The sequence below is a fragment of the Platalea leucorodia genome (genome assembly GCF_965183815.1).
Source record: "Platalea leucorodia genome assembly, chromosome: 1".
Taxonomy (NCBI): domain Eukaryota; kingdom Metazoa; phylum Chordata; class Aves; order Pelecaniformes; family Threskiornithidae; genus Platalea; species Platalea leucorodia.
In genome coordinates this window covers 8794697-8916592 of record NC_138823.1, presented here as the reverse complement: position 1 = coordinate 8916592, position 121896 = coordinate 8794697, and the positions used below count along the sequence as shown (strand labels likewise).

The 121896-nt window shown below is 44.3% G+C and overlaps 1 protein-coding gene across 5 annotated transcripts; it reads right to left on the bottom strand.

Moving 5' to 3' along the window:
* Positions 1–231: 231 nt before the first annotated feature.
* ST3GAL1 (ST3 beta-galactoside alpha-2,3-sialyltransferase 1) lies at positions 232–85367 on the bottom strand. 5 transcript variants are annotated; one of them, XM_082322133.1, is made up of 8 exons: positions 85236–85367; positions 27001–27838; positions 19946–20032; positions 17088–17284; positions 13730–13909; positions 8564–8609; positions 5553–5672; positions 232–3663 (listed from the first exon to the last, which is right to left on the bottom strand). In XM_082322133.1, exons 2-8 carry the CDS (start codon positions 27310–27312, stop codon positions 3490–3492), a joined length of 1116 nt encoding a protein of 371 aa, XP_082178259.1. In that variant the 5' UTR covers positions 27313–27838; positions 85236–85367; the 3' UTR covers positions 232–3489. The 5 variants fall into 5 exon arrangements, with proteins under 5 accessions (XP_082178259.1, XP_082178260.1, XP_082178261.1 ...); XM_082322134.1 differs by lacking the exon at positions 85236–85367 and adding an exon at positions 75923–75997; XM_082322135.1 differs by lacking the exon at positions 85236–85367 and adding an exon at positions 57808–57885.
* Between the last annotated feature and the right edge of the window lie 36529 nt (positions 85368–121896).

Sequence of the window (121896 nt, the reverse complement as noted above, 5' to 3'; positions counted from 1 at the left end):
TTCATTCCTCTGCCGATGTCACCCGAGGGATAGGTGGGAGGGAAGTGGAATAAGGCTTCATTACACTTCTATACAACAGCGGAGGTTCTAGGAGTTAATGGAAATATTGTGGGAAGAAGAAATGTGCACAGAGAGAAACACCTTTGATTTGATTACAATAAAAAATTTATTTTGATTCATATCATACTGAAAAAATAAATAAATAAAACATCAAAGAATGATTGAGTGAGACTCCCCACCATCAGAGAAAAAAAAATATTAGCATAATTGATCATGTAGTCAAAGAAAAATAGGAAGAATACCTTGTCATGGGAGAAAAAAAATGCTCAAGAGATTTGGCTTTGGTAAAAAACATAACACACACTGAAGGAGTGCTTCAGAGACTTTGCAGTGGTGGCAAAAACAGTCCAAGAGTTTCAAGCCTTGACATGTTGCTAAATGTTTTCCTTTGTTGTTCTTTTAAATAAAATAAACTCAGAATCCCAGGAACACAGACAGTCTTTGACATTGGCAGTGGGAATTAATTCTTCCCTCAGCATCATCTGTTGGTATCTCCTTATTCTGAAGGCATTTGAAAGAGCAGCAAAATTGTGGAGATGAGACAAGATCTAACACAACAGTCAGTTGCCAAAAGGACTCTAGAAAAAGTTCCTCTGGAATAGAAATGTGATGGTACAGACTATCCCTCATCCTGCAGCTAGAAATGTCCACTCTCTGCTCTCCTCACACTCTGAAAAATGGACATCAGTGGTACACAGTTACTGCTTGCTGTTGGCAAGAAAATTAAATGGGAACTGCAGCTTGTTCCATGATGAAGACACTAAATCTATCCATGATAGTACGAGCCATGATGTTTCATACATGCTGTCAGAGGCAGAATATTCAGGGGAAAATTGGAAATTTAATTTGGACAGCAAAAGGAAACTTTCAGAACACCACAGACTAGAAGATAGCTGATTTTTTTATCACTTTCTTTGATCTCAAACTGCCACCTGTGATTAAAAAGATCAATAGGAATTGAGTACCAAACCACCATGAGTTTTCTTCCAAGTCTTTCTAAAAATGACTGAAACAGCAATGAAGTGTTTCTGAGTTACTGACATCTGTCCATGAGGAAAAAAAAAATATTTGACGCTCATGATGAAAAAAGTATCTCCAAAATCCAGCCACAGGGTGAAGATACCATTAGGGTCTTCCATGGAGTCTTTGTCCTCTTAAAGTTGCTTTTCTTGTATTACTGTGACATCTCACCAGGGGCATATTGTTTAACAACAATTTAAACAGTGGGAATGCTTAAAACAAACAAACATGGTTCAGATAGAAACGTTTCATACTTTTACGAAGTACACGTAGAAGACAGTAAGCCCATTGAATTTGCTGTGCCTGTGACATGCAGGTGAGTTCTGCTGGCCACCATGCTAGGAAAGGCCTTCTTGACATGAGGATCATGAACAGGTCTCAGCATGAGGGTTTGAAAATCCTGCCCTTTCCCTATTGCTAAACTGAAGGGTCATGTGTGTACAGCAAAGGGAGCTCAGTTCCGCACACAGATGTCTGGCATCCTTGTCTCTTTATACACTGTGAGTCCAGTAATACTCATGCGGGTAAAGCAGTCCATGTTGGTGAGTGGTGCTGTGGCCCAAAATACGTATAGTCCAGCTGACCGTGCCATTGTGCTGTGAACTGCTGCCTTGGAGGGGAGCTCGCTGTTAACAACTGGCACGGAAAGACAAGGGGATAAATCTTGGACTGAAGCACATCACTGGTCGAAGGGCTAGGCTTTCACTGAGCTCAAATACTCATCCGCTTGGACATGCTGCCACAACTGGTGCATGAAAGATGAGCCATTTAAATGATTTCTAATTTGCCACAAACCCCATTGTAATCCATTAAAAATGAAATACGCCATTTTTTCCAAGCCTGATCTAAAGTCCCTTGAAGTCTGTGGCAAGAACTCCATTGGCTTCACCAGAGCTGAAAATGGGTCAATAATCCATGAATCCTATTTTCCTGATATCGGGAAGAAAAAAAACCACTGTTCCCCATTCTTCACTACCTGAACTTTGTTCTTGGATTCATACTTCCTCTGTCCTTGAGGATCAAATGCGTTGATTCCAGCAAAACTCTGTGGATATAAAATCTCCACTGTCACTTCCCTCCTCTCACTGCCTAGAGGTACTGACATTAATACACTCGTTCCTCCAGAGATGCACATGATTTTGAAGTCTGGCTTACACTATAGGATCAGTTTGTGTAGACTGTGTCCTTGTAGATGCTGCTACAGGGCAAAATATTCCTCTTGTATTACTAGCTGATATCCCAACCCATGATATTTCTTCCATTTCAAATAGAGACCTTGCAAAGAGATTTGTAAAAAAATAAGAGGAAAATTTTCCTTGGAACTTCTGGATATTTTTCCATAAAAAAGGTAAAAGCTACCTTTAAAAATTAGTCTTGTTTGTGTTTGCTCAAATACAATATAGGAGCTGTTATTGTTTCTGACTACAAAAGTATACCACATGGAGGCTAGACTTTGGTTAATTTTTCCCCCTTTTATAAAAATGTTTAATTTAGGGTTTGTCATCTTTAAAAAAAAAATCACATCTGTTGCACAATTATAAAAGGCACATATAAAAGACTGAAAGACAGAAGTCCACTTTCCAACCATAAACTGATTAAATAAAAATAAGCATTCCAGAGTATTTTCCACAGAAAAAAAAAAAAAAAAAATTATATATAACCAAACCAAACAAACACAAGAGGCTAAAAAGGCCTTTTTTTTTTTTTTTGCTGGAGTTTTCAGTATTGTTTTCTCTCTCATTATGGCTGTATAGGAAGCAATATTAAATAATATATGATCAGAGATGATTTGATCCATATTTTCTAGATGCTATCAATGCAGAATGAGGCAGTGGCTGAAAAATTTACTACTCCAGGCAACTTCATCATGTTTTTGCTTAATAGAGCATGAAACCAGAAGTAATAGAGGAAACAAGAGTCAGTTCAAAAAGTAGATCAACAGCAGAAGTGAATTCATTTCGTTGAGGTAATCCTTACTATGATGTTCACAGCTGCCCTAGCGGCGTCTCAAGTCCCAGAAGTCGTTTTCACTCTTCTTCAAGGATGTCCTGCCTTACTTGAGGAAAGAACGGACACAAAAACAGCAGTTCTTGTGCCCAGGTTTCCCCTAATTGCAACAGGAAGATCTTTCATCAGTAATTCAAGAATCGAGCTGTAGAGCCTAAGCAGAGATTCATTTATTCCCACAACTGATTGGTAGTTCCCAGCTATCTGTAGATAGGAAATCACATGCAGCATGGAAGCCGGTCCTCGGCCGGGCTCCCTGCGGTGAGCATTGCAGCAGAGAGACACTCTGAATCCACCGCAGATTCACACATTCAAACCTGGCTGGCGCCCAGATCATCTTCACTGAGCTTTGTTCTGCTGCATGTTGGAAATTGCAGCCCCCACTTCTCCCCGTGGCCAGGGTCATCTGCCCTTGAAAAAATTTATTTTTTCAATGGAGGCAAGAGTCAAAGTTACATTGAACTCAAAATCCCCATCATGGACACCTGTCTTCCGGAAAGCCCCAGCTGAAGCGTTGTTTTCCCAGTAATGATGCCAGTGTCCTTTGCTGTCTGCTCCAAAACCGTACACATTCACCTAGGAAGTAAGAGAGAACTAGTGTTATGGCCTGGAAAGCAATTGGTCTTCATCTGAAATGTTCAAGAAACTCTCTTGATTCTCAGTTTATCTATAGCCAGCAGCACCCGAGGACCTCAGTGGTGTGCCAAACTATTCTGCTGCATTAGATGATGCAACCACAGAATAACGGACCAAGGCCTACTCAAGGGACTACTCATCCTAAGCTATGCTGAGACCACCACCATACCTGAACCCAGACAGAAGAGGAAATTTCTATCCATGAATTCTTGTTTAGCAATATGAAAAACATATTCCTGTCCCGTAAGCATGATGCTTGACCTCAGGAGGTCAGTGGCTTGGGATGGGAATCTCGTCTTTAGCTGCTTAAAGGCCACAAAGAATGGAAAAATTTTGGGTTTGCTCCTAGTCTTCCAAATGATAACCCATGTTGACCCCCACTTATATGCTTAATTATATGTCATTTGCTGTCACTTCAGAGGCAGATGGACATTATGTTCTTTGTCTGTATACTCCTATGGCCTTTCCTCTCCCAATGGCCCATTTATCGATGGCTACGCCTGTTTCCTCCGGTGGTAAAAGTCCAAACATCACAGTTGACTTATTTAAACTGACAGTAGTGATATGTCAGGGTTTGAATGCATCATAGCCCACAAAACAAGTGCCACAACCCACCCACACCTGGACCCACCCAAGTACGAGCCTGTGTTAAGTTATTTTTGGTAATGTCAGAGCCTTGCTCATTGCCTGCTTACCAGAAAACCTCCACCCAAGCTACCTATCCTATCTGCCTTGACTACGGCACAGTTTCTGCCACCATCATTAGGAGTATTTACATCACTTCTCTGAGCGACGCAGGCCGAGGTGACAAAAGCTCTCTTTCGTCGGCAGACCTGTGTCCAGGCCAGGGATTTTGCCAGCACAGTGATTTTTATCCTCCACGCTGACAAGCCCATGCTTGCAGGATTTGGCAGAGCTGACCTGGCCTTACACTAACTGACTGAGTCTCCCGTCACCTCGGAGCACCTCACGTCACTCAAGCCTGGGAATTTCCTCAAGTAAGTGCTGGAGCAGAGGCATTTACCATAACCTACCGTATAAATCCATGAGCTAGGGTTTGAGAATAGGCCATCTGCACTCCCCAAATTGGCTTATGTAAGAGCTGATCATTGGAGTTCTTCAGGTGAGGTTATGTTTAAGATTTAGATATCCAAATGGAGGTGCCTGAGCATCCATTACAGTCAGCAGTGATTCAGGCAGCACAGCCACTGGAAACCAGGGAGAGATCCTGCTCCCCTAATGTCTTACCAGGAGGCTGGTTTGCTGAATCAGCCTCTTGGCTCCACTGATTAGACAGATAAGACCTCAATGCAGTTGCTCAAACATAAGTGCCATTTGAGATGTCCCTGGGTACCCAGTACATCTACTCAAGGCAGGCAGATGCCACACAAGGCCAAGAGATTCATAATTTTCTGGCTCAGCAGCTGGAGGCAGAAGGCATGTCCAGGGTAACACCAGTGGCTCTAGGTGCCTAAACAGTGAGACAACAAAATATAATTTGGGCTTCCACTAACAAAATGGTCATGGACACCATCCATATTTAGATGTCCTTTAATGCCAAGTGGAATCTCACTATTTATGTTTAATTATATTCCCCTGGAATACATCTTAAACCCTACCACTTTCTGACGTTAAAAAAATCAGTCGCTATCAGTTGAGCATATCTGCATGTTACTAAGGACTCTGCATCTGTTTGAAGAAGCAAACGACAGAGAAGATAGAAAGGGGGGAAATAAAGGCTGAGTGAGTGGCCAGGGCATGTTCCTGGTGCTTCAGTGTAAAATGCCCTGATTTTTTATCCAGATTTATCCAAACAAACACAGCCAGACCTCATCGCATACGTGGAGTGCAAATATCAAAGACAGAAGGCCTGTGGAGGGGTATCTCCCATGATGCTGGAGCCAGTTTTCATAGACGTATTTCATAAAAGCTGGATTATAAACCAGGATCTAGGCAAAATTGGAGAGAAAGACTCATTAGTAAAATACTCTGGGAAAAAACAACAGTAGCATGTCATCCCTAAAGGACACTGGGGTAGGGGAGTGGGGGAGAAAGGAATAATAGTTATTCCCTGAGGGCAGGTGAAAGGGAAGAATGAAGTCCCATAGTTAAGTGCATTCAAGAATATTTCCCATGTGCAATTACACGTGAATATTCCTTTCTTGGTCTTGATACCCCACCGGCTTACACTAATGTAAATCCTGGGTGATTCCTACTGAAACCAATGGGTATGAAATGGCACAAGTGAGAAGAAAATCAGGCATTCAGCTCTCCCTGCAGAGTCCTGCTCTAATGCAGGTGAGCTCTGGGCAGTTGGAGGCCTGAGCACGAGAAAGTGTAAGATGCCATGCCAGATTTCATAGAATCATAGAAGCTTTTAGGTTGGAAAAGACCCTTAAGATCATTGAGTCCAACTGTAATTTGGGTGGGAATGCAGGAGCAACTGCATCTTCTGCACAATACTCCAACCATGTCTTGGTATCTCTATATGTACAGATCTAAGGAAACCAGGGGTCGGTCAGGTGTAAACTATCAGGAAGCCTAGCAGGTTGCATCAGCTGCATTTCTCCTGTTTCCCAAACACCCTTTTTTTCTATGCTTTTATTTTTTTTTTAAAGACGTAAATTGCACTTGGTTATCTCCTGGGGAAATTATGAGGCCATCTAATGGAGACAGAGCACTTAAGATCAGACCTGAGTGTACAGTAAATCCAAGGACTGGTGGAAGCCCTTGGTTTCAACCCCCTTCCCTGAATCAGGCAAAGAGAGGCTTTTCCCTCCATGCTGTGTTTGTAATTAGAGTGACAGCATTTCGGTGCTATCTGGTTAGCTGCAGGGTTTTTCCTTTTACAAAGCCAGAGGTTAATTGCTGATATTGTATCTGTGTGTAATCGCTTCTCACAGGGTTATTTGCATTATGCGGTGTGGGAAGAAATAAAGCTTCTCATCTCCCTGCTTGGGAAGCTACATGTTGCTCTCTACAACTACCTGAACAGAAGTTGTAGTGAGGTGGGGGTCAGTCTCTTCTCCCAAGTAACAAGTGATAGGACAAGAGGAGATGGCCTCAAGTTGAGCCAGGGGAGGTTTAAATTGGATATTAGGAAAAATTTCTTCATTGAAAGGGTAGTCAGGCATTGGAACAGGCTGCCCAGGGAAGTGGTTGAGTGCCCATCCCTGGAGGTGTTTAAAAGATGGGTAGATGTGGTGCTTAGGGACATGGTTTAGTGGTGGACTTGGCAGTGCTAGGTTAATGGCTGGACTTGATGATCTTGAAGGTCTTTTCCAACCTAAATGATTCTATGATTCTATGCTGCTGCGTATCGCCAGCCATACTCTAGGCTGGTGCTACTCAGCTGTGACATGAGTTTAACAACCTGCCGTAGTGCATCTCACAAGGGTTTTGCAGAGGTTAATAAGTTCCTCACAACAGATAGGGATGAGCTAAGTGATTAATTAATACCCCCAGAGGTCCATGGTTTGAAGCACAGGGATATAAACTGATACTGTTTAAAAGTCTCATCTGAAGCCTTTGGCAAAATCTGGCCTCCTGAATGAAGGATATGTGCTTTAATCTGTAATTTTAATGCTCTGAGGCTAATGTCATACTTTACCAGCCCTTGAGACATTAGGAGCCTGAGCTCCTCTGAAAATCAGCCTCTCCAAAGGCTGAGAGAATGAGACTTTTATTTTGCTGGAAGTTCTGTGGAAGAGGAAACGTCTTTTACCGCTCCCTACATAGCCTGCCTTGGTTATGTCCACAAACCATGCAGCTACAACAACAAAAGTCTTTGCACGGTGGCTAAAGGTGCAACATGGGAATGACCGTCCTGCCCCATGGGAAATCCTGCCCCCAGCAGTAGGGCATGTCTATTAAACCACAGCATACTTAGGCAGAGTCAGTATGTATGGGATGGACTCTCTTCTGACTGCTGTAGGGTGGGCACCGGGTTTGTCCATCTTTCTTTGACCTTCTCAGAGAAGCAAGGTCCTCTGATTGATTGCCTTTTACACATCCACACTATGAAATAAAATGGGTCAGATGTGTTTTGTTAGCCTTGAGGGAAGTGGCATGGTACAGATCGTGTCCACATTGCTCAATTCTGTCCCTGTGCAAAACAAGGAATACTCCCTGGTCTGCGCTATCTTCCAAACCTTGCTTGAACATTGCCTGGGAGAATATTAATACACTTGGGACAAAACCAGCACGAATTTGGCCTGAGCCCAGTCTCCAGGCTTGTTTAATTGGGTACAGGCAGTGATTACAGCTGTGGGCTAAGAGCCTTCGCCAAGAGCCATTGATACCATCTTGAATTCTCCACTGACTTGAAAACACATAGCTTTATTTGTGCACAGTTCACTTAGCTCTTTATTACTAGAAACTGATCCAGGAGTGAGAAACATCCTTGATGTTCAAATAGTCAAACTATTTTTAAAAAACTCCAAAGGCTCTCCACAGGTCAAATTGTCATTACATCCAAATGACTGCAATGGGTGGGAACAGAGCAACTGTTGTGGAGGGTGAGCACAGCTGGCCAACAGTGCACCTTAATTCTCCCTGAGCAGTACCAGAGGAAGCAACGCAACTTTCAGAACACTGGTAATGCAATGGCATAGTCACAAGAGCAGTTTCTTTCCAACCTCAGTTATTTAGTGGTTGATCTATGGCCTGAATGGCACACAGGAGCTAAACTTTTAGCTTAGCTGAGCCTTGTAAAGTGTGTGTATGCTGGTTGCAGTTTTTATGAATGTCAAGGGGTTTCTTGGATTCTTGCAGTCTCCCAAAGAGGCAGAAGACCTACAAGTAGATTAGCAGAACAAATTCACAAATCATCATTGCTCACCTTTTCTTTTTTGACTTTGATTTTCCGTGGAACTGGAACATATGTGCTGTTAGAAGAAAAAAAACAAGATCAAGGTTAGTAAAAGCCCAACATATTAATATTTTCCTGTATTTCCAAAGAAAGAAAGACTATTTTCCATGTACAGGAATAAATTCAAATTATTTGAAAATAATAAATTCAAGAAATTGTTGGAAAATGAGGCTGTAATTCAGTAATACAGCACGAAAAGAACTGAGGTGTCACTGAAGCAAGTTTATAGGAAGCCATTACATTTTTTAAATTTTCAAGTTAATTATTGACAGTAGGACACCAAAGATTTAGTTGACAATATATTGTAAAGTCAATATTATGTGGAGTCCATGACTTCTAATTCTTGGCCCATGACTGTTGCAGTCTTTGCACTTTGATTATCGGAAGGGCTTTCCATTTAATTTCATGGCAGAAAAACCTTTTCCCACCAGGGGGAGACTTTTCCCCTCCTAAACCTTGTAGTTCTGCATACTTTTCAGAGTAGGTGGTAGTAGAGTTCATAATTTCGGTGGTTATGTGCAACTCTGGCATTCCCAATACACAGCCCCTCACCAGCAAATTCCACTCCTCCCCAGGGGGATGCTGAAGGCTTCCTGCAGTTCCCAGAATCAAACTTCCAAGTCATACCTTATGACTGGGTTGAAATCACGAGTCATGTCTTGAAAACAAAAAAATCTTTTCTTCCCATATCTCATGCACAGTGCCTGCTGGCATTGCACAGCTCATCACAAGTGCTGTAAAAAAAATCTCCCTGAGTTTGTTTCAAGTGAGAAAATTCTGAATTGGCCTTGTAACTGGACTATGTCCCAAAATATACCCTGCATACTTTTTAGATGGGTTGTGATAAATCACCAAAGCCTTCCATTAGTTCAATCTAAATGTTTTTGCTTGATTTTTGGTAACAACAAGATTCCTGTGATTAGCACTTTATTTCTCTTTGAACCATGGATCATCAGCACATTGAAACATTAGTCTAAGTCTTCCCAAACGAGCAATGACCTGGCAATGTCCTCATCTCCTTAAGTACTTCTGGGCATCCCTGACCTTAGATCTCTGCCCCAGGCTGGATGCAGTGGAAGATGTGACAGACGGGTTCCAGCCCCCCGAGATCTGACACAAGATGCTAACAGGGACAGGGACACTCATGCAGACTTTTTAATCTGCCCTCGGCAAATCTACCCTTGCATCTGCTTCCCACGCCTGACCTTGGTTAGCAAAGTTGGTAGAAGTAGGCTTGGTGAGCCCATGTCTTTTTTGTGGTTATGAAGACATAAAGGACTTCTTTGCTGGTAAAATCTCCTCATTATTATATAAATAAACAGACAGTCTTTTCTGAAAAGGTGGTGTGGAGGAAACAAGAGGGCCGTATTTCATGGACATCTAGCCAGGTACAGTAGAAGACCAAAGTGAATGGTATGCAATATTCAAGACAATATTTGCAGACAGCTCTAATCCAACCAGAAGACTACTGTAGCTCTTGCCAGATGACATGTTAGTCATTTTAATCATGGGATATTTAATTTTTTCAGAAGCAATACCCAAGTCCTGCTGTCATTTGGCTGCAGAATTTCACACAACTGCACGGAAAGTATTGGCACACTGATTAAGACCAAATGGATACCTACACTGTTATGATCATGTAAAAACTGGGCTGCAGATCAGCCAGGGAGTTAGTGACCCAGTAAATACCACACAGGAGCGGGACAAGGAGTGAAGCCTGTGATGAAGGTAGTGTCCTGGTTTCAGCTGGCATAGAGTTAATCTTCTTCCTAGTAGCTGGTATAGTGCTGTGTTTTGGATTTAGCATGAGAATAATGTTGATAACACACTGCTGTTTTAGTTGTTGCTGCTAAGTTGTGTTTATACTAGTCAAGGACTCTTCAGCTTCCCATGCTCAGCCAGGTGCACAAGGATTTAGGAGGGGGCACAGCCAGGACAGCTGACGCAGACTGGCCAAAGGGCTATTCCATACCATATGACTTCATGCTCAGTATATAAGCTGGGGGGAGTTAGCCGGGGGGCAGCGATTGCTGCTCGGGGATGAGCTGGGCATTGGTCAGCAAATGGTGAGCAATTGCATTGTGCATCACTTGTTTTGTATTTTCTATTATTATTATTATTATTATTATTATTATTATTATTATTATTATTATTATCTCTTCCTCTGCTGTTCTATGAAACTGTCTTTATCTCAACCCATGGGTTTTTACTTTTTTTTTCTGATTCTCTCCCCCATTCCACCAGGGTGGCAGGGAGGGTCAGTGAGCGGCTGTGTGGTGCTTAGTTGCCCACTGGGGTTAAACCACGGCAGGTGGCTACAGGTGGAATTCATATAATCTGGAAAACATCTTCTGTGAGCCACTTGTCAGGGCTCTAGTGAACTCTGCTGGCATCACTGGCCACCTTGTACAGGACATTTACTGTACCGTTGACCCAAGTGGAAGATACGGAACACATTAAGAAATACAAAAATTGCAGTTTGTCAAACCAAGTGGAGATAAATGGAGCTTTTTTCACTGTGGAGATTCTTAGAAGACTTGCAGAAGGCAAGTTAAGGCAACTTGGCTAAATATATGACTGATGAGGGCCTGAAGGTTTTCTGTCCCAGAAGGCTTTTCTTGGTCTTTTGTGGCACGATGCTCAGTCTTAGAGAGCCACTTTGAAATGGGAAATCCATCAGTCAAGTCGGACATGTCTGAGAGAATCATTCAGCTAGCAATTCAATCTAATATTAAGGCCATCTGCAGTTTGGCTTTTCTTTTGAACCGTAATACAGGATGCTTATCTTTTTTAACTATGAGTGCACTAAGGTGAGTATTTCTTCTCTTCTAAAATACTGAATTTCAGATGGGTTTTATTTTTATTTGTTGCCTTCTCCCCTTTACAAATGTACAGTCAACAATCTCCTTATACACTGTGTCTGACATTGTGTGTTTAATGCATGCTCATAGGCTTATTCTGCTAGCCTAAAATTATGTTAAATGTATTGTTATGATTTGTGTGCTTAAGATTTTCTGGTTTTATTGCTCCAGCATGTGGCAGCTTATTAATTATGCAATTTGCCTGCTTTGAGTATGGCAAAAAATCTTAAAATACTGGTATTTCTTCCATGGGGTTGAATATTCACACACTAATTTATACCAGATGCTTCCCAAGCCCATATATACAATCTAATTATAAATATATAATATATCCTGTAATTTATTAAGCAAAGATGTTTTTCCTTTCATGTGCTGTGACTGCCTTGTAGTCAACCAGTTATATCTTCCTGACAGGCTAAGGGCTCACTCAGCTTTACCGCTGCAACCCACTTGCTGCCACTTCTGAAGGTAAATACTTGATAAAAAATAGTGAACGGCTTTGCAATCTGGGCACAGAGCAGTGACAGTGATGGAAACATGAATGGGTGACGATGGCAGCAACTGGCCCTCTGTGGGCGCCTCTTCCTAGCGCAGGCACGGATTTGACAAAGATGCAGCAAGGGGATTCATTCAAAGACCACTGAAGGGAGGTGGGAGCTTTCCATTGCTTCTGATAGGATTTGGATCCAGGCTTAAGGGCAGAGATTCTCAACCTTTTTTTATCAATAGAACTTCTAAAAGAAAAAAAAAATAAGCCTTGGAAAAAAAGGTGATATTTTTAAGCCACTTTTCTAAGTGGGCTGATTTTTCTGAGATAAGAGTGTGTCCTGAAGATGGATTTTTTCAAGACAACTTATGACTGTATATGCTAAGTGCTGGTGGCAAAAATGTAAAGAGACTAAACCAGATTTGTTACAAGTTAAAAGAATCTTAATAAGAAGTGAAAAGAATCTAAAATGCATTTGCAAATAGAGAAAAGAAAAAGAAAAGATGAAATAAAACTCCATTTGTTGCCCCATCAAAAACTTTTCCTTAAAACTGTGAAGCAGGTCTTATCCCCAGTCAACAGGGACATACTTTTACAAGTTTTTAATCTTCTGAGACTCTGAAATTGGGAAAAAAGTTGAAATGTTTTGAAATACTTCTCTCTGGAATAAAGTAATCTGATGTGCCGTCGCTGTCATTGTGTAGCAGGGCGCCACCGAGCAATCCCGCCAGGCTGTGGCTTTACATCCAGCAGATAACCTCACACACAGTACAAATGTCACGTATTTCATTCTCTGGATTAAGAAAAGCCAGCTTATAGGAAGGGAGAGAATCTGCTAGCAGGTGTCCAGAAGAAACATGCGTTTTGTTCACATTTCTAATTCTACCGCTGCCATAAATTTACTTCTGAAGCACAAACATTTACCGAACATTTACTTCTGTTGTGTTCATTACATGAACATTTACTTGTGAAAGCACAAAGAAGAAATGGAGAATAAATACTAGTGTGGCACATTATTGCCAGGTAAAATATTAATTTAAAGCTAAGGCACACAGGTGACACACGAAACAACGGTGTCTCCTCTGCATGGCTCTCGATCACCTTCCACCAGGAAAGACGGATGGAACTCCTGACTGATCTGTCCAGGGGAGGATGCTGTGGGTGGTGCACTAAGTGTCCCAGTCTGCTTCTGCTCTCACTGCCTTCTGTGAGCAGCCTGCACATCCCTCTCTGCCTCCTTGTCCTCTTCTGCAAGTGGGATAATATATGTTGGAGGACCACTTGGCCACCCAAGTGTCTCCGATGGGATAATCCAGGTGTCTAGGACCACTGCTGAATGAATAACCCACCAAACACCTGATTCTGCAGATGGCTTTCTCATAGGTACATCTGGGTACGGGCATGTTGGCTGCACCCACTGTACTCCCAAGGGACTGGAGAGGAGGAAAGATGAGCAGAAGCCCAAAATGAGGCACTGAACCCCAAAGCCCAGCAAGCTACTGCTCAAACTGGCCATCTCCAGCAGTAAAAAATCCCCCTTTCATTTCTCTGAGACCACTGTGTGGGGCTGCGAAGATCTGAATCTTCTCCTCAAAGACTGCACCATAACATTAAGGTTTTCTTAGAAAGCAAGTGTTCAGGACTGAACCCTGACCTGAGAGTGTTTGTAAAGCTCCCCTAGGCCTTATCAGAAGCAAGGACTTGCCCAGCTTGGGCTTTTCTGTCCTACAGCAACATGTTGGGGCTCCTACCCCTTCAGCCTGCCCACCCAGGGCTGCCCTTACTCACAAGTTGATGGTGCCTGTGGTGAGAGCGGTGACAACCCAGCGCAGGTCCAGGGTTTTGAAGGGGATCAGGATCATGCTCACGTTTTCTGCCAGCTCTTTGTAGCTCTCAGGGTAAACGAAGTGGTGAGTGGTCTTGCTCCCAACATCTGATTCGTAGCCAGTGGTGGGGGCACGGTTCATTCTGCAGCCCAAAAGTAAGAATTGAGAGAGTGAGGAATCAGGAGAGGAATTAGGTAGGTACAAACATGTGTGATTCTTCCCCAAATCATTTACTTCAGGTGGCAGGAAAATGCTCCCACGGCTAAGGAGAGCGCTGTATGCAGGCTCTTCAGATAGCCTTGACAGAGTGTAGTGGTTCTCAAGCAGGCTGAAATGACCATCACCCATAGTGGATAAATTAAAAGTAAGTGAAAGCTTAGATTTAGTGTTGGATTCCTTGGACTGAATGGGAGTTTCTGCCAAGCAAGTGTATCTCTGAGCACATGCCTGGGTTCCCTTTACAGTCAGCAGAGAGCTGATCAAAAAAGCAGTGAGTCCATGAGGACACATCTCCTTTCATCCTAAAGCTGAAGCCTCTAGTAGGTGAGAAAAATATTGCCCTGAAGTCCATCAGCTTGACTTCTTGCAGTTTCATTCCCCCCATCTGTACAGGTGTATTTAGATGTCTAGAGTCAAGGTAACAGACCATGTTATGTGTGATAAGCAAATATTTCTTATGGTCCTCCCATGAAAAGGCACCAAAGCCACAGTGACAAATCCAGGACCTACTGCTGCCACTTCGTTTACTCAAACCTTACTTTGTAGTATGTGCCCCTACTTCGATACCTCTACTTAGGGTTGCTCCACACACACGTAGTGTGCTTTCAGTAACCCTGGGGTCAGTGCATGGAGATCTGCCCAGGGCCCACCAGGGCTCAGCCAAAACGTGTTGGCCAAACAGGGCTACCTTTTGTTGGGTGTATCAGGGAATAGAACAGGGTGCTGAACTCAGGACTGCAGAAACACCTCTGCATGTGGTCCCTCCTGAAAGCAAATCTGGGGACACATCAACAATTCCCTCCCTGATGCATTAGCTGACTGCTAGTAGAGATTTGCATGTTTCTGTGGTGCAGTGTAATGCAGATTAGAGATCCCCAAAGTGGATCTGACTGACCTTGCATGAATCCATGGTGCTGTGCAACACTGTGGAGAAACCCCCAAGCTGGCTCTGAGCCGAATGGGATTTTTCTGCAGCCCAGTGGAGTGTCCTGCAGAGACATTAGCTCAGCTCCTGGCAGAAGTGCAGGGAGGACAAGGAAGGATGTAGCTGACGAGATGATGAGGAGCATTGTACATCATTGCCAGACAACATGTTGCCCTGGTCACTGATACCGGGGAAGGTAAAATCTGTTTACCAAGTCTATGCCAGGCTGTGTTATTGCAATGCCCCCCCAGGTGAATTAGTTAAGTTTAACTCCCTCAAAGGGAGTTATTAGCATAGGCAGACTATCCTGCCAGCCTGTGAGCACTTGTTATTGAGTTAATCTCTTCCCTGCCAGTGACGCACATTGTACTGTGTAGAAATACTCAGTAAACATGAGACTTACTATGTTTTATCTTGAGAATAGTCAAGCTGAGGTATAAAATATGGGGTTTTCTTTCTGTCAGGACAAAGCCAAGGGTGGCATCTTAGTTATCTTACTCACACCCTGCCCTCGGGTCTATGTACCTTCCTCACCATCCGTGGTGGGGCTGCCTGCGTGGCGTGGCAGAAGGCAATGTTCGCACCCAGTCTGAGCAGGAAGGACCAAGCAGGAATTGCCTTCCATCATTAAAGTTAAACAAATAAAAGTAGGCTGAAACACAGTGTTTGGAAGGAAAGGTGTCTCCTCAGACTCCTTGGCTCTTCCCCACACTTGGCTGTATTGCCAGAGCACGTGCAAGTGAATATCAGGTCACCAGAGATTTTATTTGTTGGATTAACACACAAAAGAGTCACCTGCTCTTCACAGATTTCCACAGTGAATCCTAAAACCTTGTGCCATCGCTTCAGATCTGGCTTGAGATCCCTAAAACAGAAATCAGAGCCTGGAAGGTTCAATTTCAAATCATTGAGAGTTTCTTCCTTGCCAGGGATGCACAGCAATAGGAAGGGTTAGGCCTCAGAGCAGAAACCCACATCTGAGTGCATTACTCTTTAGTTACTACTCAAAAAAGTAGCCTTTGAGTCTAGCAAAGCCTTTTCTGCATGAATCTGGACATGTAGGCCACGCAAGATAAGAAAGTCCACACAGGAATGGGGCTGTCTCCATAGGAGGGACACAGAGTTAAGCATAAATGCACCTCAGCTGCCTCACATTTGCAACCTGCAGCATTAATGTCGAGGGCTCTTCACTCTCCTTTGTGGATCTGAAGACCAGGTTGGCTGCCTCCACCTTTGGGAAGGTACTTTTGGCAGAGGGCAAGGCATGCAGCTGAAGGAAGCCACTCCTGAAATGATTTAACGTGAACATCATATGTCATCTAAAGACCCTACAGTGCGTGCAAGCCACATTGGAAGCCAAGTGGCCTAAAGTGGCTTAACAGTTCAAATAGTGCTCATCTTCTGCTGATTCACTCTTGACTTCAGTGCACAGCTTCCTGCTAAAAGTTAAGTTGTTTCTCAGAGTATAATCCCACATGTGGTATTTTCAATAGCAATCCCTCCCTTCCAGGCCCTTTGACCTGCCTTGTGTTGCTCCCCAGATTGTGCTGTACTGGCAGCTGTGGTGTGAAGCCTGGACAACACATTAGAGATGAACTTAGTCAGCCCAGATATCTTGGCTGTCCTGTGGGTGATTAGCTCTGCTTACCTAGCTCCCACTTGCGTTTCAGTGGGACAAAATAGCCAACCTTCATTGCCTCAAAAGGAAGACACGATGCGACCCTTTACAAAGTAGCTGTAGCCAACCAGTTTTCTCCTGTCCATTGCAAAGTGATTTTGGCTTTCCCACCCCACCATTGCTTAAGAATGAAACAGTGCAAGAAAGTCAAATCTGATACAGCCAATTCAGTGTCTAAAAGATCACTTGTGAGTACTAGCTGCAGAAATATCTTTTACTCAAAACTGCATGTTTTTTTAGTTATATTTTTTTTAACACAGGCAATTATGGATAGTGCAGAACAAGCTACCGTATCAACACCTATTCATCTTTTTTTTCCAAGCTAAAACATGAGGTTATATCTCCAACACACATAGTTTACATCCCTGGAACTTAGATTTGACCCAAGTACCAGATTCACTAGATAGCCCCCGAAATCTTGTTTGCTCACTTGTCCCCCAAAATACCAGTTAATCTTAAACAACAGAGACACCTGGAGCTGAGGTGGTACCTACTCACCTGAGCACAAAGTCGTGGGAGTCAATATCTTGGCCATACTGAGACTGCCGAAGGTTCCCAGAGTTGCCCACAACGGCGCACCGTCTGCACATGTAAGTGCCTTGCTCCTGCAGTGGATCCCCAACCCCAGGAATGATCCCAAACAATTCCTTGAGAGTAGCATTAATATTCTTCGGAGTTTTCTCTCCTTGCAGTTTCTGTTAGGGAGAAAAATCACTCCAGGTTACCAATATACATAGCTTTTCTGTGAGCAAGACGTAGCTTCAAATGTCTTCTCAAAGACCATTCCTGCATCTACCTGCAGACACTGTCTCCTGCAGTAAGCGTTACAAGGCTTTGGGTTGGGAGCAGAAGTGTGGAAAAAAAAAAAGTGGAAAATCCCTTCCCATTAACTTTTTTAACTTGGTTCCCCTTTTCCCTTCCCTTTCCTCAGATTCCCTCACCTCCTCAGTCTCTATCTAGCCACAGTGGAACAGATCATGCGTTCTCCCCAAGGCTGCCCTTAACAGAATAAATGTTCCCCTGGTGTCTATAAATGTAATCCCATCTTGGGCCAGATATCTTCTGTTAGCACATGTATAAGATTTCTTTTAAACCTCCTAGGAAGGACAGAAGAGTCGCAGGGAATCTGAGGGAGCACAGAAGTGGCTGCCAGCCCTCCCACAAATTTTGGCATATGCCAGAAGTGGGAGTGGGAGATCTTATTGCTGCTGTTCTGGACTGTGAAGGAACCAGCCGCTAGTGCAATAGGAAACTACGGTAGAGTTAGCCCTGAGGGTTGTAGATGTAAAATCATCTAAAAAATTCTCCAGGATGAAGAAAACCACCCGGACCTTGGTCATTGTGTCTATTGCCGTGGAGGGAAACTCTTTTGTAGCTGCTCTGTGGTGCATGGTGGAAACAATGGTGGATTGGGAAGGTACAGGCAAGGTGCAGGGCAGGTGATGGTCAGACACTCCTTTTCTGGGGCTTTGCTCTCTGAGGGCTACTAAAGAGGTTGGGAGTGCTGGCAGGCTCACAAAAAGCATTGCCCACCCTTGTGGTGCCGCTTGCTTGCAAGTTCACAAAGGGAGAACAGCTCCTAACACAAAATCTGCCAAAAGGCTCTGCCTTTGCTCCGCCAGCCCAGGGCAAGGAGAGACAGGGAGGGAGGGAGGAGAAACACCTTTTCCCACGACTCCCAGCAATGGCCTGGGGTAATCTGGCTTTAGTTTCCAATGTGTTTCCCTCGACTGCACCAGGAACTGTTAATTTGTCCTGCTATCGCTCTCTGTCTCTCTCTCACACAAACAGATGTATCACTGTAGTTTTTGTATAGATTTCGTGTTGTCTCTTTGCAGACTTATGTAAAGCAACCTTCTTTGCACTGAATCGAACAACAGGTCTGTGGAGCTCAGAGCTACAAGACAACATTGCGATCAAGAACTTGAAACAAATAAGAAAAGGAAAGGTTGCATATATAGACTTAATCTCCCTGTTAATCCTTGCTAGCCTATATACTCATATGGACTGCACAAGGTGATTAGGATGCAAGGTAATTAGGATGCCCAGACAAGCACTGTCATTATTATCACATATGTCACTATTCAGGGGACGGCTCAATTATTTAAGTGAAAAAGGTTATCTTCTTCTAAATTTGTGTGTAATGCTACAAACACATGTTCACATATCTAAACTCTTGTGTATTCTTTATGAATCCAGTCTAACCTGTTTTTACTCTGAATATATGAAAAACACTTAATGTTAGAAAGCCTGTAGCCTTCAAAATAAATGGGCACTTCATAGATGTCTTAGAGTGTAGTATCAGGTGTATAATGTAGAAAAATCCAACCTGTTTTTTAAAAAGGAACTTATTTTGAGTTATTTGGACACATATGTGCATACAGCCATGTATACGCTCTCTCTGTAAAGGTGAACTGACTTTAAATGTCTTTAAGAAATGAAAGGGAAAACCACGAAACATGCACCAAAACATTTTTAAGAACATCATAGTTATTCTGGGGAAAAAACCAAAGACCTATTCTTGAACTGATTTTGCCTGAGAAAAATCAGATGAGGAAGGTAATTTTCAGAAAATTCTAAGTACCTGAGCCCCCTTTTTAAGTTAAATTGCCTTTTCAGCCAGAATGACAGCATCAGTAAAGGAAAGGACCCGGAGTATTGACTACTGTTTGATGCATTAAAATGGTAAGAAACATTATTGTGGATAGGCACCTCCATTTACACAGAACAGTGATCTGCCTTTTCTTTCTGTTATGCTGCTATCGGTCTAGAGTAACTCTGTTGCAACTAAGTTAAAACACCAGCCAGAAAGCAGCACACCACTGTCCTACGATCCCTCGGTTGTACACAATTTCCACAGCAGAGATTATTACTTACATTAGAGATTCCTTCAGTGACCTTAAATAGGACGATGACTTTATTGCACTGTGTGCTGAACATCGATACAATAAGACATGCATCCTTAACTCATTAAAAGTGCTCTGGTTTAATTTGCTCAGTGATTATCTGATTGGACTACACTTTTCAGGCCTAGTCTTCAATCAGCACTAGTTAGTCTTTGACATTTTAGCTAAAGAGAGCAGAGCAGGCAATGAAGATGGTTAACTCCATGGCAGATGGGTTTTAAAAGTTCAGACTTAATGTGCAGGCAGTTCCTTATTGCACAATGTTTACTTGGCTTCTTGAAAAAGACCATTTTAATAGCATTAAAATTACAAGCCAATTACAGTTCACTTTCCCACATAAAGTTTTTGTCCTTTTTTTTGAGTAATGTTGTCTTTTTATTTTAACAAGCTCCCACCAGTCTGGCCTTTCCCATAAATCAACAAAAGCACTGGGTGAAAGTTTGTCCATACCGTGCAAGGCAGAGCCATGTCAGTGCCATGTGGCTCTGCTGAGACAGCATCCTCCCTCCAAGTACCGTAGATGCGTGCCAGGGATATCTGTATGGATACAGCTGTGAGAAGTGGGCTTAAATACACTGAAATACCTGACCCTTGTGTCCTGAGGGAAGTGGCTGCTTTTCTCAGAAGTCTGTGCAAGCAACAGCTGTGTCTAATGATGCAGCTTAACTTCTTCCCCAAGTCCAAAATGCATCTTAACCCACCTTGTGTCCACATATAAAATACCACTAGGTCACTTAACACTCCAGCTCCCCTCCATAAAATATTTATCCGTCGCTTGAGAGTCAACTCTTCACCTTAGGTTGTTAAGAAGTATGATTGGAAGTCCAGTTTGAGAAGTTTCCTAATCATCTTCACAGGGAAGACAAACTACCCTGTCCTCCCAGCCTTGGAAACTCCCCACTTCACACACAGAAGTTTACCAGCTGGTTTAGCATCTTCTTATTTTTAAAAAGCAAGAAAGAAAAAAAAAGAGAAAGAAAAAAGAACCCTCAAAGTTTATGCACTTCCTTTTTTTACCCATGAATGGCTTTCTCAGGAAGAGCCTGTTGCTCCTTCTCGCACCACGGTGTGCACACCTCCATTAAGGATGACAAGGGACTTTTTGCTGCTTTTATAAACTTCTCAGAAAGCTTGCCTGGGCTCTCCGGTACCATCACATCACCAGCGATCGCCAAGAAGCAATATCCAAAACTCAGCTAATGGGATGCAAGGGGGGGATGTGAATTCAGCCAAGGCTGCTCTGGCGTGGTGAGGACACAGCTACAGTCAGGAGAGCCTCAGAGGAAAGCTCTCCTGGTGCCTGTGCACCCCATCCATGGACAAATCTGACAGCATATTAAACACACCTTCAAAATCCCAACTTATTAGCAGGTAGAAAATATCCTGCTTAACCTGTAATTACTGGTGTGATGTCGATGCAGACGGAAAATGGATCGAGACACAACCCTCGTGGTGGACAGGCAGGTATAGGTGTGGGTCTGGACGCAGCCAGCACTGCTGGGGCAGCCCTCCTGCAAGCACATGACCAGGCAGCCTGGGGAAGCTGGTGTAGCCATACTGTTTTTTGTGGCTTTTCTAATTTTTTTTAAACTGTTTTTAAAAGATAAAGAGGGAATAAAGCCCCATGAGAATCTCTTTTGCACAGCTACTAATTACCTTGCTGTAGCAGTTTGGAGGCATTAATACTCATGCAGCGCTTCCCAGCTATAAGACATTGTACAAAGATTAATCCTAGCAACAGCCTGGTGGGGCAAATCCAGGTAATCTCCATTTTGCAGACTGAAGGAGAGGTTAAAAGGAAACCATCAATTTTAAAAATGCCTCCTTGGTCTGGAAAACACGGCATTATGATTGTTATATTTAACGTCCTGCAATTACTATGCATCAAAGAGATTAAGGGGAAGAATATAGGGGCCTTCAAGAGTTTAGATGCTGTTTAATGATTTGGGTCTGTCAAAAAATATGAATTCTCAAATATGAATGTAATGTGCATGTATTATGTAAATAGCACACAATAATATGCATATGCCAAATTGTATGATTTCTGACTTCCATGGCTGGTGCACGTCACCTCCACGCTACTGTAAGGAGCAAAGACCCTGCCTCCACTAGCTCTGTGTGCCCTCGTTTCTGGCTGTAGGATGCTTGCAGCTCAGCAGAGTGCATCACAGCACTTAGAGGGACCCATGAGCTTGGACCGTCTTCAGATCCATCTGTCCTCACCATAGGAGACCCTGGAGCTGCAGCCCAGCTAGACGTATGCAGGGGCTGCCAGCAGGGATAAAGGATAGCCCAGGGTGAGGTTCTCTCTCCCAGTATGTCCAAGGCTGGTCTAAATGTCACGCTTGCACCCAAGCAGTACACCACGAGGTGGGACTGGGCACGTAGCAGGCACTGGGACTACAGCCTGGGGCCTGGGCTGGGTTTGCTACCACCTTCTGCTGTGAACACTCTACCTTCCAAGCATTGAGCTCTTTGTATTGAGCCTTTAGTTTTGCTTTCAAAGCATCACAGACAGTGTCCCACTTTTAAAGACGACTTGTGGTGATCAAAGTACTTGGGCAAATTTTCTACAAAGAGCATTCAAAATGCATGACAGGTGCCAAGTAGCTCTGCTGCTGTCTTAAAAATAAGTACAGCTTCCACAACTTCCCCAGCGCATGTGTTGGGGATGCCCTTTTGTTCGCCATTTGGTTAGCAAATCTTTAAGTCACATATTACATTTTTTCCTACAAACATAAGGACTAAAAGCTAACATTTTCTTTTAGATAGGCTAATCACATGGCCCCAAAAGCTGAGCTTTCTTCCAAAAAAAACCAAAACAAAACCCTCAAGTATCATAAGACTCAAGATAAAAATTGTTATAATGTGGTAGGTTACAAACAATGTGCTACAGATAAGATTGCCAGGGTACTCTGAGCCTGATTTTACTTATCAGAGCTTTAATCCATCAACCTCAGCAGGGTTATTTTGTATTTAGAACAGCAGGTTCTGATCTCATATTTTTTATACTCTCTGACCACCAAAAACAATGCCAAAAACCCCTGAGAATAAAACAGGAAAACTATAAATAAATTATAATTCTTGTCCTGTTTCCTTATACACAGGTTACTAAATTTAGTGGAAATGTCCATAGCCTTTGTGTCATGGAACAACAATGAAAAACTTGCAGGTGAACCAGCTCAGGGAGGTGGGAAAGAAAATATAAACAGAAAGAAATGCATCACGTAACATAAAGTGCCAACTTCCCAAACACTGAGACTCTCACAGTCCCTGAGCATAAGATGAAGGAAGGCAGAAGGACGGACAGAGAGAGACACACAGGTAGAGGAGAAGAGAAAGAGAGAGGAGAGGAGAGGAGAGGAGAGGAGAGGAGAGGAGAGGAGAGGAGAGGAGAGGAGAGGAGAGGAGAGGAGAGGAGAGGAGAGGAGAGGAGAGGAGAGGAGAGGAGAGGAGAGGAGAGGAGAGGAGAGGAGAGGAGAGGAGAGGAGAGGAAGGGGAGGGGAGAGGAAGGGGAAGGGAAAGGGAAAGGGGAGGGAGGGGAGAGGAAGGGGAAGGGGAAGGGGAGGGGAGGGGAGAGGAAGGGGAGGGAAGGGGAGGGAAGGGGAGGGAAGGGGAGGGAAGGGAAGGGAAGGGAAGGGAAGGGAAGGGAAGGGAAGGGAAGGGAAGGGAAGGGAAGGGAAGGGAAGGGAAGGGAAGGGAAGGGAAGGGAAGGGGAAGGGGAAGGGGAAGGGGAGGGGAGGGGAGGGGAGGGGAGGGGAGGGAAGGGAAGGGAAGGGAAGGGAAGGGAAGGGAAGGGAAGGGAAGGGAAGGGAAGGGAAGGGAAGGGAAGGGAAGGGAAGGGAAGGGAAGGGAAGGGAAGGGAAGGGAAGGGAAGGGAAGGGAAGGGAAGGGAAGGGAAGGGAAGGGAAGGGAAGGGAAGGGAAGGGAAGGGAAGGGAAGGGAAGGGAAGGGAAGGGAAGGGAAGGGAGGAATTTCTGACAAGCTGGTTACAGTCTGGGGTATTATTAATGCCAGATCATCTCCAAGAGGAGGACTCCAATTCAACTTTAAGTCACAAAAAGCACAGAGCAGCCACAGGGCTATACACAGGAGGAGAATTTAGGCCATTATTTGTAAGCCGACTAATGGGAGAGTTTACCAGCTGGGTAGGTTTAACCAAACAAAAAGCAAGTAACAGCCCTGACAACAGCCCCCTTGTTTCCATGAGCACCAAAACAGCCAAGTGCATTTTCAAGTGCCTTCTTCAGAAGCAGCCCTGCCCCGTGCAGCAGGACAAGCTGCTGTAGGGATGGTGGCACTGCCCTTCTCTTCCCTGCTCCTTCCCACCCACACGGATGGTACCACTAACTCCAGTATGGACAACGCAATTTTATTCACAGCAGCTGTGAATATTTCCTTCCAAAAGGCCACATCCTACTGCACTGGAAGAACTTAATATATTCTCCAAATAAACCATGAAGCAGCCTGGCACCCATGTGAAGAGCTGTAAGCAAATGAAACCACCCCATCCTTTGGCCCCAAATGTCACTTCATCTCAAATACTGGTCATTAGGCTCTGAAATCAGTCCTCACTTTCCTAGAAGTGGAGGGATACTAATGCTACAGAACTATTTGGATGAATAATCCTTATTCACATATACAGCAACAGGGTTAATGGGAAGGGAGGGCAGACTGAGCTTGGTAGACAGATAGCTCTCCGGCAAGGGCTCTGCCTGTGTTTAGTCCAAGCACATCACATGGGTCTCCCCGTGACAGCCTTATAATAAATAGTTCCAGTGCAGTTACTGTCATCTCAGTTACAGCATAATGAAACCACCACGCTGTCTGAAGTCAGTTCCTGAGAGTGAACGCAGTCATTTCTCCCCTGAAATGAAGTTTAAGCAATCTCAGATCTCCTCATGCCTCATCTTTTAAGTGCAAATATGGTAAAAAGTCACAAATTATTGAGTTGGCCAAGTAAGTGATAGTAAAACATGGCCACGAGCAATATTTTCTTTAAGACTGGCAGAAATCTCAGAATCACTTTGAAGCTGAGCCTAAAAGTGAACAGCAAAAAGGGAGTGGAGTCAGGATGCACCTGGGAATTACTTACTGTAGAAATGACACTGACTGTCTCAGAAAGGCTTACCCAAAGCAACATGTATGTAGGAAATACGTTGCAATGAGGAGCTGAGGCCACATCATGCCTGGGTTTACCCAGAAGCATCTTTCAGAGGAGTTAGAGCACCTTCTCCATCTACTACAGATTAGGGTATTTTCAGTAAGTGACGGATTTCCAATAAACAATGCAGTTTTGGGGGACAGCAAAATATTTCACACATTCTAGTTGAAGGTAAGTTCTGGCTGAAAAAAAATACGGTGGAAAAAGTGTAGAAATCTTAGAAGATTTATTTTTACCATCTAAGAAAAACAGCTTTGATTTTGTGTTCTGAAATGGTGTATTCCCTTTGAACATGACCTGAATTCAAAAAAATGAATGAAAACACTAAAAATAGGGTTAGACAGCCCTGAAAATTAATGGACAGCTTTTATTTGGGCTGGAGGGGGAAGAAAAAGACGACTTTGGCTGTCCTGAAAGTCACTAGTTTTTAGTTTAGTTGAAAGCGAAACACCCCTCCCCCAAAAAAATCTGTTTCAGGTTGAGCTGAAGTGAGATATTTGTGCTATTTTTTTTTTTTTTTTGCATTTCATTACAAGGAGAATCAGAAATTCAGACTTCTGTACTGAAAGTCCCAAACTTTTTCTTCCTTTTTAAATTTTTTTTAAAGAGAATGCATTGAAACCTCATGTTTAAACCAGAGTGGGGTCTGAGTGCAGAATAAAGCGTGGCTTCGCTCTGGGGCGATGCACAAACCCTTAGCAGAGGCACCTTGCCCACCCAGCTGTGTCTCGCAGGACTCTTCCTCAGCCTGGGTGCTGCAGGAGTACAGCCCCCACACCGATGCCAAGATTTAGGATTGATCATCCCACCTTCTCCTTGGCACCTCCTCGAGGTGCTGATTGCTCCTGTTTTTTGTACTCAGAGGCAACAGGGAAGCATTTCACAACCAGCCTCATGGTGTCCACGAACAACCTCATCCTCTCATCTACTGAGCTTGATTTGAGGTATCCCCCCTCCAAAAACTGCCAGTTGTTAGATCAGCTCAGGTCCCTGGTGAAACCTCATCCCAGGCGAAGGGGAAGTAGGACCTGAGCTTGCCATCGTCCCTTCTCATGGCTCCAGCAAAGCCCAGAGAGGAAATGTGGGCACCAGAAGGAAAAGTGTCTGGGGGCTGCAAGAAAAAAAACATAAGCAATGGGAAATCTGAGTCATGGCCAAGGGGCAGGTTAGAGGATGCAATGCCTGGAATATGTGAGACTCATAAAGGAGGCAAAAAGGAGGGTTTCATCACAAAATGAGGATATCATTTATGCAGCAGTTAAAGGCATTGGAGTTCCGTGGCATCTCTTTTTCACCAGTAAATGCAACAGCCAGTAGAGTGACAAATGATAAATCAGATACAACCTCATTCCCACAGCACTTGACATCTCCTCCGAAACCTGAATGCCTCCACTGCAGAAGTGGGCATCTGCCAGAGGTGCCTCCCCAGGGCACCACGGAAGGGCTGAAAGCCCCAGATTCCACATCAAGGGTTGTGCTCACTGCAGGACACCAAGTTGCAGGTGGTTGTGTGTTCAAAGAAAGGCACAGGGAGACTATTTTTTCTGAAGAGAGGGAAAGCAACTCATAACAAAACTGCGATTTGACTGGGGTTGCTGAAGCCAGAACCTGCACTTTGGCAGCTTGGCAGTGCAGGCCATGAGCAATTCATCTAATCAGTGTCTTGTTTCAAGAGAACATAAAAGGGGCTTTAATTAGGCAAAACATTGAGATATGCCTTCTTCCCTTCTGTGCTTTTTGAATAAGGTAACACTTTAATGATGCTTGGATGGGGCTCTTTGGACCATCCTACTCAAGCAGAGGCTGCTCCTTCCCAATGACCCACAGCCGCCCATGTGCTTTACAGACCCGTTTTACATCACCAGCCATAATGGAGGCTGTTCTCATACACATGGAATTAATCATTTTCCATTTAATGCTGCTACTTATTTTATAGTAGGGAGAGCCCCAGGGGAATTACGCACTTCACAAGTTTGCTTTGCTACCTCGATGGACAGCAAAAGCCTTTTTTACCATCTGAAGTGAAATAAGCAAGCTTACAAAGTCTAGTCTTTCAAGGAAAAGGGAGAAAAAGGCAATATTGACATTTGCAAATTCTGAATTCACCGCCTAACTCTTCCAGGGACTTTTCTAGCTTGGAGCAAGTGAATGTGTGCTCCGAGTGTCTGTGAGCTAAAGAGCAGCACGAACGCCCACTTTCTTCCACCTCTGCCTGCCTTGTCAGATGAGATAGCAAATACTTTTGGCAGGAACCGTCTCTAGCTATCTGCTCAGCATCGCTCGAAGCCTGACACCGCAACCGTCGCACGAACACCGGGCTGTATCCACACCTCCCACTTACCAGCCACCACGTGTAGCTGTCTTCTGGGATCAAGGCATTTTGTGAGGTCAGGAAAGGTTGCATAGTTGAATTAAATCTCTGATCGAACCAGAGGGAATGTCCCAGCTCAGAAATGCATGTGCGACAGCTGCATGGTCTCCTGGGGTACTTGAAGAGTTTTTGGACTTGCTCTGAAAACTGCATGATGAGATGTCTCAGATCCCAGGTGGTCATGGTCACCTGGTGTGTGTAGTTCAGCAGAAATGAAGATACCGTAATAAGCAAAAAGGCAAAGGTAAACACTTTCACGTTCCTCCTCCTTACGACGACCATCTTTCCTGCTTGGGTTCTGCCGTCGCTGCTGACCAAGTATGATGTAGGGTCCAACGTAAGGCAAAAAGGAAACGGTGCTGCAGGCGCCTGCCAGTTACCACCCCGGGCTTAGGCTGGACGTACTGACTCCGCTACCTCCATCCATAAGGGAAGAAGCTTCGTTTCCCCCAGATGGGTTTCAAAAAGGCAAAGTTGGGTATTTCCTTTCACCTTCTCACAGTGCTTCCAAGTCTCTTCCACCTCTCCGTGACCTGCTGCTAACCTCTCCCACTGAGGATTCAATGAAGACGGACCCTTGTCCTTCCTCGTACGAGAAGATTTAGAGGGGAGCAGTATCAGCATTAAAATTCAGGTTTTCTGTGTGGGAGCAAACCACAAATTAAAGCAAGTAAATTGTAGAAAGAGGAGGGTGGTTATTTTTTTTCTTGGAAGTTAGTTCATGAAGGATCAGATCATCCAGGGATGTACATTCCAGCAGAGAGACGTGCTTTGATGTCCATTTAAGCCATGGAGAGCAGTTTGCAGCCTGGAGACACACACACAAACAAAAAAGAAAGAAAAATTATTGTCAGAAAGTTTTTTGCATTCCTCCCAACCTAATTTCTCTGCTTTAGACTGCCCACCCAAAAACTTCTGACCAGCTCAGAGCCCTCAACACAGCAGCACCGGCTGCAATTTCTGCTGCAGTATTTGCATACTGAGAAGTTTCAGGGTGAGATCTCTGAAAGGGCAGAGCATCGACCTTTGGACATTGAGTCCCTTTGTACTGAATCAGCCCCAGCAGCGCTCCAGCCTTATTTGAATTACAGTTTGTAGCCTTTTGAATGGCAATGACTCACCTCCCTCCCTTAGGCTGACCTTGATAGCCACAAGCTACGCAGCAAAGTATTCATAACTCAAAGCAGCTGAACAAAAAGCACTCGGCAAAGGAGGGAGGAGCAGGACAGGGAGGAAGAGGAATCAGTTTCTTTCCCTTCCTCCCCCCCAACCAGCTTAATCACTTAAGGATCGAGGCTGGACTCGTGATTCAGAGAAAACCAAAGAGCAGCTCATACATCCTGGGACGGACGGGGGAAATTAAAGTATAAATGGCCCTTGTTTTGCGTGCATTATTGTTATTTTTCCTGCCAAGGAAAGGCAGGTGAGGGCAGCCTGTGATCTCAGAGTTCCTGGGAGATCCCGAGTCAGGCAGAGAGGCAGGGAGCTGCTTCACCACAGCGAGTCGGGGGGTACAGGGGGACCCGGAGCTGCTCTCCATTCCCCTCCTGATGTCCCCTGCCTCGCAGCAGTGATTTAAACAAGTAAGTTTTTAAAAGTCGAAAAATGGATCCCTTCCTCCCACGATGCCATTGTTTTCTGGGAAGAAAAAAGTGTTGTGGTTTTTAAAACTTCGGATGTTTGCAAAAAGCCCCAAAAGTGCCATTGCTTAAATAACACTCTTTTGATTAAAAAAAAAAAAAAAAAAAAAAGAAGAAGAAAAAAAATCCGAGAAGCAACTCTGTCAGAATATGTGCAATTTATGAACAAGAAAAAGCTCAACAAGAGAAGTCTCATTCGCTGCTCAGCTGCAGGTTTCGGGCCAGCAAACAAAGAGCAAAACTGCAACCGTTACCTTTTAAAAACCATCATTTTAACCATTCTGTGTGCCACATTGATGCAGGATCCCCCTCATTTCATCACCCAAATCCGATGCTTATGCAGACATGGGGGAAGCGCATCTGCTGGCCACGGGTCCGGGCTGGACGCAGCATCCCCAGCTTTGCTGCTGGCTTTTCTCCTGGGGATCCACAAGGAGCTGCCCAAGGCCAAACCACTTTTCCAAGGGGTTTGACACGGTGTCTCGGAGACAGCACAGGCCTGGTGTTTAGAGGTGGTGTGTAAATATTTACCAAGTCCCATAAAGCCAAATCGAAAGCAGAAGCCTCAGACTGTGGTCTTAAGCCTTTGCTCTGCTTCAAGTTTCTCATCTGCAGCACGTGATGGGTAGTGTGTGCCGTTCAATTAGCTGCTGTTTGCCAAATGCCTTGAGATTTATTTTAAATCTGGCCCCTACAAATGCATTTACAGGAGCTCAAGGGCTGACAAGTGGGTCAGGCTGGATAACAAAAGGCTTTATTAACCCCAGCTGCTCGGGCTCGCCTGCACCAGTAAATTAAACAGCACCAGGGAACAATCGTGCGCTCGCTTTAACTTTTTAGAGGGAAGTTTTGGGGCTAGCCAGAAATCTTCCAAACTATTCCCTGCTAGAATGAGGGAATCACAACTCAAAAGGCAGTGGAGATGCTGCCACTGTGCCTTGGAGAGTTAGAAAGGGAGCTTAAGAGCACGGCCCCCATGCACGGCCTCGTCTACACCAGCTGGCTTCTATGCTGGAGAGCGGCCCCAAACACATTTGCTTTACTAGCCTGGATGTAGTTGTTAGTCTAAACAAAAACACAGCCTCTAAATGTCCCAAAAATATGCCAGATCCCAGAAGCAGATTGATTCTCCATTTATGGACCAGATAATCCAAGTGCTGCAATGCTGGCGGGTTGAACCCCTACTGCTGTTAATGCTCAGCCAATTCGGTATTTGTAAATACAGTTCCTGCTCTTCTATTATTTTTTTAAGTTGAGGAGGGAGGGAGATTATCCAGCCTTTCTTGGAAAAGTCTATAAAATGGAGTATTGTTCATAAAGGAAACAGTTCTGGCCTCCAAAACAAACACTCATTTCACCAGATTTTTTTTTTTTTTTTGTAACTGAGCTAAGGTTAAACTTATATTTAGAATTTGAAAAAAAAAAAAAAAAAACACCAAACCAGTGTTTATGCAGCGGACTGCAGTGCCTCCAAACTGCTGATCATCCTGTGTTTTATAGCACGTGATGGGAAGGTGAGAAACCATAAGAACTCCCAAGGCCCTTTTCCAGTGTGGAAATAAACACCGGATACTCTGTTTTAATTCTTGCTAATTACAGTTTCCTATGAATGCTCATGTTTCCTATGGATACTCATGGTAGAAAAAAAAATATATATATATAATATGACAGAAAGGCTTCGGGGGCTATAAATATGATTTAGGGCCTGAGGAAAAGGAAGGCTGAAATGAATGGAAAATGCTTTCATCGAGTTCACTGTCACTTGGACAGGGACCATTTTCTTCCTTTCGTAAAACACACAGTAGATCCCACCCAGATATCAGTACTTTCACTCTTTCCAGCATCTTGCACCGCACCTCAGACCGTCCCTGTGTCTCCCTCTGCTCACATATTTTCATAAATCTTCGCAACAGGGTTTCCATAGGATTCGCCAAGGTGCCGGGAAGTGGGAAGGGCAGGGATGATGTCAAAGCAGCAGCTGGTGTGAGAAACCACGCAGGGCTGCCAACCCCAGCTGTTGGGAATGTTTTACCTCCTGATACTATTAGCGATAGTTAATTTAAGCCATTACAAGTAAGTAGCGTGATACCAGTCATGGTCCTTATCAATATATCTCGGCGTGACCTTGGCATTAGTACATCTGTGAACAGGCTATTTTGACCTCAGAGCCAGAAACAATTTCTGGCAACTTCAGGTATGCATATTTAAATTATGTGTCCAGCCCTCATCCCAGCTCCAGTCCCCTGAGAGTTAAACAGAATTTAAGTACAGTGTGTGTGTGCATGCGTGCATGCAGCTATCCCAGCTCAGCTCAAGCAAGCAGCAGGTTAAGCTACCTTAAGTGATTGGGTGCTTAAGGTCTTATTTGTGGTCTGGATTTCTCCTGCTACCTTCCCACCTCCTCCCCCTTCCTACATATACCCTTGTCCCCACGTAAGACACCCCTGTACACCCTGGGACAATTTATTTATGCTGCCAACACCCAGTGACATGCAATGCAGAGAAAATGTGAAATGACATGTCCCAGGCAAGAGCAGAGAGGGGCAGGTTCAGAAGAAGGGGCAGGTTCCTCCAAGCTCTGTCCTGAGAGTAGGCGTGGGTCTAGTGTGATTAAATGGTCATAAAGGAGAGCAGAGCTTAACCTTTTGTCTACATTTTATATTATAAAATATACCGGGATCAATCCATTGCGATTGTTTGTCTTCATTGTCTTCTCGCGTTTTAGAAAGAAGGAACAGAAAAAGCTTTTTTTTCTTCTATTTTATTTTCCCAAGGGTAGATCTTTTTTGTATTGTAAACTTACAATCTGAAGAATTTCCCTGGTCCCTTGCCAATTTGGCAAATAACAGACAAGGATAAAGACATCAGTTCAATGAACTAATATAAAGCAATTCTTAACACTTTCAGGAAATATTTTTTTGACAAATCCAGCTACAAATGCAATGTATTCTCATTGCACGTGTTATGTGATAAAAACTCATCTGCACACCCACAAAGAAGCACAGAGAGACAATGGTAGGAGGGGAAGCCCAAATAATACCCTGCCCCGGCTGCTCCCAGGCCCATCCCGGGCGCCATCAGCCCATCAAAGGCCCATCTGCACCAGCCCAAGGGAGCACAGGGGCACAAAGACAGGTGGGAACCTGCAATAAGGACTCAGAAGAAGGGACACCCTGTCTGGGTCCTTCCTAGGGCTGGCCCAGGACAGCCTCAGCCCCAGGCATGAAACTCACCCAGATAAGTCAACACCAGAGCACCTTTGGGACTGAGATGGGTTCTTGCCTGGGGCATGGGACACGTTACTGGGTGCAGGGGAAGAGCATTTGGGGATTGCACAAGATCTGTGTCGTTGGCCACACAATATTAGCAGAATGCTTCCTTTCTTGATTTTTTTTAAAAGATGAGTCTTAAACAAAAAGTATGTAGACAATAATAATGAAAAAACATTGAGAAAGAATCACTGCACCACTTCTCATCCCCCAAGTTGTAAATGTCCCACTACACTAAGATAGTTTGACTCCTTTTTGATGCCTACTTTGCTAGCAAAGAAGTACTTAGTACCAGCACCACTTTGAGGAGATCTTTGTTAGGTTGCGTTAGATGCTGAGGGTTCAGAATCCAGCTTTTGTCTTCTGGTCCGTAAGTCACATTAAAACCCCGGTGTGAAACACACTTCTCTAGTTTGAAGTTGCCAGCATTTTCCAGACACAGCGTGTCGGGCAGAACAGCACAAAGGCAAAAGGGAACAGCGTCCCCATACAGAGATATTTCCAGCTTTCCATTCACTGCTTGAGTAGTTCAAAGGTCCTGAAGTCCTTTAGACTCAAAACCCACATACCCACCCACCCAAGCAGAAAATGGGGAAGGACAACACGACCTGCTGCGGCTCTCTGCTGACTGATGGTGGTCATCGTACAACCCTTCTACAACCCACAGTATTTTACAGCTGGAAAATGTATACTTCAAGGAGTAGAAATTTGCTGCAATTCAACTTCAAGAGACTGTGCTGTGCTAGAAAGGTCTCGGTGGCAGAACTGCAAGTGCCCATTTTCAGAAGCACAGTTCAGATCCCCGTTCTGCAAAACCTCCAAAGATTAATTAGTTTCCCAGCTAAGCCACTGACAGCTATATTGTTATAAAGCCTTTTGGCAACACAAACAGTATGTCCTCAAGCATCCTTCCTGCTGTTTTGGGACTTTCTTCCCATCCGCACTCCTCATGAGTAACTACTTGAGCAACCCTTGGTCTCAAAGTCCTGGCCTGGGAGACGATGGAAGGTTAAATCTTGCTTTACTGTACCCATGAAGGCGCACAGCAGTCTCAGAAGATGTCATCCTGGGGCAGCAAAAAACCTGTCCCCGGAAAAATACACATAAATTTCCGCCCCAGGTCTGTGCTTAGGCCTGGAGAGGAACAACGGAGACGACTGTTTCACTCCAAACCACAGGCTCGTCTGTCCTGCCCCAGCTCATCGTTGGCTACCTCCCACTGCCCGGAGCTGGCTGACATTTAGAAAGAAACACTTCATTCATCTGACACCTTGCCAGAGACTTCTGAGCATGAGGCTTTTGCTACGTGAGATAGATTGTGCAATTACGAGACAGCCTGGCAGCCTGTCAAACAGAGGGCAGAAACCTGAATCTCCCTTAATCAGATGATGCTGGGAGCCCATGCAAGACCTCTGGTCCACCTCCTCCAGTTCGAGGAGATCAGTCTCACCAAGCATCAAAGGCCACACAAGGGCTGGAGACACGGTGGGGTGCTGCCTGTGCCCCAGCACAGCCTCTGCGACTTCAGCCTGTTTGTGGTGCGACTTCCCACGTGCCGCTGGCCCCGTGGTGGTGGCAGGCAAAGGGTAGCCCCATCCTTCTCCGACACCAAAAGCCACCACAGGATGCAATTTTGGAGAAGCACCAGCTGCGACAGAGCTTTCCCCTTTTCCATCCATAACTTAATTAAAATCAGACTGTGTTTTGTTTCTCAGAGCTAACTGGCTCCTCTCTCCTGTCCATCTTTACATCCTCACAGGGATGACATAGGTGCTGCTGTCCCGCATGCCCACAGCCATGGAAAAGCAGCCTCAAGTCCCACTTGCCATTTAATCAGGGAGAAAATGATCTGTAACTCTTCTGCCCCATCCCTGACCATGCTGTGAAGCATAAATCTCTTTGACTGCGACTGTCAAAAGGGGTCGCAGCATGGAAGTTGGGCAAGCCGGTTGGTATATCGCTCTCAGATTTATTAAAATGCTCACCCCAAGCAACTCCAACTAATCATATCAACACTGCCTAGAAAACAAAACTACTCAGGAACATTTAAGCCATGAGAAAAAGTAGCTTTAGACAAATTTAAAGGCAGTAGCTCCTCCATGCTTCTTGAATTTGGAGCAAGCTATTGGGCAGTGTTTCATCCATCACAGTGAACAGAAGAAAAACTGGAGGTGGTTTATGGAGCGTAACTGCATGGCATTTTAGGTGCCAGCGATCTGAAAAAACATCATTACGTACTTATGTCTTATCAGTGAGCAGGTTTGCTGGCTGGCTTGGGCTGGCCAGGTAGATAGGAGATCTCCCTGGTACTCTAGCACAGCCTGCCCTGCCTACGCATGTAACAGGTCTGTGCAGCCAAGGGAAGCAAACAGCTTTTTGTGCAAGATGTGTATAAGATTAACAGAAACTTGGGTGGGGAAGTTGCATTCCGTTGCCTCAGAATAAATCTTTGTCTTGGTAGACATTATCAGGCATATTGCTGAGCAGTCTGGAAATGAAAACTCCCTCGCAACGCTTGAGGAAAGGGCTGGAGGCTCTGGCTTGGAAAGGGTCATGATCCTGCCCGTATCCTTGGGCTCTGTGAGCTGCCATCCCTGCCTCCTCACACTGAGGTGAAGACATTTTATCTTCCACCTCTGCGGAGGGGTTTACAGCAGCAAAAGCTTCCTCCTCCTTCGCATACCAACAGTTGATTCCTGCAAGGGGTGTTTGGTCTAGAGAAATTGCAGTGGTAATATTCAGGATTAATTGTGCTGTCTTCCATGGGCTACAGTTCCTACTCATGTATTTAGGCCAAGTGGGAATTTTTGCTTTGAACGGGGCTGGAAGTGCCATGAAAGATGGTCTGGCTCCAAAATCTCTGCCCTCACCTGTCCGCCGTGTTTATGGCAGAAGTCATCTTAGGAGCTGAGCATGGAGAAGGGTGGATCGTCCAACCACCTCTCCTGTGGGGCTACAAGACAACTTCACTCTGCTCCTGAGGAGCCAGTGCAGCCAAAAATGAGTCTGAAACAAAGTTTTCTCCAACTGATGGAGCATCACACTCTAAATGAAGAACCGCCCAGGAAAACGTGACAAGTCTTGGGCTTAAGTCTTTGCTCTCCTGGTTGATCCCAAAGCTCTCCTTGATGAATCATCTAGATGGAGATCAGTGACAAGTGGTGTCCCTCAGGGGTCCATAGCGGGGCCGGTACCATTTAACATCTTCATCAATGACATAGACAGTGGGATCAAAGTGCACCCTCAGCAAGTTTGCAGATGACACCAAGCTGAGCGGTGCAGCTGACACGCCTGAGGGACGGGATGCCATCCAGAGAGGGACCTGGACATGCTCAAGAAGTGGGCCCATGTGAACCTCATGAGGTTCAACAAGGACAAGTGCAGTGTCCTGCACCTGGGTTGGGGCAATCCCCAGTATCAATACAGGCTGAGGGATGAAGGGATTGAGAGCAACCCTGAGGAGAAGGACTTGAGGGTACTGGTGGATGAAAAGCTGGACATGAGCCAGCAATATGCGCTTGCAGCCCAGAAAGCCAACCATATCCCAGGCTGCATCAAAAGGAGTGTGGCCATCAGGTCAAGGGAGGTGATTCTGTGCCTCTACTCTGCTCTGTTGAGACCCCACCTGGAGTACTGCATCCAGCTCTGGAGTCCTCATCACAGGAAAGACATGGACCTGTTGGAGTGGGTCCAAAGGAGGCCCACAAAAATGTTGAGAGGGATGGAACACCTCTCCTACGAGGAAAGGCTGAGAGAATTGGGGTTGTTCAGCCTGGAGAAAAGAAGACTCTGGGGAGACCTTATTGCAGCCTTTCAGTACTAAAAAGAGGGCTTCTAAGAAAGATGGGGACAAACTTTTTAGTAGCTCCTGTTGCAATAGGACAAGGGGGAATGTTTTTTAACTAAAAGAAGGGAGATTCAGACTAGATAGAAGGAAGAAATTTTTTATAATGAGGATGGTGAAACACTGGCACAGGTTGCCCAGAGAGGTGGTAGATGCCTCATCCCTGGAAACATTCAAGGTCAGGTTGGACGGGGCTCTGAGCAACCTGATCTAGTTGAAGAAGTCCCTGCTCATTGCAGGGGAGCTAGGCTATATGACCTTTAATGGTCCCTTCCAACCCAAACCATTCTGATTCTATGAATAAAAAATGCTGATGCTGCAAATTCAGTCCAGGATCCTAATCGAACTGCTACCTTTTTGATAAATGCTCTGTCCCCTACTGCTATCTCTTCATAGAGCAGCTGATCTTCAGCCTTGAGAGAAGAGCGAAACTGGGTGTGGGGTGAAGGGCAAGGCTGTGGGGAGCCTGGCTCCCTCCCCTGGTGTCACCAGCTACGCAAGGACAACATTCACCTGGGTACCACTTATCACTGGGATACACATGGATAATTGTAACTGCGGAGACAAACTCATAATCAATTTATTTCCAGAGGGAGCTATCATGTAGGTAAATTACTGTTTAAATAGTAGTCCTTTGTTACTGCGGCCAGGCTTGGTATCATGCCAGGCTCAGTGAAAAAGCCCACTGATAATGTACCAAAACTTGCCAGTGTAAGACTCATCTTAACTTTTCCAGGTTATTACGGTGCCAAGGGAGCACTCAGACATGTCTGCAGACCATGAACCAGCCACCCCTTGCAAACTGGCCCCTTTGTGTCTTCTTTATGGGATGAACTGGGAGAGACCAGTGAAAAGGGTGATTAATTCAAATTTAGCGGGCAGCTCCACTGCTGACCCGTTTATGGTCCATTCCTTTGGCTCAACACTCAGCTCGAGTATTTTCAGGACAAAATAGGAACACCAGAAAAAGAGCTCTGTCCAGCCAAGCCGTGAACCGTAGTGATTATGGCCGAGAGGCTGGAGGCTGCCAGGTCTCACCAGGGATGTGCTGAAAACAAACAGTGGAAAAATAAGCTGCTGATAGCAAAGTCTTCCACAGCCTCTGTCTTGCTAGAACGTGATTTTGGAGGAGCCCTACCTCTTTACCTTCGGCTGGGGCTGCACGGCTAGAAGGCGCGTCCCCTGGGTGGTGGATAGGGGATCTCTCTCTGGAGGGTGCACCGGATAAAATTGAAGAAGGTGCCGCGAACCAATGCAGCCTAAGGGAAGGCCACCCTGACAGAAAAACCACTGGCCCTCCAAGTCATGGGGGTTGGGCAGGAGGCCAACTACCTCCTCCCGGGGAAAAAAATAAAAAGTTGCAGAAACGACGAGCATCAACTCGGAGATGGAGAAAATCAGTAATGAAGTGAGGAGGAGGAGGAGATGGAACTGGATCGGTCATGTCTTGAGGAAAAAAACGACGGAAGACTGCGCTGTGGCCCTTGGGACTCCAGAGCACACAGCCGCGGACCGATCGAAGTGGAAGAACGATGTTCGCGCCTTGTGTGCCTCCTGGCACTGAGAGAATTCAGATCTACCTCTTTATACACACTCTATTAATCAAGAAATGGCACCTCTGCTTCCCTTGTGGTACTTAATTTTCTTTCATATACTCCAAATCCCCTTCCCCACAGACACATTGATGTTTTAAATAGCAAATATATCACTACAAGCTCTTAAAAAATATTCTTTTCCTTCCTCATCCTGTTGTTGTCAATGCTGGATAGACACATAGGTTTAAACCTTCTGAACTATGAGAGCTCTTCTGTGGTGGGCCAATATCCACTGATGGGTTGGGATGGGACTTTTTGTGTTGTCTCTATATAGGCTGGCTCGCTGAGAGCCCAAAGCTGGGGCAATGAAAACAATCACTCTGAAGTGAAAAGCCTAAACTAAAATTCACTCACTCACTAAAATTCATTTGCTCTGTCTCTGTGAATTGCTCTCCTTCAAAGAGTTCCTTAAAAACATCCAAGCAGACAACTGGAAACATAAAAATTGCTGTTTGATTCCTGTTGACAGCCTTTGATGGCAGAGAGTGCATGGTGGACACAGTGCCTTTGTACTCTCAAATCCTTCCCATGCCATTAGGTGATTTGTAGGCTGGGATCAAAGTTCTGCTACCCTTTGCTTGGGAAAAAGGAGCTGTCAAAGGGATTTCCAGGGCACCCGTATGCATTTGCACCTAGCATATTTCTTTAATGGTTCACAATAGGACAACTGTGGAGCTGGAAAGGAGTTTTTCAAGCACAGTTTGTTTTTCTTTCTTTTTTTTTTTTTTTTTTGATCAGTTTGTCAAAATTGAATCTTTCTGTGGATAAGATGATTTTCCATCTTGACTTTCTGTTTCAACAAACTTTCAAAAAAGAAGGATCTTTGACATTTTAAATGACAAATTCTAGTTTTCCTTTTGCAAAAAAACTTTTTCTAGAAAATGTGTAATTTATGGTAATTAAAGGAAAGCAAAACATTTAGAAGTTCAAAATGGAAAAAAGGAGATCTATTTTCATTCCTGCTAGGAGAAGGGTAAAAAAATTATCACTTCTGCTTTTTGGTTTTACTTCATATTGGGCTGACTAGGTATTTTTTTTTTTTTTGAAGTCTTGCTAATTCCCCTGAGACAGTAAGAATGCTACTTTCAGGTAATCCAAATATAGAAAGACAAATTAATGGTGGCAACAGCAGTAGTAGAAATAGAGGCAAGCTAAAAGTATCGTAGAAGCAAATTCCTGTACATGCATTAGTTTCAGTTTTATAGGATTACAGGTGAGGATCTAGGATTATTTCCGATTATAGTACACTCTAAACTAAAGGTGGAACTCAATCACATTGACAGCAGGTGTCTTGCTAGCCTGCCTGAGTATCCAGCTCAAAAATATTCACCAGTCTATTTCTTGGTTAAAACTGTAGGGAAACATATGTGACTATACATACAGTTGTTCACGTGGAACAGACTTCAAAAAATACATTGTGAGGAACCCTGATTTCTGATGTTAAGAGAGTGATTAACACACCACAGGGACCCTCATGGCATTATAATTCTAAATGCAGAGAAAGATTAGATGATAATGATGATAATGATAATATCGGCGGTATTGTCAATAATCCCTAAAATCTAGGAAGCATGTTTCCGTGGCCATGTGAGCATCTCTGACTCTCTTCGCTGGGATTCCTGCCCTGAAACAATACCAAGCAATTGTTGGCACTGTGAGGTTGCTAACTCCTGTTCACACTGATGGACTTCTTGTTAAACCAACAACATTTCTCTTACCATCGATGACACCAACCAATACGGCTCTGCATTAAACATTTATTCATCAGCCAGACTGAATTCACTCTGGAGAAGGTTTAATGACACCACAGGGATTTTCTCCTTCATTAACCTGGGATTTACGTTTAGTCTTTCTTGTGCTACGACGGTGTCAAATTGCCCACAATTAAGTTCAGAGGTGTTTTAGCATTGGTGCGTAGTCTGGACCTGGCAGTCAATGCAAGCTATGGCAAGTACAAAATAATACTTTGAGTTTTCGATTTACTGTGCACACTTCTGAGAGTTTGGCAGCCACAGTAAGTTTATAAGGAGTCAATAAATAATACCTTAAAAATAGATACAAGAAACATATTTGATAATTAATATACTGGATTACAAGCCAGAATTACAAAGCCATTAGGCAGCTACTTTAATTGATTGATCATTTATACATCCCTAATAGGAGTACTTGACCTATTTGGATCCAAATACACCGTGTGCTCTTGTTCCCAGCTAGGGCATCATCCAGCCTCTGTGCCTATGGTGATGGTCCCATTCCAGCTTTTACCCTACATCTACAATGGGATTGACAGTCAAGAAAGAAATTAATGATTCAGGCTGCCTTTTATCCAGAGGATTGCCAGACCTTAGGTTGTGGCTGATACCTGGTGAACAGAAGTAGCTGCCCAGAGCAGGCAACATGAATATGGCCCTTTGGTGCTCCATCAGTGGAAGCTTTGCTTTGGACTATGTGGTAGCCTGGGTACAGAAAAACCACAGGATTTCAGTGAAGAAGAAATTCTGTCTTTTTGTCTGGACTTTTAAAGTGGTTTTAGAGAAACAAAGATTAGCATACATAAGAGTGGCACAGAAAAAGCTTCCCATAATCCTGAATATGAAAATATATCAAGAGCTGCATGCAAAATGGATTTGCATACATCAGAGCTGCACATACAGCTGCTCAACTGGGCATCCTGAAGTGCATTAAAAATGTTAATACTGAATTATGTGGATGCTGATAATTGAATGCTGGAGAAACACACACGGACATGCACAAAACTATGGCATCTTTTCCACTTGTCTGTGCTAGGTGGCTAAAACATAAAAAGGGAGACTGCTAAGGTAGCTGGCAATCCTTGAATATTTAAGGGCTTTCTGGTTCAAAGGGAAATGCAAAGTATCATTTATCCATACAGAAATAATTAGCAGAGGAAGATTTAATTTATTTAGTATTAAAATTTTCAATTCTAAAATGGCATCATACAAAATCCATCGATTTTGTAAAAGCAGAAATTTTAACGCAAGAAAGTGGTGATCAATTCAATATTGCTCTGGTCTTGTCCTCTGCAGTGCTGCCAACCACATCCTACCTAGAAATCAAGCCATAGCAGGCCAGATACTGAAAACATCGGCCTGGATTTACTCTTTTATATATGACAAAGAGTGGAAGAGGGAAGATCTCTGTCCTTGGGCTCTGACTATTGAAACAGGACTGGGAAGACCCTGATGCTTGGTTTTCCCCAATGGTAATTTCTAACATCTGCCCATTTGGTGGTGTATTAGGAAACCAAGAACTTCTTTCAGTTCAGCATCAGTGAAAGATAAACACCAGTCCTACACAGCCTGGTTTGGTGCTGGTCAGAAACCCCAGCTTCAGCCTTGGGGTCACTATCCTTAAGTGACCATAACCGTATCAGCACTATGTCAGCACAAACCCCACAGAGGAGCAACATCTAAAGCTAAATCCTGTCTTTGGGTTCAAGATCACGTTTCCTATTCAAACACCGAGAACAGGATCCTGCATTCATTGAAATCCTTTCCCCATCTAAAGCATCCCTCCATTTTCAGTGGGACAGGGAAGCTTTCTCTTCCTATTGCAAGCTTTTGTGCATATTACTGTTGCAATGAATGTGAGATCCCATTCTCACTCCGACGAAAAGTTTCAGAGTAACTTTTAAAACGCAGCTTACAAAAATGTCACCACTTGCTCTAGCAATAAAGCTCCTGGCAAGTTTTAATGGGCACAGTGTTAAAAAACTAACAGCCCCCAATGATCACAGGCAGTAGAGCCCTGGGGCTTTGGGTTTTCTTTTAAATGAGCCACCAATTTGTGTTCAAAAAGATTGCTTTGCAAGTGGGAGCTACAGGATTTTTATTTGTGTTTTGTCTTTATTAAGCAAAGAAAAAAGAAAAGTAATTTTACCTTTAATTAAAATCTTTCAAGGATTTGCCAGGAAACTCTTGAAAATAGCTGTTCTGCTTGGCTTGGTTTTAAACAGGGTAAGATGAGGTTTTAATCTCTTTTATTACGTCTCTCCTGCTCAAAAAAAAAAAAAGTGAATGCTGAAAAATAATGACTGCATCCAAAGGGAAGTCATTAGAAATAGAGCTTAAACGTTCCCAGAGGAGAACTGTCCTATGACTTGTTATGGAGGAGATGTAGCATCAGCTGAAAGGCATCGTTGTTTTTAAGTTGCTCTAAAAGAGGACAAGAGTCTCCAGCTCCGGAAGCATTGTCATGCTTAGCTGCAAGGGGTTGATCCAGTATATGGTAGATGTTGTTGCTTGGGTGTTCCCAACCTTAGGAAAAGATCCTGTGCCTCAACAGATTGCAGGATCGCTCCTAGATCTTTGTTTAGAAGATGAACTTTCCAGTGATCAGCACTGCTGCTGCAGAGACACTTCCAAACTTGCAGCTGATGGCAATCATTCTCATTTTACAGCCTCCTATATTTCTTACTTCTGAATTTCATTGACCCTGCTCTGATTTACGTGCACGGCAGATTTGGTGCATAGCTGATTTGTATGAGAATCAGTGAGGAAAGCGTGGGAGACAGACGGCAACAGGGCTCACAGTGACAGCACATGGCATATGGAGGCAAAAAGATCTTGCCTGACTTTTACAAATATATGCAGTCATTTCTGTTCACAGAGCTATCAGCCAGAAAGGCAGCCGAGGAGAGGACTGCTTACCCCTCACAGCCACTCAGCGAGGTGCAGCTCCTGGCTGACACCCAAACCAGACAGTTTGGCTTGAATTCTGGACATTTGTTCATAGACTCGTAGGAGGCTCAGCTGGGTGAGGTGTTGAGAGGTTTCCTCCTGTGCAAAGGCGGCACTAACCAGTTACATATAACTATTTTAATAGAAGGTTGTCTAACTCCTGAAAACAGCCAGTAGAGGAAATTCTCATGCTTCTCCGAGCAAGCTGTTATCAGTACAAGACCATCCCTGGCTCAGACAATAGCTAAAAAAGCCCTTCCCCAAACTCCCATTTGAGTTAACAGTTTTAAAGAAAGAAATCGAAACAAGCCCAGCCTTCAGATGAAACTATAATGTGAACATTTCAGCCCTGAGTCAAAACCAAACTCTTTGAGAAGACCACAGAGCATCACCCTGTAGCATCTGCAAGCATCCACCTGCTGCTGAAGCTGCACCCCGGCTTGCACAGTGGTGCACGGGGGCAAGAATCACAGAATCATTTAGGTTGGAAAAGACCTTTAAGATCATCAAATCCAACCGTTAACCTAGCACTGCCAAGTCCACCACTAAACCATGTCCCTAAGCACCACGTCTACCCGTCTTTTAAACACCTCCAGGGATGGGCACTCAACCACTTCCCTGGGCAGTCTGTTCCAATGCCTGACCACCCTCTCAATGAAGAAATTTTTCCTAATATCCAATTTAAACCTCCCCTGGTGCAACTTGAGGCCATTTCCTCTCAGCCTATCACTTGTTACTTGGGAGAACAGATGGACCCCCACCTTGCTACAACCTCCTTTCAGGTAGTTGTAGAGAGTGACAAGGTCTCCCTTGAGCCTCCTTTTCTCCAGACTAAACAACCCCAGGAGGAATGTCCCCCTGCTTCCAGACAGAGGCATCCTGGGAAACAGCTTCACCCTGTGATCCCATCCCTCACTTACAGGACATGACACTGTGCTGGGAACGATAGGAAAAATCCTGGGATGCTGGCGGGCCAGGTGGCCAAGTGGGGAGGACCATGTAGGCTGAGTAGACTGCACACAGCCATATGCATGTAGCCCATAGGGGCTGTGGGGGCTACGCTGTACCTTGGGGAGACTGATTTTGCTCTCATGCACATACCAAAATGGTTAAAGTGTGCTTCTATAACTTTCCTTTGTCCTCACCTTTTTACCCCAAGGTAGTGGAAGAAAGAGGAGAAGGTACAAGGTAAGAGGATTTGCCTGGATTAGCTGGGAGCAGGAAGGGCCTGGGAGCAGGTTACTGCACGGCTGACAGGGCTTACAGCTGGAATTAACCCTTATATGGGTCATACCACTGCATGCAAGCAGAGTGGGGGCACGCTAGGATCTAGCCACTGTCCAAATTTCTGGTGGTCTGAACCAAAGCAACCTCCCACCGTCTTAAAAAGCCTCTTCTACAGCAAGGACTGAAACAAATGAGAGGGACATCATCCCTTTTCCTCCCCATGGCTTGTATTAGAATCATAGAATCATAGAATGATTTGGGTTGGGAGGGACCTTTAAAGGTCATCTAGTCCAACCTCCCTGCATTGAGCAGGGACATCTTCAACTAGATCATGTTGCTCAGAGCCTTGTCCAACCTGACCTTGAATGTTTCCAGGGATTGAGCATCTACCACCTCTCTGGGAAATCTGTTCCAGTGTTTCACTACCCTCAGGAAAAAATGTCTTCCTTATATCTAGTCTAAGTCTATCCTCTTTTAGTCTAAAACCATTCCCCCTTGTCCTATCGCAACAGGCCCTAGGGTACTACTGATACCCTCTCCAACTCATCCTCTGCAAAGCAGGGCTGGGGCTGCAAAGCATCCATGGGGTGAAATATGATTTACAGCTCAACCTGCTCAACACAGGCAGGATGAAAATGGGATTTGCTTTCAAAAACAGCTTTACAAAAATCATGGAGGTGAGCTGCACATTTGGTGACTGGGCTCCATGGCATTGTCACAGCAGATGGAGAGAATAAAGAAGTTTTTGCAGCCCCACCAGTGATACTGGGAAGGAATAAAGGCCCTTTGCTGCCTAGATGCCCACCAGGAATGTTCACCCTCATGCAGGTGAGGTTCCTGTGGCGATACCTGCTCCAAGTCCAGACAACGTGGCTTTGTGAGAGCACACGTGGAGTATGTGTGTTCTCCCAGCTCCAGGCTACCTGGCCCTAATGTGTAAAGCCCTTGGCTTGACAGGTGTTGCACGTTACTTCAAGTTGGCCAGACATCTTTATATGACTGTAGAAATACCAAGCTAATTAAGAAATGAAAATAGAGCTGTCTTCCTGATGAGCCAACGAAAAAATGAAAAACACTAATAATCTTAGACAAAAAAAAAAAAAAAATCCCTGGCAATGCCAGACTTGAAGTGACAAAATCCAGGTGACATTTGTGGCGGCATGATGATAAACAAATAATGGCCAAAGCACTCACTGATTTCATTTGGGGTAGTCCACTTGAGACATTTGGGGGCTGAGTTTCCAGAGATGCTGAGCCCCTCACTGGTTTCCACAATTTTAGCCACTCAACACCCCCAAGAAGCCAGAGCAGAATCCCTCAGGATTGCTGTTCCTTAAACTGAGAACCCCCAATTTACCCCTGTTTTCAGCAACATCCAGCTTTGGTCTGAGAGCATCTCTTCCCAAGCTCATACACAGACATTTTACACACCCTAGCTGAGACAGAGCTTTGGTACCGGTTTCAAAGCACATTGGAAAGGTGTCACAAAAAAGGGTTTTTTCATCTCTGCTTTCATTTCCCAACCCACCAAGGCTGGTTTGCTATGGGAGGATTAACCTGGGGCTGCACCCTTGGAGGGGCAGGTGGCACACAACGAGCCGGTCATTCAGCCCCCATGAGAACTCCTCACCACAGTCCTTTTTTTCCATGATCCCTCCAAATACCACTGTGCACGAGACATGCTGCTGCCAGCTCTGCTTTACAGATGGGGAAGGGTTGAGCAAGCCTGCAGGCATCCGTCTTATTCTCACCCTTACAGAGACTGAGGTAGAAATGCAACATCCATCCCCAGCTCCCGACTCTGCTCCTGACTCTGCTCCTTCCCTTTCCCGCTGCTGCTCAGCATTTCGAAGGTAAACCATTAAGAGCAGGAAGCTGAAGCAGAAATGTTACTTTGCCCTCTGAAACCCCCTTCACACCTCCGACCCGCCACTTTTTCAGGGCTCTGTTTCAGCCTGAGTCCTCCAAGCACTTGTTAAGCAGCCATCCCTGGCAGGAGTAAAAATTAGCTTAAGATGGAGTTGGCTGCTGTTCCCATCACTCTTTGCCAAGTCTGATGCCACCCTCCGCAAATTTTCTGGCATAATGGGCCACGGTCGGGCTGAAAAAGAAGCATAAGCCACACAAGGGCTATGGATAAGGGCAATTTAGTTTGCAAATGCATGGCTAGCTATCTTAACACCAAGAAGGTAACAGGAGATTCAAAGTATAAAAATGTATTTTAAGGCCTCTTTGGCCCAGTTCACATCCTTGTGCATGTGTTTGCGGTGACTGGAGCTGAGTTTTGTTTACAAGCATCATACGGGAAGTGCTGCATCCCATCGGCACTGCCAGCAGTGCACAACCTGCAGTCACAGCGGTCACTCCTCCGTCATTAATGGTGGGAGTTTGGGGATCCGCCGGAGAGCCTGTGCCCCCCCTGTTCCCAGCTGCATTGGGACATTAAGCCCTATTGCCACTTGCAAAGGCACTCATTTTGCAGTGGCTACAACGGCTCATGCTGCACAGCTTTCCCATTCCCACCCACCTTTGCAGACACCAACAGAGCTGCTAATCTGAGTTACTGCCCCATGCCCCCAATATGATAATCCCCATCTATACGAACCCTAGAGTTAAGGGGTCACGTGCTGCTTTTTATAACTTTACCACCAACTCAGTTTTTAAAAGCCTTTTCTTCCACTGTTCTGGACAAGATTAGGCACTGCAACTTGATTGTGTTGCTATGGCAGTAATAAGAAAAAAAGTAATTTCTTTTTCTTAAAAAAAAATAAAAATCAATAATTGGTATTACTGTGTAAGGTCTCTGACATTAATTATAAATAAATGTTAGACCTACTAAAATAAGAGAGTGAATTTACGGCAGCAGGCTGCATGCTGCTGCTGAAGCCTGTGCGGCTGCCATGATACAGATACAAAATATAAAAAGTATTGGGGACTGAAGTTTGCATTTTATTGCCTACAAAAATGAATGTGTAAATAGCAATAAAATGCCCAATTATTTAGCACAAAGCCAAAATACTCCGCAGCATTTATAGGCTGATGGATGGCTTGCCTGCCTGCTCTAATTTACCATAAAACAAGGAAGACAAGGTCGGAGGAAAATAAACAATGGCTCCTGTCAATATGATTAGCTGCGAGACGCCAGGTGAGAGCAGCCGGTCTCCAAAGAGGGTAACACTACGCCGCTTCAGCTGGCTTTTGCTTCGGTAATTTAGCCTGGATTCCCATGCTGCTTGGCAAAAGCAGCATCGCGGATGCTGAGTGAGGAGGCAGAGATTTCTGCTCCTAGGGTCTTTATGGGCCCCATCGCTGATGCCGCCAGCAGAAGGATGGAGCAGGCGCTTGGGGGGTGAGGGCTTTGTGCCTGCAGCAGGAGGAGGGGGTTATTAGGCAGCCTTGTAACAGATCGGTTTCTGGACAAGAAAAAAGCTTGCTGGCGCAGAAGTCAGGGGCATCACCCATGACATGACGAGAGGCAGGGAGAGCCTAAAAAAGACAGGGGAAAAAAAAGGTAAAAGTCCTCCAATGCCATCTGTTAAAAAACAAGGAGTGAGAGAGAAAGAAAAAAAAGCATTTGAAACACTTTACGGGATAATGTAAACTGCAGACAGAGAGAGTGCTACCAGCTGGCTCGCTGGCTGCGATTCAGCGACCCGCGGCGATGCCTGCAAAGGAGCCGCAGGGTCCCAGGCTGGGCCCTGGCGGCAGGAGCTGGTTTGTCTGGCACTGGCCACCACAGTTATCTGCTGCCTCCACCTGCATCTAGGAGACACCGTGCTATTGTCACCCAGCCTATTTAAGAGCATTTTTGAGTGTGACATGGGTACATATTATCAAGTCAAGGTTTTTATTTGTTTTCTAGCTATGTATCTCCACATAGGCATACGAGCCCAAATTTCACACACTGCCTTTCTCTGGGGCAGAGAAGCCATGTGCATCTACTCACATTTGCACAATCTCTTTTAGGTCACTGAGGTTGTGGAGATGTGAATCTGGTGCTTAGGGTGATATTACCCACAGGTTCCTTATGCAGACAGTGGTGCTCCTGCAGAGGGTAATATCAGTCACCTAGGGATGATGGAGGAGGTGAATGGAGGTGGATAAGCTCTTGGGTCAGTGCCCACGAACAGCCAGGATGAAAGCCAGGATGTGCAGCTCCAGCTCGGTGCTGGGACACGCTCCTCAATCTCACACTTTCAACTTACACTTGTAATTTCAAAGTTAAATTCCTCCACTGAGCAACCATGGTGCAGGGGCTCGCTCCCTCCATTGGCAATGTGGAGAGCCTCGCCTTCTCATTTACTGGGCTCCTAATTAAGACATCAAAATTAAGTGCCTAAGGAGAGGCAGTGTGAATAACTCAGAGTGCAGGGGAAGGACACATTAGCTGACGACAAACACAGAGATTTTTTTCACTGCTAGACTTGTCAGTGTATTTTGAGCCTGCTCCAAGTTCATGTAAAGCCAGCTGAATTTTCCAAATGATTTCCACCAGCCATTTTATCCAAAGCCTCTTTTTTTAAAATTCAGGTTGAATTTTAAGATTGCTCCTGTTTACAACAGTGGACATTACGTGAAGGACAGCTCCTAGATTCAACAGAATCAGGATAAAAAAATACAAAGGAACGGAATGGGGACAGGCACTTTCTATCCAGATCTACTCCATTCACTTCAATGAAAACTCCAGAAGCAGGTCCTGCAAGAAGGATCTTACTCTAGCTAGAGCAAGGGTCCTGTGAAGGACTCCTGATGTGGCTTGTCAGACCTGGTTCAAAGCACAAAGCCAGCAGAAAAGCTTCTAGCAACACGTGCCAGGACCTTTCATCAATTACCAAGCTGCAATGCAGAATCAAAAGCAGAATGCTAAATACCGAGTTCTGCCCTTCCCCACACATTTCCCTTTATAAGAGGAAAAAAAATCTGTAATCATCAATATGACTGCCTACTTGGATTAGAAAGCAGATAATAAATAGTACATCCATCTTTCAGTTATTAATATAACTAAGCTTATTGCATAATATCTGCTTATTTTTGGAAAGCAGCCCTTTCTACCTGTCCCAACAGCACATTACTGCATTGGCAAGATGCAGGAGCCTTTGAGTGAATAAGAGAATATCTTCAGATCAAACCCACTTGTCAAAAATTTCATCTTGAAAGTCTGGGTCACCAATTACCCAACTTTTTAATGGAAAAAGTCCCCTTGACTTAAAAGTTTCCTTGTTATAGTCCCCTTGACCAGCTTTGCTGTAGCTTCCATTTCATTTGGCCATGTGTGATGCTTGCAGTTTATTTACCTCAGAAACAATTACAAAAAAAATTTAGGTAGAGAGGACTCCTCCGCCAGATCACACACTCAGAGTGATGAGATTGCACATCTCCCACCTTTCTTTGCTCAGGACAAAACCTGTTGCTCCAAACCTGGGGTTAGACTCTCAGAAAATGGTCCACAATAGCTATCATCCTGCACCCTGTGCTGGTTCTGCTCCCTGGAGCTGGAGGCTTGGTCCTGGATCGTGCAGAAGGTGAACCCCCCCAGAATACCCTGATGGGGTTTGGGCCTCAGGACATCTCATCCCTGCACCACCAACAGATCTGCAACAGCTGAGGACTTCTTGCAAAGTTTTGATGGCTTCTCTCTGTTGTTCTGTGCTGGCTCTCAATAACTGGATAAACTGGTGGTATAGTATGAATAGCCAGTCCCACCGTGCCTGTCATCCGGTGTTTATATTCCTTCATTCAGGTCTCATAAAAAGCCCAATTGCTGGTCTTGGAACGATAAATCAGCATTTCAGAATTTACTCTTGCTTCCCTGCAGTGCTATCAATCACATCCAATATATATTTTATAGTGCTTCCCTTTGACTTAACCTTATCATTGTACAAAGCATAGTGTTGGGGGGGAGAACACCACCAGCATGTATCCGAATACAAACAATTACAAGATTTTAGAGTTTAGGGTGTTGTGCTGGATCTGTATCTCTGAATGGACTTCTCAAGTTTTTATGAAGACAACAAAGCCCCTGCTCTGTGCCTTGGGATGCCTTAGCCCTCTTGTGCTCATAAAGCTGATTGATAGAAAGAAAAAGACCAAACATATTAACCTTTCTGACCCTGCTTAGTCTAGTTTTGTCCTAGCAAGGAAGAGTCAACACTGCAGAAATACATTAGCACAACAAATAAGGCACTAGTTGGCACTTTAAGTGGCTCTTAATGTCCCTCCACAACAGTGCAATGTGCTGTCATCATAACAAGCCAGGCACCAGATGCCTTTATTTTTAATTGCACTGAAGAGATACTGGTCTCACCGCAGGCTCTGCTCAAAGGCAAGACTGGTCACAGCCCCTCTCCAGGCAAGTGCTGCTCCAAGATGTCCTTTTCCTGTGCACTGAAAAATGTTGCTAGTTCATAAATTCATGGCGTGGGTTCAAATGTCTCCCAGAAGCTCTTTCAGCCACAGCCACAAATATGGTTTCGCTCTTCAAATGCTGCATTGGCAGCAAAATCAAAGCTTCACCACAGCCGTTCCAGTTTGGAAACAAATTCTTTGGCTAAGATTTCTCCAGTCAACCTAATTCCCACTAGCCATCAATTGCAATGGTTCACTTAGATGAAGGCAATAGTCTGAATGCTTTGTCTACAGAGTAGTAACCCCTTGATTTTGGTGCTCTTGTGAGCTTTTCCTCAGAGGTGAATTTCTCCAGTGAATCATTTAGACAGAGCCATTCTCTCTCCTGTCTTGGTATTGAACTGTCTAGGAGACAGCATTTAAATGCAAGAAGGCAAAACAATAGTATTGACCTTGTCCTTCGTCCGGGTTTATTTAATTCTGTAAAGCAAACAGTTTGTGTGAAACGCACTCCTGGTAATAAAATCGTATTGCACATTTGCTTATAGAGGGTCACCAGGGAGAGCAAATGCGCCTGTACTCAGCAATAAATGTTTGATTCTGTGTTGCACAGCAATTATTCAAAATGAGAGGGACTATTGGATCCAAGACTGCTGCCCTTTAGGACTCAGCCTGTCAAGTTGCATTGCTCTGTACTTTTTATCCAAGTGGATTTCATCTCCACAGTTATTGCTGGGTGATATTCAAGTCTTCAAGTCCAAGCTGCACCAAGCTTGAAAAATAACATTTGACTTCCAAGCTGCCCTTTCTTTGTTAAAAGGAGCATTGCTTTTTTATTATTATTATTATTATCTATCAATATGCCATAGCGTATTAAAGGAGTAAAATTTAAAAAGCGCGGATGGTTTATTCTGAGAGGACAGGGAAAGACGGAGATTTCAATTCAATCACCGCTAAAATTGCTTCTTCCTTAGCTTTAAAAATGCCGTAGCTTTAGTCATCAAGATGAAATTACATTGCTATCATATATTTATTTTCTCAGTTTTTTGCACATACTTTGGAAATTTATCAGGAATCGGGCATTTTTCACTCGTTTGAAATTAAGCAAGGAGTCATTAATGTATTTTATACATACATCTCTCTACAGATACTTGCTTAACATTTATTACCTATCTAGCCTTGCACTTGCTAGACTTTTACATATTGCTTAGCGAAGAAATATACAGAAATTCCACAGAGCTTAAGCGCACGCAGAGATGTGTGCCATTTCCCCTTAAAGTAAGATTTAATCAACGCAGCGCCACCTCAACCCTGACCAGATGATCAGTCAATGCAGCTCTGAGCAATGTCTTGGAAAGTCTGAGCCTACAGACAATTACAGACCACTTAATCACAAAATTTAATCAAGAAAATAATTAGGCACTGCATCCTGTTTAATGCACAAGGATGTGAGCCTTCCAGCTCCTGCTGCCAGATCGGAACTGAACACAGGAATGGGGGAGAGAATCAGCAAACTCAACAGACTATATCCTTGATGATAGATGAAAAACTAAACTCAAACAGCTTGCCAAATCCTTAAGAAGAACTCCAACACTTTATGCCAGTCAAAAACCCAACCCTACAAGATTCTTTCAAAGATCTATTTTTTCAGAAGACCAACTTATTATTTTTTATTTGACCAGGCTTGAGGCTCAGGGTCCTGGCATAGTAGGTGCTCTACTGATGCGTAGTAAGCACTTTTTGCTCAGATAAACCTTGCCCTGCAGAATGGACAAGGGTGGAAAGAAAAAGCTCTATTAAGTGACTTTTTCAACGTCAAAATGAAGAATATAAATCTGTCAGTCATCTTAGCCACTGTGCTACACTGCCTCTGTTGGGTCAGCTTTGTAGGTCTAAGCAAAGAGTTACAAGACTCTGTAGTTAATAAATTTTTTGAAGTACCTCATATTTACTGTAAGCTAAGCAAAGTCACTTTCTGGGATAGATGCTATTAAGAGGATTTTTCCATATTTTCCTCCAACTTCAAAGTGCCACGTGAGTCTCCTCTTTAGAGCCGAGTGACATCCACACATCACTGAGCTGAAGAAATAGTGGCAGCAGCAATGCATTTGTAAACATTAAAAAGCCCAGAAACACAGAGGCTTGGAAGAAAGAGCAGTGGGGTGTAGAAAATGGACTCAATGACCCAGTAGGTCACTTCCATTTCTAAATTCCACAAACCCTCTGGATTAAAAATAGGATGAAAAGTAGATTTTTTTGCTTTAAACCAGTGCTATGTTATAGAGTCACAAGTGACTGTATACGCTCTCTGTGTGCAGAGAGAATGCATCCAGGACAAGGTGCTAAACACTGCCTTGTCTTTAGGGCAAGGATGGGCACATTTTAAAGATCTGTTGAACAGCTTTATTTATATTAAAGATCACGGTAGTCACGGTGGTTGCAAATCAGATGCCAAGTAATTTGAAACAACATTCCAATGTTACCTGCATGCTGTCTTTTCTTCTGTCTATGCATAGTTTGCTGTGAAAGGAAGAGGGGCAGAAAAACCTACCAAAGGTGCACACCTTCATCACACTGAGACTCCACCTCTCCCATTGTGGTGCTGGGACCAGTTTGCACCAGCTGGGGATACTGGCTAATATTTTAAATTCAAAAAGTGAGCAGCTTCTCATAGGGGCCAGCAGAAAACCAACTCTACAGACTGATGGGGAAGTGAAATCCTTTCTTTACATGAGACTTAAAAAAAAAAAAGAAAGAAAGAGTAGAGCTGAATTATGGTAACATTTCAATCTTCAGAGCCACTGTTAGCTGAGATGAATCCCTTTTGTAAATTCAGTGTCTTGAGCTGCAAATACTTATCAAGAGTGTTATTATTGGCCATTGTGAGCCTGTGAACAAGAATTCCCACTGTATTTTAATGGCTGCTGGCCATATCCATCAAAAAGGGGACTCTAACAGACATACAGTTATCATTGTTCAAATTTTAATGAATATATGGCATTCCCATTCATTATTTAAGTGACATTCAGATGCAGTTTCAGTGAAAGCTGCCTCTTCATAAATGTTATTAGCTACAAATGTGCCTTTAATAAAATATTACACTCTGCAAAAATAAAGTGTTGTCCTGATAATCAAAGGAAAATGAATGGAAGGAACTAAAATCCACAGCGATACAGTCTGAACTCCTTATTCACTTAAAAACCTCTTTGATTTTAATGGGCAATTTGTCAGAGCCCAGCACAGGAACACAGGGTCAGGCCCACCAGGCACACACAAAGACACAAGAAACACCTTCTCCGAACTCTTGTGGCTCACACGCAGACTGCTACCCGATTATTTGAGTCAGAACAGGTCTATCTGTGGTCAGTTTGACCATAACTCAATAATACTGTCTGCAAATCCAATATACATGGCCCTCTGGACAGCTTTACATTCATTATCCAACTGTTTGGACCGCACACTTTGGAAAACACTCTGTAAATTGGTGTTCAGGCTGTTGAATGTGGTTCAATGCGGTTAAGGCTCTGCTTTTCTCACGGGTGCTTGTATTTTTTGATAAACTTGTGTGCTGAGGTATCTCAAGTTAGGCACTCAGAACTGAAACATCCTAAATCTAATCAGGTTGCAAATGCTGGCCCCAGAATGCTTGCTATCCAAGCCAGGAGGCAGCTATTTATTTTCTCTAAATTAATCCCAGCTCAGCAAGACGCTTAAGCGCACATCTAACTTTATAAAGACAGAGTGGGTTTCCCACTCACTTAAATAATGCAGATGCAAATGCTCTGCTGAATCAGGTCTATAAAAATCCAATAGCAGTCAGTAATAAGTACTGTGACATACAAGAGAAATCTCTGCTCCGCAGCCAGGAGGTTGGAGCGCGCTGCTGGGATCTGTAATGCAGTGTCCTCACTAGAGCCATGGGATTGCCTCCGCTTCCCTGCATCCCGCTCTATTCCCTGGGCTGAGAGCCACACACACTCCTCCTCCTCTCTCTGTCTGGGAATAAGATGTGTCTCTATATAGAAAGTATCTATTATGCAAGATTTATCTTGGGTTTCCCTGCCCGGCTCTTCTAACCATGTATTTGAGATGAAAATACTGTCAGCGCCTAGGCTGGGTGTCCGAAGCAGGAGGGGCAGAAGCAGAGGTGGTTTATTGGCCAGAGCAGAAGGTTTTTCTGCCGCAGCAACTCTGTAGTAAATTGGGTTTATTCTACCAGGATAAAAGAGCAAATCAACACTTCACTGGAGTTGGGAACCTGCCCCCACTAACAGTATATACGGAGCACGCCGATGCTGAAGGTGAAACAGGTCCCTGCTAAGCCTGGTCAGCTCTGATAGAATATGCTCCAGGAAAGGGTCAGAGGGACAACAAGAAGAGACTAAAAAGGAGGCCTGAGTGCAAACTTGCACGTCTAACCCATTCTGGTTAGCAGCCCTCTTCCCAGACTCGCACCTAAACTCTTCAGGGATCTTTGTCTTAAAGGAAAAAAAAATAATAATAATAGTAGTAGTAGTAGTAATGATAATGTTCCCAGAGGTACCTGGGGTGATGCACCTTGGCAGGCGTGAGTATTTGCCATCTATCTCATGGCTGCACACAACAAGCACCCAAAAATCAGGCATTCCTCTGCCTGTGCTTCCTTGGGGTCTCCACATTGTATGTGTTGTGCCCAACACAAGTGGACAAGATGGGCTTTTGCAGAAAAGTCAGCCACGAGCATCAGTTTTCTTGAGAAGGAGACTGAGGGACATCCTCGCTTTCCCCCACTGAGTGCACTGCTCAGGATCTCACCTGCAGGATTAATAATTTGTGCCCTGAAAGAAGACAGACAGTACTGCTTGTTGGGTTTTTTATTTGGGGGGGAGGAAGAGCTTGGGAGGTACTTTTGGGTGAAGGTTCAAGGTGAAGGATCTGGAGCACAAGAAAGCTAACCTCCTTGTAGCCTTGAATAAGGCCTTCAAAAAGGCAAGACTTCATCCACATAGAGGTCCTGTGGAGGATCTGGCCTTGACTGATGTACAATATATAAATGATCCTTGGCAGAAGGAAAAAAAAAAACAAAACAAAACCCCTAACATTAGCCAACTCAATAGCTTTAGGAGATGGACCATCAGCATCAAGAAAGACGGGGCCATGGAGAGATGCTCCAGGGCAGAGCACACTTTTATCAGAGTAAATCTGGATTAATTCAGCCATTTTTGGTGCATATTCATCCCAGAGAAACACACCAGTTTCTCTATGCATCAATAATGATTTTTTTCCTACACTTTGGGTAAGCCCTTCACAGATACCCACCATTTGATCCTGAAGGTTCGACTTTGTAAAGAAGTTGCAGTGGGAGGTGGTTATCCTCCAGCCTGGGTGGAATCTGTCACTGATGTAATTTTAAAAGGCAATCGTGAGAAGGTATCTCACCCAGGCTGCAAGAAGTAGCATCTTAATCTTGAAACTCTTTCTGTTCTGCAGCATTATTTCAATGGAGCAGGAGGTAAGAAGCACCCTCTCCACTTCTGCTCCTCGGGTAGAGTTAAAATGCTCTCCAAATCATATACATTTATAAGCAAGGTAATTTCTCAGTGTCTTTGCTTTCAGTTTCTTATGCTTTAAAAACTAAAATTACAGCATTATTAGGGGCTAAGGGTCAGCCATATACCCAGCCAACTAGCTGGCAATGACTCCACCTGGAACAAAGAGATTCCAAAATAAACTTTTTTAATGAGAAGGATGGCGAAAAGCCAAGCAGAAGTTGCAGAGGATACCTCATTAAAGAAATTGATAAGCCTAAGTTAGGTCAATCTGTTTAAGTAACTCAATGGCTTCAGCCAGATAGGAATAGATCTGTTTAATTTGCCTTCAGAAAAGCAGCAGCACAGTGGGAGCGGAGGAGGAGACCTCGTAGGGAGCCATAAGCTTTCCATAAAAGTTGGTAATCATGCGGGAAGTCGCATCTGTGGTTTACTCACTTGGAAGAGAGACATCTCACACAAAGTGAGCTGAAACAGTTGTAGGCAGAGAGAGCAGCCGCACACGAGGAGCGGATCTGCAATCGGCAGCATGTGCTAATACCGTGGGATCTTCCCTCCACAGCCCCAGCCTGTACGGGGAACACAGGGCCAACCGAAAGACCCTATCTGGCAAATGAAAAAAATTAAATTTAAGGCATGAGCCAGAACCTGATTTGTTTTTACACCTTTGCAGCCCGAGAAGAGCTTCAGCAGGAACAAGCGAGCTGATTTTCTGCTGGAACAAAAAGCTCAGAATATGGTTCTCGTTTTGAAAGTCAAGCCCAGGGGCCCCAAATGGGAAAATAAATTCTTGCAGTTCGAAAAGATTGCGCTGTGAACTAAACAGCACAGCCTGGCCTCTGTCAGGATGTCCGCTCTGCTTGGGCTCGGCTGTGCTGACAGCAGGTTTATCACTTACTTGAGGATTTCCGTAACGCTGAGAACAGCCCAGCCACCAGTGTGCTGTGCATCCAGGCTGGAAACTGCCAGCAGCCAAACAGCATCTTGCTAATGACTGCTGCTTACAGGGCACTGTATCAGCAGTAATTAGCAAACCGCTGCTAAGCTCAGAGACCTCATTTGCAGGTATCCAGGTGACCCCACTGATATGACTTCAGGGCTTATTTCATCCTCGAGCAGAAAAATAATGTCTTTAAGTAACTGCATGGCTTGGTAATAGGTAAATAAGAACTTTGCTTCAAAAAATTAAAATAAACCTAATGTTGGTTTTATTGGGCAGATCTCAGCAGCAACACAATAGGAGGTTTTGTCATGCTTGGACTTAATCTACCTTTTAGAGATGATGTATAATAAATTATCATAATGATTAAGAGCCAAACACAGTGTAAATGGAGTCCCTGTCACCGAGGCTTCAAGCAAACATTAAGCTTTATAATGTATGAGTGTACATGGTAATGAATAAGTATGTCTCTCGCAGGCTTTTGTTCCTTGCAGGCATACTCGGAGGGGTTTGGTGCATGTCAGCAGCTCCAACTGTTAAACAGCCTTCAGTCATCCCTCAGAAATCATGAGGTTTTGAATTTTTTGAATAGACCTGGTCTCAGCACTGGGAATCACACCTCAAAGCTTCTCCTGCTAATAGGAAAGTTCGAAAACAACTTAAAATATGAAGGAAGAGATTCCTACATTCCTACCCCACCTGAAAAGGGGGCATTTTGGTGAAACACCATTAAGATAACCACAACATCCTTAATATTATCAACACAGCAACAACCCACAAGACTAAAGCCTACGGCTCCAATGTTAAAGTGAAACCCATGTGTCACGAACTGAGTGGAATATTTTTTACCCTCGGAAAAGGTACTACATCCCAATTGAAGTATCTCCTGATTTTCCTAAAGGGGCCATGTTAGGCAGGTATTTCACCAGGGGTGTGGGGATCCCAGAGGTCCTGGCCACTTCTTGCTGCACCAACATCCCCTGCCCTGTTCATGGCATAGAATCATAGAATCACAGAATGGTTTGGGTTGGAGGAGACCTTAAAAATCATCCAGTTCCAAACCCCCTGCCATGGGCAGGGATACATTCCACTAGATCAGGTTGCTCAAAGCCTCATCCAACCTGGCCTTGAACACATAACAAGGCGTAACAAGGACCCTCCAATACCCCACTGCACACACAAAAGCCATCCCCTTTGGGATGAAAGGAGGCAAAACCAGGAGCTACACAGGTTGGAGGGATGAGGATATTTTAGCCAGGGTTTTGGCTAGATGATTACTATAGACCATTAAGTTGTTCTCCTCTGGCTGGATTTATTGTTGACTCAACAAAAGAAAGCACAGAGAGCTGAGTACCTGCCAAGCCTGTACAGAGCAGTTGCACCAAATGGAAAAAAAAAAAAAAAAAAAAGCCAGTGCAAAATCAGAAGGAAGCCACAAACACTTGTTTTCTCTTACACCTGCAAAATCAAAGCTAACTTCCCTTTTCTCTCAATGGAAAACCTTCAAATGCAGAGCCTTGGGAGAAAACCACCCCCTGCACTGTGAATACTTAAATTGGATGTTTAAAAATCCCATCCCAAACTTCAGTTCCTGAAGTTGAGCATATTTTTATTCACCTTCTCCTAGCAAATTTCAGTTCCTCTTCTAGGGGATGAATGGTAAAGCAATGAGAAGGGGGAAAAGCAAACCTGACAAATGCCCATGTCCCTGAGACAGCCAGCTCCAAGCAGGTGGACACAGCAGGAATACTTGCGTCTCAAGAGCGGCGAGAGATGAGTGATCTGGATCTGCAGAGAGCCTGGGTTAGTCAAATGACTTTTTAGGGCTTTGTGCCAGAAGGAAGCAGAATTAAACAGAGGAAATATGCTGAAAGGATTACCCACACAGCAGGGGAACAGCCAGATGCTTCATGTGCATGAGATTTCAGGGTAGCATAAGATACATATTGGGACACAGGATCAGCATGGTCATCAGCAGCAGGTTGGGGGGAAAAAAATTGGAATATGGCAATGCAAAAGCAGAACTACAGGGCAAGCGTTTTGTGCTGGGAAGTTGTCACTCCCTGAGGTCTGGCATTGAGAAACGGCAGCGGCCAGAGCACCAGAGAGCCATACAGTGCAAAGCTGCACGCAGCCAGAGAGTAATTTGGGGGATGGTGCGAAACCAGCTATTCATGAGTGGGTCAGCACAAACCTTGGGAATAAGGAAAGCATCACTGTGAAGCAGACTTAGCATTCCCAGCAATCTGAAATGCAACTTTTGATTTAAAAGCTACCAAAATTTAAAAAAAGAAAAAAAAAAAATCAGCCTGCTAAAATGGCAGAGTAGAGGTTGGTTTGTTTCTTTGTTTGATTGTTTCTGGAAGCACCTGTATTTTGAAAGACTAAGAATCATCCATCACTGTCATTTTAGACCTCAAAGGAACTGCCCGCAACTTAGTCGTTTGTTTGGTTGGGGTTTTTTTTTGTTTTTTCTTTTTTTTACACAGTTCCTTAAATGTCCCAAATTAGGTAATTACGCAAATAGTGCCTCTGGCAGACATCTGGGCTTTCTGTGGTCAGACTTTCCAGTTACATTATGTACTTTTTAGCAACACCTTTCCTGGCCTCCAAGTATTTCAGTGTCTCAGAGGATTTTAGATCACATCATATCTAAGGCTATAGCTGTCCAGCTAGTCACAAATACTCAAAATATTATGAGCTGAACATACAGAGAGACACAGAGCGGAGCACCGGGTGGCAGAGGTGTGATGCAGAATTACAATCCAAAATCTTCTGAACAACAATCATGTTTTTACATCCCACAGCTGCATTTGCAAGGCAATGGTCCTTTTACTTCTCTACAGAATGATCAATATTTGTAGCTTTATTCTTTTACATATTTAGTTATTAGCAGAAAGCAGAAATGATGTTTCTCTACTAAAGAAATTTCACTTCTGCATCCCCCATCCTTTCCTGAGAAAAGCCAACAAAAGCACTTTTTTGCAATGACAGTGAACACGTGTAAGAGCAATGGGGCTATCAAATTAAAGGCAAACGTGTTATAATATCAACAGTGACTTGCATACACAGCAGAGCTATCCTACTGAAAAAAGAGCTTGTGAATCCTCTGCTACAAAACATCAGACAAAAGCATCTGAACAGCGTGAACAAAGGGAAATTGCTACAGAAATTACAACTGATCAGACGTCTGTGCAAAAGAAATTCCTTCCCCAAATTATCAGCAGCAATTAGTGCTTCAGAAGAAGACCACCAGAAAGTTGTGAAAGGCTCTTTAAGACAGCAAAAGCCATCTCCTCCTCAACCTTTTGGAGACAATACCGCCCAAAACATGAGATTCAATGGCTGGCATATCAGAAACCCTGCTTTTCTGGCTTACTCAAAACTGTAGCACAGTGGCAAGTTTCAGGGTCAACCAGACTTTGACAAAGCAGCAACGCCTCACTGGAACTTAAATGTTGCTATTTCATTTCAGAAACAAAATGCTCACGTTTGCCCTGTGGCAGAGGGCTCACAGCATCCTTTCAAGCGGGGGACAAGGCCAAGTATTAAATACTCGAGGAAGTTGTTTTCTCAGGTGGAAAACAAACACTTTGCAAAAGGCTTCATTCATTGCACGTGTGGGCGCCTGGGATCGGGTCAGTCTGGACCCCTCATCTATGAGAGGGTACAAAGGAGGTCACGCAGTGGGAAGACATAGGCTGGGTTAGTTTTCAGCTAATCCATGCATCTTAGCATGATTGATTATTTGGGTTTTGACTCTTTGTTTATATGTAGTAAGCTTTTATGAAAAAGAGTCTGGGTCCTGGGGTCCGCAGGGCAGCTCTGAGTCAATCAAGCCAGGAATATTTTCTTCCTTCCTACAGAAAGAGGAGCAGATCCTGTTAATTTTGGACCATAAAGAAGCTTCTCCATCTCTTTCACACTCATCTACAAGGGACAACACCTATGTGCTGGATGTTTTTTCAACAGATAACACCAAAATATATACATAAAAAGAAAACAAAAGAAGCAGGTAGGCACAGCTCTTGCTGACTTTCAGTAATGTGCAGACAACTCAGTGCTGTTTGGGCTCTGAAAGCCTCCCATCAGCTTACCTGACGGACACAGCCTTCGGGCTTCAGTTCTCCACAGAACAAGAAAACCACAAAACCAATGTTAACTCCCTCAGTTTAGATGCCCCAGCCTCTACCCTATGGCACTCGCATCCCTAGCAAAGAGGTTAATGGGGTCTAACTCCTAGCCATGCTAGAGCAGGACTCATCTGATCTAACTTTACACATCAACACCTGAGCAAGTCATCAAGGCTTCCTTAACTGTCAACAGGGATGAAGTCCCACCTCCAGAGCCTGTTTTTAAGATGTTTCTTCTAGAATGAGATGAATCACATGCTAAAGTACCTATTTCTCTTTGCAACCTATAAAAGGAGGACAGATAACCAGCTCTGACAGAAGCACATGCGTTGCAGATACTTCCACTTGGTCGGATGCATCCCACACTCCTGCACTCCAAGCAAAGTCCCAACACAGGAAAACACTCCTTGCTCCAGAAGGAGCATGAAATGCTTCTGCCCTCCCCATGCCTGTCCTCCATGCACTCCCTTTCATTTCATAAGGTGAGCAGTTTTCTCCCAATTAAAAGAAACTGGAGTATTCTTAAAAGAAAATGAAGCTCCAGTTCCCTTGGCGACGCCGGAGAACGTACTTCCTTCTGCAAGGTCATTTCTAAATTACGAGGTCGCAGCAACATATTATTCCCAGTATCGATTCTGCCAATAGCGCTGTCAGCCAGCAGCACTGAGAGGGGGCAGATGGAGCAGGAGTCTTGCCCATTAGAGCCACACGTGTGCTAGACCTGGAGAGAGATGTGGAAACCCAGCCCTATCCTCAGCGCTGAAGGGCAGGGCTGGTTGCCAGACACAAGCATGGTTGTCCTCCATATCTCAGTCATGCCACATGTTTTTGCTCCCTGCTGTACTTCCTAAGGAAATGAGTCCCAGAAGCCAGGGTTTTTTTCTAGCTGTTCATTTTCTCAGCTCCTCTAAGCACTGACTCTGCTTGACGGCTTCCCCTCGACCCTTTTTGTCCTCCCCACCAGCCCAGGACACGCAGAAGTACAGCACTCTCAGTGCTTCTTTACATGAAAAGCCACAGAAATGAAGAATAAAGACATGCCTGGGAACAAAACATACTGGAGCTGCCACGGATGGGAAGCCCTGCGAACCCAAAACCACCTTCCCTGGCATGGGTACAATCACCACATCTCCATCCCCCTTCCCAGTGCTGTGACCAAGAGGAGACAGAGGTAACACTGTTCCAGGTTTCATCCTGCCAGAGGAGGAAAGATGAGTGTTGTGGTAGTGGCTCCCTCCACTCTCCATCACTGCATTCAAGTGAAGTATTACCAGGGTAATTGCAGTCCATACGGCACCTCAGATTATGGAGTTGGCTGTGCAGCAGTAATTCCTCTGCCCACCAAGATTTTCTGCTTGAAAGATTGACACCTTTGCAGCTCCTTTGGGCCTGGCAGCCCTCCAAACTACAATCCCATGGGGCACTGCTGTGCACCTGGACTGATCCATTCCTGTACCCATGCACCCTTCACTGCTCAAGGGTCATCATGGTTGGATTTCACCTCTGCTTTCACGGGTAGGCAGCCAGCAGCATCCCACTTTTGATACCTTCTCCAAGCATGTTCCACCTCTTTGCCAAGCAGGGCTACTAAATCCTGCTGAGGGACACCTACTCTCCACACACTGCCAACAACATGCTGTCATTTGCAACCATGTCTACTACCTATCAAGAGCTATTAATGAGCCACATTCATTCTTCTCATCTTGTATATTAAGGGTTACAAGGTTGTAGCTTACAAAACCAAAAAAATTTAGTTAATACTCTCATATATTGAGAGCTCAGGTACCGTAAAATACCTGTTCAGCAAAAGGAAGCACACTTTTATTTTATAAATAGGTGTATTTAGGATTGAGTAAGCATTAAATTCTCCTTTTCCCATCCACAACAGTGGAGTCTCTAGGAATATTACTCTGGCACATTTTAACATCTCATCAGTCATGTTTGCACAACACGGGATATGGAGAACTCTTTAAGAGAGAAAAAAAGAGCCCATAGTGTTATTTATGCTACCAGAGTCTCCTTATACTGCAAATTCAAAGGTTCCCCATATGTCTTCATTACTTCAAACTTTTGGCATCTGTGACTACCCCATGGAATAAGCCATCTGCATTTCAGCTCTTCAATGGTAGATGCCTAAGGACTGTCAATACTTCAGTGTAGTGTGCACACCCATCCAGCTCTGTTCCAAAAATTTTTAGCATGATAGCACATTTAAAAAAAGGGATAGAAAAGAAATATTAATTAAAGCCAGACAAGCTCTGAAAGAGATGCAAAGTAGCAGTTACAGTCTATAGCTGGCAAAACAACACCAGCCAAAGCCGAGCTCCCAGCTCTTGTACGGTAGAGATAGAAATGAAACCTTGTCTTCAATCCAGTGTCTTATCCAAAGTCTAAAAATGAGCGGAATCTCTATTTACCTCATGTCTACGAACAGGACCCCTTCAAAAGCTGGAATCAAAGATCATATCACAGACTTTTGTTGGAACAAAGACAAAATAAATGTTACCTTGTTTCCCTGAAACTGTAGGTCACCAGCGCTCAATCTGTGATTATACAGTAGTTAAGAATAAGCTCAGATCAATATTGCCACTGAAACCCGTCTTGTCAAAGCAGTAGCTACAGCAGCACTGCAGGTAGAGGGGCCAAGTGTTACCAGATGTTGTTGGAAAGTGCAGTTGGGAGACTAGTGATTCAGGCCCGTAGCAGCAGAACGTGTTACAGACATAGTCTGGATATTTCATAAATAACAGACTTCAGTCAGCCAGAAGTAGTTTCCCCTGATCAAAGATGGGTAGTTGTATATATATATCTCCTCACCTGCTCCAAGAGATACCTTGTGTAGGGAAAAATCGGTGCTCAACTTGCCCAAATGCTCCATCTAAACCTGCCTCTATTTTTCTTTCCCGTACATTGGAAGGCAAGAGAGGTGCTCCCATTTTTCTTGTTGTAGTTTGGGACCTCACCATGTAGACCTTGCTAGCTTTCATTATTCCCACATGTGGCATAGTTCCCCTTCCCGTTATTATCCACTGACACATTGTCACTGCAGGGGAAAAAAGAAGAAGGAGGTAATGACATGAAACACAAGGTTTTAACCTGAAGTTTATTCCTCTTCGGCTCTCTGAGGCTGCTTGAAGCATGAATCCAGTTCTGCTGTTTAAAAAGGAATTACCCAAGTGACTCACCTCTTGCTGAGAGAGAGAGACTGCTGGCTTGTTCATCACGAGACAGTGTTCAGAGCACGCCACTTCTCCATGCTTACAGCAAGAACCTTATTCCTGCAATTTATTCTTGGGTCTGCCTTGGATTGCATGGCTTTGGGGAAATGGCAATAAAAATTGGAAAACTTGAGAATTCTAAATTGATGCTTCCCTTCCCAACAGACTCTTCCTGTACTGGCTTGTTTAAGTTCAAATGCTGAAGCTGAGATTTTAAACTTGTGCTTACATTTTCAGCCTTGTTCACATAGTCATTAGCAGCATTAAATTGGGGGAGAATCTGCTATGAAATTTAGTCATCTGGTACCATGAAAAAGTGCTGGCATGGTTGTCTGATGTTCTGAGAGGGGCTGGTACTCCAAACCAGAAGATACCAGAGCTTTTCAAGTCCTGCTCATTATTTGCTTTGCAATGACACAGGAAACAGTAAGGGCTTTAATCTGTAAATACTCTTTCCTTCGGAGACCTGGGAACAATCTACAGGACACAGCAGTTGTATTTTTCTTTCCTCCGTGAAATGCTTCATTAAAGTACTGCTCACTTAATAACAAGTTTGGGGAGGAAAAAAAAAAAGGAAAAAAAAAAGAAAAATAAGTGATGCATTTTTATGCAAAGCCAAAACTCCTGCATCTCTTTGCTCTCCTTGTGCTGCAAACAGCTTGCTTGAGTTGCAGGGCATTTGGCTTTGCATAAGAGTGCTTCACAGAACAAGAGAGGAAAAACGATTCTTAAACACAAGGGACATATTAAGAGGAAAAATGCAAGATAAGACGGTATGATGAGTAGTTAAAGGCTCCGACACCTTGATCTCAGCACATCAAATAGAATACATCTACTTACATGGAGACTGTGCCCTTCTCCTAGAAGTACACTCCCCCTCGGTGCACAGATATCCAACTTCAGATCAAAGCCTTCTCAAGGATTTTTTTCTTTCAGCTACTTCCAGTCACTCCCTCCAGCCACCTCACTCCTTCCTACACCCCTTGATACATCGGACACAGGGCAGCACTTCGGATTCAAGTTTTAATGCTGTACATCACTGTGATTGATCGGACTTCAGCAAAAAGACTGTGTAATGATAATTTCAGAAAGAGGGAGGATTAATTTTGGTGTGATACTGCTAATCAATCTCCATTTTAGAGTAATTAATTCCAGCAGCTACAAGACTGGCAACACAGACACTACTGCTGCAGGTACCCAGTAATGGTACCGCCCAAGTACCCTGCAGCAATACAAGCTATGGGCTTTGTAACTAAGACAGGTTTAAGATGGGGCTCCCCCATCTTAACCCATCAGTAACCCCCACTAGTGAGACAGTACTACTGAAACAGGTTGCCCAGAGAGGTGGTAGATGCCCCATCCCTGCAAACATTCAAGGTCAGGTTGGACGGGTCTCTGGGCAACCTGATCTGGTTGAAGATATGCCTGCTCATTGCAGGGGGCTTGGACTAGATGGCCTTTAAAGGTCCCTTCCAACCCAAACTATTCTGTGATTCTATGATTCTTACACCCTGCCAGCCTACCCCCAAGATCAGAGGCAGACGACTACGCTTGCAGGTTAGAGGAGCAGCAAATACAAGAAACACCTAAGGGAGCCACGCTGCTTGTCCAGGCAAAACGGGGTGAAATCCTGGCCACAGCGAGTTTGGTAAAAACTGCAGGCAGAGGAAGGAACTGAATAGTCTGATTTGTGGTGGCTGGTTATATCAAGGATACTGGAAGATGCACTGATGATCCTGGCTTAATAATTAAGAGCATAAAACTAAAACTTTGGGCCAAATTATGTTCCCATTTTAGTTCATTTAGATCTGTGAAAATGAATTGAATTACTCAAGATCTTCATCTACGTAATAAAGCTGGTCATTTTGGCATCGCATTCTGTGGGTACTCATTACAGAAGCTAAACCACAGGCTCGCTCCAGATGGCTTGTCTCTACAACACAGCATACATCCAAGGCACTTCACAAACTAATCACCTACTGATCATATCCCTTCAATTAAAAATTACTCAATATTTCCAAGTGCTGGCATCCATTTTAGAAATACCAGAAAATTATTAAGTACTTGGCCAATGATATGCAGTTTTTCCTACATTACAGAATTGTCAGCTAAACAACATTAACCAGTTCAGTAAGGCACTATAGTTTATATCTGGCACATGGTGTATTTGGAAGTTTCTCCACCTCTACATCTGCTGTGGCAACAGCCTTAGTCGGACCACTCAGCTGGTGAGGCACGCAGCGGCAGCAACAGTAAGTCCTGCGACTGGGCGCTAGATTGGGGTGGAAAAGGGGGTTTCCTGTGCCAGGGAACCCGAAAAAGAGCCTGGTGGGGCCCTTGTGCCAAACAAAAACCATCTGCTCTTGCGAGCGAGGCAGATGGGGCTGGGGCATTGCTGGGGCAACCGCGGAAGATTTAAACGGGCCCCTAGGGAGCGCGAGCGACCAGGACGGGCAAACAGGGCGTGGCGCAGCAGTTTGCGCGGCAGTTCACGCAGGCAGAGCGAGCAGGCAGCTGGCGAGCTCTCCTTGTGGTCTATGCCCTCCCGGAAGAGACTTAGCCGTGGTTTCTACTCAGACACGAGCCATCGCCAGAAGGGATGTGGCGACACAGACGGAGCTCCCACTAAAACATGCAGGCACCCAGGTCTCTGGCTGCAGGGAGTGCCAGAGCCGTGCTCTGGTGACGGGGGGCTGCCGAGACAACACCGGCGTGATGTGTGAGCAGGTGGGGGATCTGCTCAGCACGGTGGCAGAGCTGAAAGAAGAAGTAGCAAGACTGAGGAGTATCAGGGAGTGCAAAAAGGAGATAGACTGGTGGAGCCACTCCCTACCATCCCTGAGACGAGCACACCAGATGGAAGCATCAAGAGAAGGAGAGGCTCCCCTGCCCTCGTGCCACCAGGCAGAAGGAGGGGACCCAAGAGACGGAGGAGGATGGATGCAGATCCCTGCTCGGCACAGCACGCGAATTCTCTCCCGGCCGACCTCGCCCCCCCAGGTGCCCTTACACAATAGGTATGAGGCTCTGGAACTTGAGGGCCAGGAGGATGAAGATACGGACAGTGATCCATCCAAGGGGTTGACTAGGGGAACCAGTCAGCCCCACGCATTACAACGGCCACTGGTAAGAAAAAAAAGAAGGGTAATTGTCACAGGTGACTCCCTTCTGAGGGGAACAGAGGGCCCGATATGCCGACCGGACCCATCCTATAGGGAAGTCTGCTGCCTCCCTGGGGCAAGGATAAGAAACATTACCAGGAAGCTCCCTAGGCTGGTAAAAGCGTCCGATTATTATCCGCTAGTGGTTGTTCAGGTTGGCAGCGATGAGGTAGCTGATAGAGGCACAAAGACAATCAAAAGGGACTTTAGAGAACCGGGGCGATTACTTGAAGGATCAGGAGCACAGGCCATGTTTCCCTTCATCCCGTCAGTAGCCGGGAGGCATATGGAAAGGAACAGGAAGACCCAACTCATTAACGCGTGGCTCAGAGGCTGGTGCCAGCGGTGGAATTTTGGGTTTTCAAATCATGGGGCTGTTTACATGGCACCAGGCCTGCTGGAGACAGATGGGGTTCACCTGTCACAAAGGGGTAAAAGGAGTCTGGCTCAGAAGCTAGCAGGCCTCATTGAGAGAGCTTTAAACTAGATGCAAAGGGGGAAGGGGATAAAACCAGGCTTGCTAGGGATGAGCCTAGGGGTGGCATGCCTGTGTTGGAGATGAGATCAATAGCCCAACTGAAGTGCATTTACACTAATGCATGCAGCATGGGCAATAAGCAGGAGGAGCTGGAAGCCATTGCGCGGCAGGAAAACTATGATGTGGTCGCCATCACGGAAACATGGTGGGATGACTCACACAGCTGCAGCGCTGCAATGGATGGCTACAAGCTCTTTAGAAAGAACAGGCAAGGAAGGAGAGGTGGTGGGGTAGCCTTGTACATTAGAGGGTGTTTTGATTATCTAGAACTCAATGAAGGTAATGATAAGGTTGAGTGCTTAAGAGTGAAGATCAGAGGGAAGGCTAATAAGGCAGATATTCTGGTGGGAGTCTGTTATAGACCACCCAACCAGGATGAGGAAACAGACGAAGTATTCTACAAGCGGTTGGCTGAAGTCTCACAATCTCTAGCCCTTGTTCTTGTGGAAGACGTCAAATTACCAGATATCTGCTGGAAATACAACACAGCAGAGAGAAAGCAGTCTAGGAGGTTCCTGGAGTGTGTGGAAGATAACTTAATGCCTTCTTTGCCTCAGTCTTTAATAGTCAGACTGGTCACCCTCAGGGTTTTCAGGTCCCTGAGCTGGGAGATGGAGACAGGATGCAGAGTGAAGCCCTGGTTGTTGAAGAGGTGGCAGTCACCGACCTGCTCCTCCACTTGGATGCTCACAAGTCCATGGGGCCAGACGGGATCCACTCGAGGATACTGAGGGAGCTGGCAGAGGAGCTTGCCAAGCCACTTTCCATCATTTATCAGCAGTCCTGGTCAAGTGGGGAGGTCCCAGATGACTGGAAGTTAGCAAATGTGCCGCCCCTCTACAAGAAGGGTCGGAAGGAGGATCCAGGGAACTACAGGCCTGTCAGCCTGACCTCGGTGCTGGGGAAGGTCACGGAGCAGATCATCTTGAGTGCCATTACGTGGCACGTGCAGGACAACCAGGGGATCAGGCTCAGCCAGCATGGGTTTATGAAAGGGAGGTCCTGCTTCACTAACCTGGTCTCCTTCTATGATAAGTTGACCCGCTTAGTGGATGAGGGGAAGGCTGTGGATGTTGTCTACTTGGACTTTAGTAAGGCCTTTGACACTGTCTCCCACAGCATTCTCCTGGAGAAGCTGGCTGCTCACGGCTTAGAGAAGTGCACTCTGCGCTGGGTTAAACACTGGCTGGATGGCCGAGCCTAGAGAGTGGTGGTGAATGGAGTCAAATCCAGTTGGTGGTCAGTCACGAGTGGTGTTCCCCAGGGCTCAGTGTTGGGGCCGGTCCTGTTCAGTATCTTCACTGATGATCTGGATGAGGGGATTGAGTGCACCCTCAGTAAGTTTGCAGATGACACCAAGCTGGGTGGAAGTGTCGATCTGCTGGAGGGTAGGAAGGCCCTACAGAGGGACCAGGACAGGCTGGACTGTTGGGCCGGGGCCAACTGTATGAGGTTCAACAAGGCTCAGTGCCGGGTCCTGCACGTCAGTCACAACAACCCCATGCAACGCTACAGGCTTGGGGAAGAGTGGCTGGAGAGCTGCCTGGCGGAAAAGGACCTTGGGGGTGTTGGTCGACAGCCGGCTGAACATGAGCCAGCAGTGTGCCCAGGTGGCCAAGAGGGCCAATGGCATCCTGGCTTGTATCAGAAATAGTGTGGCCAGCAGGACCAGGGAGGTGATAGTGCCCCTGTCCTCAGCACTGGTGAGGCCGCACCTTGAGTACTGTGTTCAGTTTTGGGCCCCTCACTACAAGAAGGGCAGCGAGGTGCTGGAGCGTGTCCAAAGAAGGGCAATGAAGCTGGTGAAGGGTCTAGAGCACAAGTCTTATGAGGAGCAGCTGAGGGAGCTGGGGTTGTTTAGTCTGGAGAAGAGGAGGCTGAGGGGAGACCTTATTGCTCTCTACAACTATCTGAAAGGAGGTTGTAGGGAGGTGGGGGTCGGTCTCTTCTCTCTAGTAACGAGTGATAGGATGAGAGGAAACAGCCTCAAGCTGCGTCAGGGGAAGTTTAGGTTGGATCTTAGGAAAAACTTCTTCACCGAAAGGGTAGTCAGGGACTGGAACAGGCTGCCCAGGGAAGTGGTTGAGTCTCCATGCCCGGAGGTATTTAAAAGAAGGGTAGATGTGGTGCTCAAGGACATGGTTTAGTGGTGGACTTCACAGTGCTAGGTTAACGCTTGGACTCGATGATCTTAAGGGTCTTTTCCAACCTTAACGATTCTATGATTCTATGACCAGCTGAGAGAAGAGACGAACAGGGAAAAAATATCTCTTATCCTACAGTAGGAATACATATGGAGAGAATTTTTAGAGCAATTTGATTCAATCAAATGGCAAAAGCTCCAAAGGAAGTTCCAGCATTGCTCCTTTTCAATGAAGCAGACCCAGGCTGATGCACACGTTGCCGCAGAGGAGAGGACGCAGGACGGGAGAGCTTTGCTGAGTGGTGTGGAGTTAACCAGGAAGTTTCATTCCTCCACTAAATCATGGGGCTTATGTGGCTGTGCTACTTATTCTGGATTATATCAGGTGAATCATAGAATTATAGAATCATTTAGGTTGGAAAAGACCCTTAGGATCATTGAGTCCAACCGTAAACCTAACACTGCTAAGTTCACTACTAAACCATGTCCTTAAGCACCACATCTACATGTCTTTTAAATACCTCCAGAGATGGTGACTCAACCTGTTCTAGTCCCTGACTTCACTTCTTCAGTGAAGAAGTTTTTCCTAATATGCAATATAAACCTTTCAGGTAGCTGTAGAGAGTGAGGTCTCCCCTCAGCCTCCTTTTCTCTAGGCTAAACAACCCCAGTTCCCTCAGCTGCTCCTCAGAAGACTTGTGCTCTAGACCCTTCACCAACTTCGTTGCCCTTCTCTGGACACGCTCCAGCACCTCGCTGCCCTTCTTGTAGTGAGGGGCCCAAAACTGAACACAGTATTCAAGGTGTGGCCACACCTCCTGTGCTGAGTACAGGGGGACGATCACTTCCCTAGTCCTGCTGGTCACACTATTCCTGATATAAGCCAGGATGCCACTGGCCTTTTTGGCCACCTGGGCACACTGCCGGCTCATGTTCGGCTGGCTGTCGACCAACACCCCCAAGGTCCTTTTCTGCCAGGCAGCTCTCCTGCCACTCTTCCCCAAGCCTGTAGCGTTGTATGGGGTTGTTGTGACTGACGTGCAGGATCTGGCACTTAGCCTTGTTGAACCTCATACAGTTGGCCTTGGCCCATCGATCCACCCTGTCCAGATCCCTCTGTAGAGCTTTCCTACCTTCAGGCAGATCAACACTCCCGCCCAACTTGGTGTCGTCTGCAAAGTTACTGAGGGTGCACTTGATCCCCTCATCCAGACCACTGATAAAGAATATAGAAAATTAGAGAGGCATGAACCTGAGAAGGTGGTGAAGATGGGTGTTTTGTGGAAAACGGAGAAAAATACTGAGAGTTCACGACATGGTTTTCTGGGTTCCCTATAGAAAGCCAGCCAGGTTTTTATTGTTAATGAAAACTCCTCAGAGCATCGCTCACCAGCTCTTTCAGTTTGAATCAATGAAGTCTCTTCTCCAGGAATACAGTCATTAGCTCCGCCAGTCTGTGCTGATAGGCAGGCAGGGCTTACATTAGTCATGGCTAACAACTTGGAGCAACTAGCAATAAAGCTAAATTATGCCTTTGATGAAGTAGCAGGCTTCCTTACCCATTGTAGAGAGAATTAAGGGTATTCTCCAGTGAAATGGCTGAGCATGTCAAATTTGGTTCAATATATTTAATGTCATAGCCACACTTTCAGCCAGGAAAAGGTGGCTCAGCTCCACAGCAGGAGCAGATGTTTGTATGGGATAACTGAACCAGTGTGAGTAAAATCTTCCTGTACTGCGCCTTTTGGACAAATGTCCCAGAATTCAGTGTTTTTCCACTATGCTGGGTGAATTATGGGCTGTAGGTATCCTACGGTCCATAAACACGGGACCCTCTGTGGTCACCTAAACAACCTTGTATGTGCCTTGTCATCTCCCTTTGCAAATACACCCCGCTAGTCTGCTGAGACAGTCATTTACCATCTCTTCCCAAAGACAGTGATTAAGACATTTGATTCAGTCACTCATGTCCCCCATGCTTTTAGTGTTTATAAATATTAATGACCCTAATTGCTATATAGCACTACTGTAGTTTAAAGCTTGGAGCATCTCAAATAGTGATGGCAAAGAAACAGTTATTGGGAAATCAAAGCTGACAATAGAATTAAAGAATAAAATTTTCAAAGGGAATAAGGCAAGCCATCGCATGAGGCCACCCATCTTGCTCCCTGACATTATATGGCTGTGTTTAGGTAGTTCAAACACTGCGCAAGTGTGTCACTACACCAAAATTGTGCTTTGCATCAATGACAAATTTGACTTGTTCATTTGAGAATATGCACGGGTACATAATAACATTCTAGTTTCCTTTAGAATTCCTAAAGGAACTAGTGTACAAAGGTGTATTCCACTTTCCTTTTATCATGGTACAGACAGGTATGATATAAACACAAGCCTGTTTACAGCCTGCTGCTGTAAAGGAGTTGGCCATGACGCTCTAAAGGCAACCCATGCTTTCCCACCCCAAAACTGTATGTTTGCCTTTAGTACTTGTCTCAGTGAACACTAGCTGAACTTGTGCTAATAAAGATCAATTTCCTTCACAGCAGATAAGTATGCTGTAGTCTTTATTCCAGAAATCCCAGTATTTTCAGCTAATAGCTTCACCCTTTACCAGGTTGTAGACCTTTTCTTACAGATGCGACTCAGGACCAGAGACCTAGTGTGCTAGCTTATTTTTACTTCACTGCTGGCAACTAGAGTCACTGCAGGTCATTAAAGAGACTCGTCTGGCTGAAGAGCTTCCAGAATCGCAATGAAGTAGTTATCTAATATCCTCAGACGAAAGGTACTATGCAAATAAAGAGCACTGTGTTGTACCAAAGAGGGTCCTCTGATTACCATCTCTTAGTAGTCCAATAGAGGTAAATTGATTCTAGCCTGAGTTTTTGCAATACAGTTTCCTGGATAAAGAGTCTTTAGTTTAAAATAAACCCTGCTAAACAAGCTATAGTCCACTTAGCTTGACAAATTTAAACAATTAACTTGCAGGAAGCCAAGCTTCTTTTTCATATTTGCAGCTCAGCTGCCTTGAGACAATGTCCGAAGTACAAACAGGCTTTCGGGGCCAGATTCTGATTTCATTCAGCATGGTGTAAATCAGGAATAATCCCTTTAGAGATTAGTAGGAGTGAGATCAGATTCAGGCTCTTGGAATTAAGCACAAACCATGTGCTTGCTGGGCTTATTCTAATTCTGCTAAGTACAAAGCAATTCTCCTTCAGCATGTCCCTCTCCCATTCTGCCTAAAGCACTCTGAACTGAGGAGCGAAGGAAGTGCTGCTGATAACACCCAATAGAAGACGTTTTCATTGCAAAATACTTTTGCCTTCAAAGTTATTAAATAAGCCTTGCAATTAAAAAAAAAAAAAAAAAGAAAAAAAAAGGAACAAAAAACACCTTCAAATTACACAGGCAGAGCAAAGTTGTGTTTAAAGATGCCTCCTGACCCCCGAACCATGAAATGAACTACAGTAACCATCTTTTACAAGAAACCAACACATTTAATTACTTTGATTTACAGCATCTGTCTCTGGTTCTGGGCATATATCAAAGGAAAACATAAGCAGAGCTTTTGCCAGATGAATGTAACATCCTTAGGAAGCATCTCAACAGGAATTCCAGCATTGCTACGAATGAATGAAATGTCATCTGGAAGTCACTTGTATCCTTCCCCTGCCACCATCTCCTCTGAAGGGTCAGGCAATAAAAAACAAACATGCCAGTGAGTACCTTGCTTATTTTTAGGTAAGATCAAAAAACCTTGATAAAACTATACATCACTGTGCAACTATACCAAAAGGATACAAGTTTTGCCATTCATTGTGCTTGTGGTACATCCCTGCTAACACACCACTCCGAGTGTGCACCTAGAGAATGCTGGTGAAAGAGGCTAAGATATGCATTTAGATCAAGATACAAATCCATCCTATTTAGATCAAGATACAAATCTCACAAGTGATGGGGAACTGTGAAGTTACCTGCTGAGAAGGATAGCATGAGCCTGCATAACTACTATTCTCATTTGATGTGGAGTAGTTTAGTCTCCCTGTCATGATGCTTACATTGTTTATGCATCCTAAAACAGCCTACTGAGCAGACTGAAGGACACCTTTAATTCTAGATGCCAACAACTATGTTGTTCTGTTCTGCACCTCCTGAAAAAAAAAACCAATTTTAACTCTCCCAACACCCAAGTCACTCTGCAGGTTCCCACTGCATGTCTTAAAGTTCACTCATCAGATTTGAAATCTTTTACTATGTACTGTTGACAAAGATCCCTTACCCTGTGGCTTCTGCGGGAAAAAAAAAAAAAAAAAGTCTTGTTGCAATCTCATGTCCCATCAACTTTGGACAGGATGTTGAAATTCAATAGGAGCTATAAGTGGACTGTCAAGGGCTGTCACACCTATGGAAGAATTTTCTTTAGGAAGGAGAGGGTAAGTTTGTAAGAAAGAAAATTTTACCTTTATTTCCCTTCAACTGGACTCAGACAGTGATGACTGAGGGCTCCAAGAAAAGTACTCTGCTATCCAGATTGAAGAGAGTCCTGTTGGCTTTGGGTAAGGAAACTACCATCAACAAGCCTGTTCATACAAGTGCCATGTGTTTTAAAGATCATGAGAAGTCACAAGCTTTGTAAGTCTCATTAAGCAGATGACAGCTTCAGCAATTGATTCGAACACATGTGCTGAGCAACATCCCTGTGCTGACTCAGTGGGAAGCATGCTACCCACTCTGTCTCTGAGATATTTTGGTCTTGCCTTCAACAGCCTCCAGGTAATGAGCAGATCAAGCCCTAATGAGCTCATTAGATATGACAAGTCTATACTCAAGGTTACTGTGCACGACCCTATTCTCTCTTGGAGAAAGGTGAAACCGTCATGCAGCATTTGTTACTGATGGAAGAGAAGATTAAAAACAAAACACAGCACTTGGTCCAAGATACGGAATCACCTTAATTTCCTTGGAAGTCAATATTGTTGGTGCCAGCCAAAGCAATGCTGCCACGTACTTGCTCAGGAGTAGCAATCAGCTCAGAAGAGAGCATGGCAGCTGGAAGGGGAGATCAGAAAGATTGATTCTGACAGCTATAAAAGCAAGAGGGTTTTTAATATTCAGAAAAGTGTCAGTACCCTAATAACAGAATTTCCGTCTCCGAGAGCTACACTTGTCAAATGAAATCTGATTAGATACAAAAGCAAAAAAGGCATCCGGACTTTGAGAAATTCAGAACAGTTCCCTTTGTAGAGGGGAGGGACTGTGAAGGAGATGCTTTTCAAAATGAGCAAGTTCCACCTAGTTTTACCCTCAACTTGACCCTCAGGCACTGATGGCAGAATGCCAAAATTCACAATTTAAATGAGGAGGATGTTAGCAGTGCAGGAAATGGGCGGCACCAGTTTCAAAGGCACCAAGTTTCACCCTGAGGAAGAGCTATCTTGAAAAGCCAGATGGTTTCCTCCGAGAGTGAGAAGAGTTATATGCCACCCTGGTAATCCCACCCTCTGCGTGTGCACCTCTGCCAAGCAAGCCTGAAACGCCCATAGGAAGAGCAGCAGGTTGCCTCGGGTCTCTTGGTCCCCCTCCAGTCTGTTCCATGAGAAGCTCCTCACTGAGGACACGCACCAATACCTTCTGCGTATCACAGCCAGTAAATTTCCAAGCAAGACAGTAAGTGAGCAAAATTTTTACTGGCAGGCAACAGCCAGACTCATAATATTATTTTCCAGATTCAGAGACATGCCAAAAGTGTGGTTAGTGGCTCTGAGAACAACCTCAGGGGAGAGTTACACCTTGATGAAATGCAGTTTTCCAAAATGAAGCTGTGCTCGTTTTGTTTTGTTGTTTTTTTGTTTTTGTTTTTGGTTTGTTTTTTTTTTTTCATAAAATACAGAAAACTTTTAAGTTTGTGTGCAGTAAGATAAATCAGGGAAATGACGTTTCGAGCAAAGCTTTTTTAAGAAATTCACACACAGACAAAAGAAGAAAACTGAGATATGGGGGTCCCTGACAGCTCACCTGAGGAGGATCTAAGGATTGCTTTCTGCTGCACCAACATCTAACTCTTGGTCAGGCTTGTTCCCACAGGACAGCTGTCCTTTTTCCAAAACAGTAACTTTAAACAGGGCAAATTTCTTAGGACTGTTTGTCGATTAGGATGAGGACAGTCCCCACAGACAGGATTTGGGTATTTTAAGCCACAGGGACAAAGGGCTGCTATCTAAACTAGGGTGGGGGAAGCTCTTCTCCAAGAAGCAATAAAGGCAGTGACCACAACGAAGACTTCTGGATTAATCTGGTAAAATTCTAGCTTTAAACAGCATTCTTCATGCAGAGTTTTTACAGGTAAAGGAAAAGCATGTGTCCTCCCTTTAAACCAGCAGAAACAAAGCACAACAAATGAGCCCCTTTTCTACGCCAGTAGCGGGTCACATGGCGGCAGAAGAAGAAATGAGCAGCCTCTTCTCCCGGTGTTGTGTGAAACAGAGACATCCCCCTCTGAATTCCAACCTATCAATTCTTTTCCATCTAAACCTCCAGTTTTCCCCTATTAAAAATATCCCCAAATGAATTGCAATTACATAGCAACATCCTCTGCCAATACTTACACTCAACTCGGTATCGACAGGAGACTCTCGCCTTGCAGAGAGGCAACTTATTCTAAACTCCTCTGTTTCATTGCTACTAGCAAATGTTTTAGCATTACTGTATCACCTTGTATTTTTTAACAACCTTGTATTTTTTCCACAGTCAGCATCCATCTCCTGCTCCTTCGCTATTTGGCCTCATGACCACTTATGTAGCTGCTCAAGGCTTATTTCTGTTTGAAGCATTGGCCATTTTACATGCTAGAGTTACAGCGCTTTAGGAGAAGCCCAGGTAGGGCACAAATCAGTGTCTTAACTGGGCATTTACACCCAACTCTTGTTGGTGTAATTTAACTGTCTGAATTGTGAGCTTTATGTCAAATCACAGCAACGCTTGGAGGACCAACATATATATTGATCTATAAACATTTTTTTTTTCTGAAAACTTCCATCATTTTAAAGGACCATTAAAAAAAAATAGAAGTAGGTGTCTCAATTTCTATATCACATTTATTTCCTGTATTTCACTTGTGTGAAATTCCCACTTGTAAGAGATGCAAATCACCCCATTTTTCCTCGGTCTGGAATATGCATCACAGTTCTCCAGTGTCCTCAAATATTTTACAATGCACATATCCTACAGGTGAATGAAACACTTCCAGTTTCCCAAAAGGGCCAAAAAGTACCGAATACTGCACACAACTATGTATAAACTTAAACAAGTCCTAACAAACCTAATTTGGTGGCCTGGGGCAAAGTTTGTCTCTAATCAGTACACTTTTTAATGAGTTTGCTTTATTAGGTTGTCTCCCAGACTACACATATATCTTGCTGCCCTAGCAAGGTAATGAAGTGGCCCTTTGAGATAGCAGGATGGCTATGCTCCAGTATCCCCACGGTTTTATCACAGAGTTGTGTAGCTGCTGCTAGTTCACCCATCCTGCTACCATGAGACAGGCTTTTCCTTTATCGTTTCTGGTCTGACGCAGTTTTTAATTTTGCATATCTATTTTTGCGTATTTTTTGCAATGTTCACAGAAAATCTGCTGCAACAGTCACAGTGAGTCAAGGACACTTTATGTTCCTCTGTCAGGGCTCAGGAACCAGGCAAGCAGAAGCAGCACATCAACAGCCACATGGAAAAACCACCAAATTGGACAATCCTTGCAGCGCTACGATGATAACCTCATTGTAGTAGACAAGGCAGAAATATAGGTGATTTTTGTTGCATCGGCAGTGCTTTTGCACATCTCTGGTGACTGCACTGCTCAATGGAGTGGCAGACAGTGAATGGCTAAAGCCAACGTCCCATCTCTAAAGCACTTCTGTCCATGCTGTTGAAGATTTCCTTTTACTTTCCCGATTCAAAATCAAGCTGTTAGTCGAAAGGGCAATGTTTACACCTTTACTGGAGTCTCCACGCATTTTACAGCCTGACATCAACCTCCAGGAAACTAAAACGCTGTCATTTACAGCTGGCAAGACTGGAGCAGAGAGTTGAGATGGGAGGAAGCTCGGCTCTCCAAGCCAACTCTGGATTCTCAGCAACAAGTGTGTCCTCCCACCACCATGCGCTTGTCCTCAGATTCAATGTTTAAATGTCCCCAGCTGTCCCGATGTCTTGGTTTGCTCTGACCTTGGCACACAGAGAACAAAGCACGGCAGAGGAAGGGGAGTGGAGGAAGCCACGGAAATAGCCTGTTCTCCTCTAGCACGGAGCAGCTGCGGAAACGGGACTGATAAGAGGAAGAACACATGCAAAAGCAGGACAAAAACCACAGAAGGGTTCCAGAACAGCAGGACTGAACAACATTTCAGTGTCTACTCAGAAAGGAGAGAAATGGAGATGAAACTAGGAAAAATCTCCCTGAAGCTCTGAAGAAGCTCTCAGTATCTCTCACACACGCTTTGTATTTCTATGGGCACCTCACGCCACCACATTGCAGCCATCAGAATAACGTCAGTTGAGGTAAGTTTTTCACCTGGAGATGAGATCTTGAAGCAAAGCCATATCCTCTGGCCCCACAGCTGTGCCTCTGGCCCAGGTGCTCCCCGTGAATCCATTAGAGACCCCAGTTACACAGGTAAGCCACACCATAGGCATTTCTGGCAGCCCAAAAGAAAGGAGCTGCCTTTTGCCAAATTTATAAAGCATTTCCACGCCACTCTACCAAACTGTTTTTCTCCTCTTACCACCATAAAAGACGACTTTGATTTCCATATGATATTTTATAAGAGCCAGTTTATATTTGAATATTGCCTTCCTAAGCAAAAGAAGTTTTTGCAAAGCTCTGTTTAACTACTAACCTTTTAGAAAGGCTAATGCAATTTTTCTTTGCATGTGTGTGTTGCCATTACAGTATAATCTCCAGAGCATGAGAGATAACTTCATCATAACTTGCATAACTTCATTGCAAAGGTTATGGCATTCTCAGCTGCTGAACTGTATGTGCCTCCATGTCCTGTCTGCAAACTTAGTATCTACCTGCTTCATGTTTCCACCGGTGCTACTGCTTGAGCACCTAGAGATATTAGGTAGCCCTCAGCATTAACATTTGGTGTTTGATGCTGAACTTTTGTTAACGGGATACAGGGCAAGCAAAAGTTCATTTTTACTTTTCAGGATGAATTTTTAGGCTAGAATTAAGCCAACTGTTTGGGAAGAGCAGCAGGTCTGTTTGTAAGAAGCAAAGTGAAGCCACAGGAGACTTGATCATACAGTCATCGCTTCTCAACAAGAGCAAATTTTATCTGAAAGGGAAAAGGATGTGGGAGGGGGAAAGAGAAGAGAGAGATCAAGAAGGAAGATTTCTAATTCTTCTAATAAGCATTAGATGGAGAAGCAGGAGAGATCCTTTCTTTACTTGAAAGGCACAGAATTGCCCCTGAAGAGAAAAGCTGGGTGAACCTTCTGAAGAATAACTTCAATGCAAAAAATGGTTTCAAAGGGACAAGAAACAAAAACCCAAATTCAGGTATAATATCAGTATTGCCATTGGCTGACAAACTGTGTCGATGCAGGTCACATCAAATTCAGAAGAATCAAACTGACATTTCTGAAGGCAAACTTTGTTCTTGGCTCTTTCAAAATGAGCAATTTTGACTACCTGAGAGTTTGAAATGGACCTGGAATTAAGATTAAGTAAATAAAAAAACAAGATTGCCTCACTTGATCAAAACCATAATCATCTTGACCTGCCTTTGTTCAATTAAGGTTTGCTTCCATTCGATGTAAACCAGTATTTTTCTTAGTTTTATCACCAAAAAAATCTAACTCAGATCATCTGTACAAATGGATTTAAATCAAGATCTCGTAAGAGAAAGCATTAGATGCATGGAGCAATAGTGCGAGCAGCTGAAGTCTCACACTAATGCAGGCTGCAGCCTGTGTACCTGCCCAAGGGCATGTCATGTAACAGGCATCACCATATCCCATCAGACTAAAGGAATTTAAGATACAGGCATGGATGCCCTTATCACTCCCTGACAGCTTTGGATGCACTGCAGGGTGTCATAAAAGAGACAAATACTGTAAGGTCAGCTCCGATTCAAGTTGCAGGTAGCCCTATACCATGTTCTTTACATATGACTTTGTAGAAGTCTCAGGATGAAGTAACACAGGTCTCCGCTTCAAGACTAATCCCAAAGGACTGACTGTAGGACTTAAACCAGTATGTTTCAACCCAAATATTCAGATGACATCTTCCAATTTGATCTATGGTTTTGAATGCCAGGATATAAGGAGGTACCTTAAAAAAAAAAACTAAATCTGGCCACGTGTAGTGTGCATTGCATTTGAGCTGGAGATAGGGAACTTGATTCCTACCTAAAAAAAAAATGGAGCTGACGCCTTATGATTCCCTGGCAGGGTCATATTAACTGAGCTGGCAGATTTGATAGAATTAGATTTCTTTGTCATGCTGGTACAGCACTGTGATGTGTCAGCACACACAGCTTTTCAGATATGTAAGATTAAGTCGTCGATTGAAGATCCAGCCTCCAGAAATAATGTAGTGTCCTTTAAAAGGAACAACCTTTGTTTTTTGTTGGTGTACCACAGTTAAAAAAAAAAAAAAACAACACACTGATCCTGGAAAAAAGTCAGTAGCAATTATTTAGTCCAGAGACATTTTAAAATTGCATCCAATTTAATACCTCAGCTTCACTGTGCCGGTTTTTGCTCTGCAGAACGATCCTCCAAAGGGATGTATAAGGACCGATCTGGCTCAGGGGAGTTTTAGGGATACCCAGAGTATGTGTGATCACCTCTATGCCAGCAGCAGTCCTGTGTCAGGAACCAGCAAGGTGGGGAAGGTCAGGTTTGGACCCTGTAGGCTCCAACCACAGCCACTCACTCTTCCTTCACTCAAAAACTTGGGGGTAGAAAGCTACGGAGGGCTGGGCCTGCATTGAAAACTACTGCTGGAAGAAAGGACTTCCAAAGAAATGGAAAAGCTACTACAAAAAACAAAGGCTCTATTGAGATGAAGTCCTTAGAGCGAGAAAGCTACACTTCAAACATTTGTCATCAGACGCAGCGTACAAGCATTTATGTTGTGCCTCTTTTGCCCTCTGCGATACCTCATGATCAGCCGACAGAAACAGCTGTGGGTTTATGAGGTTTACACATTTCCTGAAATAATACACCCCCTCTCTGCCCAAAGGCTTTGTCATCTTGTACGCAGGGCACAAGTCTTCTCCCAGAGAGAGGGACACGCACATCAGTCCAGATAAAGCAACTTAATCGAGAGCACTTCAAAGCACAGCAGAGCCAGGGACGAATTGCTTTCTGCCCTCCTTTCCCCCCAGAACTGCATTTTAACAATTACTTACAGTCTTTACAATTGACGACATCCCTAATCTTAACTCATGCTTCAGAGCAAGCTTCTACCGATGGCATTGGGACTTTCTTTCAAAAAGAGCTCCTTGTCCCCCAAGGTCCCTCATTTTCCACGCTCCACGGCTATTTCACAGCTGTGGGTGTTGTGCAGCCCTGACTTACAGGAGCTTTTCAAAGCCTATATAGGACATTTTCTGAGAAGTGACTCGAGTTTGCTACTTACAAACCAGAGCATGGGATGCACAGCACCGGTGGAAAGAGGAGGCTGGGGTAAGAGTGGGAAAGGCAACCAGAAAGGTGATGGCAGTTCCTCTGTGGCTGCTCTTAATGAGTGCCACATCACCCAGAGCCCCTATCAGAACAAGAGGAGTCACATGAGGTAGGAGTCAACTCCTCTCTAACAAACTTACTTCCTAAACAGATACCACTTATGTTGATAACATTATCTATTTCATAAGTTAAAGGTTAGTGCCCAGAAAGCACATCTAGCTCCCACAGCGCCAATTCAGTTGCCAAACACAGCTTTCAGATGCCACTGGAGATGCCCTAGACATCAAAGCCACCTTTCCAGAGCCTCAAATATGAGACAAGGAGTTAAAGACTCACATCTTTCTGGACCAGCTCCAGAAGGCCAGGACAGATAGTTCAGGGCAGTTCAAATGACACTAAGTCTATGGTTAAGGAGCAAAGATGCCTGAAGCCTGGTAGGTGATTCACAGTTCCCTGGAGCCGATACCTGTTGGGTGATACAGAGCAGATACCTACTGAGCAATGAGTTGCATCAATCTTCAAACACCAGGCTAGCCCAGAGAGGGATGTAGACCTGCTCAGGATGGGCTGCAAAGGCATTTATCCATCTCACCAGTGGGACCAGGCATACCGTGCCTGCCAGGACTTGAGAGGCAGACAGGAGCTACCACCTTCCCAGGCTAGCCGAAGCCTCCGTCAGTCTGCTGTCGGCTGATGCAGGCACTATGGCAATAAGAGCAATACAAACATTTACAACAGCAATTCCTCTGCAAGCTTGCATCTCTTACATTAGTCACAGTGCTCAGGAAACATCTGTACGGGACAATGAAGTTTCTCCCTGTTATAAGGACATTTAGTCCTACAGTTATTTTTAACTGGCATACCTCTGACTTTTAGTCAGATTTTCATTTAGCAGCTAATAGGCGTAACATAGACACGACAGACAGGCTTTCATGCAGTTAGGCAGGACTACATACTTCAGAGAAGGGCAAAAGTATCTCTGCCGCCCTTTGCCTTATTCAGCAGAATTTACGCCCATGTTTTAATGTTTTATCCTATATCAATAATCTCAGATCAGTCAAAAATGCAGCTGCTTCTCTTCTCCTTGCAAGCTTGATTGTATGCAGGCTGTTTTGCAAATATTTTATAGCAATATTTATATCAAAATTAGTAGTCCAAAGCTAACTGAACTTGCGCTGAAAGGTTTCATCAGAGTATCCTGGAAGAGGGGCTGGCTATTAAAAATAATTCTTCCACTTAAAAAGTGCTCCTAGGTGAAAACAAATAGCTTCTGGATGCCCAGGTTACAGTCATGCTCTATGCCAGCATCATATTGCCTTCGAGACAAAAAAAAAAAAAAAAAAAAAAAAAAAAAGTATGCTGCAAGGGAAAGACAAGGACAAGAAGGAAGAATTATCTCCTACTTCACCGATTCATCTATCTATAGAGGAGTGCTGTTTCAGATGAGACACATAGTCCTATGCCATCTTCTGCAAAGTATAGAATATATAGAAGATACAGAAAATGAATTAAATCTGGTATGAGAAAGAAAAAAGTTCAAGAAACTCTACATGTAGCATCTGACAGTACCGAAACAAGACAAAAAATGCATCCTTATTCAGAGTTCCCTCAGCCTGTGCCATGAAAAGCTCCACCAGGTGGTGGGATTAACAGCACTTTAAATTTACTATGGAGCTGGATTTGCTCTTACTCCTTAGCTTTTTAAAGCACGTTTCTGCTTCACCACGCTTTTGAAAATACTTCTAAAAAAAGCTCCTAATAAAAACATATTATTACTATCATTTAACAGCAGCATTTGCAATGCATTTGGTATAAAAGATGCTGTTACAACCTAGAAGATGGAACTGCCATCTACATGACCCTAATTTCCCCTCAAATTACTCCCAGTTTTACAAAAACAAAAAAGCAAATTGATAAGCGGATACAAAGTCGTATATAAAATGATGTTTAGTTTTAAAAGCTACCTTCCTCAGTTGAGATGCCATAACCATTATTAATATCATCAAGTTTGGAAGAAAAAGTGCAAACAAGGCTGCAAGTTCATTTCTGGCCAGGATGTGTGAAAAATTCATACAAACAGGGCAACGCGCTGTCTCCACTGCACAATCAGACTGTGCACCAAGTGAGCGAGCCAAAAGAATAAGGAATTGGATTTTTCGCTTTTTTTGCTCTTTCAGAGACTATGCTCTTACATGATACTAGCAGAAAGGTAAAATAAATGTACATTAGACTGAAGTGCACTTTAAAAAATGTGGTGATAGCTTTAAAGCTGGTTTGGCAGGACCGTAGATAGGAACTTTGTTGAGGCACAGGATTTAAGCCTGCTGCCACTGAAATGCTACCCTACAGCAAGCACCAAAATAGAGCAAATGAAGTGAGAAACTGGCAGAGGAACAGAGAGCCAAGTTCACCATAGACCTACGCTGGAGTTTTTTTGTTTCCAGGATAATCAAGAAAACAAGGGCCTTTAACTAATAAACAAATCCACCTTTTTTATTCACATCCAACCACTCCCTCTTATACCCCCGGCCACCGCCTGAACATGTGTTCAAAGAGATTTAAAACGGGCAGATTCCCAGATGAGCCCAGAAAGGACCTCAAGCGCAGGTGTATCCTGCAGATAACTACCATGCCATCGCCCAAAGTAAGAAAGATCACCCAGGGCCAACCGTAACTTCTTCTAACACGAGAGCAGCTCTGTCGAGGCATTATGAACAGCGGGCAGAGCACCGCCAGCTTTGGATCGAGCCGTAAAAATGGAGGAAGGGTGAACCTATCAGTTGCAGAAGGCACTGGCTGGCATGGATCGCATGGGACGCTATGGATGTAGCGATCCAAATATTTCAAAGCAGATGCTTCACACAGAGCCACCCCTCCAGCTAAAACCGTGTAAATAATATACAGGAGTGTGCTGCTAATTGAGTATCTTCCGAACTGCCAAGAGGCAGGAAGACTCCAGTTACAGGCAACTCTTCATTTTAACTTATGTCACTGAAGAGCACCAACATAAATGAACTCCTGAGGACAGGATCAAAGTAGAATAAGGACTTTCTTTTTTATATCCTTGAATTTCCTGTCCCTTTTCCACACTGAAATTTAATTTCCTTTTCAAAGGGAGCTTTTGGAGCTTATGAAAATTGACCCAAAAGATTACAAGGGCTTTGTCACCCTTCCAATCTCTCTGAAAGATCCATAATTAGGGAGGTTTTTCCTTTAACATGCGTGCCCAGCAGGCAAATATATAATTCAGACTTACATATACAACGAGTTACTTCAGTGTATTGGATACATACAAGCCCAACCGTTACAAAGAGTTGAAAAATCTTGTATGTCTCAAACGAGTAAATATGCATCAAGGCATTTTTTTTACCAGTTTGTTTTGATTTATGCCAAGACTAAAATCAATCATAGTAAGGACCTAAGATGTATGTTTGCTATAGTATACCAAGTGTAATTAAAACACACCTAACAACCGAACAGCTGACCTCGAAGATTAGTTATTTATACTCCACTGGAAATTAATTCTGCAAGCAGAGATGTGCGAGCGGGTACCTAAGACAGCTAGTCTGGTTTTTCCCCTCTAACGGAATAATACTGGCTTTCCTCTTTCGCCGCACAGCCTACCCAAGGGAGGGGGGGGGGGAAATAAATACAATTAAAAAAATGAGGGTGCAGGACTCCGCCGGGCTGGTCCCTCCCGCTGCTCCCCGCCTGCCAGCGCCCACCCTGCAGCAGAGCGGCTCCGCCACGCAGGACCCGGGGCAGGAGCGGCCCCCGTGGGGCGGGGGATGCTGTGGGGCAGCCTGCGGGGCGCGTCCCCCCGCCGCTGCCTCCCCGCCGAGCGCACGGCGCTGCAGGGGCATCGCCCGCAGACGAGCCTGGCTCCGGAGCCCACCTCTGCACCCGCAGCCTCCCCTTCTGCCCCCCTCCGCCGGGGAAATCCCGGCTGGATGGGGCGAAGCTTACCCGCTCCGGAGTGCCGGGGCACCCGCCGGAGGATGCTGCAAGCTCCGCCAGCGCCGGGGCCACCCCCTGCTTCTAAATAATAATACTACTTTAAAAACCCCCAACTTAACAGCCGAATGAGGAACTGGAAGGGAGGGGGAAGCTCCCGCCGCGCCTTTTACAGCAGGGGGGAGCGGGAGGATTTGCAGGTAAGCGGGGAGGAAGGCGGAGGATGAGGAGGAGGCGGCGGGGGGGGGCGGGGGGTCCCGCGGTACTCACGGCGGGGCGCGGGGGGCCGGCGAGCCGCCAAGCCCCATGGCCAGGGAAGGGCGGGCGGTCGGGCTGTCGGTCGCCGCTGCTGCCGCTGCCTCGCTGTTTGCCTGCGCTGCCCGCGGAGCCTCCCCGGGCCCCCGTCCCTCCCCTTCCCTCCCCGGCAGGGCTTCCTGCCCGCTCATATAGCTCGCCCCCAGCCACGTGGACGGCGCCGGGGGCCCCCGGCGGCTCCTCCTCGGAGCCGGGCAGGGCGGTACCGGGGCGGCTCCCCCCCTCCCTTCCCCTCCTCTCCCATCCCCTGGCCGCTGAGCGGGGCTCCGCGCCCGCGGGGGCTGCGCGGAGGAGAGGTGCGCACCGCGCCCGCCGGGGCTGCGGCTGCCCCCGCGGGGGGGCTGGGGGCCGCCGAACTTCCCCTGGAGCTGCGCCGGGATGGAGTCCTTGCTCCCAACGTGACCTCCCTAGAGGGTCACCAGCCAGAAATACCTGTCTTCTCACCCCCACCCTGAAACTCCCGGGTCTGAAACTGGGCTGTGTGGATCCCAGAGGTGATCACAGCAGGGAAAGCGAAAAGAAATACGGTGCTTCTCAGAGGAGAAAACGTACGTTGCATCATTAATCGTAATAAAAATTAGCACATAGTAAATAATATCTTCTTTTGGTCCAGCATCAGACATTTTTAAGATGACTATAAAACGCTGTAGAATTAAAAAGAATACAGCATCATTAAAGAATCCCCCAGACAGACACATTCAACTGATAAAGTGTCTGCTAAAACTATTTAACAACATAATGCTGGCTTTTTTAGTGTCGATGTGTAAAGACTGGAGCCAAGATGAGAAGTGGTGGGGTTAGAGCACCTCCAAAGAAGCAAATGATCTCGCTGGTCTTCTCTCCAGTGTCCCCCCCCCCCCCCCCTATAGGCAGTGTAACGTGCACCGTGAACATCCACAGCACATGTCAGAGGGCAGTATTCCTGAGCTCTGAAAAACATGTTCCTTAACGCTGGACAGCCGGTGCGTAACTCCCTTTGCGAAGCAGATGAGTTTGTAGGTTATTAATCTGCAACTGCCCACGTTGTTCGTTTATTACATCCAGCACAACACACTTCCACTGGAAACTGTAACGTGCTACGTAGGAGCTGTAAGTCATCAATCATCACTGAGCTTGTTTCCATAGAGTTATATTAGTAAAAGCTTAAGTGTGAATTTAGACCGGTGTCACATCACGTACTGCGCTGTGCGGTTATTTGCATTCGGGTGTGAGCACCTGCGACAGGCTGAGCTTTCTGCTTAGGAGCATAAGCCCTTACAAAACCTTTAAGGGACTCACCCCATCGCTAAATCCTGCCCCCGGATACTGCAGAGCAACAAAGTATTATATCCTTCATAAACAGGGCTTGGAAGGGATTTAATCTAAAGTAATGAAGGTAAAAAAGCTGAGGCTTCTTTTACAAGGAATGTATCAATGCAAGGAATTAGGGCGGGAACAGTGTATTAAACAGCTCTGCACTGCTTTTTTCCCGGGAGCTGCTTGCCACTGCTGGAGGTGGGATAGGGCCCTTGAGGACCTCCAGTTTGATCACCTGTTTCTGTAACCCTCTTGACTTGATACTCTCATACCTTCAGACAAATTAGTTGAATTTGTTGCTTCATTTCCTTCCTGATGATTGTGGGTGAGTGGGCCTGTTTATGAAGAAATCACTGGGGAACAGCTCACCAGCAAGAAGGCTGTGCATCAGGTTTGGAGATCTCTCCCAAGCATTTTTGAGGTGATGGAGGGAGTGAGAGGGTGATGAGGGCTCTGAAAATTATCCTACAAAAGCAACAGTGCCTGGGGAAGGAAGAGTCTGAGCACTCTGTGTTTCACTACCTGTTCTACCACACCTGGTCTGTCCATGAGCTTAACAGAGAAAAAGGATGATTCTAGTAAAACAGGTGATTTCTTACCATACAGTATATAAAGTTTTACCAGTGTGTCTGCAGGTTGTATCAAGGAAAACACCCTGCAGTCAAGACTGTCCTAATCAATGATAGTTAATCAAGATGACACTGGAACAGGTTGCCCAGAGAAGTTGTGGTTGCCCCATACCTGGAAATGTTCAAGGCCAACTTTGCCCTTGCTTTGAGCAATCCGATCTAGCGGAAGGTGTCCCTGCCCATGGCAGGGGGGTTAGAACTGGATGATCCTTAAGGTCCCTTCCAACCCAAACCATTTTATGATTCTATGACTGAAGAAAGGGAGCAGGGGACAACATGAAGTTCTCTCTGCATTCTCAGTCCTATCTCTGCATCATTTCTCTGGAGTACGCAAGGGGTAAGACGTGGTGCACCCCTCTGAGAAGTCACACCAGCTTTGGTTACAAGTTGCAAGGAGGAGATATGGAAGAGAGCTCTGCAGTGGCCGGTTTGGGTCAGAAAAGCTCCTTTCTGTAGAGCAAGGCAGAATAGGAGGGTGCTTGCCCCAGGGATGCCTCAGGGAGGCGTGACACAGCGATACGGGTGGAGCATGAAGTTCCTGAGGTCCCTGCCAGTGCTTGGCTGAGCCAGGAACAGAGAACAAGACCAAATCCTCCAGAAAGAGCAAGCGTGGAACATATTTCTCTTTGTTATACCAGTGTTACACGCAGTTAACTCCTTTGGATGCTCTCAACTTCACCGATGCACCCCAATGAGCGTGCAGGTAGCAAGTGCTCTCCAATAATGCCACAGTAATTACAGCAGGGTCCAACCTGGAGGGTTGGATCTGCTCCCCTTTATACTGTAGCATTTCCCTAGCAAGTGTCATTTAGATGTTTTTGGGAAAGAATCCAGGATTTGTTTCACAGACAGTATTTCCTCAACAGCTCAGTGAATACGAAATAGTTTGAACTAACCATGCAAATCTCGCTTGTCTTCTTATGTAGAGAAACGATATCTATTCTAAAGTCTGGGCCAGGGCTTTCAGCTGCTGATGGGGAATAGCTATGCAGACATCAAAGGAGCTGTATCAGCTTTCACCAAGTGGGGATCCAGCCCTTTATTCATATTTTAAAATTCAGAAACTGTGTCTAAGTAAAGCATTTTTCTCTATATTTTTAAGTAGCTAGTATTTTATTTTATGGCTGTTCCCTCAGTGGTAGGATTGTTTCTCACAGTCAATGTTTAAAGGCCCTTCAAGGCTGAAGGAATTAAAAATGAATAATTTAAATCTGGTCTATGATGCAGAATTTTTAACATATGTTTTACAGGCCATGTAAAACAATTTTTTTTTGTCTTGTCAGTAGATATTTTACAAACATGCTGTGCTGGAACCAAAACCCTTTTTTATTTAAGACTCAGATTTGAGCCCTCCTATGCATCGACACAGCAGCGTGCTGGAGCCTACAAGCCATAACAAGGAAATCGTTATCACTGGCACTGATCAGAAAAGAGAGGAATGAAGCGATTTCACCGCTTTTACCTCTTATGCACACCAGTAAACCAGATGTGGGCAGAACTGTGGCTTTCCCATCTCAGAAAGCCTCATCCCAAGGTAGAGACAGCGGAGCTGTAATTTGTTTAGCCTAAAGCTACAAAAGGGCTGGACTCAGGTGGTGTTGGAGAAGGAGGCGTGAGACTGTGATGCTCACAACGTGTTGGCCGTTGGCTATTTTTTGAAGGTTGGCTGGAGTATTTTTTTTGCCAATCTCCTGTTAACTTCCTAAACAATGTAGTGCTAGGAAAGCTGTCTTAGTCACACTTGGCAGTCTTAACAGGCAATGCTGATTCCTGGTAAATAACCAGTGATTCACCTTTTATGGATTTCATTTCTTGTTCCTTCCTAACTCCTTGCAACAGCAAAGGGAGGAGGCATCTACTCTGCACATGTTCAAAATCAGCCCGGGTTTCAGCCTTACGGACTGGTTTCCACATTCTTCCTTGTTTTCCTGGATTGTCCAGCTTTTCATTTTTATTTTATGGTTATTCCAGATTTGCAATTAAAAAGAAATCATTTTGATTATTTTAAAAGCTCTTTGGGCCTGTTGTGGTTTAACCCAGCAGGCAGCTAACCACCACACGGCTGTTCGCTCACTCCCCCCCGCCCAATGGGATGGGGGAGAGAATCAGGAAAAAAAAAGGAAGATCCATGGGTTGACATAAAGACAGTTTAATAGAGAAAAGGAAAGGAAAATAATAAGAATAATAATAGTGATAAAATAATATACAAAATAAGTGATGCACAATGCAATTGCTCACTACCCGCCGACCGATACCCAGCGAGTCCCCAAGCAGCGGTTGCCACCCTCCGGCCAACTCTCCCCATTTTGTATACTGAGCATGACATTATACAGTATGGACTAGCCCTTTGGCCAGTCTGGGTCAGCTGTCCTGACTGTGCCCCCTCCCAGCTTCTTGCTGGCAGGGCATGAGAAGCTGAAAAGTCCTTGACTACTGTAAGCACTACTTATCAACAACTAAACCAGCAGTGTGTTATCAACATTATTCTCATGCTAAATCCAAAACACTGCAGTATACCAACTACTAGGAAGAAAATTAACTCTATCCCAGCCAAAACCAGGACAGGGTGCCAAACCAGTTTCAAGTATTTCAGCAAGAAGTAAAATTAGGCACTGGACTGGGAGAGTGCGGATTCAGGCTTGCGTTTGCTCTCCCCTCATTTGCTCTCCCTTCAGTAGGTAATCTGTCATCTTTCAAACAAGCCAATTGCCATTGTATCTAGGCCAAGAAGAAGAAGTTAAAACAGAAAATCAGCATTTGGTGTGTACGCAGTTGCCAAGAAGCTATTTCTCTTTGCCTGTGTAGATAATTTGTGATTCAGAAATGGCTGGCTTGCTCTAAAAGATGTGCTAACTGCTACCTCTGCACTGTGCTCCCAATGGGAGGAAAGAGGAGAGGATTCAGGAGTGTGGCCAACTCATGCCCCATTCCCAGCTTCCCCTACTAGTTCTGTCGAAGAGGGCCATTCTTTGCACAAGCCAAAATGTCACTGGATAATTGCTGTCACAGTTAACATAGCAGGAGTGATTACTGAGCTTGCCAGTTATGTCCCCAGTCCAGGACCAAGCTCCATGCAGGCGGACCCCGTTACAAGGCAAAGTGGTTTACTAGTAAGTTTATACATTTTTATGTAGCTAATCATTCATGTTTATTATGTATTGTACAGAGACACACCTATTGATTGGCACAAGTAGCTGTGCAAGAGATTAAATACTTCCAATGAAACTTTATAAATGTGAAACTAAGAATATTGACCACAAATGGACTTTACACAATTTGTTTAGTCTGATTGATGAGAGAGACAGATGGTCTACATAGATCTTATCTCCACAGAAGAGATAAAAGGTGTTCTATACTTGAATGTGTAAGAGGCACTGCCCTTATTTCACATAACTTGCTACAGTGGTCCATTATGCACAGTGAGATGAATTTATAATGCTATCGGATGGCAACTGTCTTTGCCAAAATTGATAGACAGTTTTATCTTGACTGGTTTGATCTTCTTGGCATTTTTTTTTGCAAACAACCCCCTGCACTTCTGACAGATGTCGCAGAACTGTGATAGTCTCCCCTGATCCAAAGCCTACTAAAGGCAACTGGTAAGAGCTCAAAGGTTTAAAACGGGCTTTTAGATCACATCCTCAGCCTCCATACTTCACAGAATCAAACTCTGGCACTGAAGTGTGTTAAAAGCAAAGAGAAAAGAAGCAAAAAAGCATCCAACATCCTTCCCTCGTTGCTCTTGGAGTTCAAATGGTGAGGAGATGCAAGAGCTCGGTCGTACTGATATACGGCCAGTGCTCTGAGCATCTGCTTTGCAGCACCTAGGTGCAGGACTGCATCTGAGATGGCTTTGACATCAGAGCAGGATTTCTTTTGAGGCCAAACTATTACACAGAGACATGTTTTTACCTTCTAGGACTCATTAGTGCTGTATACGGAAGCGTCTGCTGTGGGTGAAGGTTGTGATATGGCACAACCTGCTCTCAATAAATATCTGAGAAAGTCAGAAAAACCTTTCAGTATTGTGGCACATAAAAACACACAGTAAACACCAAAAGCTCCATTTGCAGAAATATTCAGCAAATCTGGAGCTCAGGCAAACACACATAAAAAACAACCCTATCTAAGAAATACTTCTTTGCTTTTGTACTCTTAGATAAGTGCAATTTTTGCTATAAGGACAACATAAGCCTGAGAAGAATAATAAACACTAAATAAGAATAAAACACTGTGAGGATATTAAAATAGATAAAACTGTAGTGCCTCTGTCAGGATACAGGAAGTTACATTCATGTAGGAACATTCATCAGCTGTCAATAATTTATTGCAGACCAAAAGAATGGCATAAACACATAAAATGAGGATAAAGGTAAGTAACTATATGGCAAAGAGAGACAGATGTGATGTACTTTTATGGCACACGCATGTAACATGTTCAGTCTCTCCAACATAAATGACCTTTCTTGGCAATTCAGACATTACCTATGGAAAGTCACAACAGTAAAATTCACCTGATTTACCTTCGTGCACCTTGATCCCACTGTGCCTTGAATACCATCTATTCCCAGATGCTTCAGCTGAAAATCCTCAGCTTTTCCCAGGCAAAGACTTGGAAATGTATGCATTAACTGATTGTGAAGTTATCAGCATCATTTCATTTTATTTCATTTCAGCTGTCCTCCAGGATAGTCAGGAATAAACCAGAACGTGAAATTAGACTTAGACTCAGAAAATAAATGTTGTTGATTAGGTTGAAGTGTCTATTAGGCTTGTGTTTGAGTTTCCAGCCCACAAGAAGAATGTCAAGCAAAGCCTGTTAAAGAAACATTTTGACAAGAATGCATTTGTCTGTGGCTCAAACAAAATAAATATAGTAACGCAGAAGAACCCTTTCAAAGTCAGGCTTATGTGCCTGTCTGATCAGCACCAGCTAACTGTTTCATCTCTCCTGAATGTCAGAGAAGCACACAAGCTGTGCCACCGTGCAGTTTTCAAGATAAATGTTTTTCCTCAAAGGACATTGCACACATACCAAGGGCTGTACATGCTGCATTAAGTTAAACACACAAACAAAACAAAACACTAATTGCATGTGGAAGTCATCCCCTGGGAAAATTATGACTAAAACAATGAACCACACCTGGCAGATGTTAGTCACATAGCTTAATTTAGTTTGGAAAGGTAAGTATGTTGAATGGTAGAAAAGCAATATAATAAGCTAGATAGATAGGGTAGAAAAGGTTTTTCTTGCCAGATATATAGGTTAAAATAACATTTTACAGTCCCTTCCAGCTGGTGGGATGGGCCGGGCAGGGACAAATGGTGTGGGCAGAATCCCTCCAGGGAGGGACAGTGAGCGGTTGTGCTAGGGTAGTGCTGAAGATCTGCTATTAACCCACAGCTTGGAGATTGGTGTAGAACAGAGTATCTGAGATGTTACTAGAGAAAAAAAATAGGTCTAGAAATAAATTTCCCAGATGTAGACTGGAAAATACTTAGGTCGCATTATTTCTGTGTACAAAAACTAGCACAATTCTTCACTAAAGCAGCACTAAGTCAGCTGTAATGCTGTTTTAGATCTGGTATTAACAAATCAGTGATTAGAGAAGAGCTTGTCATCAAAGATGGCTTTGGAGTAACTGATCATGACTTTTTTCCACTTAAGGTGGATGGCAGAGGCAATCAGCTCTGGTGCAGGCACGTTCTGCAGCGGAGCGGGGGATCGCAGCATACAGGGGGGTTTGCTCAGCTGAGGAAACTCCAGGGGAGTGCAGAGACCCACCAGGAGCTGGCGGCTCTCACGAGAGCAGCTGACAAGGCCTGGGCAGGGACAGGGATAACAATGGGCACCCCCTGCTCCCACGAAAGGCAGCCCCAGGGAGCGCGAGCCACCGGGAGTGCTGCCAACAGGGTGGGCAAACAGGGCACAGGGCAACAGCCAGGGCATCTTCAGGGATCTGCTTGGTAGAGTACCATGGGATAAAGCCCTGGAGGGAAGAGTTACCCGTTATATTGCACCACTTATACTGCGCTAAAAGGTGCAAGAAGCAATGACATTAAACAGCCTGGCAGATATTCTGCTGGCCCTAGCAAAGGCCACCATCCAGGACCTGCTCCTAACCTCTCTGATGGGCAAAGGGATGCCCGGTTTGCTCCTGTGAGAGCGCTGAGGTTATGACCAGCCCAAAGAAGGCTGAAAATAGGGAGCTGCTTGTCATAGGAAGTGTTGTTGAGATCTGGTATTATTAATATGTTCACACAATCAGTCACATACTACGCAACGTTAAAGTTTCCCAAAGATAAATTGTTCCAAAATGCAGTTTCTAAAGGTTTACTTTTGGGCAGAGGAAGGATTTTTTCATTAAAAAAAGAGAAGCTAGCCTGTATGGCACGGTAGTGTTTCCACAGCGTAACATTTCCTCTGGTACTGCTAGTTTGTGTCATCAAATGTACTTTTTATCTTTTTTCCTTACTTACACTGGACTTTGAACAGTTTGAGAAGTCAAAATAAGTTTTGATCAAGATACCGGGGGGAAAAAACTGCTGCGGTACAGGCTGACATTCCAGTTTCATCACTGTTAATTAAAAAAGGATGTGTTTCGAAGTAAGCTACATGAATTCATACAAGGCTACAATGCCTTTGCAGTTGTCCCAGTCTTCTACTATTTCTCCAAGAGGACATTTTTCCCTGGTTAGGCACTCTTCCACCCTGTGTGCCTGAGCATTGAAACTTGGTCTATCAATAACTTCAGACACGAGGACTCCGTCCTCAGCTAGTATAAATCAGCTTTTTGGCGTCTTCCATAGATCTATGATGATTTGTGTCATCCAGGGATCTACCTTCACCTTTTATTTTGTAGGACACTCATTATCCTTTTCCTTTCTTCTACCATTCAAATCATTAAAGGTTCCATCTGGGTATTAACCCTGTGTAAAGTACACATCATAGGAACATAGATCATAGATTAGGAGCTGAAAATATACAGTTGTCTAAGAAATAAAACACAGGGCTGTTACATTCCCTTTTTTCCCATGGTATCTTAATAGATCTTCTCAGTGATATAATCTGCCTCTCTCTACTTCAGAAATACACCCATTCTAATGCATATAAAATATTGTTTCTCTGTTATTCCACTTCCCTTCTCTATACTGTACTGAAGCTTATGTATTGTTCTCATTGGATGATATGTGTATCATTTACACTGCCATCATTCCTAGCAGTCTCCATCAAGGGTCAAGGACCTATTTAGTACAAATACACATTTCCTACTGCAACTGGCTTATACTCCAGCCACTCTTCCCTGAAGAGCAGTTGCATTAGGAGCTGAGATACCATCCTTATGGGATGCTCTTATGTCTCTGAGCACTGAGATGCAGCTTCACGCAAAACTATTTCTTGTTTTACACCAAGGAAAATGAGTAAAGCAGGAAACAATATGTGTAAAGACACCAGGACAGAACACAGCACATACATCACCTCCCAGCTTCCCCCATGATGCATTAACTCTGCTCCACACAGGAGTCAGAAGAGCTGGTTGGCAGCAGTTCGTATGAGGCAGTAGCACATGTTCTGCTGAATTCTCTAAGAGCTGAATTGAGCCTGAAATGCAGAGCTCAGGGCAAATATTTCTCTTTATCTCAGAAACTAGAAGGTTGTAGACACTGGTACCCCCTGACAGGGGCTGAACAAACTCAATCCCTCTAATCTCTATTTGTCACTTGAAGGCGGTATAAGACTGAACCATTGCTTCCAGGGGCAGCAGCTCAGAAGACTTGTCCTGTTTTCCTTGCAAAATTGTTCCTATCTGTGCAGACCAAATCCTGGTGATCATTCCCATGACTATGTAGAATGTAGTTATGTTCAAAAAAGATTAGTTTTCTTTTTTTAGCAAACAAAATAACCTGCTGTATTTTTTATTTCTTTATTTCCCCTGCAGAACGGAGGAGAATGTGGACTTTTAGGCATAGAAAAGTGTTCAAGCTTTAAAACAAATTTAAGACAGGAATCAGCCAGAAGATCTGGACAAGTTGTCTGATCTGATTTCTGGAGCAACACAGCCCACAGGGCTTTTATTCAGTTAACCTTATTCATTGGAACAAGGAACGTTGGTCTGAACAGGTGCTTCAGAAAGACATCAGAGGCTTCCAGAGACCAAGAAGCCACCTCTTCTCTTGAGAGACAGTGACAATGCTTTGTCTCACTCATTGTACAAAAAACCCTCATTTTGTATTTTCTTTGCATGTATCTGGCTTCAGCCTACAGCTGTTAATTCTTGTTTCTCTCTGCTGGATAACAATGCTCATTGGAAAGAGAATTGTCTTCATTTGAAGGTCCTCCATGCTATAATCAAGTTAGCACTGTGATCTGCTTCTGATTAATTAAGTAGATTGAGCTTTTTTAATCTTGCACGTGGGATATATCTGATCAGATGTGAACTTCTACTCAACAGATGGCTATAGAGCACTAGTCACCGTGATCTCCCTTTGGAGTCAGCACAGAGAAATGAGCCCTTCCAGGGTCAAGTTCATCTCATCTTGAAGTGGATGTTTAAAACACACCAGATAAATGTCCCTTGCAGCATTCCTATTTCTCTCTAGCAACAATCAGGGAAGCCTGTGCTGACTACTTCTCATGTCACTGCCTGCATTGTAGGCCTCTGTATTTAGGCAAGATGGATCTGACTTTCTGGCTAAGTCATTTTCCCAGCTTTGAATCAATTCCTTGGCTTTCTCCTCTGCACATCACACTGATGAGACTTTGCAGCATCTCCAGCAGATGCATGACTTTAATGCCTATGTATGAGGAGGCCTCACTCTTAAGTGCTGGGAGTGCACATTGGGGCAGTTCACTGAAAATCTGGTTAGGGAGATATAGCTGGATTTCAATATATATGTTGTCCATAGTCTGTACTTTCTGTCGATTGTACCTTTTTAATGAGATACATGTGGCACTGATGAGAAAATGCCTTAATAATTGTGGTCCTCCTGGTAAAAGACCACATTATGAAACTATTAATCTTGATATTTTTGTTCCATATCTGTTTTCCATTTTTCTGATACTAACATCCACTGCAGCATCACAGACTTCAGCTCCTTCCATCCAGCTTGGTTTTCTAGCATTAGCCATTCAGCTGCATCTAATCATACCAGGCTCAGCCACTAGCCCAGCCAGACAGCTGCCAGATGTTTTACTTTTAAATAAATACTTACATCTGTCGAGTTATAAAGCAGAAAGCAATGAATCCATTCTTGATGGCCTTTTTTTTCTCTGCCACTTGAAGAAAACGAGCTAAGAATTACACAATCTCTGCAACAAAAGACAAAGGATTCATATGTCTGGGCAGGTTCCCCTTGATTTATACAAAGTGTGTTTAAGGGTTGTTGTGTTAACCATCACTTTATAGTGGTTTATTAGTTCTGAAGGAAAAATTCTGAACAAAAATCTTTTCTCTTGCCCAACACCTTATCCCTATTTTAAGCATGGCTGGTTGTAATGCTCTCATGTGATAAATAAGCTTGCTATAATATATTTCTATATTGCTTACTCTCCTGGGCTGCAGGCATGGCTGAGTAGGAACTTGCATGTGTGTCTGGCTGGGAGAAATGAGAGAGGGTTTTCCTATCGGAGTCCTGCTCTTCCCTTTGAGGGTCTTCTACCACAAACTGTAGGCAGCTCAGGTGTGCCCTATCCCTGTCTGTCCCTCTCACCCACTCTCTCTCCATCCCTGTCTTCTGCACTCCATCATATTTACCAGCTCTGATTGCAGACCCTTTCAGGAAAACAGACAGCACTTCTGCACAAGTGGTGCCTTTTTTTCGTACCTGTGACTGTGTCCTCACAGATTTACAGGCCGTGTCAGAGAGCCAAGTTTCAGCCTACGCTTGCTGTATCATCTCACCTCGACCTCATCTTTACCTAGAAACTGGTCCAATACAGGTAATGAAGGCAGATTGTACTGGCTATTTATGATGTTGCCTTCTCCCATGGCTTTCTTTTTGGGAAAGCAAGAATGCATCAGAGCACAGAAGAGATTCCTCCAAAGAACTGATTTTTTCTTGTTAAATTTTGCTGCACACTATTGTGGTCAGTGAGCTGAGATGATTCAGGTGAGACCACAAAGCCCCCCTGCAGCTCCCTCCACATTGCTCTAAAAGTGATTTGTATTCATTTAGTTTTAGTTAGTAGGGATCAACTTAAGTTAAATCAATACATTGTGGGCTTCCATTGATTTGAGAAGGTTCACACAATGGGTTGTGCTGGTTTAAATAATAATTTTCAAAATGTTTGGTACCTTTAGTTAAAAAAACTGGTACATAAGCCACTTTGAGAGCTACAGATAAAACAAGTTTTTTTAGTGGTGTAGTAAAGACTAGGCGAAAGTGAAAATCTTGTGGGATGAATGTGAAAGTGTTAGAGGCATGAAATAATTCAGTAAGAATTCAAACCATGTCTGGTATTTTGAAACTAATCTTTACTTAGCTAATATAATCCTGCATTTTAAAAAAAAAATATAAGATATACCGTGTTCATTTCTTCCCTTATTTTTCTTCTGTTTATATAAGAAGATTTTTATAATCATCTGTTCACAACATCATACAAACAACCTTGTGACAATTGGAATAATGTTTCCTAGAGGATTAGGGGAATTTGTAGAAAGAATCATTGGTTCATGTGGGAACAATCAAATACTCATTGCAGGCATCTTTGTTCCTTAATTTCTTTGTGCTGGTACCTTGATTTGTTTCTCAAATTTAACAAAGAAGGGTATGAAGCCACTAAAAATCTAAAATTACAATGTAACCATATGGAAATATTAAGTTTAGGAAGTCTAAGCACTTAAACCAACTGTTCAGGGTATTTTCCCCTTAATGTGCTTACATAAATCACATTAGTTTTTATGAGAGTTATTTTTCAAATTTATAGACGTTTTCAGATGGATCTTCATCTCCCAAGGTAGCATATGCAGAGACTGAGTGTGTTTCTGCAAATTAAAGACTATGGAGTTCAAATTTTAACTCTGACACTGGATTTCTCGATGTCATTGCATACACTAGTTAGGACTGGACTTTTGGAAATAGTTTTTACTTTTTAATGCTCAGCTTTAGAAAGCTGAATTGTCATTTCTGAATACCCAGCATTCAAATTACTGATGTAACACACAATATTTGTGTGACAGTTTTAGAACTGGTCTGTGCTACAGCTTCATCTATAATAAAATCTGAAGGGGAGAAAAATCACTGCCATTATTTGAGCAAACACAGTGCATAGAACTGCTGTCTATCTTAGGCTTCTCATCAATGTTTCACTGAAATCCCCCATTTCTGGAAATAGCTGATTTGCGGGTGTTGTGGTTTAACCCTGGTAGGCAGCTCAGCCCCTCACAGTGGGATGAGGGAGAGAATCGGAAGGGTAAAAGTGAGAAAACTCGTGGGCTGAGATAAGAACAGTTTAATAGGTAAAGCAAAAGCTGCATGCCCAAGCAAAGCAAAACAAGGAATTCATTTACTATTTCCCATCGGCAGGCAGGTGTTCAGCCATCTCCAGGAAAGCAGGGCTCCGTTATGCTTTACCTGGGAAGACAAATGCCATAACTCCAAACGCGCCCCCCTTCCTCCTTCTTCCCCCAGCTTTATATGCCGAGCATGATATCATATGGGGTGGGATATCCCTGGGGTCAGCTGGGGTCAGCTGTCCCAGCTGTGTCCCCTCCCAGCTTCTTGTGCACCCCCAGCCTGCTCGCTGGTGGGGTGGGGCGAGAAGCAGAAAAGGCCTTGACTCCGTGTAAACACTGCTTAACAGTAACTAAAACATCCCTGTATTATCAACATTGTTTTGGTCACAAATCGAAAACACAGCACCATATGAGCTGTTATGAAGAAAATTAACAGTATCCCAGCAAAAAACAGTTCAAGGGAATATCTCATAATTTAGAAAAATCGTATTTCTAGCTTTGATGTTATATAGAGTTATATAATATATATAATATATATATTATTATACATATAGTTATATTACTATTTATGTATTTAAATTATATATTTATATAATAATACTTATATATAATGTAAATTTATATTAATTGTATTTTTATTTATATATACTATTTCTAGTTTTGATAAGAACATGTACTGAACGTGCACTGAAGGTTCAGAAAGCAGAAGGCAAATCAAAACATTCCAACATTTATTATAATATTGAATGCAGAGTTATTTTAACATTGATTTGGAGATTTTGGGATGACCTAGTTCACCCATTTAGAATTTGGCATTATCGTGAAAATCAGTGAGACTCTCTTGAGTGCATTTGGCTACACTAAACCCAAGAGAAAAGAAGTCAACACACATCAAAGCTTCCTCCCCACCCCACAGCAAGACTGCCCCAGTGCAGGTTGATTCCCAGCCCTTGCTACCACTTTGCAGCCATGTGGGCTGACTGGTAGCCCTGCACCATGCTGCAGAAAGCTCACATGGAGTGGGCAGTGCTCCGTGCCTGCAGATCACAGCATGCTGAGGGTCTAAGGAGAGACTTCAGATGCTCAGCTTGTAGTTGTGCCAAGAGGTGGTTATCCTAGTTAGGACATGAAAGCAGTGGGGTTGAGAAGTTTTACAGGCCAAAGTCAAGGCCACCCTCTAACATCTCTTTCCTGAGGGCAGTGGGGTGTTATCCATCACTTGACATCTTTACCTGAGGCTCACAGTTTAGGCTGTGTGCCATCCTAAAGACACTCATGCTCAGCCATGAGCCATGGGCTTGATGTGGGAAGCATTGGTGAAACACTGGTGTACATAACGCAGGAGTTCGGCAGAGATGACCATGATGACTCCTGCTGGCCTTACTGCCACTATTACTCTTCTTTTTGCCCTACAGAATGCTTGCTACCAGCTAAGCTTTCACTGACTCAGGGCAACTCAGACCTTCTTGATTTCTTGAGCATCACAGTCCTATTAGCCTTGAGAAAGCTTTAGAACTGCTTGGATCTGGGTTTTAAATACTTTGCCTACTAGCTGTAGCCTAGTTCCTGCACCTCAAAAATGAGCATTTCCATTTAAGTTCAGGCTTTCATGGCTACAAAGTGTTTTAAATAACCAAACCTCACTTTGGTTCTTCTCTATGTGGGTGGGTTGGACTGGTCAGTGTATGTGAGTAGTCATAGCTACCTAATTCACTGTATTAGTGACGGGAACTAGCGATTGTGCAACTCACACTAAGAGAATGTGGACGTACAGGGATAAAAGGAGAGGCATTGTGTGGTTACACCAGTTGTTTTTTTTTTTTTTTGCCTGGAGGTCCAGTCTTCTGCTACTTATTTATTTTGGGGAACATTTTTTTTCTCTTTCTTTGCCTAAGCAGTTAAATATAGCAGTAACTCCTGATCTGCAGTATTGGGAGCAGGCAAGTACACCCTGAACTGGGCAGTTACCCGTATTACATTTCAATAAGACAAAAATCACTGCTGTGTGCTAGAGAAAAGAGCAAATTCCTTTCCAGTTTTATTGGCAGGTGACACATGTACAGCCAAATGGACTGTCCGACGAGCTTTTTAAGATAATCACCTCTTAGTGTAGCTCAGATCTCATTCCCATCTCCTTCTTGGTTTCTTTTGCTGCCATGGGTCAGGGAGGACTGTGCTGTGCCAGGAGGGCAGCAGATTTACAGCACACAGTAATATCCGCCAGATTCCTTCAGCTTAAATGACATTAAAATAAACTATTTCATTGAAGGAAAAACAAAATAAAGAAGGATAAGAGGAAAGGCTGTGTGAGGGAGCACAGCGTGTTAACCAACTTGGTCTGTTCCATCCTGTGCAAGGGGAGGTTTCACAGTTCACTTCAAAATGCAGAGGTGTGACAGAGCCGAAAGTTCACATACATCAGTGCATGTCCCAGCAGGCTTGTTGTTGCATGATCACTCTGCTTCTTTAGACTGGCTGAAACAATCTGTGAATTTATCCTAAAGTTGTTGGCTTGATGTTGCTAGAGAACTTGATGTGTTGAAGCCTCCCCTCTTCACAGGCTTTCCACTTTCTCACCCCTGTCCCATCTCTAGGAAACACCTTTGAAACAGTTCGAAGTACTCATTCCTCTTCCTTCTCTTAACTGTGGATGAGCATTTCATCATGCTCATGGGTCTCCACAGAGAACTGTCTCTGCAGCTCACAGCCCCCCCTGCTCTCTGCACTGGGTGTCAGAGAGCACCCAAAGAGCTTCAGACTCATTGGGAATTGGAAGAACATCCAAAGATGTAACCCTCCATGGATAAAGTCCTCAAATACATCCATAAATCTCAGCTGTGGTTTTCAAAGTTACTTAATACCTACAAATGCAGAAAGGAAGTGGGATTTTTAAGATCCCCAACTGCTTAGGCATCCAACTTCCATTGATCCCTCCAATGTCTCTTTTTTTTTTTCTTTCCTTTTCTTTTTTCCTAATTTTGGCAAGATTTCTGCATCTACAGACACTTTTCAAAATCTACCCATAAATATGTTTCCACACTGGTAGTCTGTATTGGTCTAACACTGATTAGTGCTCCAAGCAGCAGGTAAGTCAGAAGGAGATCTGCTAGAAAGACTCAACATCTCCCCGTCACCCTTACTGTTACTCAGAGCTACACTTCTGCTTTTTTTTTTTTTTTTTTTTTGCAACAGCAATTTTGCAATGGGCCCCACCTCTCCTTCCTCCTCTGGGCAGCATGCAGCTGCAGACAGAGCAGTTTGGGTAATGATAAGGTGCTTCAGCAAACATCCTGCTATGAAGCGACACATTCCTATCAGCGGAAAACTCTACAGATGTTCTTTAATCTCTGAACAGAGTAAACATTTGTGTGCCACCCTGGCAGGGAGACCATCCTTGTTATAGCATATAAGAGCAACTCTGTTCTTTATTGTAATATGCTACGGCACAACTTTGTGTGCCACGGTGAGCTGCTTCAGGAAAGCAAATCTGCTGACTGAGCCATCTGTGCACACAAAGATTTATTTCTGAAGAAAAGGTTGAGTGAGATAAAATCGCCATGGCAATGTTCACGTATCTGAGGCTCCAGAGATTATGAGCAAGCAGCAGGGTAAAGCCAGACGCCATCAACAGCTAAGTGAATAACTCACAGCAAATCATGGTTTTGATTAAGTTCACCCTTTTCCTAGCCATGGACAAATCGTTAAAGCTCTTGGAAGTCCTCTACTTGCTTATGGTAATTACAGATTGACCCTTTATGCAGAGGACCAATGTTAAGTACTGTGTATGTGTTCAATCCCGTGAAGCCCTGGAGATAGAGGGTGTTCCAGCATCCAAGGTATTTCAGAGACCTTGAGGATCTTGTCACTGGGTGAATTCCACCTAGTCTGAAGTCTTGCCTTTTGCAGTCAAGAGAATAACTTGGAAGTACCCTTATCTCCTGTGTTTAAGGCAGGAACCTGGCAAAATTAAAGCAGTATACACTGGTGCACGAGCAATGCAGCTGGGAGACATGGGTTGCGTCACTGCTTTCTTCATAAAGATCACAGGTCATTTGTGCTTGTCCCCTACAGGTACACGGAGCATATAGGTACATAGAGACACCCAAACAAGTCCATAGCTACTGAAGTGCAAATGTCTCTGTTTAAGCTATATTCACATTCCCTGATCACCCAGCCATTCTTACATATTGGCTTGCAGTCTGGTTGTAGTCAGGAGCCAGCAAACTTCAGGCACAGCAAGAACGAGCTCACGCATGAGTATGGATATAGCCTAAGATAGTTAGGTAGCCCACATCACCATAGTAACTGCATGCTGTTGCATTAATTTCAGCAAAATAAATGAAGCTTGTAAGTCAAAGGGTATCTATGCAGAGCAGTGCAATAGCACATAAACTGCAACAGTTCTGAATGAGACAGCCAGGCTTTCTTGGCTGGTTTATCCTGCTTTTCAGGAGGGCTAATTGCCTGGTTGGAAGACTCCATTAGCATGGTTAGCCTGCTTTCAATATCTGAGCTGGGGTGTTCAGATATGGCTTGGGTGTATCTGCATAGCATTGCACTGAGCCATATAGGACCAACCAGAAGTATGAAAAACCCTCTAAGTACTGGACAGATTTTCAAAAACTGTGGTTGTGATAGAAGAATTTAGCAGGTTTTCATATTCCCCTACTCGCTGGTGAGGTTTGTTTAGCATCTTTTACATATTGATAAAAACAGGATGAATTGTTCTTTTTGGGGAAAACGAGAAGTTAGATAAGATGGGCTGGCATCCTCATTTTGATGCTGTTACCAAAATCCCACCCTGTTTTTTTTAAGAAAGGAAACAAACATACTCACCAGGGGCAAACACAGGTATGAAGTTCTGGTTCATCCAAGCTGACTTCAAGGTAGCCTTATTGGGAGGGGAGCAGGCAAGCACATGACTTGTTGGCCACTAACTGCCAAAACACATCAGTGTGTGGCAGCGTGTTGACTTCCGCTTTAGTCAGAAGTTTTCAGAAGTTTTATAAAAGTGTTAAAAAAGTCTGACTCATCCAGGAACTTTGGAGTCAAAGAAAGAAAAGAACAGCATTAAAAAGAAGGAAGATGATGATGAACACAAGAATTGGCATCAGGAATCCTCCAGTCCCTAGGGGTTGTCAGAGGTGAAACTGAAGCTGGGGAAATTTGCCTTATTTTGGAGACAGTCCAGTCTGGGCTAGAGCTGGGCAGAGGTGGGATTCACCTCACTTACATGAGTTAACTCTAGTGAGGTCATTCGCATTGAACCAAAGTCCCTTTGTAGTTCATAGAATCATAGAATGCTTTGGGATGGAAGGGACCTTTAAAGGTCCAACCTCCCTGCAATTGGCAGACCAGGTTGCTCAGAGCCCCATCCAGCCTGTCCTTGAATGTTTCCAAGGATGGGGCATCTGCCATCTCTATGGGCAACCTGTGCCAGTGTTTCACCACCCTCATCGTGAAAAAGTTTTTCCTTGTGTTTAGTCTAAATCTACCCTCCTTTAGTTTAAAACCATTACCCCTTGTCCTGTCGCATCAGACCTTGATAAAAGGTCTGTCCCCATCTTTCTTGTAGTCCCCCTTTAAGTATCGAAAGGCCACAGTAAGGTCACCCCAGAGTCTTCTCTTCTCCAGGCTGAACAACCCCAGCTCTTTCAGCCTTTCCTCATAGCAGAGGTGTTCCAGCCCTCTGATCATTTTTGTGGCCCTCCTCTGGACCCTCTCCAACAGGTCCATGTTTTCCTGTGCTGAGGACCCCAGAGCTGGACGCAGTACTCTAGGTGGGGTCTCACCAGGGCAGAATAGAGGAGCAGAATCACCTCCGTCGACCTGCTGGCCATGCTTCTTTTGATGCAGCCCAGGATACAGTTGGCTTTCTGGGCTGTGACAGCACATTGCTGGCTGATGTCCAGCTTTTCATATATCGGTTACCCCTAAGTCCTTCTCTGCAGGGCTGCTTTCGATCCCTTCATCCCCCAGCCTGTATTGATACTGGGGATTGCCCCGACCCGGATGCAGGACCTTGCACTTGTCCTTGTTGAACCTCATGATGTTCACACAGATCCACCTCTCCAGCCTGTCCAGGTCCCTCTGGATGGCATCCCGTCCCTCAGGCGTGTCAACTGCACCGCTCAGCTTGGTGTCATCTACAAACTTGCTGAGGGTGCACGCGATCCCGCTGTCTATGTCATTAGTGAAGATATTAAACAGCACTGGCCCCAGTATGGACCCCTGTGGGACACCACTTGTCACCGTTCTCCATTTGGACATTAAGCCATTGACCACTACGCTCTGGATGCTGCCATCCAGCCAGTTTGCTATGCACCAAACAGTCCGCCCATCAAATCCATATCCTTCCAATTTAGAGAGAAGGATATTGTGGGGGACTGTGTCAACGGCCTTACAGAAGTCCAGAGAGATGACACCCATAGCTCTTCCCTCATCCACTGATGCAGTCACTCCATAGTTGATGGAGGCATTTGCAGAGGGCTATTCAGACACAAAACTTGCTCAGACACAAACATCAGGAGGTGACAAATAGCTCTACAGATTTTTCCTTTTCTCTTTTAGACACTAAGTCGTATGTAGGTCCTGAGCTCAGATACATAGCTCTGTGCTGTGGACCTTTAGAGTGTAAATCATCTCTAGATGAAGGTGCTTAACTTAGGTATCTACTTATGTAGTGGGTAATTAACTCCCTGTATGTGGTTTGCATGGCAGGGTTTTGGTAGCTACAGGGGTGGCTTCTGTGAGAAGCTAATAGAAGCTTCCCCCATGTCTCATAGAGTCAACGCCAGCCAGCTCCAAGATGGACCTGCTGCTCGCCAAGGTTGATCCAATCAGTGATGGTGGTAGTGCCTCTGTAATAACATATTTAAGAAGGGAGAAAAGTTACTGTGCAACAGCAATTGCAGCCAAAGAGAGGAGTGAGAATACATGAGAGGGACAACTCTGCAGACACCAAGATCAGTGAAGAAGGAGGGAGAGGAGGTGCTCCAGGCACCAGAGCAGAGATTCCCCTGCAGCCCATGGGGAAGACCACGGTGAGGCAGGCTGTCCCCCTGCAGCCCATGGAGGTCCACCGTGGAGCAGATATCCACCTGCAGCCCATGGAGGACCCCACACCACAGCATGTGGATGCCCAAAGGAGGCTGTGACCCCATGGGAAGCCTGCGCTGGAGCAGGCAGGATCTGTGGACCCATGGAGCGAAAGAAGCCCACGCTGCAGCAGGTTTGCTGGCAGGACTTGTGTCCTGAAGGACTGCACCCTGTGGAAGGGAGCCACACTGGAGCAATTTGTGAAGAACTGCAGCCCATGGGAAGGACTCACGCTGGAGAAGTTCATGGAGGACTGTCTCCCATGGGAGGGACCCCACGCTGGAGCAGGGGAAGAGTGCGAGGAGTCCTCCCCCTGAGGAGGAAGGAGCAGCAGAAACAACATGTGATGAACGGACTGCAACCCCCGTTCCCTGTCCCCCTGCACTGCTGGGGAGGAGGAGGTAGAGAAAATCTGGAGTAAAATTGAGTCCAGGAGGAAGGGAGGGGTGGGGGCAAGGTGTTTTTAAGATTTGGTTTTATTTCTCATTATCCTACTCTGATTTGATTGGTAAGAAATTAAATTAATATTTTCCCCAAGTTGAGTCTGTTTTGCCCGTGATGGTAACTGGTGAGTGATCTCTCGCTGTCCTTATCTTGACCCACAAACCATTATATTTTTTTGCTCCCCTGTCCAGCTGAGGATGGGAGTGATAGAGCGGCTTTGGTGGGACCCTGGCGTCCAGTCAGGGTCAACCCACCACACTCCCATTGTAGCTGATGGACATCCAGTGGAGCCTAGGGAGCACTTAGTTCTCCCCAAAGTAGATTGGTCAGTTAATAAGCCTTCTTGGCTCCACTGACTGGGTTGACTGGATCTCCAGAAACTACAATGGGAGTTGAAACCTATAGGTTCAATTGTAGAAACCTGTAGGCAGACACCTAAATTCAGTTGTTTTGGCCAAGATTTGAAACTCACCCTCAAAATCAGATAAGATTAATCCCTTTCCAGCTAATTGTTTTTTATTGAAAAATGCAAATTCATAGAAACTACACTTTGGATGAAATGGTGTCTTCAGCTGGAGAATTTTGTGAGTGAGGAATCTGTGGTCAGTGCCAGAGAGACTCAACCCTGCACAGCTTATTTTCAAATTCATTCAAGCCCAAGATTGAAAATTCTTATCTTCCACACCCCACAAATGCACCTCATCAGCAGGCTGCTGGGGATGTAGTTCAAGGTTGATTCAGCACATATAAATAATTGACTAGTTATGACAAGAAGGAGCAAGGTCTCAACCCAACTTTGCATATTCTAGCTACTCAATAGCCGGGCTATTCTACACATGCTGTTGTGTACGCTGGCACAGTGAATGTCTATCTATCTGAAGAGCTAATCTATCTCTTCATGCCCAGTTTGTAAAACCGTTTTAGATTCCCCCACAACCCCAAAGATTTAGCGGGCTTTTTTTTAGGCTGATCTTCACAAAGGGGGAAAATAAAATTCAAGTTCATAGAAACACTCTAAAGTAATTGTGTTTGGGGCAATTTTTACATGGTCCATAAGTATGACAAAAATTGTTAGCCATGTTAAATGTCTTTTATAGTATAATTCTTGGTTGGTGTTGTCATGGGACTAAAATCTTGCTTCAAATACTGCTTACTGTGATTTTTAGCAATTATCAGCTTAAATTCTCTCCTTATAAAAAAAATATCAGGAGTGGTCATGGATACATCTGTCAGCACATAGACACAAGGGACTCTACCTAATTAATAAGAAAACAGGTGTGTCCCGTTTCCATCTCTTCTTGATTTATTTTGCTTTCTCCAGATTTTGTGTCTTCTTATTTAACAGTATTTGCCATGTCACTAAACCTCATCCCCATTCTGCCTCACACCACAGCCAAATAATCTGGAAAAGAGCCTCTTGCCTGTGGCAACAGGAAAGTATGTGTGATTCACGTGGTGCTGAGGGGTTTGTCCTGTGTCTCCAGGATGCTCCAGCAGCTGCCTTTCATGAACCTTTTCACTTTCCGCTCCTTAATTTTTTCTCCCTTTCTCATTTAGTATCAGGTTAACGAACCAAGTTGGTGAAGGATTTAAGAACAGGTTGACAAAGGATGACCTGTAGCAATTTACCAGGACGTAACCCTGTTGTGGAGTTCAAAATGCAGTACACAATGTGTGAGGGACTTCTTTGTGTCTCCATTCTCTTTCTTCTCATACAACTGAGGAAGAAGGTAATATATTAACACTACTTTTGGGGTGTTACAGGAGGGACTGTCCAAATATTGACTTAGCTTCTGAGATACATTTGGGTAATGAAAGAATTATCAGTAGCAGCATTGTAGCTGTTGCTGTGGTTTAACCCCAACCAGCAACAAAGCACCACACAGACACTCGCTCACTGCATCCCAGTGGGATGGGGGGAGAGAACCGGAAACATAAAAGTGAGAAAACTCATGGGGTGAGATAAAGACAGTTTAATAGGTAAAGCAAAAGCCATGCACACAAGCAAAGCAAAACAAGGAATTCATTCACTGCTTCCCATCAGCAGGCAGGTGTCCAGCCATCACCAGGAAAGCAGGGCGCTGTCACGCGTAACGGTTACCTGGGAAGACAAACACCATCACTCCAAATGTCCCCCCCTTCCTTCTTCTTCCCTCAGCTTTATATGCTGAGCATGACATCTTGCAGTGTAGAATATCCCTTTGGTCAGTTGGGGTCAGCTGTCCCAGCTGTGTCCCCTCCCAGCTTCTTGTGCACCCCCAGCCTACTCTCTGGTGGGGTGGGGTGAGAAGCAGAAAAGGCCTTGACTCTGTGTAAGCACTGCTCAGCAATAACGAAAAGATCCCTATTTTATCAACCCTGTTTTCAGCACAAATCCAAAACATAGCCCCATACTAGCTACTATGAAGAAAATTAACTCTATCCCAGCCAAAACCAGCACAGCTGTTTACATATTTTACCTTCTAACTACCTCATTTCCTATCTCCTCTGATAAGTGGAGCAACATTATTAACCATTAACCCATCATGGACACTTGTGGACACGTTGGGTTTAGCCGATACCAGCTCTCACTTCCTAACGAGGGGGCCCAAATTGCCTTATTTCATGGGTGCTTTTATCTCAGGGGACCTATTCATAGAATCATAGAAACATAGAATCATTTAGGTTGGAAAAGACCCTTAAGATCATCGAGTCCAACTGTAAACGTAACACTACCAAGTCCACCACTAAACCACGTCCCTAAGCACCACATCTACCCACCTTTTAAATACCTCCGGGGATGGGAACTCCACCACTTCCCTGGGCAGCCTGTTCCAATGCTTGACCACCCTTTCATGGAAGAAATTTTTCCTAATATCCAACCTAAACCTCCCCTGGTGCAACTTGAGGCGGTTTCCTCTCATCCTATTGCTTGTTACTTGGGAGAAGAGACAGACACACACATCGCTACAACCTCCTTTCAGATAGTTGTAGAGAGTGATAAGGTCTCCCCTCAGCCTCTTCTTCTCCAGACTAAACAGCCCCAGCTCTCTCAGCCGCTCCTCATAAGACTTGTGCTCCAGACCCTTCACCAACTTCGTTGCCCTCCTCTGGACACGCTCCAGCACCTCAATGTCCTTCTTGTAGTGAGGGGCCCAAAACTGAACACAGTATTCAAGGTGAGGCCTCACCAGTGCCAAGTACAAAGGGACTATCACCTCGCTGGTCCTGCTGGCCACACTATTTCTGATACAAGCTTGTTCAGCATGGCCGTAGCCTGTGTTTGAGTCTCAATTTGCCTTGTGAGCAAGTGAGCAAGTGAGCAGTGAGCAAGTGAAAGCATGAATGTATGTTGCAGGGAGCTGTTAGAGAAACTGGGGCAAGCATCTACACCTTTGCAACCCCAGGATGTGTCCTTGTGGGAGGGACTCCCAGTCCATGACCTTCCTTTCCACCAGCATGACCAGTGACCACTGATGGGCAGAAAAGGTCCCCATGGGGTCCATCACAGAGTCCTGACCCCATATGCCGTGGAGTAGCCTGAATTTCCACATAGCCTGTACCCTAATGTAACTCTGCCAATCTACAGACAGGTGTGATATAAAAAGCCAATTTAAGCAATGTTTTGGGTTTCACCTGCTTCTTGGATCACAGCTCCCAGGATACTGTAGTGCATCCTCAATCTGTTTATTTTATTTTATTTTATTTTATTATTTTTTTTAATAATATTGTCTTTTGCACTGATTAAGTAATTATTCCCTGACATAGAAAACAGGAGAACGAAAAGCAAGAGAGGGATCAACAGTGTCAGATACTCAGAGACTCACTTGGAGGGTAAGCCATCTGGGTTCTTGCTGCTGTGCTAGTAAAAATGTAAATGTTTTACACAAATTGGAACAACTTCAGCGAAATGGCGAATATAGAACTCTGTAAATTTACAGTTAGGGTGTTATTCTGGAGGCTCTGAATTGAACTTAGTTATCCTGCAGCCTGCAGGGCTCCCATAAGCTATCATTTAGTAGACAAAAGGGCAACTTTCTTACCATAAATTATTTTATATATTATATATATACATTTAAATACTTACATATGTATACACACACATATGGTCAGCTGGAACTCTTTGCCAGATTTGACAGGAAGCTATACATTTTGGCAAATAAACCAATTGCTGGAAGAGAAAAATAATCTTTCTGCTTTAGCTTCCATTCTAGTGTGCTGGCACTTCATTTGTTCTCTGTAATTGTGGATGGAATTTGGCTCAAATGTTTTCCATAGATATATCAAATAGATTATAATGAGGAAAGGCAGAGTGGAGGATGGGTGATAATGGAGTGTTTTCTATAGCTGTTAGACCGGGACATCTTTGTGAAAGAAGATAGTCAAAGAAGGCAAGACAGACTGAGATGCAGAGAGCTGTAAACTAGACTTAGTGGGGAAGGGGATCGAGTTTTGAGTAACAGAGAAGAGCCAGGGGCTGCTGATGTATTAGAAACCAACAGGGAAAAACCTGTGAAATGCCTCAAAGGAATTAAGGCTTGCTCCCTTAAAAAGGTGACACAGTCGATAGCCCAACTGAAGTGTGTCTATACCAATGCATGCAGCATAGGCAAAAAACAGGAGGAGCTGGAAGCCATTATGCAACTAGAAAGCTACAATCTAACTGCTACCACTGAAACTTAGTGGGACGAATCACACAACTGGAGTGCTGCAGTTGATGGCTATAAACTGTTTTGAGGGGACAGGCAAGGAAGGAGGGACAGGGGGCTTGCCCTCTGTGTAAAAAAATGGATTGACTGAACAGTGCAGTCTTTGAAAAACAGCGATGAACACATTGGGAGCGTACAGGTGAAAATTAGAGGACAAGCCGACAAAGGAAACCTGTGGTTAGCGTTTACTGCAGGCTGCCTGATCAACGGGAGGATGTTGATGAAGTGTTCTTAATTCAGCTACAGGAAGCATCACACTCACTGGTTCTGATCCTGCTGGGGGACCTCAGTCACCCTGACATCCGCTGGAAAAGCAACACAGCAAGCTGTAAGCAGTCCAGGAGACTCTTGGAGTGCGTCTAAGATAATTTCTTAATCCAGGTGAGAGACAGCCCAACTAGAGAAGAGTTACTAGACCTATTACTTATCAACATGGATGAACTAATTAGGGATGTAAAGAATGGTGGCAGTCTGGGCTGCAGTGGTCATGCCCTGGTGGAATTCACAATCTTGAGGGATATAGGCCAGGTGAAGAGTAGAGTCAGGACTCCGAATTTTAGGAAAGCAAACTTTCAGTTGTTTAAGGAATTAGTGAATGGGACCCCTTGGGAAATTGCCCTCAAGGATGAAGGTGCAGAAGAGACCAGACCTGGAAGCTCTTTAAGGACGTTTTTCTTTGAGCACAAGAGCTCTTGATTCACATGTGTAAGAAATCAGGCAAGGAAGGCAGAAGACTGGCATGGCTCAATAAGGACCTCCTGGTTGAACTCAAGTGTAAAAAGGAGATGCATGGGCAGTGGAAGCAGGGACACGCATCCTGGGAAGAATATAGGGATGCTGCCTGGATGTGAATACAGTGATGCTGCTCCCATGGGAGTGGAGTGAATGATTTGCTCCCATGGGAGTGGGAGTGAATGATTTGTTGCAGCAGCAGCTTAGGAACTCTCTAAATCCTTGCATGGGTCTGTCCCTTTGCTGAACTTTTAATTCCACGAAGCAGGGGTGAATCCAGGACATGAACAAGGTGAGCAGCAATGTCACACCCCCTGCGCTGAGAAGTATGGAGGAGGCATCATGCTACGGAGGGAACACCTGAAGGCACCGCCAGTATCTCTGCAGAGACCGAATGAGGGTGCGGGACAGTGGGAATATCAGAGCAGTACCACAAGGCAAGTCTTGGTTTTCATGCAGAAATACAGGCTTGTTTTGGCTGACCCTCAGCTGGGAAGGCAAAGTGAAGAAGGACACTTTCTTCCTGCTGCTAGCCACTTGCACAGGACTAGGCAAACATATGGCAATAATTTTACAGCAAACATAACACTTTTCAATCACATCATGATGTTCCACCCCAGAATCAGTGCATCCAATGGCTGTTTTGTTAGAAAATTAAATCAAAAAGAACTCAAACAAGAGTCAGAATAGAACTAGACAAGAGGCCCTGTTGTGCATTGATTTCAGTGCCTGGTGTGGGTATCCCAGGAGCTCTGGACTGAGTTGAGGCCACAGACAGATTCTTGCAGTGAGTTGATTGCTGCTGCCAATGTCATCTCTATAAATCAGCTATGTCTCAATTGATTTCAGTGACACTCTGCTGGATTTATACCTGAGAGCAGACACTGAGCTTAAGCACATGGTCTGAACAGAACCCAGTCCTACTCAGCTGAAGCCATTTGGAGCTTTTCCAGTACCATTTGATTGGCATTAAAACTAGATCCATAATGAAAGAGTATGTAATAGCCTGAGAGTTGAATCAAATATATCTAACCTGGGTCAGGTCCTCAGACAGGAATGTTGATGGATCTTAAGCCAGCTCAGTGCAAGTTTTAACCAAAAATAAGGACATGGCTCTTTAAATTTCACTGTGAAAGTCCCATGTTTGACTACGTAATAACACTATTTTAATTTGAGCTTGTTCCTCAACAGCACACATCTTGCTTGCTCATTAAAATTAATAAGCTACTTTCTCTGGGAAAGACAATGCCCACACCTATGTTTCAGGAAGAAGGTGACAAGAAAACAAGGATGACATGACAGTTCAGGAATACCCAAAGCCCGTCCTTGCTTTAATGCGATGCAGAGCAATCTTGCACAGCTCCTTAGCTGGAACAGCTCTCTCCCTGGGGCTTTCCAGTGTCTAATTTCTATGACCTGTGAATCTAGTGTACACAAAATGCATGACTGATGCTTCTACATGGAACAAGCCACGTTAATTTTTTATTCTCACCAACCACAGAACTAGAAAATTGCTTCCAAGATTGTGTGAAAGTTCATACCTGGAAAGACATCTGAGTTTGGTGGGTGGATTTGATCACAGATTAGGTTTGAGAAGACAGGAAGGAGGGAGGGAGTAAAGTGTTGGCTAGATTTGAGGAGTAATTACACATTTTCCTTTATGAAGACAAGAGCTTTCTACGATGCAGATGAAGGAGAAAAGAAGGGAAGAGGGGCTGTGAAACCCACAGATCAGACGGGCTCATGGCTGATGGATGCAGCTGTTACCACAGCCTGGGTTTTATAGCTGTGCTTTCCCTTTCCTTCTTTCCTTGGCCTTTTCTGCTGGGGCAGTGAAGTTGGGCTGCCAGAGATGGGTCAAGCAGCTCCCATCTTTATCTAGAGGTGTTGTCATGTCAGTGGTGATGGGAGGCTGGACCCAGCAACCTGAGGGAGGTGAGGCTGGGGCAGCTCCATGCCCCAGGTCCCACCAGTAGCCAGGCTGAGCACGTATTCCCTGCAGGCGCACACAGAGAGCACACCTATACACTGTGGTATACATAAAACATACACATATACATATATACATTATATACATGTGTATATACATACATATGCAGCTGGCCAACCAGACCACAGACAGACACACAAAGCACTCATGTAACACAGACAGCAACAATGGCTTCATCCTGCTCCCCTCTCCGTCTGAGCAGGACAACTGTCAGTTAGTGGGAATATATACATATATACACACACATATGTACAGTGTGGATCCCTCCAGCAGCTGGGCTCAGACACTCCATCTGCCCAGAAGCTGTCCCTGGATCCCAGTCTTCCCAGTCGCTGGCACTTGGAGATACGAGCCCCCAAGGCCACAGCCCCAATCCAGTTGTGGTACAGACCATCTGTCGTGGTTTAACCCCAGCCAGCAACTAAGCACCACGCAGCCACTCCCTCCCTCCCTCCCAGTGAGATGGGGGAGAGAATCGAAAGAGTAAAAGTCAGAAAACTCATGGGTTGAGATAAAGACTGTTTAATAGGTAAAGCAAAAGCTGCGCACGCAAACAAAGCAAAGCAAGGAATTCATTCACTACTTCCCATCGGCAGGCAGGTGTTCAGCCCTCCCCAGGAAAGCAGGGCTCCATCACACGTAATGGTTACTTGGGAATACAAACACCATCACGCTGAATGTCCCCCCTTCCTTCTTCTTCCCCCAGCTTATATACTGAGCATGACGTCATACGGTATGGAATAGCCCTTGGGCCAGTCTGGGTTGGCTGTCGTAGCTGTGCCCCCTCCCAGCTTCTTGTGCACCTGGCAGAGCACGAGAAGCTGAAAAGTCCTTGACTAGTGTAAACTCCACTCAGCAAGAACCAAAACATCAGTGTGTTATCAACATCATTCTCATCCTAAATCCAAAACACAGCACCATACCAGCTACTAGGAAGAAAATTAACTCCCCCAGCTGAGACCAGGACACCATCTCACTTGCTCACGCATACACACACAAAGTGCTTTATGCTGAACTGGGACAAAAAAAGAAAACCCTGTTTGCGCAGTTTTTTAATTTTTACATGAAGCATTAGGGCTTTAGGGAAGGGCCTGACTGTCCAAATCCATTCAGCCTCCACATTTTCATGTGGTCTTAAATGACAACATCTTTCAAGTCCATGTTTACAATACTATGTCGCCTCTGTTGCAAATGTGCTTCCTCCCATCTTGCTTACAGTTGTTGCTGCTGTGAGGTGAATGGAGAAAATCATTCATGAAAACAAGCGAAATGGGAAAACCAGGAGTAATGAATGAGGACACTGTGAGCAGAGCTGAGATTGGGGGACTAGGGTATTGTTTCTTTTAAAATTATTTTGGCATTTAAAGACTACGCTATCCCCTTATATTCTGCAACAAGCCAAAGTTAACACTTCGGTTCACTGAGACTCATTTTTCACACTAGCTTGAATAATACTTAGGGAAAATTTTTTCAGGATGTTTAGATACTAAACTCACGCTAAAAAAACTGGCTTTAAAAAACTGTCTTTGTGTTCTCTACATTGCATAAGAAGAGATTTGGCCATCGGTAAAATTCTGCTTCATCCCTTCTGTGTGGGACTCCTTTGCTGAGCTGTGAGACACGGGCAAGATAACAAGGAGCGGAAAAAGGGATCAGCAGCCTGCTGGGTCACATCTGTTGTTTTCCTCTACACAGCCAGATGTTTACTGTCCTGCCAGCATCTTCTCCCATAAAGGGGTGCTAGAAAAATTGTAAAGATACGGTTGCTAAATTTTAATGAAAATAGACTGTTTCAGATATCTCCAATCTATGTGCAGGATGAATTTAGCAATCCAGTACAAGGGTTCATCGATGTTATGCTACATAATAAATATAATTATCAGGGTAATGCTCAGGTTAATCAACTCCAGCCTAATTGGATTTTGCTGCTGATCACTCCCCAATCATGACATCAAGAATGACTCTCAACATAAGTAAAATGGTTGTAAGGGAGGCCAAAAATACTGTTGGCTGAAACTGAATTGCCAATTGTTTTGATATTACCAAATTTTAATTTCAAAAGCTCTACCAGGTGGTGTACTGGAAAGAGAGGATCTTCAGTGGTCAGCCACTCAGATCTGACCAGTGCATGAGTTTCAGTCATGTTCATTTGTGACCCTCAAGCAGCTCATCCTCTCAGGCTGCCTGGGAATGTTGAGCTTCTGTGTTCCCAGAGGGCTCACCCTGAAGTCAGGCAACATGGGAAGAATTAATGTCTCTTATACAAGGACACCAATTGGTTTGGGTTTTTTCCAGAGCTCCTAGCACTGGAATCCCATCTCTTAATGTCCAGATTTCTCCATCCACCTCAGATAGCATAGAAGGTATGAAAATCCCACAGCAACCTGGGGCTCTCAAGTCTTCCAAACTTTTACAATAGACTTGAGAGTGATATCAAAATTCAAGACAAAGTTTTTAAGGATTTGGGACTGCTTGGGAACGGATGCTTGATTAAAGTCCTTAATACTTACCAGTACAGTAGAGAGCTCTGAGACCTCCTGTGGTTTCCAGACTGAAAGGTACATGCAAGTTTGCAGTTTAATGAAAGGTTGCTGCAACACATACATTTCCATGGATATTTCAAATCAGCGGTTTCTAGCAAAATTCAGTTCTATAAACTGCATCATCTTTATTCTCTTCTGGTTGTATTCAATTTGCAACACTAAGCCCTATCCCTCTAAAGTCAACATTATGGTATGTGAAGACCAAGGTGACAAACAACTAGGAAAATGAAGAACTCTTCTAGGAATGTATGGATGTCCTAGGAACAGAAGTGTCTTCAGTGTCTAATTTGAGATCTGCTAGTCCTGTTTCCAATCTAGGGCTATCAGATAGTCTTAGATTCCTATTCTGGGACTACTTTTATTTCCAGGTCCCTACAAACACTCCATTGGATTGCTCAAAGCCTGCCTTCACAGTAGTGTTTTGCCATCACCTCATGACTACAAGGCACAGATAGACCAAGATCCTCCCTCCCTCCCTTATAGATGTTACTAGCTGTCCTTGGCTTTATCTTTATCTTCCATTCCTTTAACTTGCTTGGTTTATACATGTTTATGGATTATGGAAAACATGGAATATAAGGGGGGGGAACAGGTTTATTGTTAAAAGCTAAAAATGAACTACTGAAGGAAAAAAAAACACAATCGCTTGTTAGAATCCAGCTCTTTTTTTACATCTTTGGGGGGAAAAAAAAAATCCCAAGGAAACTGCTGCTCTGGTGGCTGGCTTTATGCAGGGCAAAGGATCCATGCTGAACCATGAGAAAGAGGCAGCTACTGTGCTATTTGGCAAAGACCTGACGGGCTTCCTTTTCTTGCTAGCTGAACAACAGAATAAATGGACACAGGAAAGTTATATAGATTTGCTGTCATATAACTATAGTTTGCACACAGTGATGAATTCAGCAAGTGTAGTAGTGCTTTCCTTTGACCTCAAGGGAGACGATGAAAAAAGCATCAATACTTGGGTTTAATGCTCAAACGGAGAAAGACGAACAGTATACAGTCCCCCTGGGAAGCAGGGCTGGTATTGAAAGTTGTGTAGTATGGGTTAAAGGGTGTGTGGTAGTACATGGTAGCATGGGTCCAGGATTCTTGCCTTATCCCATCCCATGCCCCCCTGGAGGCTTATTCCATGATGCAGAGACCACAGATCATTTCCATATGACCAATGTCCTAAGTCCCCAGACAGTATCCTTCTCCCAGAACAGTCCTGTGTCTCTCTTTCCTTTTCATATCTAACATACTCTGGAAGAACACAGCCCTCTGTGTTCCCTTCTTTAAATATTTTCACAACCAAACCTTTGGCAATATCTCACAACCAATTAAGAAAATACATTTCATTAATGCATTTTGCAAGGATAGGAAGTGCAACATCACCAGCCTTCTCCACTCACCCAATGTATGATGACCCATGGTATACACTGAGTAAGTGTCTTACTCAAAGCTGTACAGCAAGGCTGCAACACACAGCTGCAGAGCCCAGCAAGCAGTAGGACAGCTCCAGGGGATTGTTCTTGGGATCTTCCTTCATCTGACATGAAATATTTTGGAAGAACTGTATTAGGTTGTGTGATTAAAGGCTCATCTCCACACACACAGGGAACCCAGAGGCACAAGGGCAAGTGGGGGAGACACAGTACCCCAGTCAGAGACACAAACCCCTGGGCTGGGCTGGGGCTGTCCCAGGAAAGCCTCAAACTTATGGGTTGGAGGTGGCACCCTCCCCATGGGGAAACAGGAGCAGCTCCCCAGCTCACCTCACAAGTCAGAGAGGGATCACTGCTTGGGTATGGGACATGTTACAGGATACAGGGAAGAGCACCTGGGGATTGCACAAGACCTAGTACGGGATGGGTGAGGGGAGGAATGAAAGTCAGGGAAAGGGAGGCATCTAACTGGTTTAGGGAGGAACGAATGTGGGAAAACAGGGAAAAGGTGATCATTATCGATTGCCTGAGGACATTAATGATTGCCTGAGGGACGGGATGCCATCCAGAGGGACCTGGACAGGCTGGAGAGGTGGATCTGTGTGAACATCATGAGGTTCAACAAGGACAAGTGCAGGGTCCTGCATCCAGGTCAGGGCAATCCCCAGTATCAATACAGGCTGGGGGATGAAGGGACTGTGTCAGCCCTGGCAAGAATGACTTGGGGGTACTGATAGCCAAAAAGCTGGACATGAGCCAGCAATGTGCTGTCACAGCCCGGAAACCCAACCATATCCTGGGCTGCATCAAAAGAAGCATGTCCAGCAGGTCGACGGAGGTGATTCTGCTCCTCTATTCTGCTCTGGTGAGACCCCACCTGGAGTACTGCGTCCAGCTCTGGGGTCCTCAGCACAGGAAAACATGGACCTGTTGGAGAGGGTCCAGAGGAGGGCCACAAAAATGATCAGAGGGCTGGAACACCTCTGCTATGAGGAAAGGCTGAAAGAGCTGGGGTTGTTCAGCCTGGAGAAGAGAAGACTCTGGGGTGACCTTACTGTGGCCTTTCGATACTTAAAGGGGGACTACAAGAAAGATGGGGACAGACCTTTTATCAAGGTCTGATGCGACAGGACAAGGGGTAATGGTTTTAAACTAAAAGAGGGTAGATTCAGACTGGATATAAGGAAGAAATTTTTTACAATGAGGGTGGTGAAACACTGGCACAGGTTGCCCATAGAGGTGGTAGATGCCCCATCCTGGGAAACATTCAAGGACAGGCTGGATGGAGCTCTGAGCAACCTGATTTAGTTGCAGATGTCCCTGCCAATTGCAGGGAGGTTGGACCTTTAAAGGCCCCTTCCATCCCAAAGCATTCTATGATTCTATGATCAAGTGACCAGTCCTGTGTAAACAGGTTGCCAGTCAGTATGCTTGTATGCAGGTCATGCTCCCAAACAATGAGTCCAGGAGAAAAGATGTGTAGGGAGCTGTTAAGAAGGACATGGCCCTATTTTACAAGAACTTTTTTTTGATAATTAATTGCTTCAGTTCACACTTTCCTCTAGCACAGCACAGGAAGTGAGGTGTTATTCCCACCCCAAAGTAACACTAATGAGTGGTGAAGACAGGAATGCATCTTACTTCTCTGTTCTAGGTTTCTTTTGTGTGTTTGTAGATGCACTGACAACTGCCCAACAGACAGAGGAGTTCACTGATTTCTTAGAGACAATTGCACTTCTGGGGCAAAAAGCCTCCTTGAGAGCAACAAAACAATGGGAATCATTTGTATTAAACCAGGCAGATATAGACCCTAAAACCATTCCATCACATAAGGAACCTCCAGCCTTGAATGAAATTAAATTCAATTCTGAGTTTGCTAGTTTAGAAGTCTGAGAGCTACCAAAAGGACCTAATACTTATCATGAAATACAAGTCCCCATAAACCAGCAAAACACATAAATCCCGCCTGTGGTAATTATTTGGCAGATGACGACTAGTGTTGTTACATTACCCACAAGGGTTTGGGTTTTGATCCTGTGTAACTGATGAATATGGCCAACTAATGATCAGAATTTCCTGTTGGCCGTGAATTCTTTGGGTTTTCTTTTAATGTGTTTGGCTCCACCCTGAATTAAAACCATGATTTCTGAACCTGGAAGCCCTCCAATCTTTTGTTCTCCACCAGGCTGATGTTCTTGTCAGGTTCATAGCAAAGATCAACTGCAGTGAAAGGGATCTTTGTGTGTGCAGGGTCACAGGGATGCAGAGCAGACCCACTGGGCTCAGAGCCCTGCCTTGGGTTACTGCAGGTTTCTTCTCAAATGCCAGATGCTTTCAGTGAAGCAGTCTGGGCTCTGTGGACTGAAACTCTGCACAGAAAGACTTCCAAGAAGTTTTGCTGCTATATAGCAAAACTGCAGGGATGGTTTGACTTAACCATGTATAATATCTTCTTTGGCTAGTTTGTAAGTATTTGCAAGTGCTTTGGGATGCCATCTTTTCTGTTGCCCAAATCTCAAACATCATTTCACATCAGACCTGCTCCTGAAATAGCCTGATTTGTACCACCCTACTTTCATGCATGGTGAAGTGACTCCTTGTGAATCGTACAGTTCAAGACAAAATATAGTGCAATGAAAAAGAAGTATATTCAAGGTCTGTAGGCAGTTTTATACCACTCAAAATATCACCCTTCTCCCTACAGTGATGTGTGCAAGCCCCACAGAAAAACAGTACTTCCCAGTTTATCTCGCTGGCATTTGCTTCCTGGGTTTTGAATCACGATGAAGATGATAAACTCTGCTTATGTAAGAAAAAGTCTTCTGCATCTGATATATAAAATTAGATTATTTGATGACCAAAGCCCCCACAATGAGTGCATGTCGATCCTCACACTGGTGACTTTTCTCCTGATATACCTTAAGCTCCTCAAAGCAATTGAGACCCTCAGCTTCCACTGGAGTCCACAGGGAATGAAAATGATTCAGCATTTGCTTGGAGTATTGTAGGATGAGGCCTCATTTCATGCTGGTGTATTAAAAGGCCTTAAAGTATTTATTTTTGCATTAAGCTATTCTTTCCTCAAACAACTGGGAACAATATGCCTCCCTTAGGGTGGAAATTTGTTCTGGTAATATAATATATTTAACAGTTTTCTGTAGCAGGTGGTCTTCTCAAAATATCATATTAAATTGATAACCTTCAAGGAAGCATTGTACCTCATGTGATGACTGCTTGGTATTTTATCATGACAGTGAGTTATTTTAAGATCTCCTGCTCTTCCATCTACTATAAGACCTGCACGGGCGTAGGTGGCACTTATGTGACACCTGCGCTGGTGGCTCAGACAGGTCTCCCACTAAATCCTATGTCATTTGTGACTTTGGCAACTGGCCTGGCACTCAGAGGGAGGCAAGCAAGAGGAGCAGGCATGTGAAATGGAGACATCCGTATGGTCACTCTGTGCACGCATGGCGAAAAAGATGCTTGCTAGCTGCAGCATTTTTATAAATATTTCTCTCAGAAAGAGAGCTGCTTTAATTTTGTGAGCTCTGAGTTCTTTCATGGTCATTACCCATTACAAAGAAACCAGCACTCCTGAGACAGTTTTTTAAAACGGCTCGCCTTCCCTGTTAAGACTAATTGAAACTGATATAGCTATGGGGATGTATATCTTCCTTTGGTTGTGGAAGACTGAGTTCTTTCGTTATCCTAAATCTTATCTACCAAAGAGTTCAATTAAAAAAAAAAATAATATCATATATAAGCTAACAAGGGTTTTTCCTAAGCCCTCTGAAGTCAACGGATGAGGCCCTATAATCCTTACCAGTTTCAGTGATTTGATCGTAGGCACCCACTCTCCTGAGGTTACAGACATTGTTGTGCTCTGGTGCCATGAGGTCTTAAATCAGGGGCAATTAAATCATTGTCCTAGTTAATAGATTGACTTGGGACAGCAATGTGGTTTCTATCTTGCAGCCTTACAGTCTTCTTGCCCATGTTTTTAATCACTATGTAAATTCACTGTTTCCTTGGTTATGTACATGTATCCCACATGGCTCATGTATAAGCATTTCAAAATAATCAAAATGCTTCCAGTCCTAAGTCCAATTTTATTACATTCTTAACAGTTTATTTTTAGAGTTAGCAGAATGGACAAATTTCACTTCTGTCTAAGCAGTGCATGACCTTTAGCTTTCCTTAAAACCAGGCGTCTCCATCTGTGTGATCTTTATGAAGCAAAATGTCGTTCAATTAAATCTAATCTTCTACTTACAACTCTTGCCAGGGTTGCTTCCACCACTGCTTTGGAC

Excerpts from the sequence above, each read along its gene's own strand:
- ST3GAL1 (XM_082322133.1), bottom strand. The coding sequence starts at position 27,312 with ATGGTCGTCGTAAGGAGGAGGAACGTGAAAGTGTTTACCTTTGCCTTT. Across the intron at positions 13,910-17,087 it reads TCCCACGACTTTGTGCTCAG|AATGAACCGTGCCCCCACCA; the intron begins GTGAGTAGGTAC and ends TTTGGGCTGCAG. Across the intron at positions 5,673-8,563 it reads TCAAAGTCAAAAAAGAAAAG|ATCCTGGTTTATAATCCAGC; the intron begins GTGAGCAATGAT and ends AATTTTGCCTAG.